Source organism: Aegilops tauschii, chromosome 2, assembly GCF_002575655.3.
Source record: "Aegilops tauschii subsp. strangulata cultivar AL8/78 chromosome 2, Aet v6.0, whole genome shotgun sequence".
In the NCBI taxonomy this organism is placed as follows: domain Eukaryota; kingdom Viridiplantae; phylum Streptophyta; class Magnoliopsida; order Poales; family Poaceae; genus Aegilops; species Aegilops tauschii.
The window spans coordinates 122,709,720-122,852,338 of record NC_053036.3 but is presented as its reverse complement, the minus strand read 5'-3'; the positions used below and the strand labels follow the sequence as shown (position 1 = coordinate 122,852,338).

Genomic DNA, 142,619 nt, shown 5'->3' with positions numbered 1-142,619 from the left:
CGCCCTCACACAATGCGAGATGTTGTGATTCCACTATTGGTGCTCTTGGAGGCGGCGACCGGACCTTTACAAACAAGGTTGGGGCTCTCTCCACAACCGAATTGGAGGCTCCTAACTGTAAGGGCATTTGTTTCCCTTAGATGTTTTGGTGATTGCTGACGATGCTTTTGCAGACTAATCGTGTGCATTGAGTGTTTTTCAGAGATTCATCCTTTTGGCACGAGACGATTCCCTCCCCTCGGAGCTTGAAGCGAAGACGGTGTAGTCCTTTCGAATTAGTTTGGCGGACTTGTTTCATAGGGATCACTTTACTATCAAGAGGGGGTCCGCTTTGGAAAGGCTAGGGCGGAATCATCACGTACACTTCCTTTGCCCCTCCCTCCGAGCCTTTCCGTATCAATGATGGGCTCGTTCCCCTTCTTAGTGTGCTCTCTCTGGTCCTAGCGGTAGTACCGCGGGCTAGAGTGGTAGTACCGCTTGGGTGCTACAAGCGGTAGTACCGCTCTGGAGCGGTAGTACCGCTCCAGAGCAGTAGTACCGCTGGTAGCCCCCAGCAGTGTGCTCTCTCTGGTCCCAGCGGTAGTACCGCGGGCCGGAGCGGTAGTACCGCTTGGGTGCTACAAGCGGTAGTACCGCTCTGGAGCGGTGGTACCGCTCTGGAGCGGTAGTACCGCTCCAGAGCAGTAGTACGGCTGGTAGCCCCCAGCCGTAGTACCGCTGTGGTCTCGTGCTTGTACCGCCTCCATTCGAGGGGTCTTTTTTCGTGTCGGGTTTTACGGTACTAGCCGCGGCAGTGGGGGCCGTAGTACCGCTCGTATGCGGTAGTACCGCCCTGCCACCGCGGTAGTACCGCTCTGGGCCCAGCGGCAGTACCGCGAGGGGGAGCGGTAGTACCGCTTATAGGGGCAAGCGGTAGTACCGCTCTCTGCGGGGCTGAAGTGGGGGTAACGGTTGGATTGTTCCCCCCACTATATAAGGGGGTCTTCTTCCCCAAAGTTGACTTACCTCTTCCCCCAAAAGCTCCATTGTTGCTCCAAGCTCCATTTTCGCCCGATCTCTCTCCCTAGCCAATCAAACTTGTTGATTTTCTCGGGATTGGTTGAGAAGGCCACGATCTACACTTCCACCAACAGAAATTTGATTCCCCCCACTAATCCCTAGTGGATCTTGTTACTCTTGGGTGTTTGAGCACCCTAGACGGTTGAGGTCACCGCGGAGCCATAGTCCATTGTGGTGAAGCTTCGTGGTGTCGTTGGGAGCCTCCAATTAAGTTGTGGAGATTGCCCCAACCTTGTTCGTAAAGGTTCGGTCGCCGCCTTCAAGGGCACCAATAGTGGAATCATGGCATCTCGCGTTGTGTGAGGGCGTGAGGAGAATACGGTGGCCCTAGTGGCTTCTTGGGGAGCATTGTGCCTCCACACCGCTCCAACGGAGACGTACTTCCCCTCAAAAGGAAGGAACTTCGGTAACACATCCTCGTCTTCACCGGCTCCACTCTTGGTTATCTCGTCCCTTTACTTTCGCAAGTTTACTCGTGTTATATCTCTTATTTGCTTGCGTGCTTGTTGTCATTGCATCATATAGGTTGCTCACTTAGTTGCATATCTAGACAACCTATTTTGATGCAAACTTTAATTTGGTAAAGAAAAGCTAAAAATTGTTAGTTGCCTATTCACCCCCCCCCCCTCTAGTCAACTATATCGATCCTTTCAATTGGTATCAGAGCCTCGTCTCTTTATTAAGGACTTTACCGTCCTAGGAGTATGGTTGACGTCGTAGACGGTGTGGAGGAGCACTCCGGTGTGAATCCGGTCTCGTCTACGGGAGATGGGGGAACCGCGGTCTCTCGTGAGGAATTAAATGTGGCGTTGGACACATTGAAAACCTCCATGACTACCGAGGTCGAAAACATGTTTAATAAATACTTAGAAGGGCTTAAGCTTTCCACCGCACCGTTGAAAGTGGGTGATCCCGCCAACAAGGTGACGGATGCTTCCTCCGACAAAGGGGAAGCTACTAGCGAGAAAGCTCCTTCTTCTAGTGGTAAAATGGGCACCGGCATCTTTGCCCATGTGGAACCTCCACCTGTCTATGGTGAACCGCTCCCTTCCACTCATTTAAATCATGCCGGCCCGGCTCCTAAGATTGAGAAGAATGTAGATTTTGATTCTTGGGTCTATCGTTTTAAGCGTCATTTAAATCATGTGAACACTAACCTTTGGAGAATCATTGAAGAAGGTTTTTATCCGCATGACCGAAGTAACTTCACTCCTAGAGAAGTTGTGGATCATAAATTCAATGAGAATGCTCTCTTCATCATCCAAGAAGCAATCCCACCCGAAGATCTTCCTCATCTCCGGCCTTACACCGTGGCCAAAGATGCTTGGCTCCAAGTTGTTTCCCTCTATCGGGGAAGCGCAAGCATTCAACGCTCCAACTATGAAGTGGTGCAAGATGAAGCCGACGAGTTTGCAATGAAAGAAGATGAAGAAACTCGTGAGCTCTTTCGGAGAGTAACCAAACTCACGGTCTCTCTCCGAGATCATGGAAGTAAGGACACGGATGACAATTGGATCAAGCGCAAATTCCTCAAGGCAATGATGCCCTACCACAAAGCCATGTCCTCCGTAATTCGTCAAAGGCCGGACTTCCACACCTTGTCATCAAGTGAAGTGTTGGATGAGTTTGTTGCTATGAGCATCTTGGACAAGACCGCCGACAATGCGGTTCTTCGCTCTCAAAGAGTAAAGAAGCCCAACCTTGCTCTAAAGGCCAAGGTTAGTATGGAGGAAGAGGATGAAGAGGAAGAAGAGGAGGGCAACCTTGAAGATACGAAGTATGCCTATCATGAACACATGGCTCTTGCTTCGAGGCAATTTTGGGGCAAGAAGAACACAAGGCCAAACTTCAACAAGAGCAATTCAAGTGGCGCAAAGGGCAAGCAACGAGTGAGAACTTGCTTCAATTGTGGCAATGTGAGCCACTTTGTTGCGGAGTGCCCTTACGAGAAGAGGGAAGACAATGGTGGCAAGCTCATTAGAAAGGACAAGGCCAAGTCGTTCCCCAACAAGAGCAACTTCACCAAGAAGACTCCTCCCAAGGCATTAGTGGTACAAGAAGAGTACAACGAGGATGATGACGATGATGAAGATGATGAGTCGGTTGCCATGGCCTCCGTTGCCATTGCGAAGACTCCACGGATGTCTCTCTTTGACTCACCCAATGAGAACATCACCGCCAAGTGCCTCATGGCTAAAGCCACCAATAAGGTAACCTCCAACATCAAAACTACCATCATTAATCATCCTTCTTCGATGGATAGCATTGATGAACATGAGGGGACAAATGTGGAGGAAAATGAGTTTGAGACCTTTATGGGTAAACTCAAGGGTAAATCCAAGAAGCACTTCGTTGCTCTCTTGGAACAACTTGGTGAAGCCAATGACATGATCGAGGCTCATGAAGATACCATCTCTAAGATGGAGGGGCATAGTCGTGACTATGCCGATGAGATTTCGGATCTTTCCAATGCTCTTGACGAAGAGCGTGGTCTTTGTTTGGCTCTTGAGGAGTCATACAACGATGATCATGCTAAGTTAAAGAAAGATCTTGATCATGCTCTTGTTGCGTCTCGTGTGCTAAACTCCGAGAAGGCAAAACTTGGGGTTGATCTTGCTAGACTTAAAGAGGAGTTTGACATTCTCGACAAGGCTCACAAAGTCTTGAAGGGCGTTCATGCTAGCCTCAAGGAGTCTCATGATCAACTCCAAGTAATGCTAACTAAGGATAAAGCCACCTTTCCTCATATGGTGTTAATTGATAATGCAAATGTTACTAACCCTTGTTGTGAGCATGTGCATCTTGTTGAGGAGAATGCTAAGTTGAAGGAGCAACTTGAGAAAGGCCATGTGTCATGCATACAAGGTGAGAAGAACCTCAACGACCTTTTGAGAAACCAAAAGGAAGTTGTGGCCAAGGAGGGGATTGGGTTCGCACCCAAGCCCAAGAACAAGAAGAAGAATGACAGGACCAAATGACCTCCCCCTCTCAAGCAAACTTTTGTGAAGGAGGGAGAGGGTACTTCCAAGGAGAAGAAGAACAATGCGAAGGGTGACGGTGTCAAGAAGGGCAATACCACCCCATCCAACAAAGCCGGCGACTTTAATCCTTCTTATGTGTTATGTCGTGCAAGTGATGGGCATGTTTATGCCAAATTTGTTGGTTCTCCTCATGAGTATATTGAATGGTCCATTTGGGTTCCTAAGACCCTTGTTACTAACATCAAAGGACCCATTACAAAATGGGTACCTAAAACCAAGCATTGATCTCTTGTAGGTGTTTGTTTCTGGTGGGGGATCATGGTTGCTCGATAGTGGAGCTACAAATCATATGACCGGAAGCAAGGACTTGGTGGTGGACGTGCACAAGATTCCATCTATGCCCACCAATGTCGAGTGGGGTGATGCCTCATCTTCTAAGGTATTGGGACTCGGCAAAGTTGTCATTTCTCATGATCTCACGATCGAGAAGGTCATGCTAGTTGAGTCCCTTGCATACAATTTACTTTCCGTTCGTCAACTTGCTACCATGGGCTTTGCCACTTTCTTTGATATTGATACCGTGGCCCTCTTGTGGAGCAAGACTCTTAAAGTAGCCTGTAACATCCCAAATTTCCAATTTGGTATGTTATACATAGATCATCATTGCATATCATGTTTTATTGCATTTTGACAAATCCTCGATAAATCCTAAGCAACTCAAGGACCCTCGGAGAGAGTTGGGGATTTTCTCGAATTTTCATATTCGATTTTTCAAACGAGGATTGGGATTTTAATTATTTTTCTCTCCGGAAAACTATTTCATTCTTAAAATAAACAAGAGGAGAAAGTATGACTTCTCCAAAACAATTGAAATACTGGAGGAAAAATGTTAAGATCATTATTTGAAATTTATTTGGATTTTATTTGTAATTTTTATTGCATTTAAAAATATGCATGCTTTCAAAATATTTATTTTTGATTTTAAAAATGTTCACCCTATTTTAGATTTTCTAACTAGACGGGGAAAATTTATTTCATATTTTTCTGATTTTTATTTATTTTTCTACGCATTTTTCTTCGCGGGACTTATTTAAAAAAAACCTAGATCGGTTTTTTTTCGGTTTTCTTATTTTACGAGCGTTCACCGAACCGTTCGTTTCAACGAACGCGTTCGCCGGTTTTTCTCTGTTAACGAACGTCCGTTCTTTAACCGTTCGTCCATTTTTCTTTTTCGGCGGATTTTTCTCGTTATTTTCTCAGATTCGATTTCTGATCGAGTCTTCGTTTCTGTTTAACTTCTCGCTCGTTTATCGGAATCAGGTGATACAAGCGCCTAGAGTTTCGTCTCGAAATTCTCTTTCCGTTTAACCTACTCAAACAAGTTTTTGCTACAGTAAAATTTTACCTAGATCCAGATTAGCAAACGAAGTTTCTTTCTTCCGCCGTTTGACTTTCGTTGCTTCTTTCGAGTTGATTCTTTTTGCAAACCGGAGTTCTTAAGTTGAACTTTCTGGTTGGATCTTTCATTCGAGTTTTACCTGTGCATTAGTTGAGTACTGATTGTATGCTTGTTTGTTTGCGATAGAGTACCCGGAGTGTGCCGCTTGTTACTTCGAATCGCTAGGTTTTGCGGATCATCAGCAAGGCAAGTAACACTTTGATCATACCCGTTCATACCCAGTTTTATTGCATTAGAAATATTCCTTCAAACACATTGCATGATTAGGATCTAATAAACTGTGGGTATTGGGAAGTAGTTGAGGTAGTACCTATTACCTGTTTTTCTATCAAACCCTTGGGAGTTACTTCTACGTTGCTTTTATTATTGCCATGCTATGCTCGTAGACGTGGATTGGGTTTGAGTGAAATTCATGACAGATGTGAGATTGTTAATTAATGGTTTACTTAAGGTGGCAACTTAAACTCACATCTGGGTGGATTGAGGTACCTGGGTATTCCAGGATTGCCTGTTTTTCTTCTGGACCGCCACCCAGGTTCAAAGGGATCATGAGATTTTTTCATGCTAGAAACTTCCGTGTGCAGCCGCAAGCTATTATGGGCTCTAGCATAGTTGATTAAGTTGTGTGAACTCTTACAGTGGTAGACTAGCAGATGTAGGGGAAAGTAGGTGTAACGGTCTACCCATACGTAAGGTGCAAACACTTCTGAAAGACTGTGTCTTGGTCATCCGTTACTCAAACACCATGTAGTGCGAGTAATCCAACGGAGGAGATCAAGTCTTGTGGGAAAAGTGCACAAACCTCTGCAGAGTGTACAAACTGATCATGATTAGCCGTGTCCCCGGTTATGGACAACTTGAGTATCTAGTACTTGGATTATCATGTGAATCTCAACACTATGTTACTTCTAATTAATTTTGTTGGGTTATTGATGACTTTTTAATTGGGATTGAGATGCTGTCAACCATCTCAATGTTTCACAACCACCATGATAGTTAAATAAAATTTATTCCTTTGAAGTAGGATAAAATTTGCTTTTCGCAAAAATGTAACCATAGAGCTTTCCACCAGCCACATATGCATGTAGTATAGCATTATTATTGTTCATTGCTCTCTATGTGCTACATTGCCAGCATATTCTATGTGCTGACCCGTTTTCGGGCTGCAACGTTTCATGTTGTAGACTTTTCAGACGACGAGTAAGGTGCCTTAGGTCGTGGTCTTATACTCAGTGATGCCGCTGGAGTTGATGGACTCACCTATCTTCCAAGTCTTCCGCTGTTATCGTTATTAGATGGCCTTAAGCCATGTTTATTATACTTAGTCTCTATGGAGATATCCGATGTAATAAGTGTGTGATTGCTACTCTGTTATAAATCCTCCATTTGTACTATGCGTGTCAGCATTACTGATCCAGGGATGACACTGGTGCACAGCAGCACAGGCCATTTGAGGTCTGGTCGCTACAAAGTTGGTATCAGAGCACACGCTGACTATAGGACACGACCACTAAACTTAAGCCCTAGAAAGCTTCTCTCTTCTCATTTCTGACTCCTCTCCACTTTCTACTCTTTTAGGAATGGCGAATGCAAGGAGCAAGTTCATGCAACCAGATGAAGACACGTCGTTTGGACGACATTTGAAGGAAGTCACCAAGTACTTGAATATAGGAATACCAAGCGTCACCGGAACCTACAACGCCACATTACCTAAAGAGGAGAGCTGGAAGATTCAAGTTATCATTCCAGGAAGGACGTTCGCACCAATTACGGAACCCATGAGATTGGTTTTCGAAGCACCAACTTGGAGTTTAGGGAAGAGCATGGCCGCACACATCGCCATGGGACGCATTGGAGAAGTCTACCACCAGGAGCTTAAGGATACGATTTATCAAATTTGTGGACGTCGAGACGCGCAATGGGAGATGATCAAGACCAAGAAGGATGGATCAATTGCAGCTTTCATCCAGGAACAGAACCAACATATTCGTCGCCAGGAGAACCAGATGTGCACGGACAAGGAAGAACTAAAGAAGGCATTTACGAAGATCAAGGAACTCCAAGAAGAACTCAAGACTACACGCGAAGATTATTTGGAGGAAATCAACGCACTTGTCGGGAAGATTGACGATCTGGAGAAGAAGATTGGAGCATCCGTGGGAAATACAGTACCAGAAGCAGAAGTCGACGAATGCACTTGTCCGGATAACTACATCATCATCGACGACACCGACTCGGAACCAAGTGAAGACGAATGGATTGATGAAGCTGGAGCAGACATCCTGGAGTCTTCAACGGATCAGAATTTTTTAGTAGACCACCATACCAGTAGTAGTTTTACCTCCATTCAGTACTATAGTTCAAGCACTTTGTAACGCTAGTTAGATCGATTGTTTTGTCTTGTTTGGATTGATTGAGTGATATTGATTGAATTTGTCTCATGAGCATATGGGTAGTGTTTTCTCTCTAGACCTCATTCTATTCTTAATTCTCATCTTTTCTAAACCCATCAGATGCCTCCGAGACGCGACACCGGATTTGTTTTCCCGCCAGAGATCACCCAGTTGATTCAGCAACAGAATGCCCTGATGCAAGTGTTAGTTCAGAACCAAGGCAACAACAACAACAACAACCCACCGCCACCACCACCTGTTGATCACTTAGCCCGTTTCCTAAGGTTAAATCCGCCGGTGTTTTCCAGTAGCACCGAGCCGATTGTTGCAGATGTTTGGCTCCGCAAAGTTGGAAGGGAGTTGACCACTGTAGGTTGCACAGATGCGGAAAGAGTGCGTTTCGCCACACATCAGCTTGATGGACCCGCAGCATCATGGTGGGAGAATTACACGGCCACGCACCCTATTGACACTGTCACATGGGACCAGTTTCAGCAAGCTTTCCGTACAGCTCATGTTTCAGCAGGAGCTATGGCTATGAAGAAGCGTGAGTTTCGTAACCTACGCCAAGGAGAAGATGAGCAAAGGAAAAGCCAAGGGATTTCGTGAGGATGAGCACGATACTTTATGGTTTGAGGACCGCGTATATGTGCCAAATGATCCGGAGATCAGAAAGTTGATTTTGCAAGAAGCCCATGATTCACCGTACTCGATTCACCCAGGGAATACCAAGATGTATTTGGATTTGAAGAATACTTTCTGGTGGACCGGAATGAAGAAGGATATTGCGGAGTATGTAGCAGTTTGTGATGTATGTCAGAGAGTGAAGGCAGAGCATCAGAAGCCAGCAGGATTGCTACAACCATTGCCGATACCCGAATGGAAGTGGGATAAAATAGGCATGGATTTTATCACAGGATTACCCAGGACTCGTTCAGGTTATGACTCAATATGGGTTGTAGTTGATCGATTGACGAAAGTAGCTCATTTTATTCCAGTGAAGACCACCTACACCAGTGCTAAGTTGGCAAAGATATACATGACCAGGATAGTATGTTTGCATGGAGTTCCGAGGACTATTGTATTAGACAGAGGAACCCAATTTAGCTCGAAGTTTTGGAAGCTGCTACATGAAACATTGGGAACCAGGTTGGAATTTAGTACGGCATTTCACCCACAGACAGATGGACAGACCGAGAGAGTCAACCAGATTTTGGAGGACATGTTGAGAGCATGTGCACTAGATTATGGATCTAGTTGGGACGACAATTTGCCATATGCGGAGTTTTCATATAACAACAGTTATCAAACCAGTTTGAAGATGGCCCCTTTCGAAGCTTTGTACGGAAGGAGGTGTAGAACACCGTTGCTATGGGACGAAGTTGGAGACCGTCAGTTGTTTGGACCAGATTTGATTAAGGAGTCTGAACAGAAAGTAAGGTTGATTCGCGATAGGCTCAAGGTAGCCCAGTCCAGGCAGAAGAGTTATGCTGATTCTAAACGAAAAGAGACAGTTCACGAAGTCGGAGACCGAGTGTATCTTCGAGTATCACCCCTTCGAGGAGTGAAGCGCTTTGGAGTTAAGGGAAAGTTAGCGCCCCGTTTTATCAGACCATACAGAGTGTTGGAACGTATGGGAGAAGTTGCTTACAAGCTGGAATTGCCCGAAGGATTGTCTGAAGTACATGATGTATTTCATGTTTCGCAGTTGAAGAAGTGCCACGCAGAGATGGCTGAGATACCACTGAGAGATACTGTGCCACTGGAAGCAATTCAGTTGGAAAGTGATTTGACTTATGAGGAGAAACTAGTTAAGATTCTCGAGTATGCCAGCCGAGTTACCCGCAGCAAGGTTATCAAGTTTTGCAAAGTTCAGTGGAGTCACCACACGGAAGATGAGGCCACCTGGGAGCGAGAGGAAGATCTACGGAAAAACCACTCCCACCTGTTTTCTAGCCAACCCGAATCTCGAGGGCGAGATTCATCTTAAGGGGGGTAGGTTTGTAACATCCCAAATTTCCAATTTGGTATGTTATACATAGATCATCATTGCATATCATGTTTTATTGCATTTTGACAAATCCTCGATAAATCCTAAGCAACTCAAGGACCCTCGGAGAGAGTTGGGGATTTTCTCGAATTTTCATATTTGATTTTTCAAACGAGGATTGGGATTTTAATTATTTTTCTCTCCGGAAAACTATTTCATTCTTAAAATAAACGAGAGGAGAAAATATGACTTCTCCAAAACAATTGAAATACTGGAGGAAAAATGTTAAGATCATTATTTGAAATTTATTTGGATTTTATTTGTAATTTTTATTGCATTTAAAAATATGCATGCTTTCAAAATATTTATTTTTGATTTAAAAATGTTCACCCTATTCTAGATTTTCTAACTAGACGGGAAAAATTTATTTCATATTTTTCTGATTTTTATTTATTTTTCTACGCATTTTTCTTCGCGGGACTTATTTAAAAAAAAAAAAAGAACGCCCGCGCGCCGACTCGGCCAAAGGCCCAGCCGACGGCCCAACCCCGCCGCCCGTCGTCTCCGTCCCGGAGACGGGATCGCCGCCGGTGTCCGCCCCGGCTACGCCGCCGCCCGGCTTGGCCCCTCCTCCAAGCACCCCCCCTCATATATACCCCCCCTCGCCTCCTCTCTCTCACCCGCCACCGCCCGCCCCGCACCCGCCGCCGCCGCTGCCGCGCGCGCCGCCCCGCCGTGCCGCCTCGCGCCGCCGCCGCTCGCTGAGCCCCGCGCCGCCGCCGCCCTGCGCCGCCGCCGCCCCCGAGCCCGAGCCCCGCCGCCCTCACCGCCCCTCGCCGGAGCCCCGCCGGAGCTCTACCCCGACGAGGTAGACCTCGCCCCGTTGACCGGTTTTTTTTTTAAAAAAACCTTTGTTTTAAAAAAAAACCCTAGATCGGTTTTTTTTCGGTTTTCTTATTTTACGAGCGTTCACCGAACCGTTCGTTTCAACGAACGCGTTCGTCGGTTTTCCTCTGTTAACGAACGTCCGTTCTTTAACCGTTCGTCCGTTTTTCTTTTTCGGCGGATTTTTCTCGTTATTTTCTCAGATTCGATTTCTGATCGAATCTTCGTTTCTGTTTAACTTCTCGCTCGTTTATCGGAATCAGGTGATTCAAGCGCCTAGAGTTTCGTCTCGAAATTCTCTTTCCGTTTAATCTACTCAAACAAGTTTTTGCTACAGTAAAATTTTACCTAGATCCAGATTAGCAAACGAAGTTTCTTTCTTCCGCCGTTTGACTTTCGTTGCTTCTTTCGAGTTGATTCTTTTTGCAAACCGGAGTTCTTAAGTTGAACTTTCTGGTTGGATCTTTCATTCGAGTTTTACCTGTGCATTAGTTGAGTACTGATTGTATGCTTGTTTGTTTGCGATAGAGTACCCGGAGTGTGCCGCTTGTTACTTCGAATCGCTAGGTTTTGCGGATCATCAGCAAGGCAAGTAACACTTTGATCATACCCGTTCATACCCAGTTTTATTGCATGAGATCTATTCCTTCAAACACATTGCATGATTAGGATCTAATAAACTGTGGGTATTGGGAAGTAGTTGAGGTAGTACCTATTACCTGTTTTTCTATCAAACCCTTGGGAGTTACTTCTACGTTGCTTTTATTATTGCCATGCTATGCTCGTAGACGTGGATTGGGTTTGAGTGAAATTCATGACAGATGTGAGATTGTTAATTAATGGTTTACTTAAGGTGGCAACTTAAACTCACATCTGGGTGGATTGAGGTACCTGGGTATTCCAGGATTGCCTGTTTTTCTTCTGGACCGCCACCCAGGTTCAAAGGGATCATGAGATTTTTTTCATGCTAGAAACTTCCGTGTGCAGCCGCAAGCTATTATGGGCTCTAGCATAGTTGATTAAGTTGTGTGAACTCTTACAGTGGTAGACTAGCAGATGTAGGGGAAAGTAGGTGTAACGGTCTACCCATACGTAAGGTGCAAACACTTCTGAAAGACTGTGTCTTGGTCATCCGTTACTCAAACACCATGTAGTGCGAGTAATCCAACGGAGGAGATCAAGTCTTGTGGGAAAAGTGCACAAACCTCTGCAGAGTGTACAAACTGATCATGATTAGCCGTGTCCCCGGTTATGGACAACTTGAGTATCTAGTACTTGGATTATCATGTGAATCTCAACACTATGTTACTTCTAATTAATTTTGTTGGGTTATTGATGACTTTTTAATTGGGATTGAGATGCTGTCAACCATCTCAATGTTTCACAACCACCATGATAGTTAAATAAAATTTATTCCTTTGAAGTAGGATAAAATTTGCTTTTCGCAAAAATGTAACCATAGAGCTTTCCACCAGCCACATATGCATGTAATATAGCATTATTATTGTTCATTGCTCTCTATGTGCTACATTGCCAGCATATTCTATGTGCTGACCCGTTTTCGGGCTGCAACGTTTCATGTTGCAGACTTTTCAGACGACGAGTAAGGTGCCTTAGGTCGTGGTCTTATACTCAGTGATGCCGCTGGAGTTGATGGACTCACCTATCTTCCAAGTCTTCCGCTGTTATCGTTATTAGATGGCCTTAAGCCATGTTTATTATACTTAGTCTCTATGGAGATATCCGATGTAATAAGTGTGTGATTGCTACTCTGTTATAAATCCTCCATTTGTACTGTGCGTGTCAGCATTACTGATCCAGGGATGACACTGGTGCACAGCAGCACAGGCCATTTGAGGTCTGGTCGCTACATAGCCTTTGTTGGGCATGTCGAGAATGGTCTCTATGTGATTAACTTTTCGGAGCGACCCACTAAGACCGCGACATGCCTAATGGCTAAAGTTGACGTGGGATGGCTTTGGCATCGCCGTTTAGCCCATGTCAATATGAGATCTTTGCAAAGTCTTCTCAAGGGGGACCATGTCCGTGGACTAATGAACGTTAGTTTTGCTAAAGATCGTGCTTGCAGTGCTTGTATCAAAGGAAAGCTTCATGAGAAGGCTCACCCTCCCACGACTCTCATTTACTCGAAGAGGCCTTTGGAGCTCCTTCATTTGGATCTCTTTGGGCCTCCATCCTTTGATAGTCTTGGGGGTAGAAAGTATTGCTTGGTAATTGTGGATGACTATTCTAGATACACTTGGGTGTATTTCTTCAAGAGGAAGAGTGAGACCCAACAAACAGTCATTGACTTTGCAAATGAAGCCCAACGTCAACACAATGCAAAGATCTTGACAATAAGAAGTGACAACGGCACCGAGTTCAAGAACTACACCTTGGATGAGTTTCTTAGTGATGAGGGGATCAATCATCAATATTCCGCACCTTACACCCCTCAACAAAATGGTGTTGCGGAGAGGAAGAACCGGACGTTGATGGATGCGGCAAGGACCATGATGGCGGAGTTCAAGTCTTTATACAACTTTTGGGCCAAAGCCATCAACACCGCGTGTCATGCTTCAAATCGGCTCTATCTCCGCAAAGGCTTGAACAAGACTCCATATGAGATACTCACCGGTAACAAGCTCAACCTCAAGTACTTTCGGGTGTTCGGGTGTAAGTGTTTCATTCTCAAGAAAGGTGTTCGTTTGTCTAAATTTGAGACTAGAGCTCATGAGGGCATATTTTTTGGTTATGCTACAAACTCCCATGCTTACCGTGTTCTCAATAAGTCCACGGGACTTATTGAGGAGACATGTAACGTGGAGTTTGATGAGAATAACGGCTCCCAAGTGGAGCAAAGTGGTACTTGTGATGTAGGTGATGAAATTCCTCCCCAAGCCATAAGAAGAATGGGTGTTGGATATATCCTACCCATTGAGGAACCCCTTGTGGCCGAAGGAGAAGGACAATGCTCCACTCAAGTGGAGCCATCACCAACCCAAGACCCACACACTTCCGAAGAACAAAGTGAAGGCCCTCAACCTCATGAACAAGATCAAGGGCAAGATCAACCTCAAGATGGTGGTGATCCACCAAATGATGCCCAAGGTCAAGTTCTCCCCCTCGAGCAAGTTCAAGATCAAGAACAAGCTCAAGACGACGCTCAAGGTGATCAAGTAACCCCTCCTCATTTCACTTCCGAGGAGGAATTGGAGCGTCGTGCCGCTAAGATCGCTTCCAAGCTCACCACCAAAGGTCATCTCATGGAGAATGTGGTTGGAAGCCTAAGAAAGGGGGTAAGCACTTGTAGACAATTAGCAAACTATTGTGAACATCATGCGTTTGTTTCTTGTGTCGAACCCCAAAAGGTTTATGCAGCACTCGAGGACCCGGATTGGCTCAATGCCATGCATGAAGAACTCAACAACTTCGAACATAACCAAGTGTGGAAATTAGTGCCAAGGCCAACCGGGAACCATAATGTCATTGGAACCAAGTGGATATTCAAGAACAAGCAAGATGCTCATGGGATCATTGTTCGCAACAAGGCTCGTTTGGTGGCACAAGGCTACTCCCAAGTAGAGGGTATCGACTACGGTGAAACCTTTGCCCCCGTCGCTTGCCTTGAATCTATTCGTTTGTTGATTGCTTATGCTTCTCATCATAATTTCACGTTGCAACAAATGGATGTGAAGAGTGCTTTTCTTAATGGTCCCATAAATGAGTTGGTCTATGTCAAACAACCCCCCGGGTTCGAAGATCCCTATTTCCCCGATCATGTGTATCAACTCCACAAGGCGCTCTATGGCCTTAAACAAGCCCCACGTGCGTGGTATGAGCATCTTACAGAGTTGTTACAAGATCATGGATTCGAAATCGGGAAAATCGACCCCACTCTTTTTACTAAGAAGATCAAAGGGGAGTTGTTTGTGTGCCAACTATATGTTGATGATATTATTTTTGGTTCCCCTAACAAAGCCTTCAATGAAGAATTTGCCGCTCTCATGACCTCAAAGTTCAAGATGTCTATGATGGGAGAGTTGAAGTTCTTTCTCGGATTCGAAATCAAACAAAGAAGAGAAGGAACCTTCATCAACCAAGCCAAATACACTCAAGACATGCTAAAGAGATTCAAGCTAAGTGATGTCAAGCCGGCTTCCACTCCAATGCCCACCAAGTGCCAACTTGACATTGATCCCAATGGTAAAGCGGTGGATCAAAAGGTATATCGCTCCATGATTGGATCCTTGCTTTACCTTTGCGCATCTAGACCGGATATCATGTTGAGTGTGGGAATATGTGCACGGTTTCAAGCCGCACCTAAGGAAAGCCACTTTGTGGCGGTCAAGCGAATCTTTCGATATTTGGCTCATACCCCAAACTTTGGCTTATGGTACCCAAGAGGAGCAAACTTCAAGCTTGTAGGTTATTCGGACTCCGATTGGGCGGGAGACAAAGTGGATAGGAAGTCCACTTCCGGAGGGTGCCAATTTCTTGGTTGCTCTTTGGTAAGTTGGTCTTCTAAAAAGCAAAGTTGTGTGTCTCTCTCGTCCACCGAAGCGGAGTATGTGGCGGCCAGGAGTTGTTGTGCACAACTCTTATGGATGAGGCAAACTTTAAAGGATTACGGTGTCATTTGTGACAAAGTGCCTCTTTGGTGTGACAATGAAAGTGCTATCAAGATTTCTCTCAACCCGGTGCAACACTTCAAGACAAAGCATATTGAGATTCGATATCACTTCATCTGGGATCATATTAGGCGAGGGGAGATCGAGCTCAACTATGTCAACACTCATGATAACCTTGCAGATATTTTCACGAAGCCATTGGATGAAGCAAGATTTCGCGAGTTAAGGCATGAGCTAAATATCATTGATTCGAGCAATGTGGTTTGAACCTTTGCACATCCCTCACATTCATCATGCATTCTTGTCTAGGTGTAGGCATGGACTTAGGGGGAGTGTTGTTCTCTCAATGAACTCTTCCTCCCCCCATAATGCATAAACTAATCTCACTCTTTCACATTAGCCATTTTTGATGGTACTTGTGCTTCGAAGACGAGCTTTGGTCATGGGCCCAAGCATAATTCTTCGCGGTGCCATACCAATTGACTCAAACATAGGTGGCCTCGGCCACCGCCCTCTCGTATAGAGGCGTGTGGTTCTTGTTCTCTTGCTGGTGCTCTTGTTGGTCTTCTTGCCGTCGTTTCCCGTCTTTCGTTTTGTGCCATAGGTGTTGAGTCTTGTTTTGAGTTGCGCTGGGCGGTACTACCGTTGTGAAGGCGCGGTACTACCGCTGGAGCGGTACTGCCGCTCTACGGAGCGGTACTACCGCTTATGTGGCTAAGCGGTACTAACGCCCATCACCACGGTACTACCGCTGAGGGGCAGGGCCAAGGGGTTAAGTCGTGGGCAGGGGTGGTTTCCTCCCCCCATACCCATTTGCTTCGTCCCCTGGTTCCTCTTCCTCTCTCTCCAGCGCCATCTCGCCGCGGGAGGGCTCCGGCGGCCCTCCGTCTCCGGACCGTTCCTTTCCATTTCCTTCGGTGGAGTCGATCCCCACCTCGTCCTCTTGCCATGGATGCCGGTATTGCCCCCGTTCATCTTCTCTTCTTGTCTAGTTTTCAGATCTCGCGTTTTAGGGGCAATAGTAGTTGCATCTCTAGATTTTTGGCCAAATCTAGGCTTGAGTAGGTTGGAGAAGGCAACTAGACTCTTTGGATTGATGTTTGGTAGGTTTATTTTTGAATTTGGCATCCCCGGTAGTGCCGGATCTGACCACGGCAGTAGGGATCCTCCGTGCCCCGTCTCGGGCGGTACTACCGCCCATCTGGCGCGGTACTACCGCTGGAGCGGTACTACCGCTGGGGGGCACGGTACTACCGCTGGTGCGGTACTGCCGCTGTGCAGGCACGGTACTACCGCTCGATGCCCAGTTCCATCGTTTCCTACCACATGTTGTGTAACGCCCCGAGACCGACGCTCCGATTGCCTTCCTTGTTTTGCGAGTTAGCTGTGTTTTATTTGTGTGTTGCATTCATCATCGCATCATTTGCATTGCATCGGTACTTCGTTGCCGTCATGTTCTAAAATTTGCATTCGTTCGTAGTTGCCGCGTTCCCCCCTTGTCTTCGTTCACCGTTCCGAGACCAACCGTGTTTTCGGTTCCCTCTTGTCAAACCAACTAACCTCTCTCGTCAGCCCGCGATCCCCTCCCGCGCGTCCGAAAGTTGTCCCGTACCCGACCCGGTTTGTTGTTACCGTTGGGTCCAGATCATCCCCAAACATCTAAAAAACATCTCCGTTTTCTTAATTGGGCTCCCTAACCTAATTTTCTCGGACCGTCCGATGATGAACCGAGGGGCCGGATACCCCTAAGCTATCCCCTACCTATATAAATAGTGGGCAACCCTAGAAACTAGGGATCTTGTCCCATCCTTCCATTTCGTGCCCGCCGCCGCCACTCTATCCAATCTTCCTCCTCGGGATCCCTCCTGATCCTCTCTCCTAACCAACTGGCACCCGAGGCCTCCCCTCGATCCACCCGGCCAACCAGAGGAGCTCCTCCTCGTCCCGCTCCTCCCGCAGCCAGCTCCTGTCCCGAGCGCCTCCTCCTCACCTCGTCTCACCCGTCGCCGGCCGACCTCCGGAGCTCCCTCCGCGAAGAGTACCACCACCAGCTAAGCTACGTCGCCCTCCTTCCCTTCTTGCCGCACCTCCGCTCTCTCTCCCCCTCCTGACCTCGTTTTCCCTCTCATGGTCCAACAGTAGCAGGAGTCCTGCCATGGCCGTCCGAACCCCGCTACTGCATCGCGCTAGCGTCGGGGCCTCATCTCCACCACCAGACCCGGCCGACCTTCGTCGCCCTTGGCCGTTCCCGGCCGGATCCCACCGGCAGGGCCCTGTCCCCGCTGCCGGAGGCCGCGTACAGCTTGTCCCGGACCTCCCCTGCTTTGCCAAGGTGTCGTCCTCGGCCGAATCCACTTCCTCGCGTCGGATCTCGTCTCCCGCGCCTGTCCTAGATAGAATCCGCGTCGCCGGATCTCGCATGCGCCCGCCGCCGCGTTCGTCTTTGTTCGGGAGCTCGAGTTCGAGCGCTCTACCCCGTCACTGCTGCCCCATGCGCCTCCTCTGCCTGCGCGTTGACCACGTCGCCAGCCACATCGGCCACGCGAAGTCTCCTCTGCCTCCCCTGCGTCGCCGAGCACCATCGCCCGCTGCAGCCATCGTCTTGATCCAGGCGGGATCGAGCCCGATGACGACGACCAGTGCCTCGTCCCGCTCCTTGTGTTGCCCCGCGCGCCGCCAAGCTCCACGCCACCGGAGACCTCCAGCGCGCCCTCTGCCTCGCGCGTCCGCGCGCCTGGGACGCCACCCCTTTGCCCGTTGACCGAGAGCACGGTCATCTCGAGCCGATCCCCTGCCGCTCGTCTTCGTTGACCGTTCCACCCCAGCGCCTGGGCCAGCGGCCACCGGCTCCAGCCAGCCTCTCCATCGATTGGGCCTTGGCCCATGGTGAGGCCCCCCAGTGCCCCTTTGATTATTCTTCTGTTGGGCCTGCTCCGGTTTTAGATTCGGCCCAGTGTATTTTTTCCCATGTCTGCGATTTATCTAATTTCCAGAGAAACTGCATGTTTACAGAAAAACCCTTGCACTTCATGCATTTAATAACTTCACAACTGTGCATCGGTTTAAAATAATTTATATATGTAAAATACTTAGAATTTTGTGTAGATTAATAATTTGCCACTTTCATCCCATGTTAAAATGTTTAAAATGTTGTTTATTTAATTTTGCATAAATGCCATGTTAAAATGATTTATTTCATAACTAAATAACTGTAGCTCGGATTTTAATAAACTTTATATGCAAATGGGGTAGAAAAATGCCTAGTTTAGCTTGGTGCACTTTATTTTGCTGTTTAACAACATTAAAATGGTGTTTATGGCAGAACAGTACCAATCTAAAATATGCATAGGAGGATTTTCCGGAATTGTTATTTGTTGTTCCGGCCTCATTTAAACTTGCCTAGCTAGGTAGTCTTCATATGCTTCACCTCTTGCCATGTTAATCAACATTTAATATTGTTGGGTTCATAACCGAGAGAGAACTAAATAATCGTATGTGGTGTTTCGTCAATATGCAACTCGTTGCATATTGAGCTCCACTTAATTTGTAGTATTGTTTGTTGCGCTTTGCCATGCCATGCATATTTAAACCGGACATGCATCATACTTGATTGTGCATCATGCCATGTTTATGATTGTCTGTTTACCGTGTTGTTTGCTTCTTTCCGGGTTGCTTCTCTCGTTAGCTTCGGTTTCATTCCGGAGTTGTGAGGATTCGTTCGACTCCGTGTGCTTGTCTTCTTCACGGACTCGTTCTTCTTCCTTGCGGGATTTCAGGCAAGATGACCATACCCTCGAAATCACTTCTATCTTTGCTCGCTAGTTGTTCGCTCTATTGCTATGCTGCGCTACCTACCACTTGCTATATCATGCCTCCCAAATTGCCATGAACCTCTAACCTTTGTCACCCTTCCTAGCAAACCGTTGTTTGGCTATGTTACCGCTTTGCTCAGCCCCTTCTTATAGCGTTGCTAGTTGCAGGTGAAGATGAAGATTGCTCCATGTTGGCTTATGTTTATGTTGGGATATCACAATATTTTCTTATATTATTAATGCATCTATATACTTGATAAAGGGTGGAAGGCTCGGCCTTATGCCTGGTGTTTTGTTCCACTCTTGCCGCCCTAGTTTCCGTCATACCGGTGTTATGTTCCTTGATTTTGCGTTCCTTACGCGGTTGGGTGATTTATGGGACCCCCTTGATAGTTCGCTTTGAATAAAACTCCTCCAGCAAGGCCCAACCTTGGTTTTACCATTTGCTACCACCTATCCCCTTTTCCCTTGGGTTCTGCAGACTCAAGGGTCATCTTATTTTAACCCCCCGGGCCAGTGCTCCTTCGAGTGTTGGTCCGACTGAGTAGACTGCGGGGCCCCCTCGTGGAAACTCGAGGTCTGGTTTTACTCGTAGGATGTCTCATCCGGTGTTGCCCTGAGAACGAGATATGTGCAGCTCCTATCGGGATTTGTTGGCACATCGGGCGGCTTTGCTGGTCTTGTTTTACCATTGTCGAAATGTCTTGTAAACCGGGATTCCGAGACTGATCGGGTCTTCCCGGGAGAAGGAATATCCTTCGTTGACCGTGAGAGCTTATAATGGGCTAAGTTGGGACACCCCTACAGGGTATTATCTTTCGGAAGTCGTGCCCGCGGTTATGTGGCAGATGGGAATTTGTTAATATCCGGTTGTAGAGAACTTGACACTCGACCTTAATTAAAATACATCAACCGCGTGTGTAGCCGTGATGGTCTCTTCTCGGCCGAGTCCAGGAAGTGAACACGGTTTCCGAGTTATGTTTGACGTAAGTAGGAGTTCAGGATCACTTCTTGATCATTGCTAGTTCACGACCGTTCCGTTGCTGCTCTTCTCGCTCTCATTTGCGTATGTTAGCCACCATATATGCTAGTGCTTGCTGCAGCTCCACCTCATTACCCCATCTTTTCCTTTAAGCTTAAATAGTCTTGATCTCGCGGGTGTGAGATTGCTGAGTCCTCGTGACTCACAGATACTTCCAAAACAGTTGCAGGTGTCGATGATACCAGTGCAGGTGACGCAACCGAGCTCAAGTGGGAGCTCGATGAAGATCTTGTCCGTTGTGTTGTTTCTTTTCTTGTTGATCAGTAGTGGAGCCCAGTTGGGACGATCGGGGATCTAGCAGTTGGGTTGTCTTCTTTTCTTTTGGTTCCGTAGTCGGACCCATGTGTGTATCTTGAATGATGTATGATTTTATTATGTATTGTGTGAAGTGGCGATTGTAAGCCAACTCTTTATCCCATTCTTGTTCATTACATGGGATTGTGTGAAGATGACCCTTCTTGCGACAAAACCACAATGCGGTTATGCCTCTAAGTCGTGCCTCGACACGTGGGAGATATAGCCGCATCGTGGGCGTTACAAGTTGGTAATCAGAGCCATCCCCGACTTAGGAGCCCCCCTGCTTGATCGAATCGCTGGCGTTGTTGAGTCTAGAACAAAAATGTTTTGAATCTTAGGATTATATATATCGGAGAGTAGGTTCTTTTACTCTTCAGTCCCTTCGTCGCTCTGGTGAGGTCTCCTGACGTAGAAGCTTTGACTCTTCTCTCCTCAAATTTCACTAATTTTTTTTTTAGGATCACGCGGGTATCTTGGAATCGTTCCGATGGTTTTGTGACGAGAACATTGTTCTTGGTGCCTCCTGACATTTAGGGGTTGTGGCAGTGTCCCGGGGAGTTGAGCTCTGAGGTGTTGTCGTCACAATTTTATCGTTGCAGTTATGGAATACCTGAGTTTCGCCGACATCGAAATCTCTTTTATGCAGTTGTTGGTGAGATCACCTCGACGCCACCCAGTACTGGGGCGGGAGTTCGGGAGTATTGCCATAACTAGTATAACGGATGCTTTTCAACGGTTGAGGTAAATGATTTCCGGAGTTTTCTTGGTTATGTGTTGACGGATGGATACAGCTGGATCTAGGTATTGTTAGTTTGGGTGATATATTTTGTGTCCCCTGTATCCCCAACACCAGATTGCATAACCAGAAAGTTTCAGGAGTTTATAAGTGGGAATTCAAGTAGCTCTTAGGATATCTTTCCGACAGACGCATGATATGAGATTGGGGTTCGACGTCTAGTGGTCCGCCTGTACACGGTTGGTTTTACAGTGGTCTCGTAGTGTCTTAAAGAGTCCTTGGCTATGCCGACTCGGGGACGCTTCGTATGTCATGTGCACAGCCTTGTACATGATGGTGCTGTACGATCGAGCCCGTGTGGGCCCCACCACGAAAACTTTGGACGAAATCTCTATCATATGTTTGTTCCGGCTTATTTTGCAAGCCAATCCTTTGTTTTGTTTTGTTTTGTGGTATTCGGGTTGCTTCGAAGTCAAGTGTTGATTCCATACCTTCCTAAGCGGTGTTCTCTTACTTCTATGTGGATACTAATCATTCTTGATCATCGAGGTTGTCATGTTAATTTCTTTTCCAACCGGCGTGCTTCTCTTTAAGTGGATCCGATCTTTTCAACATCCGCAAGATCAACTCTAAGTTTTCTCAACGGTGTTTATTCCATCTGCCACAAGTTGCCTTTGTTTTTCCCGCCCTCCCACCCTTCTTCCTTCAAGGAATCAGATTTCTTAATCAAGTATCCATTTTATTCATGTGAAGTCCCTTTACTCTTTTCAATCAATGTTCTTACCCGGTGGTTCTCATGAAGATGTTCTTCAAGTTTATTATTCTTCGTTCTTTTTCTTCTCCGGTGGATTCAAATTCTAGCTTTCTCGATCATATCTTTTCCTCGTTTCAAATGCTTTCTCATGCTGGTGTACCTTTTAATCATCCACTTCTCGCCATTCATTTGTTCTAGAGTGCCGAAGATATCTCAGAAGATTCACATTTCCATTCCTAATCCGTTCAAGCTATTTCGAGGTTGTTATCTCATTCAACTCATTTAATTCAACTAGCGCAATCTCTCTTTTAAATCATTTCAATGGTGTTTCTTTTGAGTGGGCCCTAACCCACAGGTTTTTTTCCAGGATCTTACCTGACTCTTCTAATTCTTTCTGGAGTTATTCTCAAATTCATTGCAAAGTTTGACGTAAGAATGAATTATCATCAGTCATATGTCTTTCTCCAAGATCTTTCAAATTCTTTTCATTGTTGATTCAACCTTTCTATTCTTCATGGTTCCGGAGTGCCTCATAAATTCATGGTGGTGTTTCTCATCATCATTCTCAACATTTGAAGACCGAAGAAGAGTTTTTCCTCCAAATCTTATCCGTTCTCTTGAAGATTCATAGTTCTAGCTTATGCCATCCTCTCATAGTTGTTTTCGATTGTGAGAATTCTTTTCATACCCATCCGGAGCATTTCATGAGTCTTTTCAGTTTGATTCTCCGAAGGCCATCATTCCAGAAGATTTATTCGTTTTCAACATTCAGCTCTTGTTCTCCAAATCTTACCGGTGCATCATTCAAGTATCATCTAATCAGCTCCTAATCTCTTCGTTCTCGTGTATCAAATTCCCTTGAGTATTTTCGCGCGCTCTTTAATTCTTATGGTGATTCGTTCTTTTTTCTTCATTCATTTTAAATTCTTACAGTGGTTCATTCAAGATTCCTTTTCCTATGTCCACATATTAATTTATTCGTTGTTTCAATCCTACCGGTGGTTCGATGAAGACCTTCCCAAGTTTGCGGAATATCTATCTTAATCCTTTCTACGACAATAAGTAGTATGCAAAAATCCATTGCTTTTCATCAATCTAAATTGGTGAAGGCTAAGCATAATGTAATTCTTATTCTTGTTTCCTCCAAGTGATTAATTCCTTCTTCCGAAGTTCGTTCATGATATCAAATTCTTGATTTCAATTGTTCATCTTTCTTTCCGGAACTCCAGGTTATTTCAATTATATCATTTCAAAGCTCCATCTAAATCATTGCAAGGCTTCTCCCGGAGTTCTTTTCAACTTTCCATTTCATTTGATCATTCTTTTATTACCGGAGTTCTTCATGGAGGCTCTACATGGTGGTTCGTCAAGGATTCCATTCATTTTTCAATTGCTCTTCAAGATTTCTCTTGAAGTTATGATCCGTCAAGCTATACTCTAAAATAAACATGGTGCTCAACACATGTTTGTTTTGAGAAGTTCAAGCATTCTTCATCTTGCATTCCGAAGTGCAATTCTTTCTCTTATCTTTTGAGGTGGTGTTATGTCATTCTTGACAATTTGAGTTCGCGTTTCATGATTCACATGTTGTCAAGAATGAGATATTTTAAATCCACCAATCTCTTCGTTGGATCTATCTTGTGTCATGTTTCACCTAAAGCCTTCCCTAAGAAATGTTGCTATTATGGTGCTTATCAATGATCAAGTTTTTCTCCTATCCTCTCGGTGATAGAAGATTTCATCTCTTCGTTGATCTCTAGCAAGCAATTGTTTTCGTTAGTGGCAAAATTGCACCTCATAATTTTGAGAAGTTTTCCATAAGCCCACTACAAGCTTATTCTTTTCGTTGTTGGTTTTCCAACAACTCCGTTCTAACCTTCTTGGAAGGATGCTTCCCAAATTCAATTGTGGTGGAAGTTATCATTTCCTTCTCCGTTCTTTTATTCCGACGATCCATTTCCTATTCGTTCGTCCCGGAAGCATTGTGATGTTGCTCTCTTCGACCAATTATCTTGTTTTGTCAAGATCATGTAATTTTTCCTTTCTTATCCATTTAGCCGGAGTGTCGTGTTTTCATTCGAGTTCTCTCATTTTTATCAAGTTTTGTCTCCTTCCTCAACCGGAGTGCTGTCTGAAATCTTTCTTACCCCTTGTGCCATTCTTTCATTAGTACCGGAGGCAATGTGTTGTTAATTTCATCGAGTATCCTCTCATCTTGTCAAGATCATGTTCAATTCCTTCCATTTACAGTTGGAGTGCTGCCCAAATTATATCATTCTCATTCCTTCTTTATCTTGTTTTAACCGGAGTGTTGGTGTCTATCATTCCTCTTCTAACCGGAGTCTCATCCAAGTGCTTTCATTTTGCCAAGTCCATATTGTACCCCTTCCATTTTCCAACCGGAGCGTCATCGTAATTGATCATTATCGTTCCTTGTACATCTCGTTTCAACCGGAGTGCTTGCATGTATTTCTCGTCCATTGTTCTCGTCATTCATAGCTTTGCAAACTCCAAAGTTCACATGGTGTTCCTTGTTTTCCGTTTACTACGGAGTGCTCTCAATTCGCTTATCTCCGTTGTGTCATTTCTTTCGATTTGTTCAACCCCGTAAGGTTCTTTGGTTTCACTCGTTGGTCAAGAAGCAATTTGTTTTACCTTTTCACCTTCCGTTTCTCTCCGGTGCCATCCTAGATCTCGGGACGAGATCCTCTTGTAGTGGTGGAGTGTTGTAACGCCCCGAGACCGATGCTCCGATTGCCTTCCTTGTTTTGCGAGTCAGCTGTGTTTTATTTGTGTGTTGCATTCATCATCGCATCATTTGCATTGCATCGGTACTTCGTTGCCGTCATGTTCTAAAATTTGCATTCGTTCGTAGTTGCCGCGTTCCCCCCCTTGTCTTCGTTCACCGTTCCGAGACCAACCGTGTTTTCGGTTCCCTCTTGTCAAACCAACTAACCTCTCTCGTCAGCCCGCGATCCCCTCCCGCGCGTCCGAAAGTTGTCCCGTACCCGACCCGGTTTGTTGTTACCGTTGGGTCCAGATCATCCCCAAACATCTACAAAACATCTCCGTTTTCTTAATTGGGCTCCCTAACCTAATTTTCCCGGACCGTCCGATGATGAACGGAGGGACCGGATACCCCTAAGCTATCCCCTACCTATATAAATAGTGGGCAACCCTAGAAACTAGGGATCCTGTCCCATTCTTCCATTTCGTGCCCGCCGCCGCCACTCTGTCCAATCTTCCTCCTCGGGATCCCTCCTGATCTTCTCTCCTAACCAACTGGCACCCGAGGCCTCCCCTCGATCCACCCGGCCAACCAGAGGAGCTCCTCCTCGTCCCGCTCCTCCCGCAGCCAGCTCCTGTCCCGAGCGCCTCCTCCTCACCTCGTCTCACCCGTCGTCGGCCGACCTCCGGAGCTCCCTCCGCCGAAGAGTACCACCACCAGCTAAGCTACGTCGCCCTCCTTCCCTTCTTGCCGCACCTCCGCTCTCTCCCCCTCCTGACCTCGTTTTCCCTCTCATGGTCCAACAGCAGCAAGAGTCCTGCCATGGCCGTCCGAACCCCGCTACTGCATCGCGCTAGCGTCGGGGCCTCATCTCCACCACCAGACCCGGCCGACCTTCGTCGCCCTTGGCCGTTCCCGGCCGGATCCCACCGGCAGGGCCCTGTCCCCGCTGCCGGAGGCCGCGTACAGCTTGTCCCGGACCTCCCCTGCTTCGCCAAGGTGTCGTCCCTGGCCGAATCCACTTCCTCGCGTCGGATCTCGTCTCCCGCGCCTGTCCTGGACAGAATCCGCGTCGCCGGATCTCGCATGCGCCCGCCGCCGCGTTCGTCTTCGTTTGGGAGCTCGAGTTCGAGCGCTCTACCCCGTCGCTGCTGCCCCATGCGCCTCCTCTGCCTGCGCGTTGACCACGTCGCCAGCCACGTCGGCCACGCGAAGTCTCCTCTGCCTCCCCTGCATCGCCGAGCGCCATCGCCCGCTGCAGCCATCATCTTGATCCAGGCGGGATCGAGCCCGATGACGACGACCAGTGCCTCGTCCCGCTCCTTGTGTTGCCCCGCGCGCCGCCAAGCTCCACGCCATCGGAGACCTCCAGCGCGCCCTCTGCCTCGCGCGTCCGCGCGCCTGGGACGCCACCCCTTTGCCCGTTGACCGAGAGCACGGTCATCTCGAGCCGATCCCCTGCCGATCGTCTTCGTTGACCGTTCCACCCCAGCGCCTCGGCCAGCGGCCACCGGCTCCAGCCAGCCTCTCCATCGACTGGGCCTTGGCCCATGGTGAGGCCCCCCAGTGCCCCTTTGATTATTCTTCTGTTGGGCCTGCTCCGGTTTTAGATTCGGCCCAGTGTATTTTTTCCCATGTCTGCGATTTATCTAATTTCCAGAGAAACTGCATGTTTACAGAAAAACCCTTGCACTTCATGCATTTAATAACTTCACAACTGTGCATCGGTTTAAAATAATTTATATATGTAAAATGCTTAGAATTTTGTGTAGATTAATAATTTGCCACTTTCATCCCATGTTAAAATGTTTAAAATGCTATTTACTTAATTTTGCATAAATGCCATGTTAAAATGATTTATTTCATAACTAAATAATCGTAGCTCGGATTTTAATAAACTTTATATGCAAATGGGGTAGAAAAATGCCTAGTTTAGCTTGGTGCACTTTATATTGCTGTTTAACAACATTAAAATGGTGTTTATGGCAGAACAGTACCAATCTAAAATATGCATATGAGGATTTTCCGGAATTGTTATTTGTTGTTCCGGCCTCATTTAAACTTACCTAGCTAGGTAGTCTTCATATGCTTCACCTCTTGCCATGTTAATCAACATTTAATATTGTTGGGTTCATAACCGAGAGAGAACTAAATAATCATATGTGGTGTTTCGTCAATATGCAACTCGTTGCATATTGAGCTCCACTTAATTTGTAGTATTGTTTGTTGCACTTTGCCATGCCATGCATATTTAAACCGGACATGCATCATACTTGATTGTGCATCATGCCATGTTTATGATTGTCTGTTTACCGTGTTGTTTGCTTCTTTCCGGGTTGCTTCTCTCGTTAGCTTCGGTTTCATTCCAGAGTTGTGAGGATTCGTTCGACTCCGTCCGCTTGTCTTCTTCACGGACTCGTTCTTCTTCCTTGCGGGATTTCAGGCAAGATGACCATACCCTCGAAATCACTTCTATCTTTGATCGCTAGTTGTTCGCTCTATTGCTATGCTGCGCTACCTACCAGTTGCTATATCATGCCTCCCAAATTGCCATGAACCCCTAACCTTTGTCACCCTTCCTAGCAAACCATTGTTTGGCTATGTTACCGCTTTGCTCAGCCCCTTCTTATAGCGTTGCTAGTTGCAGGTGAAGATGAAGATTGCTCCATGTTGGATTATGTTTATGTTGGGATATCACAATATTTTCTTATATTATTAATGCATCTATATACTTGGTAAAGGGTGGAAGGCTCGGCCTTATGCCTGGTGTTTTGTTCCACTCTTGCCGCCCTAGTTTCCGTCATACTGGTGTTATGTTCCTTGATTTTGCGTTCCTTACGCGGTTGGGTGATTTATGGGACCCCCTTGACAGTTCGCTTTGAATAAAACTCCTCCAGCAAGGCCCAACCTTGGTTTTACCATTTGCTACCACCTATCCCCTTTTCCCTTGGGTTCTGCAGACTCAAGGGTCATCTTATTTTAACCCCCCGGGCCAGTGCTCCTTCGAGTGTTGGTCCGAACTGAGTAGACTGCAGGGCCCCCTCGTGGAAACTCGAGGTCTGGTTTTACTCGTAGGATGTCTCATCCGGTGTTGCCCTGAGAACGAGATATGTGCAGCTCCTATCGGGATTTGTCGGCACATCGGGCGGCTTTGCTGGTCTTGTTTTACCATTGTCAAAATGTCTTGTAAACCGGGATTCCGAGACTGATCGGGTCTTCCCGGGAGAAGGAATATCCTTCGTTGACCGTGAGAGCTTATAATGGGCTAAGTTGGGACACCCCTGCAGGGTATTATCTTTCGGAAGCCGTGCCCGCGGTTATGTGGCAGATGGGAATTTGTTAATATCCGGTTGTAGAGAACTTGACACTCGACCTTAATTAAAATACATCAACCGCGTGTGTAGCCGTGATGGTCTCTTCTCGGCGGAGTCCGGGAAGTGAACACGGTTTCCGGGTTATGTTTGACGTAAGTAGGAGTTCAGGATCACTTCTTGATCATTGCTAGTTCACGACCATTCCGTTGCTGCTCTTCTCGCTCTCATTTGTGTATGTTAGCCACCATATATGCTAGTGCTTGCTGCAGCTCCACCTCATTACCCCATCTTTTCCTTTAAGCTTAAATAGTCTTGATCTCGCGGGTGTGAGATTGCTGAGTCCTCGTGACTCACAGATACTTCCAAAACAGTTGCAGGTGCCGATGATACCAGTGCAGGTGACGCAACCAAGCTCAAGTGGGAGCTCGATGAAGATCTTGTCCGTTGTGTTGTTTCTTTTCTTGTTGATCAGTAGTGGAGCCCAGTTGGGACGATCGGGGATCTAGCAGTTGGGTTGTCTTCTTTTCTTTTGGTTCCGTAGTCGGACCCATGTGTGTATCTTGAATGATGTATGATTTTATTATGTATTGTGTGAAGTGGCGATTGTAAGCCAACTCTTTATCCCATTCTTGTTCATTACATGGGATTGTGTGAAGATGACCCTTCTTGCGACAAAACCACAATGCGGTTATGCCTCTAAGTCGTGCCTCGACGCGTGGGAGATATAGCCGCATCGTGGGCGTTACATGTTGATCCATATTTGTTGTGTTTATTTGGTTTTGATCGCTCCTTCTGGTTGTTTCTTGTGTCCGTGTGTTTGGTTCCAGGTGATGAACATCCTGAGCAGCAAGTCCGCCATGTCAACCCCGGGCGTTCAACGTCAAAGCGGTACCGCTCATCTGAGACTGCAGGTGGTTCTTCCAGTGCTCCACCGCCGCCAGTGGGTGCTTCCTCAAGTGCTAATCCTCCTCTCAAGAAGAAGACTGCCAACCGACCGAAGCCAAGTGGCAAGAAGGTGACTGAGATGTCTAGCAAGGAATTCTGGGACAGGCGTCGCCGCAACCCATATGAGGAAGACCAAGAACCCAACCTTGTCAATCGCCCGTTCTGGAACCGGTTTCAGTATGCCACCTACTTTGATGTGATCAAGGCTAAGAAGAACCTCTTTGTCAATGTTCATTCCATCAACACGGATGCTATGGAGAAGGACCCTGAGTACTTTGGTGATGCCCTTCAGATGTGCTCTCAGTTGAACATTCTCAGGATCATGCAGTTCAACAAGGACTTTGATGCATATTTGCTGGCACAGTTCTTTGCCACTGTCCACCTAGGAACTGATGCAGACAGGACTCTGACTTGGATGACTAATGGGAAGTTGCTAGCTGTCAAGTGGCAGGCCTTCATGGGGCTGCTTGAGGTGGAAGATCAAGGGCTCGAGACTCCAATCGGTTTTCGTCCTCACCAAAATGTTACCTCCACTCACAAGCAAGCCCTCTGGCCCTACTGTACTCGGAAGGTCAACCCTGAGACCAGGAAGGAAACCTATGAGTTGTCTGCCTATCTGGACATCCTTCACCGTATCTTCCGTGAGACTCTCTTCCCTCGTATCGGGAATCTGGACATGGTACACTCTTATCTCGTGGACATGCTTCTCTTCTGCCAGCGTGAGAAGGAAGCAAACACTGGCGAGTCCCTGGACATCTCTCATGTCATGTGGTCTGAACTTCTTGCTGCTGTTTCTGAGTGCAAGTGCCCAATTTATGGTCCGTTCATTATGTTGCTTATTGAGAAGGCCTGGAGACGTACCTATCCTGAGGAGCAGCTGGAAATTGGAGAGTTGGTTTCTAATTAGATCAAGCGTCTGAGGAAGAAGGATAATTGGGGCATTCCTAGATCTGGAGTTCCATCTTCTGCTGCTGCCATGGAGACCGAGGGCGAGGCTGATGCCGATGATGACGATGAGGAGTATGTGCCTTCTGGGACAGAGCCTTCTGCGGCAGAGCCCTCTTGGGCAAAGAAGCTCAAACACAAGATGAAGAAGTTGTTCTGCATGGAGTCTCACAGTCAATACATGACTCATGTGGCTGAGCAGAAGGCAAGGGGACGTCACAAGGAGCTTATGCGTCAGTTGGGTGCGACAGTCACCAGCGGCTCTGAGGGTCAGATCACTGAGGAGGAGGAGTGGATCCAGCAGCACTGTCCGTGGACTGATTCAGATGCCGAGCAGTTTCCGGGCGAGGACGGCGGTGCAGATGATCACGCAGAGTCCTGATGTTCGAGATCCTCAGCATGCTCTCACCTGGAGCCGTAGGTTAGCTCTTTGCCCCTTTTGGTGTCTCGATGCCAAAGGGGGAGAGAGTTTAGGGATTTGCGTCGTTGTGTTGCGAGTGTGTCTTTGTCTTTGTGCTTTCGTTGTGTTTGCTACCTTGTGCTTTGTTTGGTTCTGTGTTCAGTGAGACCTTAGTTCAAGTCATATGGTGTGAGACATATGCTACCTTATCCTTATCATATCTTTATCTATGTCTCTAGTCATTTGGTATCTCTGAGTTGCATGCTTATTATGTTATATATCCTGCTCTCTTGTATCTCGCTTAGGTTGTTGGTCTCTAAAATACAGGGGGAGTGTTGATCCTAGTATGTGTGTCGTGCAGTCCAAAGCACTTATCTTGATGGCACACATATAGGGGGAGCCCGTCTATATTTTAGAGATTTGGGGTTTGCTTATGTCCTTTGTCTTTTTCCCTTTGTGCAAATCCCGTATTGTCATCAATCCACCAAAAAGGGGGAGATTGTAAGGGCATTTGTTTCCCTTAGATGTTTTGGTGATTGATGACAATGCTTTTGCGGACTAATCGTGTGCATTGAGTGTTTTTCAGAGATTCATCCTTTTGGCACGAGACGATTCCCTCCCCTCGGAGCTTGAAGCGAAGACGGTGTAGTCCTTTCGAATTAGTTTGGTGGACTAGTTTCATAGGGATCACCGTACTATCAAGAGGGGGTCCGCTTTGGAAAGGCTAGGGCGGAATCATCACGTACACTTCCTTTGCCCCTCCCTCCGAGCCTTTCCGTTTCAATGATGGGCTCGTTCCCCTTCTCAGTGTGCTCTCTCTGGTCCCAGCGGTAGTACCGCGGGCCGGAGCAGTAGTACCGCTTGGGTGCTACAAGCGGTAGTACCGCTCTGGAGTGGTAGTACCGCTCCAGAGCAGCAGTACCGCTGGTAGCCCCCAGCAGTGTGCTCTCTCTGGTCCCAGCGGTAGTACCGCGGGCCGGAGCGGTAGTACCGCTTGGGTGCTACAAGCGATAGTACCGCTCTGGAGCGGTAGTACCGCTCCAGAGCAGTAGTACGGCTGGTAGCCCCCAGCCGTAGTACCGTTGTGGTCTCGTGCTTGTACCGCCTCGATTCGAGGGGTCTTTTTTCGTGTCGGGTTTTACGGTACTAGCCGCGGCAGTGGGGGCCGTAGTACCGCTCGTATGCGGTAGTACCGCCCTGCCACCGCGGTAGTACCGCTCTGGGCCTAGCGGCAATACCGCGAGGGGGAGCGGTAGTACCGCTTATAGGGGCAAGCGGTAGTACCGCTCTCTGCGGGGCTGAAGTGGGGGTAACGGTTGGATTGTTCCCCCCACTATATAAGGGGGTCTTCTTCCCCAAAGTTGACTTACCTCTTCCCCCAAAAGCTCCATTGTTGCTCCAAGCTCCATTTTCGCCCGATCTCTCTCCCTAGCCAATCAAACTTGTTGATTTGCTCGGGATTGGTTGAGAAGGCCACGATCTACACTTCCACCAAGAGAAATTTGATTCCCCCACTAATCCCTAGCGGATCTTGTTACTCTTGGGTGTTTGAGCACCCTAGACGGTTGAGGTCACCGCGGAGCCATAGTCCATTGTGGTGAAGCTTCGTGGTGTCGTTGGGAGCCTCCAATTAAGTTGTGGAGATTGCCCCAACCTTGTTCGTAAAGGTTCGGTCGCCGCCTTCAAGGGCACCAGTAGTGGAATCACGGCATCTCGCGTTGTGTGAGGGCGTGAGGAGAATACGGTGGCCCTAGTGGCTTCTTGGGGAGCATTGTGCCTCCACACCGCTCCAACGGAGACGTACTTCCCCTCAAAAGGAAGGAACTTCGGTAACACATCCTCGTCTTCACCGGCTCCACTCTTGGTTATCTCGTCCCTTTACTTTCGCAAGTTTACTCGTGTTATATCTCTTATTTGCTTGCGTGCTTGTTGTCATTGCATCATATAGGTTGCTCACTTAGTTGCATATCTAGACAACCTATTTTGATGCAAACTTTAATTTGGTAAAGAAAAGCTAAAAATTGTTAGTTGCCTATTCACCCCCCCCCCTCTAGTCAACTATATCGATCCTTTCACTAACGAAACCACGGAGCTTCACCACAATGGAATATGGCTCCGAGGTGACCTCAACCGTCTAGGGTGCTCAAACACCCAAGAGTAACAAGATCCGCAAGGGATTAGTGGGGGAAAACAAATTTCTCTTGGTGGAAGTGTAGATCTCGACCTTCTCAACCAATCCCCAAAGAATCAACAAGTTTGATTGGCTAGGGAGAGAGATCGGGCGAAAATGAGCTTTGGAGCAACAATGGAGCTTGGAGGAAAAGAGGCGAGTCAACTTGGAGAAGAAGACCTCCTTTAATAAGGGGGGAGACAATCCAACCGTTACCCCCACTCAGCCCTGCACAGAGCGGTACTACCGCTGGGAACAATGGTACTACCGATGTGGCCAGCGGTACTGCCGCGCAGACAGAAGAAAGCAAGAGGCGGAGCAGGACCTGGACCCAGGGCGGTACTAGCAGTGGAGGTAAGGGTGGTACTACCGCCTCTACTACCGCTGCCAGTGCCGCAAAACCCAACACGAGAGGCGACACCCTCGAGTCGAGGCGGTAGGAGCGCGGAGCCGCAGCGGTACTACGGCTGAGAGCTCCGGGAGGTACTACTGCTGTGGAGCGGTACTGCCGCCTGTAGCTCTCGAGCGGTACTACCGTTGTGGTCTGCGGTACTACCGTTGGGACCAGATCTCACAGAGAAGGCAACAAAGGAACCTCCATCGAAGCGGGAAGGCTCAGAGGGTGCAAAGGGGATGTGTACGTGTTGATTCCACCCTAGCCTAACCAATGCGGACCCCCTCTTGATAGTATGGTGACTCCTACGACACAAGTCCACCAAAACAGAATCGAAGAGCTACACCGTCTTCACTTCAAACTCTGAGGGGAGGGAATCGTCTCGTGCCAAAGGATGAATCTCTGAAATACTCAACGCACAAGATTAGTCCGCAAAGACGTTGTCATCAATCACCAAAACTACTTAGAGAGAGACATGCCTTAACACATAAGTTATCGGGGGTATATTTTTCAACAGTTTTTTCCTTTGCTCAAAGTTACCGCGGTGTTTGTATGTAAGTTATTGGATATGTGATTTGTATATTACCGTGTTATTTTCACATGAGTTACCAGGTGGGTTTTTCAACTACTTTTCTTCCTTTGTCAAAGTTATCATGATGTTTATACGTAAGTTATCAGGTAGTTTTGATGAACCACGTCTTACGCTCATGTCTGTATTGCCATCCTAGCTCTAAACTAATCTTCAGGCCACATAGCATCTGAATCAAGGTAAAAGTGCAGAAGACACGGCTCTCGGTTTATATGCTCTAGATACTGAACTTTGCACCGCCCAACACACAAAGTTGCTTCCTTTTCTAAACAAAAAGAGCACAAAGTTCTTCCAATCCCAAATGCCATGGCACCATCCAACAATTCTTGCAACAAACAACAATCTCGTGTTGTACTACTATCACAGCAGAGCAAACAACAAACTCGAAAAAGAGGGCTGGAATCACATGATTATCAAAAAAAAGTGGCAACAAATCTACGGAGACTAGCACAGCAAGGTTGCCATCAGTAATAAAGAACATCGAAGTTGTACAACTACCCTGCAATTTATTTAGACAACCAGTAAGAGACACTGTCAGGCTCATGCACATCTGCTCGTAGGAGGCACAACAAGCTCCGGCCATGGAAGGGAATGGAGCCGAAGATGGGGATGTTACCTCGTCCGATCTGGCAACCATCAACGTAGGTGGAGAAGATGTAGACGGGGGGGGGGGGGGGGGGGATGGAGCTCCTCTGCTGAGTGGCCGGAAGTGTGGCTCACGCGTGGTGGCATCGTCTGCCACGACATCTTTGCGGTGGAGGACCGGTGAGGAACAGCAGCCGGATCCATCTACGACGAGAAGCAGGGCCGGGGCCATCCACAACAAGAAGCGGGGGTAGCGGATCTTGGCTCCCTTCTCCTTTTGACCGGGAAGCGAGGCAACGACTGACAGCTTTAGGTGGCTGTGGATCTCGCCGGTATCCGGAACCCGGAGGCCCTTGCGGCTGGGAAAGGAGGTGGAGGTGCCAGGGGCTAGCCGGCTAGGTGAGGAGGGAAGGCGTGCTACGCCGGAGCCAGGGGTGTGAGGCGAGCGGCAGGGAGGCACGTGTGCCACTAGGGAAGAAGGTGGGGAAGCGAACGCCTCGTTGGATTTGGATCGAACACCTCTCGATGCGTGTGGCAGTTTTACAAAAACGATTCCGGTTACCACATACAGATTTCGATATAGATTTAGTACTTTCAGGGGTGTGAGGCGAGCGGCAGGGAGGCACGTGTGCCACTAGGGAAGAAGGTGGGGAAGCGAACGCCTCGTTGGATTTGGATCGAACACTTCTCGATGCGTGTGGCAGTTTTACAAAAACGATTCCGGTTACCACATACAGATTTCGATATAGATTTAGTACTTTCAAGCATATTTTCGAGCAAAGCTACAATGACTTTATTTTTTACTCTTGTAGCGAGAGTCACCTCAACATGGGTTTTTTAACAGGTTTTTTTTTCGTGGCTGACGAAATACATGTTGTAAGAAAAACCGTAAAGAACAAAAGAAATTGACCGGAGTGGGATTTGAACCCACGCCCTTTCGGACCAGAGCCTTAATCTGGCGCCTTAGACCAACTCGGCCATCCGATCAGCTGTGCTTCGATTCCATTTCTACATTATATATCCGCATTCACCTCCTCTTTAAAAGAAACACTGCGCGGCAGAGACACATACGACTTCTGGTGGATTGTTGCACCAGCGTCTTTGGGAGAGAGAGGGAGATCACCGGTGTATGTGCACTCTGTTTTTACGGGAATGTTTGGGCACTCTTGAATCAACATGATCCGTCGTCTCTGAAAAAGGGCGTGCGATTTGGTACGCAGTCGCCGGGCCTTCTTCGCCCGTCAGGTCCTTGACCCTGGAGTTGGCTAACCGAATTAACTGCTCTTGCCCACCTCTGTTTCTGCCTGGGTACGGTCCTAGAGAGAGAGAGAGAGAGATAGAGATTGGCATGAAGCAGACTGCTTTCGCTTTCCTTCACTGTTCCTGGCGTCAGTGGTTCTTGGTTGGTTGGTGGTCTAACTTGGTCATTGTTCTTCCCCGTCATCTGCCACAACCAACAAACTTCTCCGATAACTCTGTCCACAAGCCTAACCTTAGCTAGGTTTTGATGCCCAGGCCAGGGTGGTTAGGATCATGCACAAGTCATCCAGGATCACAGTCCGGAGGTACACCAAACAATCCGAGTTGAGTTGGGCGGCCCCTGTTAATTTTCCTTTGCTAGCTTCAGCGCTGCAGTTCGTTGGCCTGCCAGAACAATTAACAGGTGCAACCAAATCGTGCAGGCGACGTCAACGGCCGATTCCCCGACCATTCGGTTAAGCAACCAACCTGAGCTTGCTGACGAAGCGGAGAGGACTAAACAATCATCGCCAGGAGCGAAATGAAATCGTATAGCACCGCCTCTTCTTTTTCTCGGCAGACGTAGCCATTCAGAATTCTGAGCTTGCCTTCAGTCCGATTATCCGCATGACGTAAAAAATACGTCCACGTTGCTGCCAAATTATACTCCACGTATGTCGGCCAGCAGAGTCGACAGTTACACGTTTGTTTAGTGCTACGTAATGTAACGACATGTCGCCCTCAGTGCGAGGCAACGGCGTCGGCGTGGCGATCGCGTTGGCACGATCGTCTGTCTGATCGTCGAGGACCATTGTTCAGCTACGCACGGACGACGAGGGCAACTGATGGATGCGACGAGAAGCCGTCCGTCTCAAGTCGAAAACAGCTCGCGAAAACGACGAGGTTATGGGCGCAGCGTACTAATGTTTTGTGACATGCTAATTGGACGGGTTTGGCCACCTGTTACGACGCCCGATGTCACGGAGACGCTGCGGTCAGCATGCCAATTATTCGCCTAACCGGATAGCACTAGACGCTACACACTTGGGCAGAAAAGGAGAATATATATCATGTAAAAGAAAGGCGAGGATAAAAAAATGTTGAAAAGGAAGAAAAGCGATGTTCAAGAAGGATGCTGCTTAATCATGCTCCATCATCATGGCATGGTGCAATCACGCTGAGAACAACATGCGCCTACTTTTAAGGAAAAGTCAGAGCAAACAGAGGTTCCATTCCATCCCCTGCAAAAGAAAAGAAAATGAATGAATTATTTAATTTCATGTGAAGTTTCCGCGTTATAAATAACTCGATAAACTTACTGCATCAAAATTAGTGCCTGTTCCTGAAGCATCTTTGGATCCCTTTGGCCCTCTTTCCAAGGAGAACGACAGGGAATTGGCTGTGGCCATGCTGGAACTGGTCAAAAAATGAAGGAGTGCTCAAGACTGAAGAGCGTACACACCGCGCACGCATGCGCGCGAGCGCCGGCAGTATCAGTAGGAGTATAATTGATTGCCAATCAGCAAAAGCGACCGCACGGACGGCAACGTTCCCGGCCGCATGGCATGGGAGCCACGACGCACAACACCACAAAAGAAGTGACCGCAACATCTTCCACTCACCTCTTCAACGTGTCATTGCGCATACATACACTTTCTCCCGCAAGGACACGCAAGAATATAAAACTTCTGAATCACACTCACTTTGCCCCCGATCTTTTTGTGGCATTGGTGCACTTTTGGTATGCGAATACAATGACTCACTCTTGTTTTCACTATTTCAACTTACCCAAAATTTTATATGTACGCAATAGATTTCATTTCGTTGGAAAGGCTAGAGCTCTCTATATCAATGAAAGATATATAAGCTTTGTGTATTCTTTTTATCTTTTGTGCAGAATCTTTGCCTATTCTCAAAAGGAAAAGAAGGCCAAAGCTATAGAAAGACACATCAAACATCTTCTTATTTCTTTTTTGATAAATGATATTTTCATCTAATCATTATATCAAACTAATACAACCGCTTGAACAATTTTCTTGGTTTCCTACAGGAGGCGATTAGAAGGCGGTGGTAATTCCCCTCCTTCAACCTCCGGCGCCACCATGGGTTCCCCTAGCCACCGTCGGCGATGTGACCACGGGAGGACGGGGGAACTCTGGATCTAAGTGTTCAGGCCTATGATGGAGGCAGGAATAGTTGTAGTTTTTTTTTCTCTAATTGGCGGCGGCCAGACGACGGCGACGTCGACGGCTTGGAATAAATTCTCCCAACTCACTCCTCGTTCTGGTGGTGCTTTGTATTGTTGGGAGGCGTAAGTGATCCTTGTGGAGGCGACGCTCGACGGATGGCGGCGCTTCATCGTCGAGTAGGTCTTCCAGGCTCCGATCAACCTCGAATTCGTCCGGCGGAACGGAATCGACGGAGCTTTGGCGTAGATTTTTGCCGTCTCCTTGGAACGACGAGGTTAGGGCTTCTCGCGGAATTCTGGTGTCAAGTGCTTCGGATCGATTCAAAGGTTCACCGACGATAACTGCGGCTCCGGGATGCTGGTCTCTCAAGGCACATGCATGACGACTTCTCGACTGTCATCGACAAGGCCAGTCAGGTTTCGATAGGGGAGCGACGACGATGGTGCGGCATCGGCTCGTCCCGCTATAGTAGTGGTCGTCTCGTGGTCTAGGGATCTTAATGTAGTTTTTATTATATTTAGGATGCTTTGTACTTTTTGTAAACCTTTATAATCGATTCAAGTCATTTTCGCAAAAAGAAAATGGACACAACGGGCCTGTGCAGAAATCTTGCCTCAGTCCCAGAACGACGCTGCAAAAAGTGACACTGCTCGTGAAGGGATAATTAGTTTTTGCCTTTTCCGAGGGGTTTCTGAGCGTGCGAAGTGCACTTCTTAAAGCCCCTTCCCCTCCTCCCTGATTCTAGCTTGCTGACAAATACACAATCCACTGGGGAAAAGAAGGACATGTCAGCACTGAGAAAAAAGAAAAGGTGATGATATACCTTTTCCGGAGCATAAGTTATTGGGCGTTGCAGCGGTGCTGCTGTGTTCCCAGAGCCTCTGCCTGCCTGCAGACGGGTGCTGCAGTGACCAACGCAGCAGCCACGACCACGGCCACGACCAAGATGAGGGGGAGGAGAGGAGGAGCTGCGGCCATTGGAGCGGCGCTGCTGTTCTTGGCCGCCGCCTCACTGGGAGCTCATGCCAACACCGACTCAAACGATGGTAAGCGAGTCGTATTATTACTTCTGGTAGCCATTTCTCTGTTCTTTTGGTTTGATTTTACTTCGGAAAACCAAGAAACAATGCATTTCTTAGCTTGACTGAGTAGCAACGGATGGGGAAAATCTGTGTTCTTGGTTCCTCCTTCCCCCCTTGCTTTGGTCGGTTCACTTCAGTGCAGATAGGCTGCTTTTGGTACCCATTTCCTGGATTCCTGAAATTTTAGGTTTAGATGAGAGCAGGAAACCATTATGCCGAGAGGCTGCGTTTGGGCTCAGGAGGGAAAGCTGGAGATTCATGGACCCAACGGTCTCATTCGACCCTTCCTTGCTTTATTCTTTTGGTCAATTTGGAGCTCTGCTTTGTTCATTGGCATCCCATAAACATTTCCCTTCGTTGGTGTGTCAGTTAACCAACCCAGGAAAAGATGTTTGTTTAGCTCTTCGTTTCTTCCTGCTGCTGCTCTTTGGTCCTTTCTTGGTGGAAATTTTAGGGCCCTTGCAGTTTGGGATGAACAAATAGCAGAGTTTTCATCCGCAAAAATAAGAAAGAAAGAAGAAGCAGAGTTTTCAGAAGTTATATCCTAAATTATAATATTTTCCTAGTGGTGATGCTAAATTTGTGGCAAGTTCTCGATTTCTTGGTTTTATCCACCTAGATGTCTGACTTCAACAGAGAGTTTCTGAAAACTTCAGTTCATTTGTTCTTTTATGCCTGGTTTTGTGCGAGGTTGCAGACAGCTGCTCGTCCAAAAATTAAATTAAATTTGTTTGTGTGATTGCCAACAAACCCAGCTCTTGGTCCTATTAATATTTCATTTGGTTCCAGAATCAAACTAGTTTTGATGGACATTTGGTTACAGAATAATGGGGATACCTTGTTAGACATGACTACTTATTTGCAAAGTCAACTTCGAAATCGTTGATGGTACAGACAAGTTAAGTACAGTATTATTTTCCAATTTGGAAGTAAGACAAGTTAAGTATGATTCTGAAACGTCCTATATAAAACTATCAATGTTTACAAAATCTTTAATGACCAATTCCAGCATGCAGGAATGAACAAAATCATGCATAATATCACTATCCTTCACACTATTACGACATTAGCAAGACAAGTTTGGTATTATTTGGAAACCGTACTATATATAAAATTAATAATTGTTTACAAAATCTTTAGCGGCCAATTCCAACACTCAGGAATGAACTGAATCATACATAACATCACTATCCTTCACACTATTACAACATTAGCGATGGAATGAGTAACCACATTTCCAATCCCATTAGACGAGTTAAGTATTGGTTCTCTGTGCAGAAGGAAATGTTGCTACATTTGAACTAAACAATAATTTCCTTTTGCTTTTTTTTGTGTGTTGAAAAATACTTTCCTCGCGAAGACAAAAGTAAGAACAAAACATCGTTAGTCATTTACCTGAAATATCGATCCATTAGCATTACTGATTCTCCCAAAATTTGCATTTGCCTATGCAGTGACAGCCCTCAATGTCTTCTATACAACAATGAACCACCCACCCCAGCTGAAAAACTGGGTGTCACAAAATGGAGATCCCTGCGGGCAGTCATGGCAGGGGATCACTTGCTCGGGTTCCAGAGTGACAGCAATGTGAGCTGAGCTTCAGATGTGGTGTTTTTGCAAGTCACAACTACTTATCCTTCTTATCTGATATTTATTTATCCTAATACCTGACAGAAACTTACCAGGCATGAGTCTTAACGGGACTTTGGGCTACAATATGAACCTACTGACTGCACTAGTTCAGCTGTTAGTGAGATCTCTCTCGTCCCAAACATCAAATCTCTCTCATCCCAAACAGGTTTTGATCTAGTTCAGTTCTGTGCAGTGATATGAGCAATAATAATCTTGGAGGCAGTGACATTCCCTATAATCTTCCTCCAAATCTTGAGAAATTGTTAGTACTTCTATGCGTAACTCAAGCTTCTCTTATCTATATGCGGAACAATCTTTTAGTTCTTACAGAGAACTTGATCTGCAGAAATCTTGCTGGAAATCACTTCACTGGAACCACACCATACTCTATTTCCCAAATGGTCGCACTTAAGGATTTGTAAGTTACTTATCTCCTATAAGTCGATGTATCGGCTGACTTTCTTTATCATTTTTTTTTCTGGTATGATCTGACCAAATTATTTTGATGTCGTCGTTGCAGAAATCTTGCTCACAATCAGCTCTCAACCATTAGTGACATGTTTAACCAGCTCACCAACCTAACAACAATGTGAGTGATTTTCTGTTTGAGCAGTAAGCTCTCAAGCTAGTGGAAAAACTGAACCATTAATTCATTTCACTCAGGGATATCTCATTCAACACATTTTCTGGTAATATTCCACAAAGCTTCAACTCTATAACAAGTTTGAAAACACTGTGAGTACATTGTTTTTGTATGTTTCTGCATCAATTTGTTTCACCAACAAGAATAAAGTCCATATATTGATTACAAATGTAATATCTCCTCTTGCCAGTTATCTGCAGAACAACCAATTCAGTGGTACGATAGATGTCCTTGCCAATCTTCCTCTCACTGACCTGTGAGTTGATATACCCACAACCTTCTCTAATTCACGGTTGAATCGTCTTATAAATGCAACATTTGATCATTCTTGCAGAAATGTCGCGAACAACCAATTCACCGGCTGGGTCCCTGATAAGCTAAAGAAAATAAGCAGTCTACAGTAAGCATTTTTACTACAACTGTCATTGTTTGGCTGATATAAGCATGTAGAATGGAATCACAGTTAGTCCTCCACTCCTTTCGTAGGACAACTGGAAACTCATTTAGCAATGGTCCTGCACCACCACCCCCACCAGCTACAAATCCAACGCCAACGCCAACGCCAATGCCTCAACGTCCTGCTCTTCCAAGTAGTAATGACAACAATGGCCCATCCGGCAGTGGCAGCAAACACTCCAAACTACAAGGTGGTGCAATAGCAGGAATTGTTATATGTTTGCTGGTTCTTGGTGCAATGTTTGCATTCTTTGTGATCAAGAGGAAATCTTGGAAGTTGTCACGAGGACGAGATCCCGAACAGAAGGAACCTCTCAGTCCCCTTGCATCAGGATTTAAACGTAAGCATCATTGCCTCTGAGTGGTACATGTTCATCTTACTACAGTTCTTCTGCCCAGGAATAAATTTATTCGGCATCCTTTTCCAATGAACTGTGTATTTCCTTACTTATTTAGACATAATTTCCATTTTGTAAATATGAGTAAATTGTACATGCTGCTCTTCTGTCTTGAAGTAAAATAAAAATACTTTTCAGAGATGAAGTCCATCAAGATCATCTCAACTACTGGCAAGGATCAATTTCAGAAGACTGTTTCAATGAGCTTAAAACCTCCAACAAAAATTGACTTGCACAAGTCCTTCGATGAAAATGATCTCACAACCAAGTCTGTTACAAGGAAGATAAGTTTGTCTTCCATCAAAATACCTGCATACACAGTTGCAGACCTGCAGATAGCAACAGGAAGCTTCAGTGCTGACCATTTCATCAGTGAGGGATCATTTGGACGTGTTTTCAGAGCACAATTCAACGATCAGAAGGTGCTTCCCCAATTACTTGATATGCATTATTTCCCGGATTAAACATATCATTCATACCATCATACATATCATTCATATCTTTTCCTACTATAAACATCTACAGCACAGGGATTTTATCCGCCATAAACTTTTTTCATCAAATTATACCTGCTTCAAAATGTGTCCATGTATGGGAATTCAAAATGTGTTCATCAAATTAAACGAAAGTTTGTTGTATGCATGGGAGTACCTAATCTATGCTTGTATCATTGCAAAATGCTGTTGTCTGATTTTATGGTGCTAATTGGGTTCAGCAATCTCATTTCATTAACCATGACTTGATGTTGAATAAAGTCCCCTTGCTACTATTGCATTCTCATCATCTTCCGGTATTTTCAGGTCCTGGCTGTAAAGAAAATCAACTTTTCTGCATTCCCAGGCTATCCTTCTGATTTGTTCATTGAGTTGGTTGCAAATATTTCAAGGCTAAATCATCCAAACCTTGCTGAGCTAGTTGGCTACTGTGCAGAGCATGGGCAGTGCTTGTTGGTATATGAATTCTATCAAAATGGTTCTTTGTGTGACTTGCTTAACCTAGTGGATGATCAAAGCAAACCGCTGTCCTGGAGTAGCCGTGTAAAGATTGCTCTTGGATCTGCAAGGGCATTAGAGTAAGTGAAACAGGCCTGTTAACCCTTCGTGTTAATCTAGAAATAAAATTCATGTCAGTGACAATCGTGGGAATTCTGCAGATACCTACATGAAACATGTTCGCCATCTGTGATCCACAAGAATTTCAAGTCATCAAACATTTTACTGGATAATGAGCTGAACCCCCACCTTTCGGATTCTGGTTATGGAGATCTTATTCCTAACCAGGAATTCCAGGTAATGTCGTGCACTATATCCTCAGACTTCCTGACAACCTATCAAGAATATCACACAATTTAATGTTAATCATCAAAGAAAATGCTAGGATTATTTGCCATTTTGCAGCTGAAATGCTGCATATTATCATTTTGTTTATGTCATTATCCATAATTAAGTACTCCCTCTGTAAGGAAATATAAGAGCGTTTAGATCACTACTTTAGTGATCTAAATGCTCTTATATTTCTTTACGGAGGGAGTATTTGACATAGCATGATGCTAATTTAATATGGATACTAGTGGAGCAAACATGAGTTGCTGTTCAACTATTACCTGTTAGTTGGATGCAAGGCTAGATAGTATCTGATCGAACAAGTGAGATGATACTGAGTTTGGTGTTCTGCATATTTCGCAATGCAAATGCTAATGATCATAATTTAGGGACAAACATTTCTGCCAATGATTACTTACATGGCATCAATTCCAGGAATCCGAAGAAAACTCAGGATATAGGGCACCTGAGGTAGCCATGTCTGGCCAATACTCACTGAAGAGCGATGTATATAGCTTCGGAGTAGTCATGTTAGAGCTCCTCACTGGCCGCAAACCTTTTGACAGGTACGCACCACAATCAAATACTACTGCAGTATCCATCACCTTTTCCTGAAATTGTTTCTGAACTCCCCAAGAAATATTCAGGCAACTCCCTGTGAGCTGTAATAAGAACATGTATTCCTGTGAAGTCTACTGAACCTCCACTTGCTGTCTGAAATGAATCACTGCAGGTCCCGGCCACGGTCCGAGCAGTCGCTGGTCCGATGGGCCGCCCCGCAGCTGCACGACATCGACGCGCTGGACCAGATGGTCGATCCGGCGCTCCAGGGGCTGTACCATTCCAAGTCCCTGTCCCGCTTCGCCGACGCGATAGCCCTTTGTGTGCAGGTGCATTCCATAACGCCTCCTCTTGCAGTTCTGCTGCGTTTTTTAATTTTTTGTCACGCTGCTGACGCTTGTCCTGAAACCTGAGCAGGCCGAGCCAGAGTTCCGGCCACCGATGTCCGAGGTCGTCCAGTCATTGGTCCGTCTCGTGCAGCGGGCGAACATGACAAGGATGTCCAGCAGCGAGAGCTACACCCGGCGCGACCGCGAATCCGGTGACTGCGCGGTATAAGCGTCACACTGTTGTACATAGGCCTGAAAGTATCCAGAGCAGAGAACTTTTGGTGGGTAGTAACAGTTGTACAAATTTACAGTTTTGTTGCGGAGTCTTAGGGTTTATTCTTGTTCATCCATCCCAGCAGCACCGAGTAGATGCTGTCCGCCGTAGCTGTGTAGTACTAGTAATCCAGTGACAGTTTTCTGCCGCGTTATGGTTCTTCTTTGAAAGAAAAATTCCTTGTGCAATTGGGATGGTGAGAGTAAAAATCCCCCCCCCCCCCCCCCCCTTATTTTGTTACGAATGTGTCTTTGTATCATTCTGACGGCCACAATATCAGCTTGTAACACCTCGATCCGTAGACGCAAGGGCGCGATCAGAATTCAGAAACCAGGAGCGATAATGTGATCGAACAGCGAAATGAAACCGCTAGTCTCCTCATAAAAAATAAATAAAAAAAATGAACCTCTAGCGAAATCAACCAGCATCATCCGCTTGATGCAAAGGACGCCTGAGAAACTGGGGAGAAGAACATATCTGCATACCATGATTGGTTACTGACAACCACCGGCCACCGCGGCTAAGCCGCGACGAAGTGGCGGGCGCCATGCGCACACGCCGCCGGCCGAGGGAAGGAGAGAGCTCGCGTTTCGTTCGCCACGATCTGTTCTGTTGGCGCACGCTCCTCGGAGAAGAGAGACGCCGATCATGTGTGCGTGTGTGTGGGCTCAGCGGTCGCCCAGCTCGTCTGTGCCCTTGGTATGGGCTATTGGGCTGTCGCTTGCACTGTACGTAACAAGCCCAGCAGCGCTCCCGGTAGGTAGGTTAGTGTAGGGTAGCCGATGATGACGCCCATAGGCATGGAGTAAACAATCCGAACCCAGCAAAGCAGCATCCCCCCGCCGCCGAAGGCGCGGCGCAGCATCCTCTCTCCCCCCGCCGAGCGACCGACGGTACCACCAACCTCCGCCGTCAGCCTAGGCTCGAAGAACCAGCGCGGCGGTGCGTCCCTCGCCTGCATCCCCAGGTACGCTTGTGCGTGTCTCTCTCTCTCTCCGACTTCCGCTACGCCGCAGATTTAGTTTAGCTCCAAAGTATAGCAGATTTCGCTGCAACTGACGCCGCCGAGCAGATTCACTCCGCAGGGCATCGACCACGGGGATCCCCCCGCACGGCAGGGAAGAAGTTGATGTGAAAGAGAATCTAATCAGCAGGGCTAGTCCTGGCTCGCATGCTCCAACATGCTCCATGCTAAGGAGACACTGAGGAAGATGTACTCAGTCGCCAAGGGCTACTACTGCGGGGGGCTAGCCGCTCCCAATCCTTTTCCAGGTAGCGTTCCTTCCAAGCTAGAATCTGTTCCCCAGCCCCTCTGCATTCCAAATTCAAAGGCAGTTCTAACTCGTTTGGTCTTATCTTAATATAACAGCAGCATGGGATCTTAGGCATTCTCTCAACCCCTCAAGGAAAGCGCCGGGTTTTGTTAACCCATGCAGGGCCCGTTCATATGCGCACATCGCGGAAAGCTCTGCCGGCCAAGAGATTGTGATTGCTCTTGGAAGCAATGTGGGGGACAGGATCAGTTCGTTTGACAGGGCGCTGCGGCTGATGAAAGACTCGGGCATAAAGATCACCAGGCACGCCTGTCTGTACGAGACCGCCCCCGAGTATGTGACCGACCAGCCGCGGTTCCTCAACTCCGCTGTTCGGGGCACGACCAAGCTGGGGCCTCATGATTTGCTCAAGAAGCTGAAGGAGATCGAGAGGGATATAGGCCGGACCGCGGGGATAAGGTACGGCCCAAGGCCGATCGATCTCGATATTCTCCTGTATGGCGACTCCCAGATCAGTACCGAGACCCTGACTGTGCCACATGAGCGCATCCATGAGAGACAATTCGTTTTAGCGCCTCTTGTTGACCTTCTGGGGTCCTCGGCTGACGATCATATGGAGAAAAGCTGGCACTCCCTCTCGAAGTGCAGCGGTGGGTTCTTTGATGTGTGGAACGAGCTTGGTAGTGAATCTTTAATTGGGACACAAGGTATCAAGAGGGTTATGGCTGTTGGAAATCGTCTGTTGGATTGGAGTGAGAGGACCCTTATCATGGGGGTGCTTAACTTGACGCCGGACAGCTTTAGTGACGGAGGTAAGTTCCAAGAAGTGGAGGCTGCCATTGCTCAGGCCAAGTTGTTGATATCAGAAGGCGCAGACATAATTGATATTGGTGCTCAATCCACCAGGCCCTCTGCAACAAGACTATCTGCAAATGAAGAACTTGAGAGGCTGGTCCCTGTTCTGGATGCAATCGTCAAAATCCCTGAGATGGAAGGGAAGCTGATCTCAGTAGACACATTCTACGGACAAGTCGCTGCTGAAGCTGTAAAGAGAGGAGCCACCATGATCAATGATGTATCTGGTGGACAGCTTGACCCAAGTATTCTTGAAGTTGTAGCTGAACTTGGAGTTCCATATGTTACCATGCACATGAGAGGTGATCCATCAACTATGCAGAGTGAACAGAATTTACAGTATGATGATGTCTGCAAAGAAGTTGCTTCCGAGTTATACACACGGTTAAGAGAAGCTGAGCTGTCTGGAATTCCTTTGTGGAGGATAGTTCTTGATCCCGGCATTGGGTTTTCCAAGAAATCCAGACATAATCTTGAAATAATCAACGGCTTGAGATCCATTAGAGAAGAGATGGGTAAAGTGAGTTTAGGTGCTTCACATGTGCCAGTATTACTTGGACTCTCAAGGAAAAGATTCTTAGGTGAAATATGCAACCGTGCCGATCCAGTTGAGAGAGATGCCGCTACTGTTGCTGCTAATGCAGCTGGGATTATGAATGGTGCTAATATATTAAGGGTCCATAATGTTCGTTGTGGCGTGGATACTGCAAAGGTCTCTGATGCATTGCGCATGGTCAAATGAAAAAGTGCACCGCCAGAAAAGAATTGAGACCAGTCTCCAGTTTTGTACAAGAGAATGGTGATGTAGATTTGTAGAGTAGTTACTGTCACATCATTGGCTTCTCAGTTCATACCTCATACCATATCGGGTGTATGATCACTTAATAAAGCAATGAAAGCTTGTGTATAACTTTTGCCATAGACCAAAGATGTACATTTTCTTGCGCCGGCTCCTTCCTAAAATCTTCAAGGAAGCAAAGGTAAACTCTCAACTCAGATCATCCAGAGAGTAACCAAGAAAAAAATGTTTTAAAGGCTGCTACTAAGTTTTCTGCATAATTTCTTATGCAACACTATCAACAACAACAACAAAGCCTGTAGTCTGAAACAAGTTGGGTAGGCTTAGAAGTGAAACCCATAAGATCTCGCGACCAACTCATGGCCTGTCCATGGCTAGTTCTTTGGTGATACTCCAGTCCTTCAGTTCTCTCTTTACGGACTCCTCCCATGTCAAGTTCGGTCTACGCCGACCTCTCTTGACATTATCAGCACGCTTTAGCCGTCCGCTATGCACTGGAGCTTCTGGAGGCCTGCGCTGAATATGCCCAAACCATCTCAGACGATGTTGGACAAGCTTGTCTTCAATCGGTGCTACCCCAACTCTTATCTCGTATATCATCATTTCAGACTCGGTCCTTCCTTGTGTGGCCACACATCCATCTCAACATGCGCACCTCCGCCACACCTAACCATTGAACATGTTGCCTTTTAGTCGGCCAACACTCAGCGCCATACAACACTGCGGGTTGAATCGCCGTCCTATAGAACTTGCCTTTTAGCTTTTGCGGCACTCTCTTGTCACAGAGAATGCCAGTAGCTTGGCACCACTTCATCCATCCGGCTTTGATTCTATGGTTCACATCTTCATCAATATTCCCATCCTTCTGCAGCATTGACCCCAAAGGTGTCCTTTGCAGGCACCACCTGCCCATCAAGGCTAACCTCCTCCTTCTTATGCAACACTATCATATAATTTATTTTAATTCAACAAATCCCAATGGATTTTGTCATTTTTGGAATTTCAAGTTGTTTCAGTTCCTTTTTTTGCACCTTTAGACTGTTATTAGTTCACATGTTATGCAAATTTTATTCCAGCTTGCTTTTCCGTGACACTTCTCTTTGTGACTCCTTATTTTTGTTTTGATCTTGTTGTACCAGATGAGGAAACTCATGCATTACAAGTGCCGTATGATATTACGGGGCTTGAAGGGCTGGTCTGTGATCTATTTTTTCCGAGGGTTTAATATTGAGACCTTCTGTGATATACTTTGCCTGAAATTGTCTACTCGAGGGCATCATTTGTTGCTACAGAGTTGATTTCCATCTTTCATGCATTTTTCTGGGTTTTATCAAACTTTTTGTGACTCCTTATATGTGTTTTGATCTTGTTGTACCCGATGAAGAAACGTATGCATTGCAAGTGCCGTATGACATTACTAGGCCCCAAAGCTTGGTCTATGATCTAACCAGTTTTCTGAGGGTTTTATTATAGATGTGAGGCCTCTATAATGCACTTTGTTTGGAATTCTCCAGTTGAGAGCATATTGTTGCTACAGAGTACGTTGGCATCTCTAGCTTTTGGAGGTTTTTGATGAACTTCTCGTTGTGACTCATTATTTGTGTTTTGATCTTGTTGTACCCAATGATGAAACTCATGCATTGCAAGTGCCGTATGACATTACTAGGCTTCAAGGCTTGGTCTATGATCTAATCAGTTTTCTGAGGGTTTATTGTGTGTTTGTGAGACATTTGTAATGTACTCTGCTTGGAATTGTCTACTTGAGAAAATCATTTGCTGTTACAGAGTTGATTTCCATTTCTAATGCAGATTTGGATTTTAAATCCCAACCAATTCCTAGCATGTTTTTGAAAGAATATAGCGGAGGCTTCTAAAAATAGTTCTGGTTGGTTTATGCTCCAATGAGGAAACTTATGCATTGCAAGTGCCATATGACATTACTAGACCTCAAGGCTTGGTCTATGATCTATCCAGCTTTCTGAGGGTTTTATTTTCTAGATGCAAGACCTCTTTACTGCTTTTCGCATGGAATTTTCTACTTGAAAGCATCATCTGTTTCTACACAATTGTTTTCCACCTTGACATTTTTAGTTTTAAATCTTAACTGCTTCCTAATAATTAAAAAGTTTACCTGTGATTCGCTTCTTGTGCATTTTTGTTCCTCCTGTGTCCACTGATGAAACCTTAAGAACTGCGTGCTGGATCATTATACCGCCATAGAACATGGCTTGTCCATGATATCACTGCAGGTTTGGCAAGGGCTTGCCCCTTTTATACTACTGGGCACTTGTTAGCATATTTTGTACAGATTTGTTGTGTAAATTGAAGCTATTCCAGCTTGCCGTCAATCCTGTTCTACTCAATGAGGAAATTCATGCATCGCAAGTGCCGTATGACATACCCTCAAGGCTTGGTCTTTGTTTTAATATTGTTTAAATGCATGACCTTTTTTATGTTTTTTTTGTTGGAAATGTCTACTTGGGATCGTCATTTGTTCCTACAGAATTGACTTCCACCTTTCGTACAGATTTCGCTTTTGAATATCCATAGGTGGCTTCTTGTGCATTTCTGTTCCTGCCATGCTCACCGATGAAACCTTATGAACTGCCAGTGCCTGATGGTTACAGTCATGTCAATTGTATTGATGCAGGATTTTAAAACCGACCAGTTTTCTACCGGCTTTTAAGGATCTCCATGTGTGGCTCCTGTGCCATTTTTATCCCTGGCCACTGCTGAAATCGCAAGTAACTGCAAGTGTGGGATGATCATTGATAAAGGAAGCCCAATCAGTGATTCAAGTCGAGTTTTCGAGGAATTGTCTTCTCTAGATGTTCCCTGTCAAATATATATATATATATATATATATATATATATATATATATATATATATATATATGCCACAAGGACTCTTATTCTTGACACCCTGTTCTGTGCCATGTGTATTTTTCCCTGGAGTTGTTCATAAGGTGCAATGACACAATGTGCTTGATTTGCTAACAAGCTTTGTTTTCCTTCCATCATCTAAATAGTTGAATGTGGAAAAGTCAGAAGGAAATTTGAAAATCGTCAACCAAAGTTCTCATGATTCCTACTGTATTTTTTTCGACTTTGGAAGCTGCTAATAATCCCTGACTCCTGAAGCTCTCACACAACAGTTCGACTGATTGGTTTGTTCCTAAATAAAGAAGCTGCTGGAATTCGAGAAAGCTTCTAAGCAAAAATGACAGTCTTGATATCTTCTGCCGTTGACAACTGGCCTTGTAAAAACACTATCTGTACAAGAACTTAAAAATCATGTGGAATGTTGTCAAATGTTAAATATCAGTTCATGTTCTGAAATTATGTGCTTTATCGTCGGTTGACTAATGACTTGTTGCTCTGGAGCAACTCGGAGCAAGAGTCAGAGGAGAACACGAGAGGCGGGATCTTGACCGTACATAGACCATCGATCGACGGCCCAAAACCGCCCAGCACTCCGTTCCCCCTTTCGTTCTCGCATCTGGGATCGAGTAGACAATAATCGTCTCGCCGTCGTCGACTCCCAAATTACCACCTCGCCCCAAATCGTCTTCGGTTCAGATCGGCGTCCCAGATCGTCGGAGCATCAGGTTCGCGGCGAGCCGACGGCGGCGAAGATTATGGAGACGCCGCCGCCGTTCCAGGAGTCGGCCCACTGCGACGTCTGCCGATGCACCTTCTCCACTTTCCGCCGCCGCGTACGCATCCTCTCGGCCTCTCCCTCCCCCTTCCCGTCCTTGTAGAGATTCTTTTAGTTTTGGCTGATCTCTGACTGATTTGACGCTCTCGCAGCACCACTGCCGCAGCTGCGGGAGGACGCTCTGCCACGAGCACTCTTCGTACCACATGGTAGGGAACCTCAAAACTGAGCAAGTTCGTGAGTGTAGGGAGTCAAGGGTTCCCAAGCTTGCTTGATTAAACTCTTTGCTCTAATTGGTTCCAGGCCCTGCCGCAGTACGGGATATACACGGACGCCAGGGTCTGCTATGAGTGCTTCAACAAATCATCATCCAGGTAGCTTAGCTCACTCGGTTGCTAGAATCTGATGAATCTGATTGTGCAAACACTGATTATATTTGGTCTGGACATAAACTGAATTTTTGGCTATCTTCATGTGCGATGTTGCAGACGCGGGGGTGTTGATAATGCGAGTTCTGCCGGGAGCGTTTCGGGTGCTGCGGACTCCTTTTCAGGGCTAAATTTGGATAAAGATGATGATTCCTTACCCACGAAAAGTTCGGCAGTTCAGAGTCCAGCTGCCGTTATCGAGTGCAAATGCGGGATGCCTTTGTGCATATGCGAGGCACCAAAACCAGAACCTGCGCCTGTAAAGGTTGACGGTGATCCGATCCATTTAATTGATTGTTGTAGGTATATATTAACATAATTATTCTTATGTAGCAGACTATCAGTGCCGCTTCGTCAGCTGCGCAATCAAACCCAAAGCCTAAAAAACCTTCTAGCAGCCAGCAGTCATCTGAATCAAGCTCGAAGAAGGCTTCGGCTACTTCCAGCAGCAACTCAAGGTTCGGCAGACTTGTCATGTTCTGGCATTGTTAAGAGGAATTCTAACTTATTGTTATATATGTCTCTCGTAATCTTCGTAGTATGCTTTTGCACTATGTGATCGACTTTGTTTGGCAAGATCTATTGCATATTTTGGTCATTATCTTAATGCCAGGACCTATACATTCTTTGTAATAGGAAGATTACATATGTGCATTAGGCATAAACATTTGGCCTGTAGCTTACCTTCTCATCTCTGTGTCCTGATTGTTATTCCAGCTCATTCTTAAATCTTGGCCTGATGAGCAACGATAGCAATGATAAGACTCCGTCTGACTATGAAGTTACTGGAGAGGTAAGCTTAGAGACAGCTCAATAGTGTTTCTTTTCTATTTCTCCATTCAACCCATCAGGTACATGCGATATCCTGGGAATCTAGGAGTTTTCTGTTAAAAATCCAGTCTTCATTCCTTTTTAGGGACTGAGAGAAGCGATTAAGGGTGGGGATATTAAAGCTGTGAAGAAACTTCTTAGCCAGGTACTGTTTCTATCTTTTCTCTCGTTTTATTTTTATCTACTCGACTTGATTTTTACAATTACATTACATTGTGCAGGGAGTAGATTCTAACTACTGCGACAAGCAAGGATTTACTTTGCTACATTTGGTATGTGGTTTTTTACGAATTCCCTCGTGGTCAACTTATATTTGCACATCATTGTACCATTTTGTGTACACATTTGCTTATAAATGTTTGGTCCTACAAGGGCAACAACATTTGTGATGTAAAGTACACAGCACACCCATGCATCTGAATGATATAAAACACGTGTGCACTAATACTGAAATGATATGCATCTGCTGATAAATTAAATATCCAAAGATACACTTGACCAGATTACTTTGTCTTCTCTGAAACTGTTGCTTCTGTATGTGCGAAATGCAGATGATGATATATTTTTTCCTACAATTAAGAACCACTTTGCACGCAAACATGATTACTTTTCCTGTTCATTTTTTAAATAACTTAGTGGTGCACATGCTTTATTGTGCTACAGAAGATTGTTGTGTTTGCACATACATATAGAAATGAGCAAATCACCATCTACTGAACATCTATCTGCCTATGGAAAATTGCAGGCTGCGCTATTTAACCAGACTGAGATTGCTCTTATTCTCATGGATAGCGGAGCAAATATTCAACGCAAAAATGGGCAAGGTTGGTTGTTTTTACTATCTTAAGACAGTTTTATCATTGAATGGATGGCATATATTGCTCAAATACTTTACATCATTGAGTTCCTGAAGTTGATTTATAATCTTCTTAAGCACAAAAGTTTCTTTCATCAACATGTTCCTATCCGATCTACCAATCCACTCAGTTAATGTTGATACTGTCGAATTTTCTTTGCACACATATTCGTGCAGTTCAAACCAAAATACGAGCTACCATGGACAAAAGGAAAAGGTTAATTGGATTGCAAGGCTCCTTGGTGACTTTGATGTTGTTTTTTATGCTTTTGTATTCTCTCAACTAGTACTATATAAGTTGTGACAGAATAAAAGCCTATCTCTACTGGCTTTTCCAGACAGCCTTGCAAAGTTAGCTGGAAAGAACCTAGCTAACAGCATATATGCAACGTTTTAGCTTTTAGCTTGTAGATAGAAGCAGATAAGCTAAAATACTATATACATCCACACTTGATATACAATACTGTAGAATGATTGCTCTAGATTACTTCGTTCTGAATGCTACTTTTAATCATCAATAGTGCTGTGCTAAAAAAAGTGATGGGATTGATAAACCTTGATGAACTTTTTGAGCAGGGGAAACTCCTTTGGATTGTGCCCCACCCATGCTGCAGTACAAAATGCGGCAGAGGGTGGAAGAGCTTGCTGCGTCACAGAGACCTGTATGAGGGAGATGGTCTCTGTCTGGGCCTTTCTGCTGGCTCCCCCTATTTAGACGTGCCGAAGACGGTTATCCGCTCCTGAGTGATTGCAAATAAACCGCTTGAGGGGGTTCGGTGATTCATTTCGGTATCACAACATCATCATGTATTCCCCGCAAAAAAAAATAAAAAATCATGTATTAATGCTGGAATCTCACAGGGGGTGGTCTTTTGGTCCTGAATAAGTTATTCTGCCCAATCTTGACAATTTCTTCTTGTATTTATGTTTCGACGTCATGACTTCTTCCCCAGATCCATTGTATACTACTAATACTACTCCCTAGTGCCCATGTTGAAAAGTAAATGACGTTTCTGGCATTATTGATATGTTGCCAAACACAAAGTTTTAGCCAATATTTCCTTTTGCGAGATGGTACTTTGCTTGTGAACGCGAGGAAGCGTATAATATTACGGGGGAATTTGTATTGCTATATGAAAAGCTGGTGATATTTTGGTAGTAGTACATTGTTTCACATGTGTGATTGAAATGGTTTTTGCTTAGAGGTGGCTGAGTCGTATTTGTTTTGCATTATACTACTACTAGCTGCATGGATTAGAAGGGTGTATTATTCTTTCACGCGCTGTCCATGTCACCTCGCACCCCCTGGTCGAGCCACCCACGAGGCCACCACGCGGGATGAAGTCAGAGCTCGTCACAGCCTCGTCAGCGCCGCCGCGGCGACCCAAGATCTTTTCAGCGCGCCGGCGAAAATATCTCGGGTCCGTAGTCTTATCCATCTTCCTCGCCGATCTTGTCTCTGACCGGACGCAGCTCCGCTCCGCTCTGTTGAGGATAGCGACCACCGAACTCATCGGCGAGCGCGACAGCCGAAACCCATGATGAACCATGGATAGAACTGGATAGCAGTCGATCTTCCAGTCTAGTAAAAATAGTCACCGAAACAAAACCAGAGCAGGCGATCGCAGGCACACAAAAGCGTTGCTTTCCAAAATGCACCAGCGTACTTAAACATCTGGTGTCCCCCTGGAGCTAAAGTCGAGGTCGTGGCAAAACAAAACCTAATTAGTATAGCTGAGAAAGGATCAAAAAGATGGCATAGAATACATACACAGCACAAGTTGCTGCCGGGAGGGACAAAGGTGCGACGTCACGGCAGCCACCAGCCCATCCCAAACCCAAACCTCATTACCATCGACCAGAAAATATCATCCTTTGCTTGTTTGTGCTGGGAAAAATATCCAAAGTCTTTCTTCTTTGTACCAGACGCGAGATGGTGGTGTCTGAAAATATCTCGGCCGCAGTACCATGGAACCATCCGGATCGGAATAAACAAGGCACGAGGTAGGCGGTGCAGCGCGGCGAGACTCTTCCACCTGCCCACGCGCTCGCGCGTGACACTGTGGCGGATATTTACCGCCCCCGAATGCCACGTGGAAAAGCGGCGCCACGAAGGAAATAAAAGAGAAGCAGCGGTCGATCGGCCGGCCGGAACAGCACGGAAGCAGGCAGGCGAGAGCCATTCGAGATATTTTCTCATCTCTCTCTCTCTCTCTCTCTCTCTCTCTCTCTCTCTCTGGTTGGTAGTACACGGTGCTGGGAAGGAGACGACGATGGAGGAGGAGGAGGGGCGGGCCGGCCTGCGGGAGCTCGCGCGTTTCCCGGTAAGCGTTCTCTTCTTCATCGTCTTGCCCGTCTGGTTGCCTGCGGATTTGTTCGGTTGTTGTGAGGCTCTGAATCATGAGATTCATGGAGTTTTTTCTTTGCTATGGCAGGACGTGATGGTGGTGTGCTCTTCGGCCGGATGGACGGACCAGAAGCACATGCTCTACCTAGGCTTGCTGCAGGAGTCGTTCGTGAACCGGTTACACGACGGTGAAATCAGCTTCAGGGGGCTCTTCGATCTCTCCCCAGGAGCAGGAGCTTCTGGGCCCAAGCAACCGTCCAAGGTTGACAGAGCAAAGGTTGAGCGGACCGGACCACCTTGCTGTGGAAATCAGGGAGATGGAGAAGTCCATTCTATGGATGATGATGATGATGATGATGCATCGTCCACTGAGACCGTGCAAGAGTCCAGCTCCCAAGCAAGTGCGACGAGCTCTGGGCGATCTTCCCCATGCCATTCTGCCAAGCGCGGACGTTCCCCTTCTAGCACTGCAGGTACGATGTTCCTCAAAGATGCCCCCTCCGTTTTTAAATATAAGACCTTTTAGATATTTATAAATACGGACTACATATAGATTTATATAGACGTATTTTAGAGTGTACATTCACTCTTTTTGCTCCGTATACAGTCTGTATTGAAAATCTCTAAAAAAGCTTATGTTTAGGAACACTTATGTTTTACGGTGCTAGTTCAACTTATGTTTGTCTTGAATACATAGAATTCGTAGCACCGACTAGTTTACTCAGCTATGTGTTTTACCAAGAATAATTAATGACCAACAGTTCAAAGAAAAAAGAATAAATCACCCTGCCAGTCCTTGTATGTAGCAGGCATTCGGGGATGACACCACTAGTCCTCATTGATGTACATTTTGTACAAGATTATGAATAGAGATCCTCAAATTAGTCTGTTTTCATAGAGTTGGGTGACACGGCAAGATTCTTACAAGGGAACTATTTGTGCATTTCTTCAGAGGGGTCGGATCAGAACTTCATTGACGAGGATATATACAGTTACAAGAGAAACTGGAGAATCAAGAGAAGGACGACGGCGCAGCATCAAGCGACTCAAAGTCTGCTGACATGATCAAGTAAATGAGATATCTGTCTTCACCTTTTAATCGTGTTATTATATTGAATGTTCGATGAATCAATGTTCAGGTTTTTACGAGTTCGTTCTAACGTCTGCACGTCCCATGGTTTTGCAGGCAGTTCATCATCCATGAATGCACAAGAGAAGAAGGGCACCGAGGATGGTGATGGCTACCTCACTGGAGGTGGGTTTTGGATTGCTTGATGTAATGTGAACCTGGTCATCTTTGTGCAAGGAGCAAAAGGAACATTCACGCACCGTTTAGGTTGTTCTTTGGGCCCGACTGATGTTGCCTACTCACCCGGTGAAATCGCCTAGAGAGTTCTAGAATAGAGATCAAGTCTCGAGTAACACCTATGATGGAGTCCAAGCTTGTAACTTGAGTAGATTTGTACAGGGCAAGTTTGAACACGGATAGTTTTGCAGACAGTAGCTTTTGGACTCTGGATTCTGAATTTTGTTGAGACTGTGTTAGAACACATGCGAAAGGTAGACAGAAATAGACACGGAGGTGTGACTATTTTCTATATTTTCAGATCTTTGGAGAATACTCCCTCCGCTCCGAAATACTTCTGGAGTACGTACATGCTTACAATTGTAAACCCAATCCTTGAATATATATACTCCTGGCTTCCCGGCTGGTAGCTCGTGTTAACTGCTGAAATCACTGCACTTTGTAACATCATCATTCGTACATTCAAAGGAGCTGCAGAGGAACAGATGTGAAGCAGCGCAGAATAAATCCTGAAGAAGATGCAAGTTACATATGGTCCAAGAGTAAAACGGTATGTGCTCCTACTCAAAAGAATGTTCTTCAAAATCGATGCAGAGGACACAACACCAATGCACGTATATATTATCTCTATTTTCTTCCTATAAAAATGCCAGTTGATGATGGTAGTGCGTCTGTCTTCATGTCATTTGCACCGTCCAATCTGAAATCTAAGGCTGAGAATGAGACCAGGTGTCCCGAGCCACTGAACTTGCACCTGTTGCGAAAACACCCTGCGCATCGGACAGAATTTTGGAGAAGGCATCTGAAACACAAACCAATACTCTGGAGGTTTCTCCTTCTCTCCCGAAACAAACAAATCTTTGAGAACCCCTCCTAGATTCCTCGCCACCGACCCTCCACTCTCTTCCATGGTGACCGCCGGAGTTTAGTTGGGTGAGCGCCCCACCTCTTGTACAATCGTTGTTGTAGTTAGGCCAACTCCAACGCACGACCGCATTTGATCTGTCTTTATCCATTTGGGTCAGAACGGACTACAAAAACGCGGCCTAATGCACCGACGCAAACGGATGGGCGTCCATTTTCTGTCCTTCCGAGATCCATTTTCAGCCCAAAATTGGACCGTGATTGCGTTGAAACGGACAGGGCGTGGACGCGCGCGACACCCGCCCTTGTCCTCCCCTAGCCCGCCCATCGGGTCACAACGTCCCCATTTCCCCTTTCTCTTCCCAAAACCCTCATGCCCTCCGGCTCCCACCATGTCCACCACACCAAAGCAAGCCGCCGCCGCCATCCCGTCCGCCCCTTGACCCTGAAGAAGAAGAAGCCCAAGAAGGTGCACACGCCGAAGCAGCTCACCCGAGAAATGACGAAGAGGGCTGGCCGTAGGACCAATGCTGCGGAGAGGAAAGTCGCTGCCCAGGCCGTCGTCGACGACGTCGGGCAACAACGGGCCGCCGGTGAGGATAACGAGACCCTGGTCACCAAGGCCACGTAGGCGACGATGCAGCACGCCCTCCTCATGCTAGTGTTTAGCCGACCCATACCAACCATTATTACCGCCACCGCCATGGCCTTCAAGGCCCAACAAGGGAACAAGCCATTCACCCTCATCCATTGTTGGACGCTCATCAAAGATTTCCTAAAGAGCAATATGCCGCCCTAAAGAAGAATGGTGGGGTAGCGGCCGTCGTTGAGCATGGAGAAGGAGAGAAGCGGCCGCGTGGCAAAACCAACTCCAAGGTGAAGGAGAAGCGTGATGCGGCATCGTTCACCTTGCAAAAAAGTTTGCAAGGCATGATGACCCAGAAGGAAGCAAAGGCCGCGAGGAAGCGCCAAGAAAAGAGGAGCAAATGAAGGCCTACATCGAGCTCCAAACGAAGAAGCTCGAGATGGAGGATGCCATCAAAAAGCGGAAACTCAAGATTAAGGAGGCCGTCCAAATGAAGAAGCTCGAGATTGAGGCGACTGATGCGAACACCAAAGCAAAAGAGGTGGCGCTAGCTTTCATTGCAAAGGAGGTGTAGATCATGACGGTGAACTTGAGCAAGATGTCCCCGAAAAGAAGAAGTTAGTTCGAGAACAAGCAAAAGGCGATGATGCTCGAGCTAGATGATTGAATTACGACCAAGTGCGACATCATTTTGCATGCCGGCATGAACTAGGGCCCGCAAGGCATGAACTATGGTTGTTTTTGTGTGCTGGCAAGTGTGTCGGCCGCTGGCTAGTGTGCCGGCGTGAACTGTGAAGTGACCATTTTGTAGACTGGCATGTGTGCCGGCAGCTGACGCTCTGACCGGCATGAACTATGGTCGTTGGCATGGCTTTGGCTATGGGCTATTTTAGTTTTTTTTTCTTGCAAGCCTAGACGAAATGCGTTCATCGGTTGGGCGCAACGGTCAGATTTGCTCCGCCGTGGACGGACAATAGTCCTATGCCCAATTCAAACGCACAAAATCCAGACACATCGATATCTCCTTCCAAATCTTGTTGTGCAGGCCGTTCGAGAGGGAGAGATGGCGGATCCCAATGGGAAAGATGGTCGTGTCGTCCAAGCCTGCGCTGCTGCGGGTGCTTCAGGGCGCTCTCCGCTGGCGCGGCATGCCCAATGCCGGAGATGATGTGTACGCTAGCATCCACCTTCCGTCGGCCGCGCCCCATGCATGCTCACAGACTGCAGGGACGTCCGATGCGGACGATGCCTGACTATCTGCAAGCTGAGAATTATTGTACTCCCTCCGTTTCATATTACTTGTCGCTGATTTAATACAACTTTGTACTAAATCAGGGATAAGTAATATAAAACGGAGGAAGTACATGTTAGAGCATCTTTAGCCGCGCCTCCCTCCTCCCTTCAGACGATTTTTTAGCGTCAGTAGGCGAAAATCGGTCCAATCGCATCCCCAGAATCTCATTTAGCGCCGGTTTGGCCCGAAATAACAGCAGGCGCTCCTGAGCCGAACCCAAGCGCCCGAGGGTCACCTGAGGCGCCGGCAGAAGCGAAAGGGGGTATGGGGCCGCTCTGTCGGCGAGAGGAGGCCTTTTTTCCGCCGTTTCCTCCCGCTTTCCCCCCGGCTTCCCTCTCATTCTTCACTCCTCCCGCCAATCTCCTCCTCCCCCCCTCCTAGTCAGCCGTCATGCCGCCGAAGAAGTACGTCGTCCCCCGCGCCGCGACGGATGCCACCGCCACCGCCGCCCAGCCGAAGCAGAGGAAGCAGAGGGCGCCGCCGTCCAAGCCCCTGGGCATGTCTAACGCCGACTGGAGGGCGGAAGTTCAGCGCCGGGAGGCTGTCACCACCGACCGGCGGAACAGGGCGAACGCCAAGAAGGCCCGGGACAGGGCGGCGCTCGCGGCTGCGGCGGTGGCGGAGCAGGCGGAGTGCTCGGCCGAACAGGCCGAGGCGGCTCGCGCGGGGATGATGAATCCACCCGGCGGCAACGGCTCGTACTCGTCCTGGAGCCAGCAAAGCGTCGGGTCTCCGGGCGGCTTCTCGTGGTCGCCACAACCCTGGGGGTGCACGCCGTCGTCGGGCTACGCCAACGGCGACGCGCATGGCGGGTTCAACCCCAACATCACCTTCCCCATGGTCACACGGCCCAGCACACGCCCTCGCCCGCCTTTGCCGGCGTGCAGTACCCTCCCTACACGTACTCACCGTCGGCCTACACAGCCTCCCCGACGCCACCTCTCCGCCGTGGCGCGCTGCTCTTCTCACAAGCCTCCTCGTCGCATCTCGACGACACCGACGCGACGGAGGCCGACATGGACGACATCATCACGACCGGCTCGGTCGCCGCCACCACCTCCCCCGGGTTCACTGCCCAAGAGGACACAATGGACCTCAACGGCGACATGAACGGCGAGGAGGAGCCAGAGGAGGAGGAGGAGGAGGACGAGGAGGAGCCGGCGCCTGCTCCGGCGAGAAAAGGGAAGAAGAAGAAGAAGCGGGCGGCCAGGACCGGCGAGCCGCGCATCAAGTGGGCATCCAAAAAGGACGAGTGCCTCGCCGAAGCGTGGAAAGTCGTTTGCCTCGACCCGATCACCGGCACGAACCAGAGCATCGACACGTATTGGGAGCGCATCAAGGCCGAGTTCGACGAGCGCAAACTCGTCGACCCCTACTTCAAAGGCGTCTACATGCAGCGCGGGTCGAAGGCAATGGCGAACCATTGAGGGCTCATCCAAATGGCGTGCAACAAATGGCATGGGCTCGTTGAGGAGATCGCGGCTTGCCCGGAGAGATGCGCCAGCATCGAGGATCAGGTACGGCACGCTTGATGGGCGGCACGAACATGTCGGCGATGGACGAGCAGGTCAAGGCGTAGTACCTGGCGGAGCGTGGCCTCATCCTGAACCAGATGCCGTCGACCACGGCGTAAACTCCCACGCCGACGCCTACACCGCCGCCAAGCCCGAGCGATGATGTCTCGACGACGCCCAGCACAGAAGCCGCGCCGACGCCGACTCCACCGACGCCGGAGGCCGACACCGCCGTTTGAGCTCGATGCAACGCGTCCGTCCTTTCTTTTGCACGCCAAACTTGTAATTTGATCGCCGAATTGTGGCGCTGATCGCCGGACTAGTGGCTTTTTTGGAGCGGGAAACCGACCAACTTTGAATATGTGACACCTTGGGGCGGCATCTGGGGGTGTGGCTGGGAAGTAGATCGCCCCCAAGGCCTAAAAATTGTTGAGTGAGCGCCAGAAAGAGTTCTTGGCTTCCAGGAAAACACGATGTCGGTGGCAGCGCAATTACACTGACACATCATCCTGTGGTGCAGCCTCGTATGTAGTAGTGATTGCCGATGTCCTTTTAGGTGACTAGATAGATGAAGCGAAAATCCCGAAGCTAATATTCCTGGCACATATGTTTTGAGCAAATTTATTTTTCTTGTGTACTTTTAACAAAACATTTAGTTAAACACTTCTACTTCATTCTTGTTTGCCCTGGATCATTTCTAAGTGTGAGCTCAAGCTATAGTATATACGTTATTTGGATATTTTAATTGCTTCCATTTATTCACATTCAAGTATGGCGTGCCTAATATACTGGCACGAAATGAGGAATGTTGACTTGGAGGATGAACGGTGGCCGAACAACTTGTTTACTTTCTACAATCTTTCCAAGGTAAGAAGAAGTTCGGTTACAGTAGTTCTAAGGCTGGACTGATAATATGTACTATTTGAGACCGCTGGTTGTGCTAGTGATTTGGGAGATCTGGTGTGAGCGTAATCGTTGCATCCTTCACAATTAAGAAAAAGGCTTTCGCCCCGCTATATAGATATAGAAACCGCCCGATACAATAAAGAGTCTAATGCTGGGGCAAACAGCACAAGCATGCCTAAAAGAAACAAAAGATAAAGAAGAGAGAAAATAATGTTAACAGCGTCGGATCGACGAAAACGATGATAACCCAAACCGTTGCGCCCACCGGATATGTATCACCTCGCTCCAGCCACATACGAAGCAGCACCTTCAGGAAGGAACACGATGACGACGACGCTGCTGCCCGGACAAGTCCTAGGGTTTCCCCCGGTACGCGGAGGGGCGTGGGGAAGGGGAAGGCCCGACGCCCTTCAGGAAGGAACGACGGCGCCCACGGGCGTCACCGCGTCGGTGCCGGCAAGCCGGCACAGATTTCTCCCATCCGCCAAACACCCACAACCCCGAACGGTCCGACGCGCTCCACCAGACAAGCCACCCACGAACGTGCGCCACCACGGTCTTGCCATCATCACCGCCGCCTCACCATGGTCATCGAGGCGAGACCAACGAGGACGAGAGGGAGCATCCTTCACAATTCGGAGTTACCAGTCGTGACGCTCGCTTGCACACCTGAGCATTGCAATAAACGAAGCCAATGTTGGAATAATACTGACATATGGCACACCATTTTGCATAATAGTCTAGCTTAGCGAGCCCTGATCATTTTGTTTGTATTTGTGTATACTCTCTTATGCATGCAAGTTCTGTATCAAGTGTTTTTATTTTGTGTTTTCTTTTTTCATGCGAGTTATGGCAGTTGCTGATTGTGATGTGTTGGTGTGACTATAATACACTTAGCAAACTATTAAAGTAATATTTAGTTATGGTTGATCACGCTTGCAGTATGATTCTATTTTGGTAACCTTTAAGATATTATTATGTGATATGTGACGTGATTCTTTTTTCTTTAAATCTTGCAAAGTGGTTTGGAATGTTACAACAACAATTCGCTTTTCCCGTGGGCATGTTGCCTCATATAATGCTCAAATACATGGAGAGATGACATATGCTTGTCATGGGGTGGCGGCCGATCAGAATATGTACCAACAGGTTGAGCCCATTGGCTAGGGCTGAAGGATGAAGTCGGTTGTGGACGAATTTTCTATTTGCCGCATGCTCCCTGCCCCCTTGATATAGGATAGAGCGAGCAATGAGAAAGGTGAGCAGGGAGCACAAGGAGTACTCATCTGCGAGGCGAAGATGGAGAAGAAAATGTTTGGCTTCGATGACGGGGTTTATTGATTGAAAATCATATGTTTGATTGTGCTTGATTTGTACCTATAAAAATATATCATTCTTCAATCAATGTCTCTATACATATTTCATTGTCCGTAGCAAATATTTTCCGTAGCAACACATGGGTTTCTAACTATAACTCAAATCCATCTAATCTTGTATGAACACGCGTAGACGGGCACAGGGCCGACCCTGGGGGGGGGGGGGGGGGGGGGGGGGGCAGAGGGGGCGGCCGCCCCGGGCCCCCGAGGACGAAGGGGCCCCCTGATGGCATGGTTCGAGTGCGTACGTGATGTTCAGCCATGTAACAGATTCCCCTAAAAAAGCCACTTAACAGATCGATCTGCCCTAAAAAAGTGCAATAGATCAATCTCACCGAAGGGAAAAAAGGATACAGATTGTTGGACACGTCTAGGTAGCGCCTGGGAAGGTTACCAAGCGGCTGACCAAAAAGGTAACACTTGGTCCCCTCCACTGACAAAAAAGGAAGGTCAGCAATTCCCCTCCCCCGCGCAAAAAAGGAGCTACCAACCGCCGCCCCCGCGCGCGACAGCTGGCCCTGGGGATCACGTGCACCCGTCCTTCCGTCCCTCCCCACCCCACACCATCTGCTTCTCCCCCACGAAAGGAGAAGAAATCCCCAAGGGGAAAAGCTCCATCGGCAGAAAAAGCCACGGCGGCTCCAAAAAATTAAGAAGAGAGGGAGAGAGGGGAGAACAAAGGAACCATCAAAAGTTGTAAGAAAAGGAGGAGACAAAGATTGAAGAACTTACCAGGAGGATAGAAAAACCAGGTGAGACATCTGCCTCCTTCTGATTTGCTTCTTCTTCCAATTCCTCTTCACATGAACTGGCTAATTGCCCCTTTTAGCTGGTTACCTTGAATGAGCAATTCATGGAGAGAGTTGGGGAAGACTGAACAACACAAGGATTGCGTGGGGGGTGTTTGCAGAGAATATGTGCAAATCAGTATGCTAGTTGGTGCAACTAAACAAGTTACAGAAGCCAACTGTATCCACACTCTGTGCATTAAAAACTGGACTAAAAAACAAGAAAATTTGGTTGGGGGGGGGAGTTGCAGCAGATTAGGTGCAGCTTTATGTTGCTTTCGTGCAACTATATCAATTGCAGCACCAGCACCTGTAGCCATAAAACATGTGCAAAAAAGTGTGCACACAAACATTTACTAATACATATCCATACCTAAAAAGTTCTTGAAAAGCAAATAGTTCTGAGTTCAAACACTCCAATAAGAAAAACACAAATGAGGAAAACAAAAACTGTTCTGGTCAATAGCTATACAAATATCCTTCAAATATAATTGCCAAACAATTGTTGTAGTCATCATCTTTTGAAGTACGTTTCGAAGTATCAGCAGACCTGGCCTATTATGTTCAATTTGCAGTGATCTGCCATGTCATTTCCCCTCCTATGAGACCTGCACAATGTACATGGAAAAAAAATCCTGAGAAAATCAAAATTGTGCAAGTTTTATGGTACTTTGTGCAACCTGAGTGCATCCTGTATGCAACTAGCATCCCTACTCTATGCAAAAACTGGTGAGTTGGGTGTTGGAAGTAAGGTTTCCCTGCCAAATATGACTATAGACACCTGATACCTGACTGCCTGCCACATAGGGGGTATCTGCAAAAAGCTCCAAAAAAAGTTATTGTGACCAACCTAAAGTGACCAAGTGTGCAACTATGATGTGACTATATGCAACTATCATGCAGCTATCTGCAAATACCATACCCCTGTGCTTAGTGTGCAACTACCATATATCTCTGGTGACAACCTAAGCATAGCAATTGTGCAACTACCATATGTCTCCGTGCAACTATCAAATGTCTACACACCATTTCATAAATCATTTGTCGGCAAACCTAGGAAAAAGCATGTGTGCAAACAAATATAAAACATTTGATTAGAATGACAACTCACTTGGAGCTTGCCAAACACACTGGGAGATATCATGTCTTTCTTTATAATCTTCCTGATAAGATTCTTATCGAAAGCATTAGCTTGGACATCACATACACTTACTCTCACATCAACATCGAGCGCATCGAGATAAAGGATCTGTCACACAAGGATCACCAAAAAAGAAAAAAGAAAAAGAACATGTTAGCAAACATGCAAGAAATGGGAAAATAAAAAAAACCAACAGCAAGGTGGTTTTTGTGCAACTGGATAAGTAATGGGTGCCAACTCAAATACAACATGAGCCATCTGACAACAAAAACTTGGTAGTTCTCTAAATAAACTGCACCAATACAACAAGAAAGCAACATAAAAAGTATGGACTCCATAAAAACTATGGACATCTGAACAATGTACACAAGAGGGAACATAAGAAAAATAGAATAGGATTTACATGATGGACACGATTCAGGTAAATATATAACTTCAAATAAAGAAACTGCCAGCATCAAAAGAATACGGTGCCACCTAATACAAACATTTTCATCTGCCAGGAAAAAGCAAAAAAAAGTAAAGAGCTGCCTGTTGGAAATATGCCCTAGAGGCAATAATAAATGGTTATTATTATTATTATATTTCTTTGTTCATGGTAATTGTCTATTGTTCATGCTATAATTGTATTGTCCGGAAATCGTAATACATGTGTGAATACATAGACCACAACGTGTCCCTAGTAAGCCTCTAGTTGACTAGCTCGTTGATCAACAGATAGTCATGGTTTCCTGACTATGGACATTGGATGTCATTGATAACGGGATCACATCATTAGGAGAATGATGTGATGGACAAGACCCAATCCTAAGCATAGCATAAAAGATCGTGTAGTTTCGTTTGCTAGAGCTTTTCCAATGTCAAGTATCTTTTCCTTAGACCATGAGATCGTGCAACTCCCGGATACCGTAGGAGTGCTTTGGGTGTGCCAAACGTCACAACGTAACTGGGTGACTATAAAGGTGCACTACGGGTATCTCCGAAAGTGTCTGTTGGGTTGGCACGGATCGAGACTGGGATTTGTCACTCCGTGTGACGGAGAGGTATCTCTGGGCCCACTCGGTAATGCATCATAATGAGCTCAATGTGACTAAGGCGTTAGTCACGGGATCATGCATTGCGGTACGAGTAAAGAGACTTGCCGGTAACGAGATTGAACAAGGTATTGGGATACCGACGATCGAATCTCGGGCAAGTAACATACCGATTGACAAAGGGAATTGCATACGGGATTGATTGAATCCTCGACATCGTGGTTCATCCGATGAGATTGTCGTGGAACATGTGGGAGCCAACATGGGTATCCAGATCCCGCTGTTGGTTATTGACCGGAGAGGCATCTCGGTCATGTCTGCATGTCTCCCGAACCCGTAGGGTCTACACACTTAAGGTTCGGTGACGCTAGGGTTGTAGAGATATGTGTATGCGGAAACCCGAAAGTTGTTCGGAGTCCCGGATGAGATCCCGGACGTCACGAGGAGTTCCGGAATGGTCCGGAGGTAAAGAATTATATATAGGAAGTCAAGTTTCGGCCACCGGGAAAGTTTCGGGGGTTACCGGTATTGTACCGGGACCACCGGAAGGGTCTCGGGGGTCCACCGGGTGGGGCCACCTATCCCGGAGGGCCCCGTGGGCTGAAGTGGGAAGGGAACCAGCCCCTAGTGGGCTGGGCGCCCCCCCATGGGCCTTCCCCCTGCGCCTAGGGTTGGAAACCCTAGGGTGGGGGGGCGCCCCACTTGCCTTGGGGGGCAAGGCACCCCCCTGGCCGCCGCCCCCCCATCCAGATGGGATCCCTGGCCGGCGCCCCCCTCCCTCCCAGGGGGCCTATATAAAGGGGGGGAGGGAGGGCAGCAAAGACACAGCCTTGGGCGCCTCCCTCCTCCCCTGCAACACCTCTCCCTCTCGCAGAAGCTCGGCGAAGCCCTGCCGAGACCCGCTACATCCACCACCACGCCGTCGTGCTGCTGGATCTCCATCAACCTCTCCTTCCCCCTTGCTGGATCAAGAAGGAGGAGACGTCGCTGCACCGTACGTGTGTTGAACGCGGAGGTGCCGTCCGTTCGGCACTCGGTCATCGGTGATTTGGATCACGGCGAGTACGACTCCGTCATCCACGTTCATTGGAACGCTTCCGCTCGCGATCTACAAGGGTATGTAGATGCACTCATTTCCCCTCGTTGCTAGTATACTCCATAGATGCATCTTGGTGAGCGTAGGAAAATTTTAAAATTATGCTACGATTCCCAACACTGCCAACTACTACCAATTAAATGTGCAAAAGCAAGGCTAGAAGTTGCCAACTACTATTCATTACATATGCAACTGTTATTATTTTCATGGAAAAAGAAGATGACCCGGCATAAATGATGCCAACTACATTCATTTTCAGATAAATAAACTTTCATAAAAATTACTGCCAACAACATAAATGATGCCAGCTACATTCATTTTTCATGTGCATCAACAAAAAGGGGTGAGAACTGCCATCTACTACCAATTTAATGTTCTATTGGGAACATTTACAAAATAAAAAAAATGTATATGAATTATACCTCAGCAGCTGCTGTGGAGGATGAACCACCTACATCAGTTGTTGCGCCTTTCGCTTTGCATCTTTGACGTTTTACAATTCGGTACTAGTCACCACCCTCTGCCTACAAGCATGACACACAGGAAAAAAAACAGGACAACAAAAATTAGTGAGAAAATGAATAAACATCATTACAAATGTTAGTGCCTAGTTCTCATACTGAGGGAAAACACCTGTGTAGGCTAACCTAGATTCTTACCTCAGCTTCATCAACCTCATCCCCACCACCGGAACTGCGAGAGATCCGCTGCGCAGCCCTTTTTCGTTTCCGCCGATTAGGTTGCATGACATTCCCCTCCATGTGACAAAAAACAATAGAACCAATTACTAAAAAAATGAACACAGGTGCATAACACAAAACATGCTTCCTCAAAAAAGTCTTCCTAAAAACAATAACATCACCAATTACCCCTCCTTTGCTTCTACCGGTTTCTCCTTCTGCATCCATTTTCACTGCAAAAACAGGTTATGCACAAAGAGCCAAAACATTCTGGTTGCACATATCATTTCTTTCAGTTGCACACTAAAGAGCATGTAGTTGCACACACTCACAAAGGCCAAAAAAGACAAAAAAGCAAAATGAGCCAACTGCATATTGTTTTGGTGCAACTCACACATATACACATGCCAACTGAATACAACTCAAATCGCGATTAAAGCAGAAAAAGGACAAAAACACCAGAATCAACAAAGTGGATAAAAACCGCATCTAAAAGTGGATCAACCATTGTCGCAAAAAATGTGCGTATATAAAAAATGTGCGTACATAGTCAAACAACTAGTTGCACATATCAGTCCTTTTAATTGGCAAAACTGAAATAAGCCTATAGTTGCACATACTCACAAGGACAAAAGGGAGAAAAAGAGGTGCGCCAACTACATATTATTTTCGTGCAACTCATAGAACTACAGATGCCAACTGAAAAAAACATATAAGTTGCACATACTCACAGGGACAGAAGTGGGAAAAAGAGGTGCGCCAACTACATATTATTTTTGTGCAACTCATAGAACTACACATGCCAACTGAAAAGACCCTATAAGTTGCACATACTCACAGGGACAAAAGGGGGAAAAAGAGGTGCGCCAACTACATATTATTTTTGTGCAACTCATAGAACTACACATGCCAACTGAAAAAAAAAACTATAAGTTGCACATACTCACAGGGACAAAAGGGGGAAAAAGAGGTGCGCCAACTACATATTATTTTCGTGCAACTCATAGAACAACACATGCCAACTGAAAAAAACATATAAGTTGCACATACTCACAGGGACAAACGGGTACGCCAACTGCATCTTATTTTGGTGCAACTCATTCATATAGCATGCCAACTGGATGCGCCTCGATGGCAATTATGCAGAAAAAATGCCAATGACCCCGAAATCGACAATGTGGATATACCGCATCTACCAATTTATCGAACAAATCAAAGTGGGATCGAAACATGCACATATAGGGTTTGGGGTGAAAACGTCAAATCAACCTGTTTCGCCGAATCAAACTGACCAAAAACAGCACTGGATCCTCCCCTGTACCTACGTGATGAAGATGCGCCTGTCTGAGACGAGATCTAAGCTACAAACAACCGGAGGAAAAATCACCGAGACAAAACTATACACAAAAATCATGGCAACCTACTCGGAACTACTAGTCACCGCGCTGTAGACGCTACCTCCCCGCCGACAAGCATCAACAACCCCCGAGCATCCCCTACGACGGAAAACGACAAGGGGGAGAGATTGACGGAGGGCGAAGACCGTACCTGCCGGTGACGAGCAGCGGATGCAGCACGCCCCCTACACGGCCGAAATCCTCTGGGTCGAGGGGAGCGGCGCTCGACGGCGGAGAGGCGTCTGGCCATGGCAGAAAATGAGCCGCGACGGCATCGGAGGTTGGAGACTGCTTCCTGTGGCGGCTCATGGTGGCGGGAAATACACGATGCCTGCTGGGGTGGCGGTGGGCAGCCGCGACGGGAGCTCAGCGACGGCGAGTTGGAGTCGTCGAGGGGCGGCGCGAGGGAGGACGCGGGGTGCGCTGCGGCGGTGGTTAGTGGAGGAGAATGGTCGTGGGGCTCGGGACTGGATCAGATTTGTTTTTCCTTTTTTTTTCTCCAGCGGAGAGATGGACCGAGCGTCGAGGTTGAAGTGGGCTGTTGCGTAGCACGGCCGCTCGATCTCGCCAAATAGTGCGCGTGCACTATTAAGATTTCAGGCAGATTGTTTTACTTCTCGGCTCGCACGTGCAATCTTCTCTGCTTTATTCCATCTCTTCCCCCAATTGGCAACAAATCAGCCTGAGACTCAGCCTTGCCAAGGTCGACAACGCCCCACAGATATGTATGAGGACGTCTAATTGAGATTTCCGGCTGCAGGGCGCAATTAGTGGAAGAAGGCATTGCGATTTTCCGGATTGTGATCAACCTCTTCTTCAACGCAAATCCCCTCTTTTTTATTCTTGTGAGCACGTTCATTCATTCATGAAGATCATCCTCATATATCTCTTCCTCACTCTGATTTCATGTTTTGATTGGGATTCGGAAAGAGGAACTCGGATGTATGTTCGTGACTGGTAAGCAGCAACAAAAATTTGCAATTTCTAATTTTCTAGCCATCCAGGTATCTTGTTCCATACCTCTCTTAGCATTTTTTATTTGATTAGCAGTGTTCTTAATTTCTTGTATTATATGTTTGTGTGCTAATTAGCAAGATTGCTAGTATCGATCTGGTAATGAGAATGAAAACTGGTATATGACTTGACTGAGTCCTTGAAAGGAGCATAGACATTTTGTTAGAATACACACAAGTACTTCTACTGCTAGGAATTCAGAAGAACAAGCTTTAGTTACTGCTGAGGAGCAACATAACGAAAAATTATAGGATGATAATATATTGAGTTAGCACAAAACTGTTACGTATTCACCTAATAAAAAAACATGCCGATTGACGACAACTTTTACTGTGAATGTTTATGAACCGACTTTTCTGAATAACTTAGATGATAACGCAACAAAACTAGTGTATCAAGTATTTACTTGCAACTGAAATAGAAAAAAAATCATATGTTTATGTGGCTTTAGATGTTAGGGCCCTCTTTTATTGTCTTGCCCCGGGCCCCTGAAATCTCAGGACCGGCCCTGTACGGGCATCTTACTAGTCATCGTGCTAAACCACTGTGATCAACTCAACATATTGGAGAAATATCTTGCCACAACAATTTCCATAGACCCTTCTTTCACTATAATTCTATTTATGAGAATACTTGAACTAAGGAGAATGTGCTAGAGTTTAATTACAAATAAACACATGTTGAGAAGAAAAAGGATGAAAATTGAATACTACTTTCATTTCGCTCTTGTTATTGCGTGTCATTGCGTCATTGATTGGCTAACACAACACAACGCCAATTATATATTTACCTTAGAGAATGATACTAGATAGCACCATCTGAAGGATGAGCCAGGGTTTAGGCCAACAACAAGATTTTGAAAACCACTCCCCTTGAGTGAAACATTTTGATCTATAAGGCTATACAAGAAACTCATGTATCGACAAAAGCTTTGCGGCACAACACAAGCACTGTCTCATACAAACTTTTGTTGACTAAATCCAAATGGACGACATGGCTAGTAGAGAAGATCAGCAAGCTCGAAGAATATGCATTTAATGAGTTTAGTAAGTTATAGAATGTGCATTTTGTAGAGAATATTTTGAAAACAAAAATATGCTCAGTTTACCGCAGAGGCAACATTTTTGTTTTGCACAGTCAACATGACAACATCGAGAAAGCCTTTGCAGCTTCAGCCTCAGCTTCTGCAGCCCTTGCTGCTTCTTCAGCCTTTGCAGCTTCAGCCTCAGCTTCTGCAGCCCTTGCTGCTTCTTCAGCCTCCGCATTGGCAACTTCTGCCTCAGCAACTACCTTGGCAACAAATGTTGTTGCGTCTTCCTTATTCATGCGTGTCATCATATCCTGTTCAACATCCACTTGAGTCTTAGTTATGTTGAGTATATTAGCAATTTTTTGATTAATTTAATCCAGAAACATGGCATGAGCAGTATTAATCACATTTTGATTTCTAACCAGAAGAGCACGTACTACGCATATAGCAGAAACATCTACACATATAGCTAGTACTGCTAACACTAAATAAACAAGAGCGTGGTAAAAGTGTTATACCCTCCAGTAGGCTAGGCCGAAGCCGCAGTAGCGGTGTTGGTGTTGGCGGCGTCCTCAACGGCCTTCTTCCCAACAGTGAGATTCTGGGCAGCGAGTCTCTCAGCATCTGTGGAGATGGTGATGACAAAGGCGATGCAAACATAGACGAAGTAGATGAACGGTGGCGAGTAGTCGCGTAGGAGATGCTTCCCAAAAACCTAATCGCCCTCCCCCGTACAGGATCTCAAGAGGCGGGGTTTAGGAGGCCTGCTCTCTCGTACAACCACGCACACAGTGGACGAGATGGGATCCCCGGCGACAGCAACAGGAAGTTGAACGATGGTGGGTAGTGCGTGTGGAGGCAGAGGATATGTCATCTGTTCTTCATGGGGGCTAGGGTTGGTCGACGAAGCAAATATATAGGCGCGGTTGGGTGGAAAGACGTGGGATGGACCCACGACCGAGTTGGCAACAACCCACAATCAAACGACTCGAGATCGTGGCTCGTATGTTAAAGACTCTCTGTTCCTTACTAGCAAAAATTAAGCGCAAGCGCACAAGTGACATAGGTTTGAGCTTGATTTGGCTCATTCACGAACATGACGCACGCGCACGAGGCATGGCGAGGCGGGAGGACGATGAGGAGCACGTGGGAACTACTTCTCTCCTCAAGCTTCAGCAGCATGTGGAAGAGAAACCCTTATAAAAAGGTCCAACTCTTCCTCTAAATCCGGGTGATACTAAACTTCTCACCACCTAGTCATATAACCCACATGGCCCCTTAGAGATCTTCAAAAATTGTTATATGGGCCCAAGGTCCACCTTATATTTCAACAACCTCCACCAGATCTCGAGGGCCCATGTGTTGTCCTCTGTTCCAAACACTGTTCTGATAACACCACTATTTTCAGTGGAGACATGTTAAAGTTAAACACGCACCTAGAGCAAGTAGCTACACTCCATCACAACTGAACAATGGACTATGCCTTGAATTGTCAGTTTGATGTAAAGAAGTTTCACCAAATGTCCTACTGGTACTAGGCTGCCGAAGGCTGACCTCTCGGGTGGAGCATATTAGTCACACTCCTGGCCTATTCATGAACTTACTAGAGATCACCCAATCTCATAGACCGTGACCAGTAGTCGGGCTCATATATGTGTGTTGTTGGGGAACGTAGTAATTTCAAAAAAATTCCTACGCATACGCAAGATCATGGTGATGCATAGCAACGAGAGGGGAGAGTGTTGTCCACGTACCCTCGTAGACCGACAGTGGAAGCGTTATCACAACGCGGTTGATGTAGTCGTACGTCTTCACGATCCGATCGATCAAGTACCGAACGCACGGCACCTCCGAGTTCTACACACGTTCAGCTCGATGACGTCCCTCGAACTCCGATCCAGCCGAGTGTTGAGGGAGAGTTTCGTCAGCACGACGGCGTGATGACGATGATGATGTTCTACCGACGCAGGGCTTCGCCTAAGCTCTGCTACGATATTATCGAGGTGTAATATGGTGGAGGGGGGCACCGCACACGGCTAAAAGATCAATAGATCAATTGTTGTGTCTCTGGGGTGCCCCCTTGTCCCCGTATATAAAGGAGCAAGGGAGGAGGAGGCCGTCCCTAGGAGGGGGCGCACCAAGTGTGGAGTCCTACTAGGACTCCCTAGTCCTAGTAGGATTCCACCTCCCATATGGAATAGGAAAAGAGGAAGGGAAAAAGAGAAGGAAGGAAGGGGGCGCCCCCCCTCCCTAGTCCAATTCGGACCAGACCAAGGGGAGGGGTGCGGCCACCCTTGAGGCCCTTTTTCTTCTTTCCCGTATGGCCCAATAAGGCCCAATACGTATTCCCGTAACTCTCCGGTACTCCGAAAAATACCCGAATCACTCGGAACCTTTCCGAAGTCCGAATATAGTCATCCAATATATCGATCTTTACGTCTCGACCATTTCGAGACTCTTCGCCATGTCCCCGATCTCATCCGGGACTCCGAACTCCTTCGGTACATCAAAACTCAATAAAACTGTCATCGTAACGTTAAGCGTGCGGACCCTACGGGTTCGAGAACTATGTAGACATGACCGAGACACCTCTCCGGTCAATAACCAATAGCGGGACCTGGATGCCCATATTGGCTCCCACATATTCTACGAAGATCTTTATCGGTCAGACCGCATAACAACATACGTTGTTCCCTTTGTCATCGGTATGTTACTTGCCCGAGATTCGATCGTCGGTATCTCGATACCTAGTTCAATCTCGTTATTGGCAAGTCTCTTTACTCGTTCCGTAATACATCATCCCGCAACTAACTCATTAGTCACAATGCTTGCAAGGCTTATAGTGATGTGCATTACCGAGTGGGCCCAGAGATACCTCTTCGACAATCGGAGTGACAAATTCTAATCTCGAAATACGCCAACCCAACAAGTACCTTTGGAGACACCTGTAGAGCACCTTTATAATCACCCATTTACGTTGTGACGTTTGGTAGCACACAAAGTGTTCCTCCGGTAAACGGGAGTTGCATAATCTCATAGTCATAGGAACATGTATAAGTCATGAAGAAAGCAATAGCAACATACTAAACGATCGGGTGCTAAGCTAACGGAATGGGTCAAGTCAATCACGTCATTCTCCTAATGAGGTGATCTCGTTAATCAAATGACAACTCATGTCTATGGCTAGAAAACATAACCATCTTTGATTAACGAGCTAGTCAAGTAGAGGCATACTAGTGACACTCTGTTTGTCTATGTATTCACACATGTATTATGTTTCCGGTTAATACAATTCTAGCATGAATAATAAACATTTATCATGATATAAGGAAATATATAATACTTTATTATTGCCTCTAGGGCATATTTCCTTCATGTGTTCCTCCGAAGATCGCTGTGTAGGATAGCATCTTGCTTATAAAAACTTTGGAACATATTAAGAGAAAAGTCAACCTGCCATATAGTTTTCGAGAGTATTGCATCTCCAACGGAGTGGGTTAGTAAATTCACTCTCCTCAGTTAACCACTAGCTTGTTTTCCCAGATCCTACTTTATAGGATCTTCGATCACATAGGTTGGATTAGCGCCATGTCAACTAATATGGGTCTCATACCCATCTCCCTTGATGAAGTGTCTATCACAACACGTGATAGCCCTTTGGTAAAGGGATCTGCCAGATTCTTAGCCATTGGATATAATCCAATGTTATCACTCCGGAATTTCTTAAACGTTCGAGAACTTTTAATCCCATTCCTATATGCTTTGTGGACTGGAAGTTGTCCTTTGAACTCTTTGCCTTGACCATGCTTTGTGGATCACCACCTATCAACTATATATGAGGCGGCTGGATTTCCCGTACAAGAAAAGAAAATGACTCAAATCCCATCCAAAATGTCAAAATCTAACCTAACTCAGACATGCACCAGGGCTGGAACTTCCGGTCTAGCCCGGAACTATCAGGCTCGGTTTGTATAAAATAGCCCTCTTGCGAAAATCATGGAGGCCACATATGATCTTGGATTGCGATGATCCCAAAAGAAACCTTGTTCTTCTCATCGAGGTGAATAATTTCCCCTGTTGAGCAATTTTCTAGCCGAGCTTGTTTTGAGGGTGTATTTGGTCCCACAATTCTGTAAAAAATATTGAAAACCTGCATCCTGCACGCACCGGGTACAATACATATATTTCTTATGTAGGTCGTCCCAATTACGTTTTCTGCCACGTTAAAAAACTGGTGTCAACACGTGGCTCCCCTGTTTTTCGGCAAAGGCTGCGTGCCGAAAAATAACTTGATGAGAGATTGTTCTAAGGATGATGGCAAGACTCCATCGACCACTTTATATGTGCTTCGGGCGGTAAGTTTATATCGACCATTGCTTGTTTGAATCTCTTGATGCAAACTTGGGTGGAACCTTCTCAATTTCATTAACAATCCGATGATAAAGTTCGATAGATATGCACCTCAAATCCATGCGCCGAACCATCTTGTCTACCCTTCCACTTGGATCTTGTAGATAATCAATAATGAATTCCCTCCAAGCATTGCTTTCATCTGCATAAAAATTTCGTTAGTGGCCGAAGCGATGGGCTCCAGTTCGGCAAACATGGTGTTGGTCACCCATCCTTTTTCCGGCATGACCCCCTTGCCAGATGGGCCTCAAGGGTGGCGGACGCAACCCGGCAAAGGTGGCGGACGTCACTGATAGACGGCCCCGGCCTCCCCGTCGCGCGCGGGGCCGTGCGTAGGATCTCGCACGCGGGCCCGGCCGAAACCACCGCATGACCGTGGCCCCAGCCATGCCCGCGATCCATCCGTCATGAACCCCAAGGCAATCCGCCCTTGGGTGCGCCGTTCGGACAAATCAGGCGACGCAGACAACCCAAAGAGTCACCCATGGCACGCCAACGCGCAACGAACGACGCGGAGGCCCTCCTCGCCCGCGAAGGCTCCTAGAGGGCGGGTACTCAACATCGTTGAGTGGATTGTATGTAATTATGTTACTATGGAATAAAAGTCCTGTTTACCCCGAAAAAGAAGTACATTGTGAAATTTGTTTTGCAAAACAAATATACACAAGAGTTTGTGCAACAATATTTTTAAAGTTGAACAGACGATTTATAAATCATCATTTCTCTTTTAGTATAAAAAAATGCAGTCGACATTGCGGAGGCTTCTCCCGCGTGTCGACGGTGCTGATGCCCTAGTCCCGGCTCTAATTCTTCGCTGCGCTGTCCACACTTCGCGGCCGTGGTGAGACGGTGTGGGGGCCTCATGTCCGCGTTGGCGCAGGGTAGTGGTTGGTCTGGTGGCTGGATCCTGAGCTCCCGAGGTGCGGGTTGGGGTCGGGGGAAACCCCTGTCGGCGTGTCCGACACCGGCGCGGGGACGCCTGTGGGCGCCACCTGACCTTCCGGGAGGGCGTCGGGGGCTACCCTTCCTCTCGCCTCGTCGTGTACCGGGGGAAACCCTTGGCAGCAGCATCGTCATCGTCGCGATCCTTCTTGAAGGTGTTGAGCTCCGAAGTTTTGAAGCCTAGTGGAAGATCCTGATGGGCGCAGTGGTCGCGAGGCTTCTTCATTTTTGTTGATCCGTCGTTGTCGGCATTTGTTATCCTATATGGTTCGGTTGGTCGGGGGGAAAGGCATTGCGGAGGCTTCGCTGCGATTTGTGGCATCTGTCCTCCGACTCAACGTTCGGTACTCGGCACCGTTTTCCTTCTCCTTTTCCCTCCTCTTGTGCTGCCAAAACCTCCCAAATCGCGCTCCTCACCCCCAATCGAAACCCAACCAACGCACCGCCTTTGGCCCCAAATCCGACGCCGCCGCCTCGCGCCCCACCGAACCTCCTTAGCGCCACCGCCAATCACCCTCTCCGGCTCCACAATGGAGGACGGCGACATCACGGCCAGGGCCAAGCGCATCGTCGAGCTCAAGAGAGATGGGCACATCGCGGCGTCGCTGGAGAAGGCCGAAGCCCTCGCCGCGGAGCACCCTAGGTCCCTCACCGCCGTCTGCCTCCAGGGGGACCTCCACTATTCCGCCGCCATCGGCGCCCGCGCCGCTACCGCGGGCTCGGAGGAGGAGCCGGCCGACGCGGAGTCGCACCTCCGTCGAGGTCGCGACGCGCTCTTGATGGCGAAGTCGCTCGCCCCCGACAACGCCGACATCGCAGTCGCGTTAGCTGACCTCCTCGCCGAGTCGTCGATGTACCTCGAGGCAGAGGCGGAGCTGCGTCGCGCTATGGACATGGACGCCGCAGCAGCGCCCAAGTCCTCCCAGAGCCCAGTCTCCTCCACTCCGCGCGAGAGGAGGCAGTCCTATGAAAGGGTGATCAATCGTCTAGTTGCGCATGAGGCAGGGAGGCTCATGGACGTCGCCAAGAGCGACGACGTTGCTGCAAAGCGCAAGCTGCAGGCGCTGCAGGCGCTGAAGGAAGCAAGGGATCTCGCCAAGCGCTTCCCGGGCTCGGCGCGTGCACGGTTATTGGGCCCCTTCCTAGAGCTCGAGTATATGCTTGCCGCTTCCCGGGAGCATAAGGATCCTGCCTGGAGCAAAGGCTTGGAACGCCTTGTCTGCGATGCAGTAGGAGCAGCCAAGGAATTCCCCAATTCTACCGCTGCTGCTTTGTTTCAGGCGCGACTTCTGTTCGTTTGTGGCAATCACATTGATGCAGAGGGCGAGTGCCACCGAGCCCTTGCACTGAAGCACCCTACAGACCCGGTGGAAGATTGCATTCCGACTGGGTCCATCAGAGGACAGGATTCTCAAAGCAGGTTGAGTTCGGTCACCGGGCTGTTCCATGATTTACTTGACAAGATCCTGCAGTTTGCTGAATCATTCTGGGAAAACTGTTTGACATCTGAGAAGAGGCAGAGTTTCTTGTCCGTGAGAATTGATGCGCTAGAGAACGAATGCAGGATGGTTGAACACTCGTATGATTTCAGTGTATCAAGCGCTTGTAGCTTCTTCAAGGAGCATAAGTCTTGGAGGTCCTGGGTGTGTCTCCTGTGCAGTGCAAAGCATACAAGCACTAGATCGCTCCTGAAGCACATGGTGAAGAAACATTCACGGTCAGTATTGCGGAGGCTACTGGACATTGTAGATCCGACAGTTGAGCCAGAGAGCGATTGTCTCCTGGAAGGCTTGTTGTTGTGCAAGGACTCGGAGAATCATGATACCATCTGCTTCAAAGAAAGGGATGAGATGTTCAGATTACTTTTCTTGGAACCGAACCGTGGAGAAGTAGCAAAGCCAGTGGACAAATTTCATCAAGACCAGCAGAGCCAAGGAACTCTACTCCTGGAGAACATCAAGAAGAACATGGCGAATTTGCCTACGCATAAATCCACAACATATGAGGTTATGCGATGCTGCTAATTTCTGTTTTGTATTTATAAACACTAGATGTCTCGTTGCGCCAATGGCGCAAAGGCCGAGAGGGAGCCAAGTATTGTGAGAATATTCAGACACCCAAGTCGAAAACCAAATGTGGCCAACACTCCCACATCCTCTGCTTGAAAGCCGCCTTTTCTCACCAAATCAAACATAGATACATGATTCTTCAAGAGCAAATTTCAAAGAAAATATAAAGCATGGAAGGCTTTAAATTGTACTACTGAGACCATACCACCATATCTTCATTTAGATTCTTTGAAAATCTAAAGGTCTAAGAGGATGGTACATGTGAGAAGCTGTGAATCCACAACAAAAAACTAAACTAACTTCCAAACAAACATTTCAAGTTTGGAAGCCACAAAGAAGCAGCCCAGATCTCTCGTTGTAGTGCAGGTACATGTCCTTAATCCTGCATCCACAGCCCATAATTTTTCAACACCTAAATCCACGAAATCCAACCGAAGGAAATCAATCATGGCAGAAACATGCGCCGTGACTTACGTCTCCGAGAAGGACTTCTTGGCATTCTTGTGCAGGTTGGACACAGCAATCCTCGCTGCGAACTGCAGAAGAACCACACAGGCACCTTCCTTCACCTTGCCCTTGGGGAGGAGGGGGGCAACACTTGCAGCGCCGCGACAAATATATCTTTTCTGTCCCTCTATCCCTGCTACTTGAAAACAAGGATCTCCACTGATAGAAAGATGCCAAGGATAACCAGAATAAGGACAATAACCAAAGTGTAGCCGGCAGTTCAGGCTTTACCCCAACAAGAACAGACCATGGTCAATTCACACAAGCATAAAAAAGCAGGCAAAGCACACCATGATACACGGCTAACAATTGAAATAAGCGCGCAAATCATGTCCACACGCAACCACAAAATATGAATGGCATGAGGCAAAAGAAAACACAATGTCGGGCCAAACCTAGAATATCAACACGACCAATGAAGCAAGAATAATGAAAGTACATAGGTCACACAATAAATGCAATTTCCAGAAAAAAGGAAAGGAAGAAACCCTGATAAGCAGAAGAAAGAAGAAGAAAACTTGATCAACAGAAGAAAGAAAAGGCGACCTCCAAGAACGTACAACATAAAAAAAGGAAAGAGAAGAAGTAATCAGGCCACATGCATTGCACTAAACAGCTCATTATTATTAGGACCTGTGTGCATACCCAAACTTCTTAAGATTCTGTGTAGAGCAGAAATTTTGAAACGACCCAGAAATAAAATACAGGATTATGTGGTCGGCTTTTTGTTGATGACCAGCAACTACGTCAAACTGGGATTAGTCCACCAAAATTAAAGCTTGTTCAGAACAAGGGGTAGCATCTGTAGCTAACAAGATCAACCATCAATGAGTTATCTAAGTAAATGCGGCCAATAATCAAGCAAATAAACTGTAATCCCATCTCAGCTAGCAATATAAACAAACAAGGGGTAGCATATGTACTTAACCAGATCAACCATCAATGGATTATCTAAGTAAACATGACCAATAATCAAGCAAATAAACTGTAATCCCATCTCAGTTAGGAATATAAACAATTACACAACAATCCAGAATCACCTGATTCTTCCTCGGCTGAACTCTACCGTGTAGTTCATCATGCGTTGCAAGATGGAGAACACAACGCAGAGGCCAGCGGCTCCATGAGGACGATGTCGGCGCGGACCTGGCGGCGTGCATCACGTCTGAGGATGGTACACGTGAGAAGATGTGGATCCAACACAAAGAACTAAATTAACTATCCAAACAAACTTTTCAATTGTGGGCTTGCATAGGAAATAATGGTCATAATGGTGCCAATGGCAAGAAATTGCCTGTGGAACTGAACAGTGCAGACCAAGGCATACATTTCAGTCACTTTGAACATAGATGAGTAACGAAATAAAAAAAACCAGAGAGCTATGGAAGCACTGACCTCGGGCGGTGCCGCCCTTGTGCTCCTGGCTCCGGTACTGCACGGCCATGTATGGGTCTATCTTCCCTGCAAGTACAGGTTAATCAGATTAATGTCCATCAGCAGAACAACCCAAGGCAAGCCAAGAACATGTGTGGTGGTCGTGATAAATGTTCTCTCTGGATTTGACGGAAGGTGTGCAGTGGAATATTCACCAAGGAAATCGCTGCCGGAGTACACAGTGAATATTCAAGTAGCAAGGTATTCATGAATACACAGTGAATACATGAAAAAAAAACCTTGCATCCATCATGCACCGTGAATTCTGAAAGTAGGTGTGATGCTAACCAAGATATCTAAGAATAAAGCAATCATAGTTTTACCGAGAGGAGAGAATTTAGCATGGGCAAGCATGAGCGCATATAACACACAGCTTCACCTAGAAGAACTTTATTATCTACAAAGAAAGTATTAATCTGATGCACTACTAAATCAGGAACAAGAACATGATAAACCATTGCTTTTGGTCTGAAACGACTAATGAAACTGGAGATTGTAAATATACCAAGATTGGATAAAAGTCCGAAGGTAAGATATAAGTAGTCATTCGATTACATCATGTGAAGACCATTTGGAGATTATAGGTCATGAAATTCATCTTGTTATGACTTATGATTGACTGGAACTACAGCGAGCAAATATACAGCAAAGTTCACTTCTGAATTTGGGCAAACAACATGAAGAAATCATATTATTACCTAACAAATACACATGCACACGTACACCTAGAAAGCGTAGAGTTTACAAGACACACTGCAAGCAATTATACAGCAAAAGTTCACTTCTGAATCTTGGCAAACAACATAAAGAAGTCATATTAGTACCTAACAAATACACATGTACATGTACGCCTAGAAAGCTTAGAATTTACAGGACACACAGCAGGCAAATATACAACAAAAGTTCACTTCTGAACTTGGGAAGTTCACTTCTGAACTTGGGCAAACAACACAAAGAAATCATATTATTACCTTTAGGATTAGGGAAGCCGAGAGAAACTGGAAACAACATGTATATCTAGAAAACTTCGAGTTTACAGGAACTTGATAAAGCACTTCTGAACAAGGCTGCTTACTTGCATTTCTGGCACATTCCACGTAGCGATAGAACTACGACATGCGGCATCACGCAGTGATCTACTGATCACGAAGATACACTTCATCTTCTGTTGCAATGACAGCTTGAAGGAAATGACACATAAAAGCGCAGTCTTATGCATAGAATAACCTGACAGAAAACAGAGACAAATGCAGGTATGGTTATCTATTATGCCGCTGATAAAAAGTAATTAAAACGCCAATAGAAGAATAGTGCCTTACGTTACCTACAAATGCTTCTTCAGTAGAGAGCGGAGCAGCAGCTACTTGGCTTTGTTTGTGATCGCAGTGGTCCTAACACCAGCATTGGCCCTGAGTTTCAGAAATTAGTACTGAATAAGCATTTTGTTGTGCATGTTAGAAATTTCAAATAGAACAATCAACCAACCATTGGATTTGAATGGCTGTCCATTGCGTCAGTAAGGAAACAATGCGTTGCTAAGGAAAGGAAAAACACAAACCTTGACGTGCCAAAGCAGCATATGATCAACAAGAAGCACGTCACAAACAGTAGAACCTGCAAAGTAAAATAAAATGATAGAAGAACATGGAGTTAGCTAGTATACATTTCATCAAATAGAAAATATGCAGGGCAAGCAGGTGGGGAATCACAAGACAGTCGATACAGCGAGCAACCCAAAGGCAACAACAACCCGATAAATGGTCATTGCTATGTTGTCTGCACGGTCGGGCAACAAATCGGCATGAGGGAGAGGATGACGCGGGGGTGGTGGGATGAAAGATACATATGATGGATAATTTATTGGTCAATATTTGTAGGTTGTCCTGCAATTGTAAAAAATACTCCCCTTGGTTATTAGTTTCCAACTAAATGGAAGATACGTGACACAAATAGGAAATGTTGGTCATCCTGTATGCCTAAATGGAAGATACATGGCAAAAAAAATTGAATAGAAACATCAAGCCATTCATATCCATTAGAGATCGAAATATATCATGCACGAAAAAATGTAATTAGCTGCGCTATCGTCACTCTATTTTGTTTGCAGAGATCATGCCAAATATAAAGATTTTAACCAAGAAAATTTCATAATTCAGATCATCAAAAACCTCAAAAAAATACATGCAAACAAACTGCAGATATGAAACCACATGTAAGTACTGAATCTTTTAGAGCCTAGTTTTCTGCAAAAAAAACAGCTATCCTCTCTGCCAAGCTTAGCAAATCTCGGTTCAACAACAAAAACGCAGTCTTAGTGGAGAAGGGGTTCAAAGTCAACTTGTGTTTTATGTCAAAAGTAAGACTGAATAAATTATTGGGGATATGAAGAACATAAATAGCATAGGAAAAGATAATAATGGTAGGCGTACAACCCTTTGGTTCAGGTAGGAATATTTCGATCTTAGGTTGTGTATCTTCTGAATTTGATTTCAAACGGCTGCCCCCATTCAAATCCAACCATGGCATGAATGATCCGTCGATCCCAAGTGTGTCAAAGAACCTGAACACGCACGCTGAATGTACCAAGTTGACTGTACGTCACCAACTGCTCATTCAATAGGTAAAAATCAAATTAGGTGAACGCCCACACTTATCTTACTACTTTGTATTTCATCCTATCAATTAATTAATAAAATTAAGCATCGTCACTTTTATTGCCTCTTGCAGCAGGTTCATTCCATCAAAATGTTAGACACTGTATTTGTGTCTTATTTACTTATTAAGAAACTGTTCTCTTATCAAATTTTATTATTCTTTTGGCGATGTGAATTTTCAGGCCCAATAGGAATAGCCACAGCCTGGTTGAGCAAGCTGTTAATGGTGATAAATGATAATTTCTGTCCAGAAGAGGCAAATTTTAGCAAAGAATACATAGAAGAAGTGGTGTAGGTAAAGAGCTAGAGCCATGTTCTAACGAAACAAAAATGAGATGGTTATCCTCATCTTCTACAATATAATAAATAATATTTTTCCATCAGAAACAAAGTTAAATAAAAAGCATAATATGCAAGGACGTCTTCAAAGAACAACTGAAATGAGAGAGGTGTAAATTTCTAGGATACTTTTTTAGGTTTGATTGCTTCCTAAATACCCTCATGTATGCCCTCCTCATCTCAGAGCAACAACCACTGTTAAAAACACCGAGGAGAGGGAATGGTGTGCTAAGAACTTAAAGTACGAATAACTTAAGGCTAGAATGCTAGCAATCAACATATTCCAAGCACCAAGTACTGAAGTACCAGAAAGAGCAATAATTTGGTTAGATAAGAGAAGAACTGACCTCCCTTTGCAAATATCTCACAACAACATCACCTTGGTCCTCTTAGATATCCATTCAACTGAACATGTGTGATTCAAACCTGAAAAAAAGGCAAGTCAACCATTATTCATAGACCTACGCACTGAAGCATGTGTATAAGGAGGTAAGCGGTAGGAGGAGAATTACCATGGCAACAAGCTGTTGATGCCTGAGCAAGGGTGTGGTGGAGAAGAAGTGGCGTGAAATCGAGAAACAATCAGCACCTATGGACACACATCAATAACAATGCAAAATAAAGACATAAGCCAACCAAACACTCAGCAACCTACCGAACGTTAGGATTAAGACATCCAAATGCTCCATAGTTTTTTCTTCTGGTGGAGAACAATACTTACTCGAGATCAGATTCTACCCCGAATGAGTGTGTGCATCGACAGTAGTAAATTTCTCTCCAAGACTGTTGAAAAGAGCGAAAGGCATGAAGACGGTTACCAAGCCAAGCAAACAGTAGCAGGCACACAGAATAGCTGATGTACAGAATTACCTGTCACTAAACGAATTTATGTCAGGGATATCCTCATTGATATACCAAAAGCAGGCCAAGCGACCAATGAGCCCCTTGTACCTGTCGGAAAGAAACAACAAGGAACAAAAATATCAACCACACTGAACATAAAGAATATGTGACTGAGGTTAATACGCAGCAAATTACTGAAGCTGATATGCACATAGCTATATTAATTCCTATAGGTATTTCTTGGTACAGAGCAGACCTACGAAATCTATTATAAAGCATGATGCAATCTATTTCTGCACATGGAAATGAACACCATAATGAGAAGATCAAATATATAAGAATTCATTGGTTGACAAATTATATCGCAACCTCTCGATCAGGCGGACACCATGCAAATGCACAACAACCAATCGCTGAATCTAAGCTTGTAGAAACAGTCATACATGGAGATCGCCATTTGTTTTTCCTCCTCCAACACCATTTGTTTTTGCTCCTCCCCGTGCTTCCTCCATCAACCACATACTACAAAAGTACCATACATATAAGCTGAGAACATGAATCGACCGTACCATGTCAAATTATGAATTAGCGTGGCTGTAACACTTCAACTACACAACCCAGTTAGAGCTTGAGAATATATAAGTACCAGCAGCATCAATCTAACTGTGAAGCAGCCATGCCACGAAGAAGAGAGTTGTTAATTGCCAACCTTGTCATTGTGCGGCCGTCGTTACCAAGCTCTAACACGAGATAGAAGGAGCCCGGCTTGGTAAGGCCAATTGGTAGAGACAACAACTGCAAATATTGTAGAGAAAAGTGAGAAAAGTGAATTATCAATGGGTTCCCACAATGAATTGGCCGAACTCCACACAAGTGGAGCAGGGGCCATAGAAAATCTATTGATTAAGTATACCAAGAAGAACAACCTCTGTCCAACGTCATCGCTGGATTTGGCATTTTATCAAACAGACAACACACAACGACGATAAAGTGACAAACGCACAAGCCGAGAGAGAGGACCGGAAAGAGCTCACCTTGCAGTTTCAGCCAGCGGTTCCCAAGCTGCGCATGTTGTCTTGAACGCCACTCTTGTCCGTAGGCTGCTCCGGCGCTCATTGCAAGACAGGCAGCGGCGCGGGTGGCGAAGCCGGCGAGTAGCTGGAGGCGGCGGGCGAGATGTGCGGGCATGCGTCGTCGGGGAAGAAGAGGTACCGCACAGGAGGCCATCGGCGAGGTCAGCGCTGCCAGGGCCGGGCGCCGCGCACGGGAGGCCAGCGGCGAGGTTCCTGCAACGAACGCCCCCATGGCTCGAGGCCCTGCGTCAGGAGCGGAGGAGGCGGCGGGGATATTCCTCCCCAGACGCCCCCACACTCTCCTCCTCCTCCTCCCCCGTCTCATCCACCCCTCCTCGTCCCGAATCCCGCCGGATCCGAGGCTTGTGGGCGCGGAGGCGAGCTTCTCCGGCGGCGGCGACGGCAGGAGAGGAGGCGGGGGTCGCGGGGGAGACGCGCGGGCTAGGTCACGGGCATCGGCGGCGAGCTTCTCCGGCGGCGGCGGCGGCAGGAGAGGAGGCGGGGGTCGCGGGGGAGACGCGCGGGCCGGAGCTGGCCGGAACCGGCCGGCGCGATGGGGAGAGAGAGAGAGAGAGAGAGAGAGAGAGAGAGAGAGAGAGAGAGGAGGGCGACGAGGAGGGGGAGGCGAGTGGGACGGGAGGCGGCGGCTAGGACTTCTCCCCAGGAGTGGCTTTGTTTTATACTCCGGTGCATGAAATGACGAAAATGCCCCCCGGCGGGGCACCAAATTAACAGGCGATGGCATAGCGATTTAAAGGAGACGTGGATGCAACGGTTGTGACTGCGAGTTTTTTAGGGTTTATATGTTCAATTATATGCGTCGTACTTACTTTGTGCAGTGCATATTACATGCTTGCTGGCTGCTGCATAGGAAGTTGATAGCTAATGATTTGCAGCCGTTTTTTCTAATAAAATTTTGCTTTGCATTGCAGTCAAGTAACCTGCAAGAAATCAGAGAGTTCTGGCTTCAGTTCCTCAAATGTGCTGTTCTGGACTATGGAAAATCCATCGTGACACTGGCGCACTCATATCTTTGGGTTTGTTCTGCATAACGTCTATTCCTTTTGCATCTCACTTGGTTATTGGTTCAAGACTTGGATTCACTTATTTCTATTTCTCCAGGATGAATTTAGAAAATGTATGGCTGGAGATGGAGAAGCCCTACGTCAAAAGATGTCTGCGGATGATATTGAGACCACCTTTTCCACTCACAGTGTTGTTGATAAAGAGACAATGAAAGAGGAAGTGCTCTATCAAACAGGTACTTTCTCTGTGCCAATATTTATTAAGAAACTCCAATTTCTTGCTGACATGGCACTACCAAGGGAAAAAAGGAGGTTCCATAATTGCAATACTTCAAGTGATCACAACCAGAAAATAAACTTGACAGATGTCAGGAATACATAATTTAGTCTGGATACTTGCCAAGCCGTCATGCATATTTTCAGCCTTCAACGAGGGTGAATCTTATTTCCTTTGACGTTTGTACTCTAGGGATTTTGGAGCTGCAAGCAGATGTGCGTATTGCAGTTCAATAATCTTATAGTTTAACAAAACTCAATGCTCAGGATCAGTAATAGGATACAATATTCAGAGTCAGTAGTTGATGAACAAAGCAAATCTAACTTAAACTTTCAGGTGCAGGTTCTGTTGGTTTCCTCCGGTTACCGAAATATCATAATACTGGCGAAAGGTTTATGCTCACTTATGTCTGAGAAGAGAAATGATTTCTGCATAAAAGCATTATACAACATATAATTTGGTAGTGAACAGGATTTCAGAAGCACTTGTTCCAACCATATTTGAGTATCTTTTTCTTATATATTATTATTCTCTGTATTCAATTATGTTCATACAAAGTCAAAGGTTAATTATGATCTCAAAGCAGGAGACACACCAACTCTTACTGCTGACTAAGATACTCGCGACTCCCCAAGTTCAAACTCTCATGACATCAATTTGGTGGATATTATCCTCAGGGTAGGCAACTTATGATTTTGAAAAATGGATTTAATCATTCTGCCGCGGAACTTTTCTGAACTTCTCCAAATGCAGACATTATGGTGCATGGAGCCTCTCATTGATGAAGTTATGAAGACAGAGCCTATCTGCTCCAAGCATGGCCACGGTGAACCATGTGTCGGTGTCATCGTTGACAAGATCTTACAATTATGGGACAAGGCAGAAGATCACCAGCAACAACTGCTATCTCTAGCCAACGCAGTGTGCAGAACCTTGGAGGATGACAATTGCTTTGACGAGGTACACATATTTAATATCCATGCTTATCATTTCTCTGCTTATCATTCTCACTTCTGTGCGAAATATGATCATCCAGCATAGCATATTTGCATTGGAAGTACTGACCCATTGGTATACAATCATGACTAATTAAGAGACGCATTCTGCAGCGGCAGGACAAAAGCAAGCATGTATCTGATATTACAGTAGCCATTCTTAATGGACTACACTTGCCAGATGTTTGTTTACATCTTGGAATCGTGTCTGATACCATGAGGCCAGAAACGAAAGCTTTTGTTTGCAAGTATCATGACCCTCTTGATCTGAAGCCCATGAGGCCAATGGGCTGTGGTTGCAAAACATGTTCACCTGGAGAACTTTGTGCAGATCCAAGCAAGGTTTGTTAAATTCTACAAATGTACTTATGGTTGCATACTTGCATTTGTATGTAATGATCAATTTCCAGCAGCAGCGCATGTTGAGGGTAATTTTATCTTTTTATGCAGCTCGAGCACATATGCAAACAGTGCAGTTCTGCTGCTCTGAAGGACCCATACTCAGCTGTTGGTAATATTTATCTGTAGGACTTATTACTCATAAGAAAATAAAGTTACCTTGTTGAGTCTTACTGATTTGATTTTGCCATGTCAGTCATACATTGGCCAATGAAGATGGAAGTTCAGCAATCACTGGCGGAAATATGGGATGATACTCTTCAACCTCTAATGACATTTCAATACAACCATGGCACAATATTTTACGGCTTAGCCGCAATGGTATGTTCATAATAATATCTATAAAAATCAATTTGATTATGGCCCTGAACCGTTAATGATTATGTTTTGATCTTGACATTAATGTATTACGAGGAAGGGGAAATATTGTTTGATATGAATAGCCATGAAAAACTATGCATGGTTTGTTTTGAGATGCACACACAGTATCTTAAAACCCAACTTGGATGCACCGGTATTTTGAAAAGGCCGTAGAGATGTGCTATGTTTTTCCGTGGAATGTTGGAATCGCCATGAAGTCTGAATTGAGGATATTATTCCGAAGTCACATGAGAATATATTTTAAGGCCAAGGTTAAAGGAGAAGGACAAACTTGCAGATATCTTCCCATCTTATATGCACATATGCTAATATATTCCTGCACATATCCAAGTATAAGCCATCGGATATTATTTCTTTACAGATATGCTATGTGGACAATGAGCCCATTGGCATGCTCGATGTGAAAGTGGATGGGTCATGTTTGATGCATGCAGAGAAATCAACAGGGTAGGTGTAACATGTAACCTCTTATTGTATGCTCTAACATTTTTGCATGCTGAATCTTAATTTTTGGCAACTTCCATGTAGTGTGAAGGGCCCTGGGAGGATTTGCTTGCTATGTGCAGGGACGGCACTCCGGCAATTCTATTTTACAAGGTCATCAAATAGATTGACTGAGGTATGTTTGCATTAACACTAGTGAACCGTGTGCTACATAATGTACTACTTCCTCTGTCCGGAATTACTTGTCACCCAAACGGATGTATCTAGAGATAGCACATGTTCCTTCAATTCAATGTGGTTTTGTGAAGTAGTGTAAGATTTGATATATCACATCTTCTCCTTTTCTAATTTGGCGACGGCATTCAAGTTTTGATCTGTAACATCATCTTTGCAGGTAGTCCAGGTTGCCCTAGACCTGTTCCTAGCTCGTGCGCTCTGTATTCGCATCCCATGTCCTTCACCTGAAGATTGAGATTTGTTGATTATAATGATTTCTGAGAATGCCCCTCTGCTCGTCCGATGCGTGACAAGGAGCTTAATATGATAAGCTGAGATGGAGTAAACCGTTACGCGGCCTGCGTGCTTTTTTTTGCGAGTGAAAATAGGCGGCCTGCGTGCTGATTGGTGGAAAACCCTCCGGGGCCACTTGTAATGTGTGAGCAAGAGACCGAGTCGAAGCCTCCTTAGTACTACAGTATTAAGATGGGTTCTCTATCCTGTAGCGTTCAGGTTGCCCAAACATATAATGTACTATGTCTCTCCATCTCCCAATCTTTGTTTCTCCCCTTTGCTCTTGGTAAACGACCAGAACTGGCAGACCAATTGCCCACTCGGTCGGTTAATCGTGATGCGCCACACGTTGACGCGGGTCCCACTAACCGCTCGTCGGCCACTCATTTCCCCACAGGCATACTTCCTTCCATAAGGCCAACTCTAACTCGTGCGTTCTGTCTGGATTGGCCCGCGGACACCAAAGTCCTGTCTCGTCCGCCCAACATGGACGGACCCCATTTCACATTTGCGCCGGATTTTAGATTAAAAAAAACTTAGCAGAAGTCTAGTCTTACACTAATTAAAATCCACGGAACACCTGCTCGATGGCCTTCCTTGAGGGCCGCAGTGTCGGCCTCCTCAGCCTCCTGATCCTCCTTCACCACTGATGGTGGTGGTGGAGCGGTGAGTGCGCACGGGGCGCACCCTCGAAGAAGACGGTCGGAAGTGGACTGGACGGCCCCCCCTTCATCGCATGTGTGGGAGGAGGTTGGGTGGCTCACGGGCCCCCCTACGCGTGGACTTAAATACGACAGATGCGTGATGGTTGGGTGGCTGATGTGCGGGTCCGAGGCGAACACCGAGCAGACGCGTGTCGCGTCCGTCTCGTGTCTATGTGTAGCAAATCAGATGCAAATTTGGTCCGAATTTGCATCCACATGGACACGAGGCGTGTAGAATATGCGTATGTGTCCGCGTGTTGGGCCGTGGCTTTTGCCCTCGCGGATCCAAACAGACACAGCTGGACGAAATTGGCCGGCTAGTTGAAGTTGCCCTAATCGTCTTTCTCCGCCCCTCCTTTTGCCATGGACGTGATGTAGGGTAGAGACCCTAGGTTACCCAATCTTTCACACTTGGAGGGGTTCAAGAGGAACATGGAAGAACAAAGGAATAACTCAAGACAAGATCCAAATCACACATCCACTAAGTTGGCAAACATATGAGATCCACAAGATTACAGGGTCATCAAGAGGAAAAGAATAGCAATGGTAGTTACTCCCAAATCCTATGGAGATGGGGTCTTGGTGATCTCAAGAGAACCTTCTCCCTTCGGAGGCCTTGGTGACCCTATGATGGGGATCCTTCTCCCTTAGGAGGGCTTGATAATCTTGAGAGATTCTTCTCCCTTTGGAGGGCTTGATCCTCTAGGAGGTAACTGGAGCAAAGCTCTCTCAATTTAGTTCAATATACTTTGCAAACCCTAGAAATGAGGTAGGGGATGACTATTTATAGTCTAGGACGAGATAGGGGGCGAGTGAGGGGATACATGGCCACTTGGCCGAAATGCACGCAAGCATGGCCTTATGATCCAGGTAGCTACCCAGACTGTCCGTGCAATGGCTGGATGATCCGGGTAGTTACCAATATGATTCGGCTGGGTCGCAGCGACTGGTGATGGCTGGACATCCGGGGTGGTGGCCTGATGTCTAAGTGATGGACGGATGATCTAGACTATAGTCTGGATTGTCCAGCTCCACGGTTGGGATTTTGTACACATAGCCGGACGTCCGGGCTAGCGGCTGGATGATCTGGGCATTGGCTGGATTATCCGGGCTGGTAGCTGGATGATCCGGGTACCCGCATACTTGCTCATCTTCTTATCATTCTCCTCGTTTTGCTCCCGTCCTTGCTTGGTCTATTTTTGTTGCTTCCTTATGATCCTCTCTGTGGCACCCCGGCTCAGAAGAACCGGAACACCCCGTATTCCAGCCCAGAGATCAAGTCTTATGGAATACGACACTGCTTGGCATAGAACAAATCAGCTCTTATTACAAATATTTTGGGTACAAGGGTTCAGATATACAAAGGATTACATTGGCGCGGTGAGGCCACGCCTGCTAAGGTAGCTCTATATATACTAGCAGTGGAACGACTCGCAGGAGCGGAATAACTTCTAGCAGCGGAACAACGACGACGGTGATGAGCTCCACTCCACAAGGGCTCTGGCTGGGACACGACCTAGATCGCAAAATCAGGATCCTCGACAAGCAATCAATCACGATGTCAACTGCAATCTAGCATGACATGCCAGGTGAGTACTTTGAATGTACTCGCATGCTCATAACAACCAAAGCAATCAAGACAAACAACAACATGGCATTTACAGGTTAATTAATGATGAGCATGATACAACTAGAAAAATACGAGATGAGCATGGCATGTTGGAAATATGCCCTAGAGGCAATAATAAAATGGTTATTATTATATTTCCTTGTTCATGATAATTGTCTATTGTTCATGCTATAATTGTATTAACCGGAAACCGTAATACGTGTGTGAATACATATACCACAATATGTCCCTAGTGAGCCTCTAGTTAACTAGCTTGTTGATCAATAGATGGTTGTGGTTTCCTGACCATGGACATTAGATGTCGTTGATAATGAGATCACATCATTAGGAGAATGATGTGATGGACAAGACCCAATCCTAAGCATAGCACAAGATCGTGCAGTTCGTTCGCTAGAGCTTTTCTGATGTCAAGTATCATTTCCTTATACCATGAGATTGTGCAACTCCCGGATACCGTAGGAATGCTTTGGGTGTATCAAACATCACAACGTAACTGGGTGACTATAGAGGTGCACTACAGGTATGTCCGAAAGTGTCTGTTGGGTTGGCACGAATCGAGACTGGGATTTGTCACTCCGTATGACGGAGAGGTATCTCTGGGCCCACTCGGTAATGCATCATCATAATGAACTCAATGTGACTAAGGAGTTAGCCACGGGATCATGTGTTACGGAACGAGTAAAGAGACTTGCCAGTAACGAGATTGAACAAGGTATAGGGATACCGACGATCGAATCTCGGGCAAGTAACATACTGATGGACAAACGGTATTGTATACGGGATTGATTGAATCCCCGACATCGTGGTTCATCCGATGAGATCATCGTGGAACATGTGGGAACCAATATGGGTATCCAGATCCCGCTATTGGTTATTGGCCGGAGAGGTGTCTCGGTCATGTCTGCATGGTTCCCGAACCCGCAGGGTCTACACACTTAAGGTTCGGTGACGCTAGAGTTGTTATGGGAAATTGTATGTGGTTACCAAAAGTTGTTCAGAGTCCCGGATGAGATCCTGGACGTCGCGAGGAGTTCCGGAATAGTCCGTAGGTGAAGATTTATATATAGGAAGTCCAGTTTCAGTCGCCGGAATTGTTTCGGGGGTTATCGGTATTGTACCGGGACCACCGAAAGATGTCCGGGGGTCCACCGGGTGGGGCCACCCTCTCTGGAGGAATTAGTGGGCTGAATATGGGTGGGGACCAACCTCTTAGTGGGCTAGTGCGCCCCCTAAGGGCCCAAGGCGCCTAGGGTTGGAATCCCTAGGGGGAGGGGGCGCCTCCCACCTGCTTGGGGGGCAAAGTCCCCCCTCCTGGCCGCCGCCCCCCTCTAGATGCATCCAGTGTTGGGGAACGTAGTAATTCAAAAAATTTCCTACGATCACGCAAGATCTATCTAGGAGAAGCATAGAAATGAGGGGGGAGAGTCTGTCCACGTACCCTCGTAGACCGAAAGCGGAAGCGTTTAGTAACGCGGTTGATGTAGTCGAACGTCTTCACGATCCAACCGATCCAAGTATCGAACGTACGGCACCTCCGTGTTCAGCACACGTTCAGCGCGATGACGTCCCTCGATCTCTTGATCCAGTTGAGGGCAAGGGAGAGTTTTGTCAGCACGACGGCGTGGTGACGGTGATGATGAAGTTACCGGCGCAGGGCTTCGCCTAAGCACTACGACGATATGCCCGAGGTGTGTAACTATGGAGGGGGGCACCGCACACGGCTAAGAGATTGTCTGTTGTATATTCTAGGGTGCCCCTGCCTCCGTATATAAAGGAGGAGACGGAGAGGCCGGCCGACCCCTGTAGGGCGCGCCAGAGAGAGGAGTCCTACTAGGACTCCAAGTCCCTAGTAGGATTCCACTTGTTGGAAGGGGGTAAGAAGGAAGGAGAGGGAGAGGAAGAGGGAAAGGGGGGCCGCGCCCCTCCCCTAGTCCTATTCGGACTCCCCTAGGGGGGGGCACCTCCTGGTGGCTTGCCCTCTCTCTCCCCTAAGGCCCATGTTGGCCCATTACTTCCCCGGGGGGTTCTGGTAACCCCTCCGGCACTCCGTTTTTACCCGGTACCTCTCGGAACTCTTCCGGTGTCCGAATAACATCGTCCAATATATCATTCTTTATGTCTCGACCATTTCGAGACTCCTCGTCATGTCTGTGACCTCATCCGGGACTCCGAACAAACTTTTGTCATCAAATCACATAACTCATAATACAAATCGTCATCGAACGTTAAGCGTGCGGACACTACGGGTTCGAGAACTACGTAGACATGACTGAGAAAATCTCCGGTCAATAACCAATAGCAGAACCTGGATTCTCATATTGGCTCCTACATATTCTACGAAGATCTTTATCGGTCAAACCGCATAACAACATACGTTGTTCCCTTTGTCATCGGTATGTTACTTGCCCGAGATTCGATCGTGGGTATCATCATACCTAGTTCAATCTCGTTACAGGCAAGTCTCTTTACCTGTTCCATAGTGCATCATCCCATAACTAACTCATTAGTCACATTGCTTGCAAGGCTTATAGTGATGTGCATTACCGAGAGGGCGCAGAGATACCTCTCCGATACACGGAGTGACAAATCCTAATCTTGATCTATGCCAACTCAACAAACACCTTTGGAGAAACCTGTAGAGCATCTTTATAATCACCCAGTTACGTTGTGACGTTTGATAGCACAGAAGGTGTTCCTCCGGTATTCGGGAGTTGCATAATCTCATAGTCAGAGGAACATGTATAAGTCATGAAGAAAGCAATAGCAATAAAACTAAACGATCATTATGCTAAGCTAACGGATGGGTCTTGTCCATCACATCATTCTCTAATGATGTGATCCCCTTCATCAAATGACAACACATGTCTATGGCTAGGAAACTTAACCATCTTTGATTAACGAGCTAGTCAAGTAGAGGCATACTAGGGACACTTTGTTTGTCTATGTATTCACACATGTACTAAGTTTCCGGTTAATACAATTCTAGCATGAATAATAAACATTTATCATGATATAAGGAAATATAAATAACAACTTTATTATTGCCTCTAGGGCATATTTCCTTCATCTAGGGGGGCGGCCCCTGAAGGAAATATGCCCTAGAGGCAATAATAAAGTTATTATTTATTTCCTCATATCATGATAAATGTTTATTATTCATGCTAGAATTGTATTAACCGGAAAAATAATACATGTGTGAATACATAGACAAACATAGTGTCACTAGTATGCCTCTACTTGACTAGCTCGTTGATCAAAGATGGTTGAGTTTCCTAGCCATAGACATGAGTTGTTATTTGATTAACGGGATCACATCATTAGGAGAATGATGTGATTGACTTGACCCATTCCGTTAGCTTAGCACTTGATCGTTTAGTATTCTGCTACTGCTTTCTTCATGACTTATACATGTTCCTATGAATATGAGATTATGCAACTCCCGTTTACCGGAGGAACACTTTGTGTGCTACCAAACGTCACAACGTAACTGGGTGATTATAAAGGAGCTCTACAGGTGTCTCCGAAGGTACTTGTTGGGTTGGCGTATTTCGAGATTAGGAATTGTCACTCCGATTGTCGGAGAGGTATCTCTGGGCCCACTCAGTAATGCACATCACTATAAGCCTTGCAAGCATTGTAACTAATAAGTTAGTTGTAGGATGATGTATTACGGAACGAGTAAAGAGACTTGCCGGTAACGAGATTGAACTAGGTATTGAGATACCGACGATCGAATCTCGGGCAAGTAACATACCGATGACAAAGGGAACAACGTATGTTGTTATGCGGTTTGACCGATAAAGATCTTCGTAGAATATGTAGGAGCCAATATGAGCATCCAGGTTCCGCTATTGGTTATTGACCGGAGACGTGTCTCGGTCATGTCTACATGGTTCTCGAACCCGTAGGGTCCACACGCTTAAAGTTAGATGACGATCAGTATTATGAGTTTTGTGTTTTGATGTACCGAAGGTAGTTCGGAGTCCCGGATATGATCACAGACATGACGAGGAGTCTCGAAATGGTCGAGACATAAAGATCGATATATTGGACGACTATGTTCGGACACCGGAATGGTTTCAGTGAGTTTCAGACACATACCGGAGTACCGGGGGGTTACCGGAACCCCCGCGGAGACTAATGGGCCTATTGGGCCCTAGTGGAGAAGAGGAGGGGCGGCCAAGGGCAGCCGCACGCCCCCTTCCCCACCAGTCTGAATTGGACAAGGAGGGGGGGGGGCGGCGCCCCCCTTTCCTTCCCCCCTCTATCTCGTTCCCTCTCCTCTCCTACTCCCACTTGGAAGGGGGGAGTTGATACATCTCCGTCGTATCTACTATTCCAAACACTTTTGCTCTTGTTTTGGACTCTAACTTGCATGATTTGAATGGAACTAACCCGGACTGACGCTGTTTTCAGTAGACTTTCCATGGTGTTATTTATGTGCAGAAACAAAAGTTCTCGGAATGACCTGAAACTCCACGGAACATCTATTTGGAAAATAAGAAAAATACCGGAAGAAAAATCCACGTCAGGGGGCCCACACCCTGTCCACGAGGGTGGAGGGCGCGCCTCCCCCTAGGGCGCGCCCCCTACCTCGTGGGCCCCCTGACGCTCCACCGACCTCAACTCCAACTCCATATATTCACTTTCGGGGAGAAAAAAACAGAGAGAAGGATTCATCGAGTTTTACGATACGGAGCCGCCGCCAAGCCCTAAAACCTCTCGGGAGGGCTGATCTGGAGTCCGTTCGGGGCTCCGGAGAGGGGGATTCGTCGCCTTCGTCATCATCAACCATCCTCCATCACCAATTTCATGATGCTTACCACCGTGCGTGAGTAATTCCATCATAGGCTTGCTGGACGGTGATGGGTTGGATGAGATCTATCATGTAATCGAGTTAGTTTTGTTAGGTTTTGATCCCTAGTATCCACTATGTTCTGAGATTGATGTTGCTATGACTTTGCTATGCTTAATGCTTGTCACTAGGGCCCGAGTGCCATGATTTCAGATCTGAACCTATTATGTTTTCATGAATATATGTGAGTTCTTGATCCTATCTTGCAAGTCTATAGTCACCTACTATGTGTTATGATCCGGCAACCCCGAAGTGAGAATAATCGGGACCACTCCCGGTGATGACCGTAGTTTGAGGAGTTCATGTATTCACTATGTGCTAATGCTTTGTTCCGGTACTCTATTAAAAGGAGGCCTTAATATCCCTTAGTTTCCATTAGGACCCCGCTGCCACGGGAGGGTAGGACAAAAGATGTCATGCAACTTCTTTTCCATAAGCACGTATGACTATATTCGGAATACATGCCTACATTACATTGATGAATTGGAGCTAGTTCTGTGTCACCCTATGTTACGACTGTTACATGATGAACTGCATCCGGCATAATTCTCCGTCACTGATCCAATGCCTACGAGCTTTTCACATATTGTTTTCCGCTTATTTACTTTTCCATTGCTACTGTTACAATCACTACAAAACACCAAAAATGTTACTTTTGCTACGATTACTTTTGTTACTGTTACTTCCATATTACCTTGCTACTAAATACCTTGCTGCAGATACTAAGTTATCCAGGTGTGGTTGAATTGACAACTCAACTGCTAATACTTGAGAATATTCTTTGGCTCCCCTTGTGTCGAATCAATAAATTTGGGTTGAATACTCTACCCTTGTCGTGGTTTTGTCATGACAGATGTCCTAGAGAAAGGACTTAGTCGTGGAGCCATCGCTACGGGTTAACTTAAAGGGGTTAAAGCGGACAAGGGAAGAGAATTTATACTAGTTCGGCCCCTTACGATGAAGGTAAAAGCCTACGTCTAGTTGTGATGGAATTGCTGGGGTTTCGATGACCAGGGAGCGAATACGCTTTGCCTGAGTCTCGAGTTGTTGTCTGTTCTCCCTGAACCACCGCCGGGTCGTCCCCTTATATACATGGGTTGACGCCCGTCGGTTTACAGAATCCCGAGGCCGGCTCATAATCGTGTCCGGCTCGGTCTCTGCTACTTCTATCTTACAACACAAGTTTACATATCAATGCCGATTTACGTCTACAGGCCTTAAACCGGCTTTGGGCCCTGGGCCTCCATAAAGCGTCACCGTCTGTCTTCATGGACTTCAGATACAGCTGAACTACTTATGGGGTTAACCCGGCCTCTCCTGGCCGGTTTACGCCCAGTGGTAATACCCCCAACATTAGGCCCAAGATTGATTTGAACTGGTTCATGTCAATCCTCAATAAAAAAAATTCTTCTTCAACATCTTCACATAATCTTGTAAACCGCCGTGACATCATCTTCTAGGACCATGGTAAACCGCCGTGACGTCACCTGTTATTTAAAACTGTGTATAATCCACCATCATTAATGAACCTTCCGACAATCGAGGCGACAGCTCCGCCTCATATCCAAAATTTAGGCTCCTCGATTTTCGTGCCTGACGCTTATCTTTCTGCCCTTATAAATAGGGCCAGGGGTCTTTCCATTTTCCCCCTCATGCCTCTTCGCGTCATCGTCTTCCTCGCGCCGACCGACTCTCAAGCTCTACCGCCGCCGTCATCCTTCGCCTCTACTTCGTCAAAGGCCGCTGCATCAACCTGATCGGATCAGAGAAAAACGGTGATCCTCCGCTGCTTCCTCCTGCACCAGTAAGTCCCTCTTCTTCTCGCCCTAGATCCGCCATTAGGGTTCGGTGTTCTTCATAGCTTGAAGCTGTGCTTCCTTCGGTAGCACCAATGGCCGGTTAGATCTGACTATTTTCAGCGCCTTTTGTAGTTTAGACTCCTTTCTTCCTTGTTAGAACATCTGCCTTGTATAAAACTCATCTCAACTTGGTGAACCTTTAACATGCTGGAAATTAGGTCAGAATATATTTTGTTTTTCCAATGCGCGGTAGATCTGAAATTACCATGGCAAGATGTGAAACTTGTTTCTTCCTTCACTTATACACTTTTAATACTAGATTGGGCGGTTTAACTTCATATACAAAATGATGATCCAGTAGATACCATTAGTCCCCTGTTGAACCGCCAATGCATTCATCATTGTACTGCTTCCATTGTCAGACTCCGGTTTACGAATAACCAATTCTGGTTTAACAATATGCTTACATCCTTATACCGTTGTAGAGTTGTCCATTGTAAATCTTAAACCAGCAATAATCATGTTTCAGATCTTTCATTGCCATGGCCAAGCAAGTCTATGAATGCAACTGGGCTCCTTCTCGAGTAACCCAAGAACAGTTAAACAATCTTGTTAAAACGGGCGCTTTAGCCAAGAAAGATGTCATCCACTGGAGGGTCCCTGGCCCGGAAAATCCTCCTACACCGAAGGACGGAGAGGTAGTCGTGTTTGCTGACCATCTGAGTTGAGGTTTTAGCCCTCCCGGTTCGAAAATTTTCCGAGATGCACTAGCCAATTTTCAGCTGCGCCCTCAAGATATCGGTCCCAATTCTGTGACCAACATCTGCCACTTCCAAGTCTTCTGTGAGGTTTACCTGCAAGAGGAAACTACAGTCGAACTGTTTAGGGATTTCTTTCACTTAAACCATTGCACAGAGTTCTCGGATGGACCCAATACGGAACTGGGCGGAATGGCAGTTCAGAAAAGGAAAGAAGTCACCTTCCCTCATCCCAAACTCCACAGTCACCCCAAAGAGTGGAACCAGACTTGGTTTTATTGCATGGATACATCTCCATCTGATGAAAACCCCCTGCCGGGTTACCGCCCTGAACTCCTGAGCAACACACATCCTTTTCCTCAGAGGTTGACTGCAAGAGAAAGGGCCAACTATGCTCCTCAATTATCAAAGCTCAGAGCCTTCATGGCAAACGGTTTGACAGGAGTTGATCTTGCTCGTTGTTGGATAAGCTGGAGTATTCTACCCTTAAGCCGGCGCTCCGGTTTGATGTGTGAGTATACGGGGAGTTTGAAGGATGCTCAGCGGCACATTGACATTCAGCTTACAGATGCAGAAGTCACTGAGGCTGTAAAAAAGATACTGAATGAACCGGAGGCTGTCTGTGCCCAAACCGGACTACTCCCTTTCTGCACTTTCAACAAACCACCAACTGTAAGAATCATATAATCTTTTTATCTGAAGTTGCTTCTGTCCAAATATTCTCTGAAAGTGTGATTATTTTCTGACAGGGTGATGATCCCTTCTGGAACAAGAAACCATCACATGACAAACCGGCGAAGCCGCAAGACAAACCGGTCAAGCCAGTTCGTCCAAAGATCAAGGTTGTTAAAAAACCTGCCAAGAAAAGGACCACTACATCCTCCGATCTACCAGCTGATGTCGATGTGGGTAATCCAGAACAAGAGGTAGAACTTGACTCTCTTGGTTCATTTTTCGTACACCTCATTGACAATGATTATTATCAGGACGATGCTGAAGGCAGTCATGCTGATGATGTAGAGGTAATCATTCTTTCCTCCGATTCAGATCCTCTGCCGACATCAAAAATCCGTCGAGCAAACCGGAAAGTAAAATTTTCTCACCCCCTTGCTTACTTGGACCAAAACTTTCTTTTGAAGACACAGCAGCACGAGGCTCGCCGCACAACCCGGCACAGCGGCTAGGTAGTTACCTTCGCCGGTTTACCGAACAGCCCGGTTCGGAAACGCCGATCAGAGGTCTCTTATCCCATTGATACTTCATGCCCCAAAGCAGGTTGTTTCCGCCAGCCTCTTAACCGTCTGATTCAAATTATCAGGGTACTTCTCCCTCATCTTCTGGCGAGTCGTCGGCCACAAAACTTCCACCCCTCAAAATGGTTCTTGGGTGAGCTATACACTTGTTGTTATCCTTGATGTTGCTATTTTGATATACTGTACTGATCCTCATGTTTATTTTTCTCAGCGCCAAGCCCAGACCCGGTAAGAAAGCTCGGTTGAATAAACCGACTGATGAAGACGTGGCTGTTGAACCGGAGAAAACTCCAGATCCTGAAGAGACCAACATTGATGCCATACTGAATGACCCACCGCCTCAAGATCATGACTTCGTTGCTGAGCAGGCAGAAGTTGACACCACAAGCCATGCTGACCAGCCAACCAGCCCTGTCCGAACTGACAAATAAACCGGCAAGTCCAGTTAAAAATACTGATAAACCGCCAACCCCAGTAACGGTTGCTGATGACAAAGATGATGACATTATGATTACTGGCACTGGCCATACCGCTCCGGGGAATCCTGTCACTTTGTCAAAGCATACTGCCAAAGATGAGCTCTCTGCAATTGGCAAAGGCAAATGGAATGCCGATTTGTCAAATTATGCCCATCTGAATGTTCAAGACCTTCACTCTGGCTTCCTGAACCGTCTGTACACCAGCCGTGACTATGAAGCCGGTTTGGTAAATATGATGAAGGAGCGATATGAGGTAACTTCATAAGTGTTTCTCTCTTATATTTAATTGCAGCTTATCAACTCCAGTAGCCTCCAAGTGACGGTTTAAGATACCAATTTAAACCGGGACTTAGTAACAATTTCATGTTTGCAACAATGCATCTTAACTTCACTGATGTAGCCCCCAAGGGCCGGTTTAACTTCATAAAGATGAACCGGGACTTTGTAGATGAATTCCCATATCAGGATTTTATGAGCAAATACACATTAGCCCCCAAGTGCCAAGCTTAATACTTGTATTGTGCTTGGGACTTGTAAAAATTTCTAAGAAAGAGCAAATATGCATTAGCCCCCAAGTACTGAGGGCATAACTTGTTATGTGCTTGGTACTTCAAATATGTACTGTCAACTCATTATATATCTGTCTCTTTATAGGCTGAACTAAGCAAGAAGGAAAGCCAAACCGCTGATCTGCAAGAAAATATCAAGTCCCAACAGGCCGAAACTTCCAAGGCAAAAGATGAGCTGACGAGCGCCTTAGCCGCTATGGAAAAGCTAAAGGAGAACTTCAACAAGGAGCGGGCGGATTGGAAGACAGAGAAATCCACTTTGCAGAAAAGAGCTGAAGACGCAGAAGCAGCTCTCAAACCGATGGTAGATGAGCTGACTGGTGTAAAGCGGCAAGTACATGCTATGACCGCTGCTGTATTTGGTAAGAATCCTTGCTTTATAATGTCAACATATCTTCCATGTGTTACTGGTTTACTGACATTTATAATGATGCAGGAACTCGTATTAGCCATCTGGGCTCTGACGTACCGAAGAAATTGAAAGCGGCCTATACTCCGATAGAGCAGCTGTATACCAGTGCGCAGCGGATCATCTGCACCGCTTCACACAATAAACCTCTTCCAACATTGATCAAGGACACCTTAGAAAGGCTATCCATGCTGCCTGCCCGGGTTGAAGAACTAAAGAAAGCTGCGGCAAGGGCCGGAGCTCTGACCGCTCTAACCCGGGCAAAGGCGTGGGTGCCTGATCTTGATCCGGTGGACGTGGCTAAAGGCTTCCCAAGCTTAAAAGAAGATGGATCGGAATTTGGACAGGAGGATCTCCGCGCCATAAACCGGGAAGTACGTCCACTGGCTTGTCAATTGGCTGAAGAAGCTGATCTCTCATACTATCAGGCAAGTTATGATGACAAGAACAGACGGATTGCTGCACCAATTCCGGAAGCGCAAAATCTGATCCCTCCAATCCGTAAGCACACTTATGCCCCTGATATTGAACCATCAACCCTTATAAGCGACGAAGCTGTGTTCCAAGCTTTAACTGGGATCAACTGGACAACTGTTGACTTCCAGCCGCTGGGTAGAGACGAAGAAGATGAACCGGTGCAAGATGATCCGCAGCCGTCAGGTCAAGCTGATAAGCAATCATAATCCGGGGCCCGGTTTAGTCTTCCACGCTGCAATGCTTATGGAGAAACAATTATCCCTTTGGGCACTGAAACGCCTTGTAATAGGCTAGTTAAAACACTTGGTCTGTTATGCCTTCGTGCATATTTATCTGCAACTAATGCGTGTTAATCCGCCATGCTTAAGATATGATGTTCATAATCCATAGCTATTTATTCAAGTTGTTCCTGCAGATAAGAAGCTTAAAGCACCCTGGCAGTTTACCACCGGGCGGGTCATGATACCCATATATATATGACCAAGGTTTATAACCAAGGTTGTAAAATATAACCAAATATGGAAATATACGATACCTGTGACCGTTAGGCATAGTGTTGGCTGACCAACTTTGTAATGAGGGTAATAACCCTAGCCCGGAGTAGAAGTAACTCCTATTATATGATTCCGGTTTACAATAAAACCGTTCCGGGTTGTGATAAACACCGGTTTATTCCATACTGGTGACTTTGAGTCAAAACCAGACCGGGCTGATAGTCTCCGGATTATAACTTGATCATGTAGTAACAACTTGTAGTTGACAGCCTAACCGGGTTGATAAACACCGGTTTGAAAACATCACAAATCTTATCAAAAGAAAGAGAAACTTAGCAAAAGGCAAATAAAACCGTTGTAGTCGAGGCTTTTCATGGGCTGCCAGGCCCTAAATACGACAGCAAAGAATCCCCAAGCAACATTGTGAGCTGTGTTCAGTGGGTGCCTATGTTTGAGCTGTTGTTTTACAACACTCTCTTTGGCCCCGGATTGATGTGGCTTTGAGCCGATCAAGAGGTGTGACTGTGGTTCGGATACGACCAAGCCCCCAAGTGATGTTGTGGCATTGCGCCGATCAAGAGGTGTAGCTATGGTTCGGGTACGACCAAGCCCCCAAGTGATGTTGTGGCATTGCGCCAATCAAGAGGTGTAGCTATGGTTCGGATACGACCAAGCCCCCAAGTGATGCTGTGGCATTGCGCCGATCAAGAGGTGTAGCTATGGTTCGGATACGACCAAGCCCCCAAGTGATGTTGTGGCATTGTGCCGATCAAGAGGTGTAGATATGGTTCAGATACGACCAAGCCCCCAAGTGATGCAATATAAATCTTATAGAAGCTAAATCAAGGGGTAAACCGGACGCCGCTTTGTAAGCTCCATGTAACCACACATGATGTAAGAAAAACAACAGATACCCCGCTTTAGCCGAGGTTCTGGTTTATTACATTGATCATAATATATACATCGTCATAATATGTACATAAGCAGAGCCTATAGCTCAAGTATAGTAAGGCCGAAGATGAGCAATATTCCATGGCCGGTTGGTCTCCTCCTCTGATTTACGTGAGTCTTTGCGCTCTCGAACATCGATTAGGTAGTACGACCCGTTGTGTAGATTCTTGCTGACCACAAAGGGTCCTTCCCAAGGGGGGGATAGCTTGTGCATATCCGTCTGATCCTGGATGAGCCGAAGCACCAAATCACCTTCTTGAAAGGTTCTGGTTCTAACCCGGTGGCTATGATAACGACGCAGATCTTGCTGATAAATTGTCGAACAGGCTGCCGCCATGTCACGTTCCTCATCTAACAGGTCAAGAGCTTCCTGCCGTGCCTTCTCGTTGTCAGCTTCAACATATGCCGCTACACGAGGCGAGTCATGACGGATGTCACTAGGAAGAACTGCTTCCGCTCCATAAACCATGAAGAATGGTGTGTATCCTGTCGATCTGTTGGGTGTGGTATTGATGCTCCACAACACAAAAGGTAACTCCTCAACCCAACAACCCGGCGTCCGTTGCAAAGGAACCATAAGCCGGGGTTTGATGCCTCTCAAGATCTCTTGATTGGCCCTCTCCGCTTGTCCATTAGACTGTGGGTGAGCCACTGATGACACGTCCAGCCGGATGTGCTCAGGTTGACAGAACTCCTTCATGGCACCTTTTGACAGATTGGTACCATTGTCTGTTATAATGCTGTGTGGAAAGCCGAACCGGAAGATCACCTTTTTGATGAATTGAACCACTGTGGCTGCGTCACACTTACTAACTGGCTCTGTCTCCACCCACTTCGTGAACTTATCAACCGCCACCAAAAGGTGGGTCTTCTTGTCCTTGGACCTCTTGAAAGGCCCAACCATATCCAGCCCCCAAGTTGCAAACGGCTAGGTGATTGGAATCATCCTCAATTCTTGGGCCGGTACATGAGCGCGCCTTGAGAATTTCTGACAGCCATCACATCTTTTGACCAAGTCCTCGGCATCAGCATGAGCTGTCAACCAATAGAAACCGTGACGAAATGCCTTGGCCACCAAAGATTTTGAACCGGCGTGGTGACCACAATCTCCTTCGTGGATCTCACGCAAAATTTCACGGCCTTCCTCAGGAGACACACAGCGTTGAAACGCCCCTGTCACACTGCAATGATGTAACTCTCCATTGATAATAGTCATGGACTTGGACCGCCGGATTATCTGCCTGGCCAAAGTTTCATCCTCTGGTAACTCGCCCCGATTCATATACGCCAGATATGGAACCGTCCAATCCGGGATAACATGAAGAGCTGCTACCAACTGAGCTTCCGGATCAGGAACGGCCAAATCCTCTTCACCAGGGAGCTTGACGGACGGATTATGCAGAACATCCAGGAAGACATTAGGTGGAACCGGTTTACGTTGGGAACCCAGGCGGCTTAAAGCGTCCGCCGCTTCATTCTTCCGCCGGTCCACATGATCCACCTGATAACCTTTAAAGTGACCTGCAACAATATCCACCTCACGACGATATGCTGCCATGAGTGGGTCCTTGGAATCCCAAGTGCCGGACACTTGTTGAGCCACCAGATCTGAGTCACCGAAGCACTTAACTCGGCTTAGGTTCATCTCCTTAGCCATCCGAAGACCATGGAGTAAAACCTCATATTCAGCTGCATTGTTAGTGCAAGGGAACATTAAACGGAGAACATAACAAAACTTATCACCTCGTGGGGAAGTTAATACGACTCCAGCCCCCGAGCCCTCCAATTGCCTGGACCCATCAAAATGAATAGTCCAATAAGTATGATCCGGCTTCTCTTCTTCTGGCGCTTGTAGTTCTGTCCAATCATTGATGAAATCCACAAGTGCCTGAGATTTGATCGCCGTTCGGGGTATGTATTTCAACCCGTGAGGCCCGAGCTCTATAGCCCACTTAGCAATCCGGTCAGTTGCTTCCCTATTCTAGATTATATCTCCCAACGGAGCAGAGCTGACCACCGTGATGGGATGACCTTGGAAATATTGCTTAAGCTTCCGGCTTGCCATAAAAACCCCATACACCAATTTTTGCCAATGCGGGTACCTCTGCTTGGACTCAATAAGTACCTCACTGATATAGTAGACTGGTCGTTGAACCGGATATTCCTTTCCAGCCTCCTTGCGCTCCACCACAATAGCCACACTAACAGCCCGGGCGTTAGCTGCCACATATAGCAACAATGGCTCTTTGTCAACCGGAGCAGCGAGAACCGGTGGATTAGCCAGCTGCCGCTTTAAGTCCTCAAATGCTTCATTAGCGGCGTCACTCCAGACGAAGTTATCCGTTTTCTTCAGCATCTGATACAAAGGGATGGCCTTCTCGCCAAGGCGATTGACAAACCGGCTCAACGCGGCAATCCGGCCTGCCAGGCGTTGAACATGATTGATACACTTCGGTTTAGCCAAGGAGGTGATGGCTTTGATCTTTTCCGGATTAGCTTCAATGCCCCCGTTAGACACCAAAAAGCCCAAGAGCTTGCCTGCAGGTACACCAAAGACACACTTGGCCGGATTAAGCATCATTTTATAAACCCGCAGGTTATCAAAGGTTTCCTTCAAGTCATCAATCAATGTCTCCTTCTTCCTTGATTTTACCACAATATCATCCACATAGGCGTGAACATTGCGGCCGGTCTGTTTATGAAGACAATTCTGCACACACCGTTGATAAGTCGCCTGGGCACTCTTGAGCCCAAAGGGCATGGACACATAGCAGAAGGCTCCAAAGGTAGTTATGAAGGCTGTCTTCTCCTGGTCCTTAACTGCCGTTTTGATCTGATGATAACCAGAATATGCATCCAAAAAACTTAAACGCTCACAACCCTCCATAGCATCAATAATTTGATCAATACTGGGGAGGGCAAAAGGATCTGCTGGACAAGCTTTGTTGAGATCTGTGTAGTCCACACACATACGCCAAGTGTCGTTCTTTTTAAGGACCAGCACCGGATTAGCCAACCACTCAGGATGGAATACTTCAACGATAAATCCAGCCGCCAAGAGCCTGGCTACTTCTTCTCCAATAGCTTTGCGTCTTTCTTCATTGAACCGGCGGAGAAACTGCTTGACCGGTTTATACTTGGGATCAACATTGAGAGTGTGCTCAGCGAGTTCTCTCGGTACACCTGGCATGTCAGAAGGCTTCCATGCAAAGATGTCCCGATTCTCACGGATGAACTCGACAAGCGCGCTTTCCTATTTCGGATCCAAGTTAGTGCTAATGCTAAACTGCTTGGACGAATCGCCAGGCACGAAGTCAACAAGCTTAGTCTCATCAGCCGATTTAAACTTCAGGGCCGTATCATGCTCTGTAGTTGGTTTCTTCAACGAAGTCATATCTGCCGGATCAACATTGTCCTTGTAAAACTTCAACTCTTCTGTTGCACAAACCGACTCAGCATAAGCCGCATCACCTTCTTCACACTCCAGAGCAATCTTGCGGCTCCCATGCACGGTTATAGTTCCCTTGTGACCCGGCATCTTGAGCTGCAGATAGACATAACAAGGCCGTGCCATAAACTTAGCATAAGCTGGCCGTCCAAATAGGGCATGATACGGGCTTTTGATTTTCACCACTTCAAAGGTCAAAGTTTCTGATCTTGAGTCATGCTCATCTCCAAAAGCCACCTCCAGAGCTATCTTACCAATAGGATACGCCAATTTACCAGGCACCACACCATGGAACACCGTGTTGGACGGTTTAAGATTTTTATCTGTTAACCCCATGCAACGGAAAGTTTCATGATAAAGGATATTGATACTACTCCCTCCATCCATGAGTACCTTAGTGAACTTATAACCTCCCACCTGAGGTGCCACCACCAGAGCCAGATGACCCGGATTGTCAACCCGGGGTGGATGATCTTCTCTACTCCATACAATCGGCTGCTCGGACCAGCGCAAGTAACGGGGCACCGCCGGTTCGACGGCATTCACCGCCCTTTTATGAAGCTTCTGATCGCGCTTGTCCAAGCTAGTGGTGAAGACATGATACTGTCCGCTATTCAATTGCTTCGGGTTGCTCTGGTAACCTGACCGCTGCTGCTGCTGCGGATTGCCCTGATGATTATAGCCACCTTGGTTACCCTGATTACTTTGATTGTTATGTCCACCCTGATTACCGTGGAAACCTGAACCGGAATTTCCTCCACCATAACCCGACCCATGAGACCCGGGGCCCGAACCGCCTCCTGGTCCATGATCATACCGGAAAGAATCAGAATTTTTGAATTCTTGCATGATGTAACAATCTTTCCAGAGGTGCATGGACGGGTCCTCCTTCGTCCCATGCTTTGGACAGGGCTGGTTCAACAGATAAGACAAACGGTCCGGATTAGGACTTGGCCTTCCACCGCGCTGGGGCGGTTTACCCTTACGCCGCTGGCCCTTGTCATGTGTATTAGTAGTAGCCACAAAGTCTAAACCGTGGTCCGCCTTGCGCTTGCCGCCGTTTCCATGACCCGCCGGGTTGTGGTGCTGCCCCTTGGCGTTGCCGCTCTTTTTTCCCTTCCCTGTCTTATCATCGTCAGACTCGGGATCCTTGGTACTATCAGAGTCGGCATACTTCACCAGTGCATCCATGAGGGTTCCCATGTCATTACAATGACGTTTGAGCCGTCCCAACTTCAACTTCAGGGGTTCAAACCGGCAATTGCCTTCCAATGTTAAAACTGCGGTATCAGCATTGATGCTGTCCGATGAATGCAAAATCTCCGAAACCCGGCGCACCCAATGGGTTGTTGACTCTCCTTCCTCCTGGACACAGGCAGCTAAGTCCACAATTGACATGGGATGCTTGCATGTATCCTTGAAATTCTGAATAAACTGGGCTCTCAACTCGGCCCATGACCTGATAGAATTAGCCGGTAAGCTCTGTAACCAAGTGCGGGCTGTCCCTTCTAGCATCATGGTGAAGTATTTCGCACATGTCGCATCATCCACATCCAGCATCACCATGGCCATCTCATAGCTTTCGACCCATGTTTCAGGGGATAAATCGGCGGTGTAATTCGGCACCTTGCGCGGGCCCTTGAAATCCTTGGGCAGGCGCACATTACGCAACGCCGGGACGAGACAGGGCACTCCCAAAGAACTAGAGGTAACTCCTAGTTCCACCGATGTGGTTGGACGAACCGGAGTAAGCTGACAGGCTTTATGATGCGCCGCTAACTCAGCCTCTCTGCGTGCCCGAGCCCGGTCCACCACCTCCTGAGCATCACCAACACCACCAGCCGGGTTATTGCCACGGGGCGGATCACGGTTCCGCGCATTGCTTGACACTGCCGGTTCATCCATACGCCTGCTGTAACTCCGGCTTGGACGGGGAGTGGAATGAATCCGATCGCGACTATATGAAGAAGCCTCCTGTTGAACCAAGGTTGTCTGAAGAAGCTCCTTAACCCGACGCGTCTCGACCACCGCCGGAGAATCGCCTTCGATCGGGATGGCCGCCAGCCGTGAAGCGGCAGCGACAATGTTGTCCATCGGGTTAGAGTAATGACCCGGTGGCGTGGGGACATGCGGTGTTACAATGTTGTTCTGACGAGGCGGATCCACCAAACGTGGCTGAACCGGCACCCCTGCTCCAGGTGCCTCCGCCCGGTTTACCCCCGGCGGATTACTGGTCCCTGCTCCTGGGGTGTTGAAGAGATTTCTGGCGTCATAAACCGGCGGCAGGCGAGATCGGTGCCTCCTCTTCAGGACTTCGTTCGACGCACTCTGATCCAGCATAATCCGGTAAGCTTGTGCATCCAAAGCGGCCCGCTCCGCGGCTATCCTGGTATCCTCAGCTGCTAAGTCGGCTTTGGCCTGGGTGATCTGATCTTTCACTTTCGCGATTTCTGCATTGTGTGCATCCTGATCCACCGGGTTAACCTCTGCCATTAGCATTGCCAACGCGTCAAACAAATGAGATAGAACCTGAGCTGGCGGTCGCACAGGGCCTCCTGCCCCGGCCGCTGTTGCCGCTGCCGATCCGGAAATCATCGCCGCTGCGGTCGAAGAGTGGAGCGCCGGTTGCGTGCCGGCCATGAAAATCACAACTCGGTTTGGCAGATCAAAGGGGTCCGGAATACTGTCGCCATCGGAACAGCCCCCAATCCGGCCATCTTGTAACTGATATAACGACTCGGTCTCTCCGGTCGATGACTCGTCGCCGGAATAAACGACGGTCTCACCACCTGATTCCGATCTATCCTCAGATTCCCCTCCATGGATAACTCCCACGAAGGCACGCTTCATGACAGGCTTGACCCGGGCAGATCTCGCACGCTGAGCTGTTTCGACGAGGTTAGTGCAGATGTCCGGCTCAGGGCCCGGTTCGTCGATCTTGCCAATGAAAACGTGTATGCCACCAAAGGGGACCCGGTACCCGTACTCGATTGAGCCGGCCTCGGGGCCCCAGCCTGCATCGTCGATGTAGAGCTTGCCGCGACGACTCTTGGTCATCCGGCCCACAGCGTAACCCTTGAGTCCTTCGAAGTTGCCCTCCAAGAACTTGAAACCATCGTGCGATAGCCCCACGGTGGGCACCAACTGTCGTAGTTTTGTCACGACAGATGTCCTAGAGAAAGGACTTAGTCGTGGAGCCATCGCTATGGGTTAACTTAAAGGGGTTAAAGCGGACAAGGGACGCAAGAGAATTTATACTAGTTCGGCCCCTTACGATGAAGGTAAAAGCCTACGTCTAGTTGTGATGGAATTGCTGGGGTTTTGATGACCAGGGAGCGAATACGCTTTGCCTGAGTCTCGAGTTGTTGTCTGTTCTCCCTGAACCGCCGCCGGGTCGTCCCCTTATATACATGGGTTGACACCCGTCGGTTTACAGAATCCCGAGGCCGGCTCATAATCGTGTCCGGCTCGGTCTCTGCTACTTCTATCTTACAACACAAGTTTACATATCAATGCCGGTTTACGTCTACAGGCCTTAAACCGGCTTTGGGCCCTGGGCCTCCATAAAGCGTCACCGTCTGTCTTCATGGACTTCAGATATAGCTGAACTACTTATGGGGTTAACCCGGCCTCTCCTGGCCGGTTTACGCCCAGTGGTAATATCCCCGACAACCCTCGAAAACTGTTGCGATCCCCTATACTTGTGGGTTATCAGGAGTCCTACTCCCGGTGGGAGTAGGACTCCTCATGGGGGGCGCCTAGGGTGGCCGGCCCCCTCCCCCTCCTCTACTCCTTTATATACGGGGAGGGGGGCACCCCTTGGAGACACAACAATTGATCATTGATCTTTTAGCCGTGTGCGGTGCCCCCCTCCACCATATTCCACCTCGATAATATCATAGTGGTGCTTAGGCGAAGCCCTGCGTCGGTAGCATCATCATCACCGTCACCACGCAGTCGTGCTGACGGAACTCTCCCTCAAAGCTCGGCTGATCTGAGTTCGAGGGACGTCATCGAGCTGAACGTGTGCTGAACTCGGAGGTGCCGTACGTTCAGTACTTGGATCGATCGGATCGTGAAGACGTACGACTACATCAACCGCGTTGTGCTAACGCTTCCGCTTTCGGTCTACGAGGGTACGTAGACAACACTCTCCCCTCTCGTTGCTATGCATCACCATGATGCTGTGTGCGCGTAAGAAAATTTTGAAATTACTACGTTCCCCAACAGTGGTATCAGAGCCAGGTTTATGCGTAGATGTTATATGCACGAGTAGAACACAAGTGAGTTGTGGGTGATACAATTCATACTGCTTACCAACATGTCATACTTTGGTTTGGCGGTATTGTTGGATGAAGCGGCCCGGACCGACATTACGTGTACGCTTACGCGATACTGGTTCTACCGACATGCTTTGCACAGAGGTGGCTGGCGGGTGTCGGTTTCTCCAACTTTAGTTGAACCGAGTGTGACTACGCTTGGTCCTTGAGAAGGTTAAAACAGCACTAACTTGATGAACTATCGTTGTGGTTTTGATGCATAGGTAAGAACGGTTCTTGCTCAGCCCGTAGCAGCCACGTAAAACTTGCAACAACAAAGTAGAGGACGTCTAACTTGTTTTTGCAGGGCATGTTGTGATATGATATGGTCAAGACATGATGCTATATTTTATTGTATGAGATGATCATGTTTTGTAACAGAGTTATCGGCAACTGGCAGGAGCCATATGGTTGTCGCTTTATTGTATGCAATGCAATCGCCATGTAATTGCTTTACTTTATCACTAAGCGGTAGCGATAGTCATAGAAGCAATAGTTGGCGAGACGACAACGATGCTACGATGGAGATCAAGGTGTCGCGCCGGTGACGATGGTGATCATGACGGTGCTTTGGAGATGGAGATCAAAGGCACAAGATGATGATGGCCATATCATATCACTTATATTGATTGCATGTGATGTTTATCCTTTATGCATCTTATTTTGCTTTGATTGACGGTAGCATTATAAGATGATCTCTCACTAAATTTCAAGATAAAAGTGTTTTCCCTGAGTATGCACTGTTGCCAAAGTTCGTCGTGCCGAGACACCACGTGATGATCGGGTGTGATAAGCTCTACGTTCATCTACAACGGGTGCAAGCCAGTTGTGCACACGCAGAATACTCGGGTTAAACTTGACGAGCCTAGCATATGCAGATATGGCCTCGGAACACTGGAGACCGAAAGGTCGAGCGTGAATCATATAGTAGATGTGATCAACATAGTGATGTTCACCATTGAAAACTACTCCATCTCACGTGATGATCGGACATGGTTTAGTTGATTTGGATCACGTGATCATTTAGATGACTAGAGGGATGTCTATCTAAGTGGGAGTTCTTAAGTAATATGATTAATTGAACTTTAATTTATCATAAACTTAGTCCTGGTAGTATTTGCATATCTATGTTGTAGATCAATAGCTTGCAATGTTGTTCCACGTTTATTTTTGATATGTTCCTAGAGAAAACTAAGTTGAAAGATGTTAGTAGCAATGATGCGGATTGGATCCGTGATATGAGGATTATCCTCATTGCTGCACAGAAGAATTGTGTTCTTGATGCACCGCTAGGTGACAGACCTATTGCAGGAGCAGATGCAGACGTTATGAACGTTTTGACAAAAGCTCGGTATGATGACTACTTGATAGTTTAGTGCACCATGCTTTACGGCTTAGAACCGGGACTTCAAAAATGTTTTGAACGCCACGGAGCATATAAGATGTTCCAAGAGTTGAAATTGGTATTTCATACTCATGCCCGTGTCGAGAGGTATGAGACCTCTGACAGTACTTTGCCTACAAGATGGAGGAGAATAGCTCAACCAGTGAGCATTTGCTCAGATTGTCTGGGTACTACAATTGCTTGAATCAAGTCGGAGTTAATCTTCCAGATAAGATAGTAATTGACAAAGTTCTCTAGTCACTATCACCAAATTACTAGAACTTCGTGATGAACTGTAAATATGCAAGGGATGACGAAAACGATTCCCAAGCTCTTCGCGATGCTAATCGGCGAAGGTAGAAATCAAGAAAAACATCAAGTGTTGATGGTTGACAAGACCACTAGTTTCAAGAAAAAGGGCAAAGGGAAGAAGGGGAACTTCAAGAAGAACGGCAAGCAAGTTGCTTCTCAAGTGAAGAAGCCCAAGTCTGGACCTAAGCCTGAGACTAAGTGCTTCTACTGCAAAGGGACTGGCCACTGGAAGCGGAACTACCCCAAGTATTTGGCAGATAAGAAGGATGGCAAAGTGAACAAAGGTATATTTGATATACATGTTATTGATGTGTACTTTACTAGTGTTTATAGCAACCCCTCGGTATTTGATACTGGTTTAGTTGCTAAGAGTAGTAACTCGAAACGGGAGTTGCAGAATGAACAGAAACTAGTTAAGGGTGAAGTGACGATGTGTGTTGGAAGTAGTTTCAAGATTGATATGATCATCATCGCACACTCCCTATACTTTCTGGATTAGTGTTGAACCTAAATAAATGTTATTTGGTGTTTGCGTTGAGCATGAATATGATTTGATCATGTTTATTGCAATACGGTTATTCATTTAAATTAGAGAATAATTGTTGTTCTGTTTACATGAATAAAACCTTCTATGGTAATACACCCAATGAAAATGGTTTGTTGGATCTCGATCATAGTGATACACATATTCATAATATTGAAGCCAAAAGATGAAAAGTTAATAATGATAGTGCAACTTATTTGTGGCACTGCCGTTTAGGTCATATTGGTGTAAAGCGCATGAAGAAACTCCATGCTGATGGGTTTTTGGAATCACGTGATTATGAATCACTTGATGCTTGCGAACCATGCCTCATGGGCAAGATGACTAAGACTCCGTTCTCTGGAACAATGGAGCGAGCAACTGACTTATTGGAAATAAATACATACTGATGTATTCGATCCGATGAGTGTTGACGCTCGCGGCGGGTATCGTTATTTTCTGACCTTCACAGATGATTTGAGTAGATATGGGTATATCTACTTGATGAAACATAAGTCTGAAACATTTGAAAAGTTCATATAATTTCAGAGTGAAGTGGAAAATCATCGTAACAAGAAAATAAAAGTTTCTACGATCTGATCGTGGAGGAGAATATTTGAGTTACGAGTTTGGTCTTCATTTGAAACAATGCGGAATAGTTTCGCAACTCACGCCACCTGGAACACCACGGCGTAATGGTGTGTCCGAACATCATAACCGTACTTTATTAGATATGGTGCAATCTATGATGTCTCTTACCGATTTACCACTATCGTTTTGGGGTTATGCATTAGAGACAGCTGCATTCACGTTAAATAGGGCACCATCTAAATCCGTTGAGACGACACCATATGAACTGTGGTTTGGCAAGAAACCAAAGTTGTCGTTTCTTAAAGTTTGGGGCTGCGATGCTGATGTGAGCTTCAACATGATAAGCTCGAACCCAAATCGGAGAAATGTGTCTTCATAGGATACCCAAAGGAGACAGTTGGCTACACCTTCTATCACAGATCCGAAGGCAAGACATTCGTTGCTAAGAATGGATCCTTTCTAGAGAAGGAGTTTTTCTCGAAAGAACTGAGTGGGAGGAAAGTATAACTTGATGAGGTAACTGTACCTTCTCCCTTATTGGAAAGTAGTTCATCACAGAAATCTGTTCCTGTGACTCCTATACCAATTAGTGAGGAAGCTAATGATGATGATCATGTAACTTCAGATCAAGTTACTACCGAACCTCGTAGGTCAACCAGAGTAAGATCCGCACCAGAGTGGTACAGTAATCCTGTTCTGGAAGTCATGTTACTAGACCATGACAAACCTGCGAACTATGAGGAAGCGATGATGAGCCCAGATTCCGCAAAATGGCTTGAGGCCATGAAATCTGATGGAATTGCCCGATGATCGGCAAGCCATTGAGAATAAATGGATCTTCAAGAGGAAGAGAGACGCTGATAGTAGTGTTACTATCTACAAAGCTCGAATTGTCGGAAAAATGTTTTCGGCAAGTTCAAGATGTTGAATACAATGAGATTTTCTCACTTGTATTGATGCTTAAAAGTCTGTCCGAATCATGTTAGAAATTGCGACATTTTATGAAATTTGGCAAATATATGTCAAACCTGCATTCCTTAATGGATTTTTAAAAGAAGAGTTGTATATGATGCAACTAGAAGGTTTTTTCAATCCTAAAGGTGCTAACAAAATGTGCAAGCTCCAGCGATCCATCTATGGACTGGTGCAAGCATCTCGGAGTTGGAATATACGCTTTGATAAGTTGATCAAAGCATATAGTTTTATACATACTTGCGGTGAAGCCTGTATTTACAAGAAAGTGAGTGGGAGCACTACAGCCTTTCTGATAAGTATATGTAAGTGACATATTGTTGATCGGAAATGATGTAGAATTTTCTGGAAAGCATAAAGGAGTGTTTGAAAGGAGTTTTTCAAAGAAAGACCTCGGTGAAGCTGCTTACATATTGAGCATCAAGATCTATAGAGATAGATCAAGACGCTTGATAAGTTTTTTCAATGAGTACATACCTTGACAAGATTTTGAAGTAGTTCAAAATGGAACAGTCAAAGAAAGAGTTCTTGCCTGTGTTACAAGGTGTGAAATTGAGTAAGACTCAAAACCCGACCACGGCAGAAGATAGAAAGAGAATGAAAGTCATTCCCTATGCCTCAGCCATAGGTTCTATAAAGTATGCCATGCTGTGTACCAGATCTATTGTATACCATACACTGAGTTAAGCAAGGGAGTACAATAGTGATCTAGGAGTAGATCACTAGACAACGGTCAAAACTATCCTTAGTGGAATAAGGATATGTTTCTCGATTATGGAGGTTACAAAAGGTTCATCGTAAAGGGTTACGTCAATGCATGTTTTGACACTGATCCAGATGACTCTAAGTCTCAATCTGTATACATATTGAAAGTGGGAGCAATTAGCTAGAGTAGCTCTGTGCAGAGCATTGTTGACATAGAAATTTGCAAAATACATATGGATCTGAATGTGGCAGACCTGTTGACTAAACTTCTCTCACAACCAAAACATGATCACACCTTAGTACTCTTTGGGTGTTAATCACATAGAGATGTGAACTAGATTATTGACTCTAGTAAACCCTTTGGGTGTTGGTCACATGACGATGTGAACTATGGGTGTTAATCACATGGTGATATGAACTATTGGTGTTAAATCACATGGCGATGTGAACTAGATTATTGACTCTAGTGCAAGTGGGAGACTGAAGGAAATATGCCCTATAGGCAATAATAAAGTTATTATTTATTTCCTCATATCATGATAAATGTTTATTATTCATGCTAGAGTTGTATTAACCGGAAACGTAATACATGTATGAATACATAGACAAACACAGTGTCACTAGTATGCCTCTACTTGACTAGCTCGTTGATCAAAGATGGTTGAGTTTCCTAGCCATAGACATGAGTTGTCATTTGATTAATGGGATCGCATCATTAGGAGAATGATGTGATTGACTTGACCCATTCCGTTAGCTTAGCACTTGATCGTTTAGTATTCTGCTATTGCTTTCTTCATGACTTATACATGTTCCTATGACTATGAGATTATGCAACTCCCGTTTACCAGAGGAACACTTTGTGTGCTACCAAACGTCACAACGTAACTGGGTGATTATAAAGGAGCTCTAAAGGTGTCTCCGAAGGTACTTGTTGGGTTGGCGTATTTCGAGATTAGGATTTGTCACTCCGATTGTCGGGGAGGTATCTCTGGGCCCACTCAGTAATGCACATCACTATAAGCCTTACAAGCATTGTAACTAATACGTTAGTTGCGGGGTGATGTATTATGGAACGAGTAAAGAGACTTGCGGGTAACGATATTGAACTAGGTATTGAGATACCGACGATCGAATCTCGGGCAAGTAACATACCGATGACAAAGGGAACAACGTATGTTGTTATGCAGGTTGACCGATAAAGATCTTCGTAGAATATGTAGGAGCCAATATGAGCATCCAGGTTCTACTATTGGTTATTGACCGGAGACGTGTCTCGGTCATGTATACATAGTTCTCGAACCCGTAGGGTCCACACGCTTAAAGTTAGATGACGATCGGTATTATGAGTTTTGTGTTTTGATGTACCGAAGGTAGTTCGGAGTCCCGGATATGACCACGGACATGACGAGGAGTCTCGAAATGGTCGAGACATAAAGATAGATATATTGGACAAGTATATTCGGACACCGGAATGGTTTCGGGGAGTTTCGGACACATACCGGAGTACCGGGGGGGGGGGGGGGTTACCAGAACCCCCCGGGGAGACTAATGGGCCTATTGGGCCCTAGTGGAGAAGAGGAGGGGCGGCCAAGGGCAGCCGCGCGCCCCCTTCCCCCCAGTCCGAATTGGACAAGGAGGGGGGGGTGGCGCCCCCTTTCCTTTCCCCCTCTCTCTCCTTCCCTCTCCTCTCCTACTCCCACTTGGAAGGGGGGGGGTAGGACTCGTCATGGGGCGCGCCTAGGGTGGCCGCCCCCTCCCTCTCCTCCACTCCTTTATATACGGGGAGGGGGGCACCCCTTGGAGACACAACAATTGATCATTGATCTTTTAGCCGTGTGCGGTGCCCCCCTCCACCATATTCCACCTCGATAATCACCGTCACCACGCTGTCGTGCCGACGAAACTCTCCCTCAAAGCTCGGCTGGATCGGAGTTCGAGGGACGTCATCGAGTTGAACGTGTGCTGAACTCGGAGGTGTCGTACGTTCGGTACTTGGATCGGTCGGATCATGAAGACGTACGACTACATCAACCGCGTTGTGCTAACGCTTCCACTTTCGGTCTACGAGGGTACGTAGACAACACTCTCCCCTCTCATTGCTATGCATCACCATGATCCTGTGTGTGCGTAGGAAATTTTTGAAATTACTACGTTCCCTGACAACCCCCTCTCCCCTTCACCCTATAAATAGATGGGGTGGGTGGGAGGGCAGCCGCAGCCTTCCCCTGGCGCAACCCTCCCTTTCTCCAACACCTCCTCCTCCTCCTCCGTAGAGCTTGGTGAAGGCCTGCCGGAGAACCACAAGCTCCACCACCACACCGTCGTGCTGCCGGAGCTCTCCCTCAACTTCTCCTCCCCCCTTGCTGGATCAAGAAGGAGGAGAGGTCCCCGGGATGTAAGTGTGTTGAACGCGGACGCGCTGTCCGTTCGGCGCTTGGATCGGATCTTCCGCGATTTGAATCGCTGCGAGTACGACTCCATCAACCGTGTTCTTGTAACGCTTCCGCTTAGCGATCTTCAAGGGTACGAAGATGCACTCCCTCTCTCTCGTTGCTAGCATATCCTAGATTGATCTTGGTGACACATAGGAATTTTTTTGAATTATTACTACGTTCCCCAACAGTGGCATCATGAGCTAGGTCTATGCGTAGATTCTATGCACGAGTAGAACACAAGTATTTGTGGATGATGATTTGTTCAATTTTCTTACCGTTACTAGTCCTATCTTGATTCGGCGACATTGTGGGATGAAGCGGCCCGGACCGACCTTACACGTACGCTTACGTGAGACAGGTTCCACTGACTGACATGCACTTGTTGCATAAGGTGGCTAGTGGGTGTCTGTCTCTCCCACTTTAGTCGGATCGGATTCGATGAAGAGGGTCCTTATGAAGGGTAAATAGCAATTGGCATATCACCGTTGTGGCTTTTGCGTAGGTAAGAAACGTTCTTACTAGAAACCCATAGCAGCCACGTAAAACATGCAACAACAATTAGAGGACGTCTAACTTGTTTTTGCAGGGTATGCTATGTGATGTGATATGGCCAAAAGGATGTGATGAATTATATATGTGATGTATGAGATTGATCATGTTCTTGTAATAGGAGTCACGACTTATATGTCGATGAATATGACAACCGGAAGGAGCCATAGGAGTTGTCTTAATTTATTGTATGACCTGCGTGTCAATGAAAACACCATGTAATTACTTTACTTTATTGCTAACCCTTAGCCATGGTAGTAGAAGTAATAGTTGGCGAGACAACTTCATGAAGACACGATGATGGAGATCATGATGATGGAGATCATGTTGTCATGCCGGTGACGATGGTGATCATGCCGCGCCTCGAAGATGGAGATCAAAGATGCAAGATGGTGTTGGCCATATCATGTCACCTTATGATTTGCATGTGATGTTTGTCATGTTTACATCTTATTTGCTTAGAACGAGGTAGCATAAATAAGATGATCCCTCACTAAACTTTCAAGAAATGTGTTCCCCCTAAGTGTGCACCATTGTGAAGGTTTGTTGTTTTGAAGCACCACGTGATGATCGGGTGTGATAGATTCTAACGTTCACATACAACGGGTTTAAGACGGATTTACACATGCGAAACACTTAGGTTGACTTGACGAGCCTGGCATGTACAGACATGGCCTCGGAACACGAGAGACCGAAAGGTCGAAGATGAGTCATATAGTAGATGCGATCAACATGGAGATGTTCACCGTTGATGACTAGTCTGTCTCACATGATGATCGGACACGGCCTAGTAGATTCGGATCATGTATCACTTAGATGACTAGAGGGATGTCTATCTGAGTGGGAGTTCTTAGGTAATATGATTAATTGAACTCATTATCATGAACATAGTCTAAATTGTCTTTGCAATTTATGTTGTAGATTAATAACTCACGCTTTAGCTCCCTGTTTTAATACATTCCTAGAGAAAGACTAAGTTGAAAGATATTGTAAGCAATTGTGCGGACTAGGGCCGTAGTCTGAGGATTGTCCTCACTGCTACACAGAAGGCTTCTGTCCTCGATGCACCACTTGGTGTGCCAACCCCTCTAGCGTCGTCTGTGGACGTTGTGAACATCTAGTAGACACGTTCTGATGACTACTTGATAGTTTAGTGTGCCATGCTTTACGGCTTAGAATCGGGGCTCCAAAGGCGTTTTGAACGCCATGGAACATATGAGATGTTCCAAGAGCTGGAATTGATATTTCAGGCTCATGCCCGTGCTGAGAGGTTGAGACCTCTGACAAGACCTTTGCCTACAAGATGGAGGAGAATAGCTCAGCCAGTGAGCATGTGCTCAGAATGTCTGGGTGCTTCAATCGCTTGAATCAAATGGGAGTTAATCTTCCAGATAAGGGAGTGATTGACAGAGTTCTCCAATCACTATCACCAAGCTACTAGAGCTTCGTGATGAACTATAACATGCAAGGGAAGATGATCCCAGAGCTGTTCATCGAGCTTAAGACCGTGAAGGTAGAAATCAAGAAGGAGCATCAAGTGTTGATGGTTGACAAGACCACTGGTTTCAAGAAGGGCAAGGGCAAGAAGGGAAACTTCATAAATGGCAAGCCAGTTACCGCTCCAGTGAAGAAACCCAAGAACCCAAAACCGAGACGAAGTGCTTCTATTAGGGGAACGATCACTGGTAGCGGAGCTGCCTCGAATACTTGGTAGATAAGAAGGCTGGCAACTTCAACAAAAGTATATTTGATATATGTGTTATTGATGTGTACCTTACTAGTACTCCTAGTAACACCTGAGTATTAGATACCGGTTCAGTTGCTAAGATTGGTAACTCGAAACAAAAGCTACGGAAGAAACGGAGACTAGTTAAGGGCTAGGTGATGATGTGTGTTGGAAGTGTTTCCAAGGTTGATGTGATCACCATCGCACGCTCCCTCTACCTTCGGGATTAGTGTTGAACCTAGATAAATGTTGTTTGCATTGGTGTCTGCGTTGAGCATGAACATGATTGGATCATGTTTATTGCAATACGGTTATTCATTTAAGTCTGAGAATAATGGTTATTCTGTTTACATGAATAATACCGTTTGTGGTCATGCACCCAATGTGAATGGTTTATTGAATCTCGGTCGTAGTGATACACATGTTCATAACATTGATACCAAAAGATGTAGAGTTGATAATGATAGTACCACTTTCATGTGGCACTGCCTCTTAGGTCATATTGGTGTAAAGCGCATGAAGAACCTCCATGCCGATGGACTTTTGGAGTCACTTGATTTTGAATCACTTGACACATGTGAACAATGCCTCATTGGTAAGATGAATAAAACCCCGTTTTCTGGAACAATGGAATGGGCAAGTGACTTGTTGGAAATCATACATGCTGATCTGTGCGGTCCAATGAGTGTTGACGTGTGCGGTGGATATCGTTATTTTCTCACCTTCACCGATGAATTGAGTAGATATGGGCATATTTACTTAATGAAGCATAAGTCTGAAACGTTTGAAAAGTTCAAGCAATTTTGGAGTGAAGTTGAGAATCATCGTAACAAGAAGATCAAGTTCCTATGATCTGATCAAGGGGAGAGTATCTGAGTTATGAGTTTGGCAATCACTTAAGACAAGGTGGAATAGTTTCACAGTTGACGCCACCTGGAACGCCATAGCGTAATGATGTGTCCGAACGCCGTAATCGAACCTTATTGGATATGGTGCGTTCTATGACGGCTCTTTTTTTGACCAGAAATAGTAGGAGTACCCCCTACTGTGTATATATATTAAGTTAAGTTAGTAGCACTGTACATGGTAGTTACAATCCATCCCCCTTTGGGGGAGCCATGAAAAGGTTGAATTATAAGGAGGCTAGGATGAGTGGAATGTACTGTTTTTGTTCTTCCCTAACCCTATGAGTGAGCAGGGAAAAATCAGCCTTAAGTCTATCCAACCAAGAGGTTTTCGAGGGTGTGATCCCTCTGAAGTGTTTGTTATTGCGCTCCTTCCAGATGCTCGAGGCGGCCAGTAAGAATAACTCCATAAAAAGTGGCGGATTCCAGTCTTCCTTTGCTTTGGAAACATTTTGTAGCCTTGAGCTACCAGGAGGCCAAGAGAGGCCAAGGTGGGACTAGCAGTCAGAGCTGAAATGGCACTCGAAGAAGAGGTGTTCCAACGTCTCTTCAATTTGTAGGCCACAGAGAATGCAATCATGAACCTCTCCAATATTGTAGTGTCGTCGCTTAAGCATATTCCTAGTGTTGAGGCGGTCTGAGAGAAGCAACCACCCGAAGACTTTAATTTTCATGGTGGACTTTGAATTCCATATCCATCCGAAGGCTTGGTGTGCTTGAATTTCTCTGAAGCAGAACGTATAATATTTCTTTGCGGTGAAGATGCTGGCACCCCAAGTGTATGTCCACTGATCAAGCTCATTGGAAAGATGAACATCCATAACTTCAAGTTGTAACTGCCTGAGTTCTGCATGTGCTTGTGGGGAAAGTGGCAGATGAAACGCCTCACGTAATGACGCGATGCCCAAGAAATCTTTCACGGAAAGATCTTCATTTATTACGTAGGAGAAGGCGCGAGGGTATGACTCAGCCATGATCTCGTCTCTCCACATGTCTTTCCAGAAGAGGACATTGTGCCCGTTTCCCACATTTGCCATCAAAATACCTCTGTATGTGGGTATTAACTTGGCTACATATCTCCACCAGAATGATCCGCATGGGTCGGAAGCATGTGGGATTTGGTCCGTGTAATATGTCTCCCAAATTAGTTGCACCCATGGTGTGTCCCAGCCATTGTAGAATTTGTGTAGATATTTTAGCAACAGGGCATCGCCTTGAATGCGAAGATTGATCACGCCCAGACCACCACTAGCCTTGGGGCGACACACCATGTCCCAAGAGGCTAAGGAGTTGATTTTGCCGCCTTGGTCAGTTTTCTTGAGCCATAAGCATTTCCTTCTTATTTTGTCCAGTAGTTCGATGATTTTTGTCGGCAACCTCAAAGTGCAAAATGGCAAAGATAATGAGCGAGGTAATCACAGAATTGAGAAGAGAGTTTACCGCCATAGGAGATCATGTTCAGGGTGGCAGATAAACGTCTCTTGACTGAGCAGACTAGAGGCATGAGCTCTTGGATAGTAGGCCTAGTAGTGCCAAGTGGTAACCCAAGGTCAGTGAATGGCATTTTTCCCACAACACAACCAAAAATGTTTGCAAGCTCATCACTTTTTTCTGGACCACAATTGATGGGTATAAGAGTGGATTTGTGAAAGTTTATTTTTAACCCAATTGAGGAGGCATAATTAGTGAGAATATTCTTGATGACCTGAGCTTGTTGCGTGCATGCTGGTAGGATCAAAATAGTGTCATCGGCGTATTGGATCACCGAGTAGTCCTTTTGGTTTGGTGAATGAAAAGGCAAACGTATAAGATCCTACTGAAAAGCATTATTGATGGCTGCTTGAAGGAGATCGGCCGCAAGCACGAAAATGAGAGGGGAGAGGGGGTCGCCCTGTCATACTCTGCATTTGCAAAGGAATTGTCGGCCAGGTGTTCCATTAAGTAGCACCGATGATTTGCCCGAGGAGAAGATGCAACGAATCCATCTGATCCATTTATCATTAAACCCCATGTTTTTCATAATGTCAATCATGGCCTCGATTGTGTCAAATGCTTTGGCAAAGTCTAGTTTAAGGAGCATAATTTCCTTTTTGGAGTGTTGACATTGATAGATGTACTCGTACGCCCAAGCAAGACAATCTTGAATAGTTCTCCCCTTTAAAAAACCATATTGGTTGCGATGAACAATCTTTTTCTATGATTTTTTTGCAAACGGTTGGCCAGGATTTTAGTGATGATCTTAAGGCAGCAGTTTAAGAGCGTGATTGGTCTATAGTCATTGATCGTCTTGGGGGAACTGATTTTTGGGATCAGGGTGATGAAACCATCATTTATACTTTCAAGTGAGAGATTGCCCGTGTGAAATTGATGGGATAGCTTGTAGAAATCCACTTTGATTATTTGCCAACATCTCTTCAGAAATACCCCTGTGAAACCATCTGGGCCAGGTGCCCTATCCGCAGGCATCTCTCTAATTACATTCTCAATCTCCTCGTTTGAAAAGGGAACAGTGAGAGCATCAAGACCATCACATTTCTTAATGATTCTGTGCAGGTCAAACTTCATATTATATCCAGATGATGAACCCATCCGTTCTTTGAAAGTTTGGAAGATGATTGATTCTTTCCCTGTATGATCTTCAACAATGGTCCCATCAGTAGTGGCTAGAGATGCAATATTGTTCTTTATGTATCTTTCCAAGGCCATAGCTTGAAAGAACTTAGATGGTTCATCGCCAAATTTAACCCATCTAATGGTGCACCTCTTTTTCCAATAAAGTTGTTGATATCTGAGGAGTTGGATAATATGTTTCTTAAGTATTTTTCTGAAGTTGTTCTCCGGTATAGTGAGAGTACGTTTATTTTCCAGTTCATCGATCTCGCAAAGAGCTTTATTTGAGTTCTCTATTGCCACAGAAAGTTTAGAAATTCCCTTGCTCCATTGTTTAAGATCTCTGTGTAGGTTTTTGAGTTTACGGCAAAGAGTTGTGGCAGGATTTGTGGAGGTGACATTTTTACCCCAAGAAGTTGCAACCACATCCATAAAACCAGGGTGTTGAACCCAATGCATTTCAAAATGAAAGAGTTTGGATCTTGGGATGGCAGTTTCAATGTTAACCACACAAGGTATATGATCAGGGACAGGTTTACCTACTGGTTTTACCATGGTTTTAGGGTATGAAGTAGTCCAGTTTGTGCTTGTGAAGAACCAATCGAACTATTCAAGAAGTGGGTCTTGTTGCATGTTACTCCATGTAAACGTGCGTCCTTTTATGGGTAACTCAATTAGACATTGTGAGCGGATGAATTCGTTGAAGGTATTCATATCAGTCATGCAACCACCCGGCTTGTTACGATTGTCAGGGGCACGAATGAAATTGAAATCGCCCACAAATAACCAATCTTCATCAGATGGAATATCCAGAGCACATAACTAGGTAATAAAGTTAGTCCTCTGTTCACCTTGACAAGGCCCATATACATTAACAAGAGTCCAGCACTGCGTTGATTGCGTGGAGCGAAAGCGTGTCACAAGAGCAAAATCTTCAGAGAAAAGAACATCTGCAGTGAAAATGGAACTGTTCCAAATGGTGGCAATACCACCCGAGGCGCCTCGAGAAGGCACAAATGCAAATTGGTCGAGTCTACAAGGGCAACAGGACTTAACAAATGGCAGATCAAAAGATAACTTTTTTGTTTCCTGCAAACAGACAACAGCACACCCACTAGAAATGATAGCGTTCGATAAGGCCAGCTGTTTGTCATCTGAATTTAAGCCACGGACGTTCCAACAAAGGACATTCCAGGATACCAAAACAGGAATAACAATGAAGTAAAAGAAGATATATTAAGTGGAGGAGGCAGGTTCCTCCTCCTGGGCCGCCATGAGAGCTTCTTCAGTCAGGTCCTCTGCAGGAATGGCGCATAGGTTAGTGCCAATCTGTTGAATTACCTGGAGGGATGTCGGTGGAGGAATCTGCTCATTCGGAGTGTCCCTGATGGTGAGAGCGGATGACACATGTCGAGGCTTAACCTTAGATGACTTGATCTTGCAATCAGAGAGTGGAGGCACCTTGAAGCCATCATATTTGTTGGAATGTGTGCTCCTACGAAGAAAAGCATATCACTCCGGCACCACAGATTTGCCCTTCCGAGAAGAGTTACAGACTGAAGAAACAATTGTAGGAGCCGGCATCTCTGCATCATTTGCACTGTGGGTGTTCTGAGCCAGATCAACAATCATGTCAGTCAGGGAGGGTGCAGGCAGAACAGCAGCAGACATGGTAGTTGCAGACATAGCACATTCAGGTGCAGAGTTTGCAGAAATAACATCCTCGAGCTCAACAACTTCAGATAATGCTGGTGCAATTATAACAGAACTCTGGTCAGCATTGCTAGCACTGGTGTCCATTGCAGCAGACGGATTGAGCTCCCAATGAGAGGCCTCAGAGATGTCCTCAATATGAACAGAAGAGGTCCCATACTGAGTGATGGCTTTGGAGGCAGAAATAACATTCAGAGTGCCTACATTTTCAGATACAATGATGTTGAAAGTCACAGAATTCTGCCTGAAGCCATAATGACCATTATAAGGGCCAAAAGAAGCAATAATAGGCTTGATTGCTGCAGTGAGATAGGTGTTAAGCCTGAACATTGGGATGCAGTCCCTTAACAGCATAGCAGGAGTGAAGTTACCATGGGAGGCCATGTCCACATGCAAACCATCAGCAGAGATAGTAAGTGATATTTCAAGCCTATTATGGGGCAAGATGTTGTGAGCTAGGACCAATTCCTGTGGAGCAGAGCTAGAAGCTTCATGTGGCCAGGATTGATTCATAAGAGTTAAAGGAAGCAGGACATAAGAATCTGAAATGGTGGCACTAGAATCAGTACTGTTACTCATTGAGATGGAGTCATTCCAAGCAGCTGCGGGGTTGTCATGGGTGTTATTTGGAGGCACTATGCCATGACCCACCTGCAGACCTTCACCAGCAAGCCACTCCTGAAAATTGTAGAACATTGGTGGCTCCTGTGGTGGAGGGGGAGGCCAGACGCCCCATTCTGGATGAATATCAATGTCATTGTCCTGATCCACAACAACATTGCCATCTGCCATATGAGGATTCTCATTAGGAACAACATTTTGAGCCAGCCAATTGTGCAGTTGCTGTTGGTACATCTGCTCAGCGTTGAGGCCATCACCATGCAAAGGATGAGGAATGCCATTCTCAGGAGGGGGATCTTCCCCGGCCGGCGGCACCTCCGGCTAGTGAGCATTCCAATCACTACTGCGGAGCATCGTGACAGCGACTGTCCAACTCTGACGGGCTCCACCTAACTGACGAATAATAAGAGTTTTGGGAACCAGACGCAGATGTATGACTCTAGCCTTAATAAGCACAAATCTTCTATCCCCCCTAGGGTTATTCCAATCTACCAAAGCACCAAACTTATCAACTGACTTGCGCATATAGTGCTGGGTCTGATAATCATACGGAAAACCCACGTAAAGGAGCCAAACTTCTGGGCCAAAGGTAGTGAGGCGCATATTCAGGGCAGCATCATGCGGGACAAAAGAAATCACAGTGTGTTCCTCTACTTCATTTTCATCAAGCTCAAAAGTGGTGCCAACAACCGTGTCCCTGACTACAGAGTTCACAAAACCAAAGATACCAACTCCAAGGGGATGATCTGAGATTTCTGCTGGGAAGTAGTGAGACTCATGTAGCAAACCTTCAATTATGTTGCGGATGTCGGCCTTCTGATGGTGCGGGATGAAGCGATTGGCCTCCGCAATGGCCAAGAAGTCATGCCGCAGGGGAGGGATGGCGCTAACCACCATATCATCCCTAACCTTCTGATCTGCAGGGCCAAGCTCGATCGTCATCCCCGACGGGAGGTACGGAACGACATTGAGAGGATAGTTGGCCATTGCTGCGGTGGGTGGAGCAGGAGCAGAGGAGGGCACAGACAGCGAGAGAGCAGAGGAATGCGTATCGCCAGGCTTGGGTCGATACTTTGGCCTCCAGACTCCTCGATTACGGTGCCCCAACCTGATGCAAGATGCCTTCTCGTGGCCCTGCAGGCCGCATGATTTGCATCGAACGGTTCTTCTTCGTCTAGCTGCCAGACCCTTATTACGGGCAGTATCATTTAATTCGTGCATTTGTATCCCTGAAAATACTGGTTCCTTATCCTTTGAAATCATATTTCCTTGTGTTGACCGAACAGGATTGGTAAAGATAGGGAGCGAATCAGTAGCTGAGACGGAAACCGAGCCAATACGATCTTTTTGATTCCATTTCATACGAGCTACCCCGACGAATTTACAGGAATGTTTTAGGTGCCCCAGAAGACCACAAAAATCACAAAGATATTTAGCCGGACATTCAAAGAACTGATGGGCCCTGGAACTGCAAACATAGCAGGCTGCAACCTCTGAAAGTTGGGTGCATGCATGGCCTGATGGTGTGCACGTACATGGCCTTTTGGAACAAAGTTGGCAATAAGGCCCTGGGCAATTAATGGCCAAATGATCAGTATCATTGCACTTATGGCAGATTGTCAATTTGTTATGTATGTAATCCATGGGTGGAGCAGAAGGGATTTTCCATAATGATGCAATATAATCCTCCAATATACCCGCTTGGTGGTGATCCAGAATGTGACGTAACATAAATCGCGGGATCTGATTCCAGGCATCATGTTTGAATTGAACCCCCACAAAACGCCGAGCAGTGACCGAGTCCACACCAGATGGCCGCTCATTAATATTAATTTGAATTGCTCCGCAGACCAGGGAATTTTGCAATAAATGCTCATTATATGTCGGTAAATGTCCCAAATCAGAAGGATCATGTTGGCTCGCCGGCGGTTGCTGGCTGGCCGTCACCATCGTAGCACATGTCCGATCGGCGGACGGAGAAAAACCCACTTTTGAAAGAGTCTCCTGGCCGTCACCATCGTAGCACATGTCCGATCGGCGGACGGAGAAAAACCCACTTTTGAAAGAGTCTCCAAGAATGCTGCATCAACACCTCCAACCTCATGAGCAGAGAGATAACGCGATTTGACTGCCATAGGAGATCTAACCATGACTTCATGGTTGGTTTGATCTAGGTGCCAAGTCAATGGGTTTTCCATGGGTACATGAATGGCTGGTCGGAAGAGACTGAAATGACATATAAAATCCGACCAAACTCTATCCTTAAGCCCATAGATGAAATGACCAACACGATTAGAAGCAACTGAGAACCGAAACTTTCTGCCCTCCAAATGATGAACATGTAGTCCCGAGGGCAAACCACCAATGCAACATTGTAATGCAATGGCCACCGATTCTTCATTGAGAGGGAAGGGGGCCGAGGAGAAGCTAACAACCAATAAGAATTCCTTGGTCGTACCAGAGTTGGAGAAGTGAACAATAGATCCAAAATGACGACGCACCTGAGCCGCGACCGCAAGGCCGGGGGAGAAGTCCCAATGGAGAAGCCCATCCATGGAGGCTTAGATCATTGAACGCCATGGTAGATTGGTTGGGTTTGGTGGGTGGTGAGGGAGGAGGGAGAGGAGAGACGCCATCCTCGACAGATCTATGACGGCTCTTGCCGATCTACCACTATCGTTTTGGGGTTATGCATTAGAGACAACTACATTCACTTTAAATAGGGCACCATCTAAGTCCTTGGAGACGACACCGTATGAACTATGGTTTGACAAGAAACCTAAGTTGTCATTTCTTAAGGTTTGGGGCTGCAATGCTTATGTCGAAAGGCTTTAGCCAAAAAAGCTCGAACTCAAAGCGGACAATTGTGTCTTCATAGAATACCCAAAGAAGACGATTGGGTATACCTTCCATCTCAGATCTGAGGGCAAAGTGTTTGTCGCTATGAACATGTCCTTTCTCGAGAAAGAGTTTCTTTCGAAAGAATTGAGTGGGAGGAAGATAGAACTTGGTGAGGTTGTTGAATCTTTACTTCAACCAGAGAGTAGCGCAGTGATAACCCACAAGTATAGGGGATCGCAGCAGTTTTCGAGGGTAGAGTATTCAACCCAAATTTATTGATTCGACACAAGGGGAGCCAAAGAATATTCTCAAGTATTAGCAGTTGAGTTGTCAATTCAACCACACCTGAAAGACTTAATATCTGCAGCAAAGTATTTAGTAGCAAAGTATTATGGAAGTAACGGTAACTGTGGAAAAAGTAACATTAGCAATTTTTGTAGTAATAGTAACAGTGGCAACGGAAAAGTAACTAAGCAAAGATCAATATGTGAAAAGCTCGTAGGCAATGGATCAATGATGGATAATTATGTCGGATGCGATTCTTCATGTAACAGTTATAACATAGGGTGACACAGAACTAGCTCCAGTTCATCAATGTAATGTAGGCATGTATTCCGAATATAGTCATACGTGCTTATGGAAAAGAACTTGCATGGCATCTTTTGTCCTACCCTCCCGTGGCAGCGGGGTCCTATTGGAAACTACGGGATATTAAGGCCTCCTTTTAATAGAGTACTGGACCAAAGCATTAACACTTCGTGAATACATGAACTCCTCAAACTACGGTCATCACCGGGAGTGGTCCCGATTATTGTCACTTCAGGGATGCCGGATCATAACACATAGTAGGTGACTATTGACTTGCAAGATAGGATCGAGAACTCACATATATTCATGAAAACATAATAGGTTCAGATCTGAAATCATGGCACTCGGGCTCTAGTGACAAGCATTAAGCATGGCAAAGTCATAGCAACATCGATCTCAGAACATAATGGATACTAGGGATCAAACCCTAACAAAACTAACTCGATTAGATGGTAAATCTCATCCAACCCATCACCATCTAGCAAGCCTACGATGGGATTACTCACGCACGATGGTGAGCATCATGAAATTGGTGATGGAGGATGGTTGATGATGACGACGGCGACGGATTCCCCTCTCCGGAGCCTCGAACGGACTCCAGATCAGCCCTCTCGAGAGAGATTAGGGCTTGGCGGCGGCTCCGTATCGTAAAATGTGATGAATCCTTCTCTCTGAATTTTTTCTCCCCGAACATGAATATATGGAGTTGGAGTTGAGCTCGGTGGAGCTCTAGGGGGCCCGTGAGGCAGGGGGTGCGCCCAGGGGGGTAGAGCGCGCCCCCACCCTCGTGGACAGGGCGTGGGCCCCCTGGTGTTGATTCTTTCGCCAGTATTTTTTATATATTCCCAAAATATTCTCCGTGAAGTTTCAGGTCATTCCGAGAACTTTTATTTCTGCACAAAAATAACACCATGGCAATTCTGCTGAAAACAACGTCAGTCCGGGTTAGTTCCATTCAAATCATGCAAGTTAGAGTCCAAAACAAGGGCTGAAGTGTTTGGAAAAGTAGATACGATGGAGATGTATCAACTCCCCCAAGCTTAAACCTTTGCTTGTCCTCAAGCAATTCAGTTGACAAACTGAAAGTGATAAAAAAAACTTTTACAAACTCTATTTGCTCTTGTTGTTGTAAATATGTAAAGCCACCATTCAAGTTTTCAGCAAAGATTATGAACTAACCATATTCACAATAACATTTAGGTCTCATGTTTACTCATATCAATGGCATAATCAACTACCGAGCAATAATAATAAATCTCGGATGACAACACTTTCTCAAAACAATCATAATATGATATAACAAGATGGTATCTCGCTGGCCCTTTCTGAGACCGCAAAACATAAATGCAGAGCACCTCTGAAGATCAAGGACTGACTAGACATTGTAATTCATGGTAAAAGAGATCCAGTCATAGTCATACTCAATGTAAATTAATAGTAATGCATGCAAATGACAGCGGTGCTCTCCAACTGGTGCTTTTTAATAAGAAGATGATGAGTCAACATAAAAGTAAATAGATAGGCCCTTCGCAGAGGGAAGCAAGGATTTGCAGAGGTGCCAGAGCTTGAGTTTTGAAATAGAGATAAATAATACTTTGGGTGGCATACTTTCATTGTCAACATAACAACCAAGAGACCTCAATATCTTCTATGCTACACACATTATAGGCGGTTCCCAAACAGAATGGTAAAGTTTATACTTCCCCTCCACCAACAAACATCAATCCATGGCTTGTCCGAAACAACGGGTGCCTCCAACTAACAACAATCCTGGAGGAGTTTTGTTTGCAATTATTTTGATTTGAGCATGGGACTGGGCATCCCGGTTACCGGCCATTTTCTCGTGAATGATGAGCGGAGTCCACTCATCGTGAGAATAACCCACCTAGCATGGAAGATATAGACATCCCTAGTTGATACATGAGCTATTCGAGCATACAAAACAGAATTTCATTTGAAGGTTTAGAGTTTGGCACATACAAATTTACTTGGAACGGTAGGTAAATACCGCATATAGGAAGGTATGGTGGACTCATATGGAATAACTTTGGGGTTTTTATGGAAGTGGATGCACAAGCAGCATTCCCGTTTAGTACAAGTGAAGGCTAGAAAGAGACTGGGAAGCGACCAACTAGAGAGCGACAACAGTCATGAACATGCATTAAAATTAATCAACACTGAGTGCAAGCATGAGTAGGATATAATTCACCATGAACATAAATCATGGAGGCTATGTTGATTTTATTTCAACTACATGCGTGAGCATGTGCCAAGTCAAGCCACTCGAATCATTCAAAGGAGGATACCACCCTATCATACCACATCACAACCATTTTAATAGCATGTTGGCACGCAAGGTAAACCATTATAAACTCCTAGCTAATTAAGCATGGCATGAGAAACTATAATCTCTAATTGTCATTGCAAACATGTTTCATTCATAATAAGCTGAATCAGGAACGATGAGCTAATCATATTTACAAAAACAAGATAGGTCGAGTTCATACCAGCTTCTCTCATCTCAATCAGTCCATCATATATCGTCATTATTGCCTTTCACTCGCACGACCGAACGGTGTGGATAATAATAGTGCACGTGCATTGGACTAATTAAGCTGGAATCTGCAAGCATTTAATACAAGGGAGAAGAGAGAGTAATATCGGCTCTTGGTTAAATCAACAATAATGCATATGAGAGCCACTTCAACATTTTCATCATGGTCTTCTCCTCTCGACCCCAAAGAAAAGAAAAGAAATAAAACTATTTACACGGGAAAACTCCCAACAAGCAAAAGAAGAACGAGAAATCTTTTTGGGTTTTCTTTTAATTGCTACTACTATAATCATGGAAAGTAAACTAGCCAAAAGCTATAACTAATTTTTTTTGTTTTTCTTAAGGTTTTTCAAACACACAAGAAGAAGGCTAAGAAAAGAAAATAAACTAGCATGGATAGTACAATGAAAAAGTATGAGCACCGACAACTAGAATGAGTGTGTGAACATGAATGTAATGTCGGTGAGAAATACGCACTACCCCAAGCTTAGGCTTTTGGCCTAAGTTGGTCTACGGCCAACGCTGGCCTGCCGAATATCCAAAATTGTAGCTGGGGTCGTACTGACATGCAGCGGCTACTGCCTGACGGGCTACAGCTTGGAGGCGAGCTGCCTCCGTCCTCCTTTCATACTCGTTCGCCTCCTCCCTAGTTATAACATATCTCCTTTTTGCCTGAAAGTCAAAGAAAGTTGGAGCAGGGAGAGCAACATGGACAGTGCGACGTCTGTCAAAGATTAGTCGGTACTGGAGGAACTGTTCATTCCTCTCAACAAACTGATGACGAATCATAGCATTATAATCTAGATAAGCAGGAGGTAACTCCATATGATTTTCATGTATGGGTACATCAAGATAATTAGCTACACGAGTTGCATAAATTCCACCAAACAAATCACCACTTATACTGTTGTGATGCAACCTAAGTGCAACAATAGCCCCCAAGTTATATTGTTTATCACCTAATACTGCACTCTTGAGGACACTAAGATCTGGAACGCACATATGACAAGCCTCATCTTTACCGTTAATGCATCTACCTATAAAGAGAGCAAAGTAATGTATGGAAGGGAAATGAATGCTCCCTATGGTAGCTTGTGGGATTTCTCTGGATTCCCCCACAATGATACTAGCAAGAAAGTCTTTATATTCAGATTTGTGAGGTTCACTAACATTGCCCCACTGCGGGAGTTTACAAGCAGTATTAAAATCTTCTAGGTCCATGGTATATGATTTATCATAAAGATCAAATAAAACAGTGTGAGAGTTGCGCGAGGATGTAAATTTAAACCTTCTCACAAAGGAATCAGTTAGGTAGTAGTGTTGTGAACACTTATATGACACGAAGTCCTCAAGATCAGCATTATGCACATACGCGTCAAATTCATCCTTGATGCCTGCCTGGACCATAAACTCCTCTGACGGCCATTCACAAGGCCGCACTTGAGCTTCCCTCGGTGGTTCATCGTCCGGCTCACGTATCGCGAGCCTTGGTCCTTGCTTCCTTGAGGAACCACCTTGGTATATTTTCCTAAACATATTTCTTCCTCTGAAAAATTTCTGAAATTTTTAGTGACTCAAAATAAAAGTGAACCAAACTCAACAAAATTGATAGCAACTACTCCCACAAGTGCCTAGAGACTATATCATGCATTAGAACTACTGGGGACCATATAAATTTGACATGCAAGCTCAAGAACAGGGTCACCTTAGCAGCAAAAATTTGCAATAAATAAAGCACTAGAACGAAAACTAATTGGACCATTGGAGGAGTTACATACCGAAGAACAATCCCCCAAAACAGTTTTGTGAATGAAGCTTTGAGCTAGGAGATCGAAAATGGCAACAAAATGAGCTAGAACACGGGTTTGAGCTATGGGAGAATTTTTTCTGGAGGAAGACGAAGTGCGTGGGTGCTGGAGTAAGTGGAGGGGGGCCACGTGGGGCCCATGAGGCAGGGGGCGCGCCCAGGGGGTGGGCGCGCCTTGGACCCTCATGGCCAGGTGGTGTGGCCCCCTGATGTGTTCTCAGTGCTAATAATTCTTAAATATTCTAAAAAATCATATATCAATTTCAGGACATTTGGAGAACTTTTATTTTTGGGGTATTTTTATTGCAAGGATCATTCAGAAAGCATACAAAAATTACTAATTTTGCATAATTTAATCTAAATAACAGAAAGTAAAAGGAGGGTACAGAGAGTTGTGCTTTCTAACTTCATCCATCTCATGCTCATCAAATGGAATCCACTAACAAGGTTGATCAAGTCTTGTTAACAAACTCTTTCCGAATCGCATGAAACCGGAGAATTTTCGAATAACACTAGGTTACCTCAACGGGGATATGCATGTCCCCAACAATAAGAATATCATATTTCTTCTTGACAGTAGGAAGAGGAAATTCAAAACCTCCAATAGTAATCGTTGAAAATTTTCCAATAGAATTGATACTGTGGACTTGAGGTTTTTTCCTCAGAAAGTGTACCGTATGCTCATTACCATTAACGTGAGAAGTGACATTGCCTTTGTTGCAATCAATAACATCCCCTGCAGTATTCAAAAAGGGTCTACCAAGGATAATCGACATACTATCGTCCTCGGGAATATCCAGAATAACAAAGTCCGGTAAAATAGTAACGTTTGCAACCACAACAGGCACATCCTCACAAATACCGACAGGTATAGCAGTTGATTTATCGGCCATTTGCAAAGATATTTCAGTAGGTGTCAACTTATTAAAATCAAGTCTACGATATAAAGAGAGAGGCATAACACTAACACCGGCTCCAAGTATTGGGGAACGTAGTAATTTCAAAAAAAAATTCCTACGCACACGCAAGATCATGGTGATGCATAGCAACGAGAGGGGAGAGTGTTGTCCACGTACCCTCGTAGACCGAAAGCGGAAGCGTTAGCACAACGCGGTTGATGTAGTCGTACGTCTTCACGATCCGACCGATCAAGTACCGAACGCACGACACCTCCGAGTTCAGCACACGTTTAGCCCGATGACGTCCCTCGAACTCCAATCCAGCCGAGTGTTGAGGGAGAGTTTTGTCAGCACGACAGTGTGGTGACAATGATGATGTTCTACCGACGCAGGGCTTCGCCTAAGCACCGCTACAGTATTATCGAGGTGGACTATGGTGGAGGGGGGCACCGCACACGGCTAAAAGATCAAACGATCAATTGTTGTGTCTTTGGGGTGCCCCCTGCCCCCGTATATAAAGGAGCAAGGGGGGAGGTGCGGCCGGCCAGGGAGGAGGCGCGCCAGGAGGAGTCCTACTCCCACTGGGGTAGGACTCCCTCCCTTCCTTGTTGGAATAGGAGAAGGGGGAAAGAGGTGGACGAGAAGAAGGAAGGGGGGGGGGGGCGCCGCCCCCTCTCCTTGTCCTATTCGGACTAGGGGGAGGGGCGCGCGGCCCTTGCCCTGGCCGCCTCTCCTCTTCTCCACTAAGGCCCACTATGGCCCATTTACCCCCGGGGGGTTTCGGTAACCCCTCCGGTACTCCGGTAAAATCCCGATTTCACCTGGAACACTTCCGATATCCAAATATAGGCTTCCAATATATCAATCTTCATGTCTCGACCATTTCGAGACTCCTCGTCATGTCCATGATCACATCCGGGACTCCGAACAACCTTCGGTACATCAAAACATATAAACTCATAATATAATTGTCATCGAAACGTTAAGCGTGCGGACCCTACGGGTTCGAGAACTATGCAGACATGACCGAGACACGTCTTCGGTCAATAACCAATAGCGGAACCTGGATGCTCATATTGGCTCCCACATATTCTACGAAGATCTTTATCGGTCAGACCGCATAACAACATACGTTGTTCCATTTGTCATCGGTATGTTACTTGCCCGAGATTCGATCGTTGGTATCTCAATACCTAGTTCAATCTCGTTACCGGCAAGTCTCTTTACTCGTTTCGTAATACATCATCCCACAACTAACTCATTAGTTGCAATGCTTGTAAGGCTTAAGTGATGTGCATTACCGAGTGGGCCCAGAGATACCTCTCCGACAATCGGAGTGACAAATCCGAATCTCGAAATACGCCAACCCAACAAGTACCTTCGGAGACACCTGTAGAGCACCTTTATAATCACCCAGTTACGTTGTGACGTTTGGTAGCACACAAAGTGTTCCTCTGGTAAACGGGAGTTGCATAATCTCATAGTCATAGGAACATGTATAAGTCATGAAGAAAGCAATAGCAACATACTAAACGATCGAGTGCTAAGCTAACGGAATGGGTCAAGTCAATCACATCATTCTCCTAATGATGTGATCCTGTTAATCAAATGACAACCCATGTCAATGGCTAGGAAACATAACCATCTTTGATTAACGAGCTAGTCAAGTAGAGGCATACTAGTGACACTCTGTTTGTCTATGTATTCACACAAGTATTACGTTTCCGGTTAATACAATTCTAGCATGAATAATAAACATTTATCCTGATGTAAGGAAATAAATAATAACTTTATTATTGCCTCTAGGACATATTTCCTTCAGTCTCCCACTTGCACTAGAGTCAATAATCTGGATTACACAGTAATGATTCTAACACCCATGGAGCCTTGGTGCTGATCATGTTTTGCTCGTGGAAGAGGCTTAATCAACGGGTCTGCAACATTCAGATCCGTATGTATCTTGCAAATTTCTATGTCTCCCACCTGGACTAAATCCCGGATGGAATTGCAGCGTCTCTTGATGTGCTTGGTTCTCTTGTGAAATCTGGATTCCTTCGCCAAGGCAATCGCACCAGTATTGTCACAAAAGATTTTCATTGGACCCGATGCACTAGGTATGACACCTAGGTCGGATATGAACTCCTTCATCTAGACTCCTTCACACGTAGATCCCGCCATGATGCTTTGTTTAGAACTGCACCAACTGGCAGCTCCACCGTTTAATGTAAACACGTATCCGGTTTGCGATTTAGAATCGTCCGGATCAGTGTCAAAGCTTGCATCAACGTAACCATTTACGATGAGCTCTTTGTCACCTCCGTAAACGAGAAACATATCCTTAGTCCTTTTCAGGTATTTCAGGATGTTCTTGACCGCTGTCCAGTGATCCACTCTTGGATTACTTTGGTACCTCCCTACTAGACTTATAGCAAGGCACACATCAGGTCTGGTACACAGCATTGCATACATGATAGAGCCTATGGCTGAAGCATAGGGAACATCTTTCATTTTCTCTCTATCTTCTGCAGTGGTCGGGCATTGAGTCTTACTCAACTTCACACCTTGTAACACAGGCAAGAACCCTTTCTTTGCTTGATCCATTTTGAACTTTTTCAAAACTTTGTCAAGGTATGTGCTTTGTGAAAGTCCAATTAAGCGTCTTGATCTATCTCTATAGATCTTGATGCCCAATATATAAGCAGCTTCACCGAGGTCTTTCATCGAAAAACTCTTATTCAAGTATCCCTTTATGCTATCCAGAAATTCTATATCATTTCCAATCAGCAATATGTCATCCACATATAATATCAAAAATGCTACAGAGCTCCCACTCACTTTCTGGTAAATACAGGCTTCTCCAAAAGTTTGTACAAAACCAAATGCTTTGATCACACTATCGAAGCGTTTATTCCAACTCCGAGAGGCTTGCACCAGTCCATAAATGGATCGCTGGAGCTTGCATACTTTGTTAGCTCCCTTTGGATCGACAAAACCTTCCGGTTGCATCATATACAATTCTTCTTCCACAAATCCATTCAGGAATGCAGTTTTGACATCCATTTGCCAAATTTCATAATCATAAAATGCGGCAATTGCTAACATGATTCGGACAAACTTAAGCATCGCTATGGGTGAGAAGGTCTCATCGTAGTCAATCCCTTGAACTTGTCAAAAACCTTTCGCCACAAATCAAGCTTTATAGACAGTAACATTACCGTCAGCGTCAGTCTTCTTCTTGAAGATCCATTTATTTTCAATGGCTTGCCGATCACCGGGCAAGTAAACCAAAGTCTACACTTTGTTCTCATACATGGATCCCATCTCAGATTTCATGGCCTCAAGCCATTTTGCGGAATCTAGGCTCACCATCGCTTCTTCATAGTTCGTAGGTTCGTCATGGTCTAGTAACATAACCTCCAAAACAGGATTACCATACCACTCTAGTGCGGATCTTACTCTGGTTGACCTACGAGGTTCAGTAACAACTTGATCTGAAGTTCCCTTATCATCATCATTAACTTCCTCACTAATTGGTGTAGGCGTCACAGGAACCGGTTTCTGTGATGAACTACTTTCCAATAAGGGAGTAGGTACAGTTACCTCATCAAGTTCTACTTTCCTCCCACTCACTTCTTTCGAGAGAAACTCCTTCTCTAGAAAGGATCCATTCTTAGCAACGAATGTATTGCCTTCGGATATGTGATAGAAGGTGTACCCAACAGTCTCCTTTGGGTATCCTATGAAGACACATTTCTCAGATTTGGGTTCGAGCTTATCAGGTTGAAGTTTTTTCACATAAGCATCGCAGCCCCAAACTTTAAGAAACGACAACTTTGGTTTCTTGCCAAACCACAGTTCATAAGGAATGCAGCCGTCTCTAAAGCATAACCCCAAAATGATAGCGGTAAATCAGTAAGAGACATCATAGATCGCACCATATCTAGTAAAGTACGATTACGACGTTCGGACACACCATTACGCTGTGGTGTTCCGGGTGGCGTGAGTTGCGAAACTATTCCGCATTGTTTCAAATGTAGACCAAATTCGTAACTCAAATATTCTCCTCCACGATCAGATCGTAGAAACTTTATTTTCTTGTTACGATGATTTTCAACTTCACTCTGAAATTCTTTGAACTTTTCAAATGTTTCAGACTTATGTTTCATTAAGTAGATATACCCATATCTGCTCAAATCATCTGTGAAGGTGAGAAAATAATGATATCCGCCACGAGCCTCAACATTCATCGGACCACATACATCTGTATGTATGATTTCCAACAAATCTGTTGCTCTCTCCCTAGTACCGGAGAACGACGTTTTAGTCATCTTGCCCATGAGGCACGGTTCGCAAGTACCAAGTGATTCATAATCAAGTGGTTCCAAAAGTCCATCAGTATGGAGTTTCTTCATGCGCTTTATACCGATATGACCTAAACAGCAGTGCCACAAATAAGTTGCACTATCATTATCAACTCTGCATCTTTTGGCTTCAACATTATGAATATGTGTATCACTACTATCAAGATTCTTCAAAAATAGACCACTCTTTAAGGGTGCATGACCATAAAAGATATTACTCATATAAATAGAACAACCATTTTTCTCTGATTTAAATGAATAACCGTCTCGCATCAAACAAGATCCAGATATAATGTTCATGCTCAACGCTGGCACCAAATAACAATTATTTAGGCCTAATACTAATCCCGAAGGTAGATGTAGAGGTAGCGTGCCGACGGCGATCACATCGACTTTGGAACCGTTTCCCACGCGCATCGTCACCTCGTCCTTAGCTAGTGTTCGCTTAATCCATAGTCCCTATTTTGAGTTGCAAATATTAGCAACAGAACCAGTATCAAATACCCAGGTGCTACTGCAAGCTCTGGTAAGGTACACATCAATAACATGTATATCACATATACCTTTGTTTACCTTGCCATCCTTCTTGTCCGCCAAATACTTGGGGCAGTTCCGCTTCCAGTGACCAGTATGCTTGCAGTAGAAGCACTCAGTCTCAGGCTTAGGTCCAGACTTGGGTTTCTTCTCTTGAGCAGCAACTTATTTGCTGTTCTTCTTGAAGTTCCCCTTCTTCTTCCCTTTGCCCTTTTTCCTGAAACTGGTGGTCTTATTGACCATCAACACTTGATGCTCCTTCTTGATTTCTACCTCCGCAGCCTTTAGCATTGCGAAGAGCTCGGGAATCGTCTTATCCATCCCTTGCATGTTATAGTTCATCATGAAGCTCTTGTAGCTTGGTGGCAGTGATTGAAGAATTCTGTCAATGACGCTATCATCCGGAAGATTAACTCCCAGTTGAATCAAGTGATTGTTATACCCAGACATTCTGAGTATATGCTCACTGACAGAACTATTCTCCTCCATCTTGCAGCTGTAGAACTTATTGGAGACTTCATATCTCTCAATCTGGGCATTTGCTTGAAATATTAACTTCAACTCCTGAAACATCTCATATGCTCCATGACGTTCAAAACGTCTATGAAGTTCCACTTAGATAGACATCCCTCTAATCCTCTAAGTGATCACGTGATCCAAATCAACTAAACCATAATCGATCATCACGTGAAATGGAGTAGCTTTCAATGGTGAACATCACTATGTTGATCATATCTACTATATGATTCACGCTCGACCTTTCGGTCTTAGTGTTCCGAGGCCATATCTGCATATGCTAGGCTCGTCAAGTTTAACCTGAGTATTCCGCGTGGGCAAAACTGGCTTGCACCCGTTGTAGATGGACGTAGAGCTTATCACACCCGATCATCACGTGGTGTCTGGGCACGACGAACTTTGGCAACGGTGCATACTCAGGGAGAACACTTTTATCTTGAAATTTAGTGAGAGATCATCTTATAATGCTACCGTCAATCAAAGCAAGATAAGATGCATAAAAGATAAACATCACATGCAATCAATATAAGTGATATGATATGGCCATCATCATCTTGTGCTTGTGATGTCCATCTCCGAAGCACCGTCATGATCACCATTGTCACCGGCGCGACACCTTGATCTCCATCGTAGCATCGTTGTCGTCTTGCCAATCTTATGCTTCTACGACTATCGCTACCGCTTAGTGATAAAGTGAAGCATTACAGGGCGATTGCATTGCATACAATAAAGCGACAACCATATGGCTCCTGCCAGTTGCCGATAACTCGGTTACAAAACATGATCATCTCATACAATAAAATTTAGTATCATGTCTTGACCATATCACATCACAACATGCCCTGCAAAAACAAGTTAGACGTCGTCTACTTTGTTGTTGCAAATTTTACGTGGCTGCTATGGGCTTAGCAAGAACCGTTCTTACCTAAGCATCAAAACCACAATGATAGTTTGTCAAGTTGGTGCTGTTTTAACCTTCGCAAGGACCGGGCGTAGCCACACTCGGTTCAACTAAAGTTGGAGAAACTGACACCCGCCAGCCACCTGTGTGCAAAGCACGTAGGTAGAACCAGTCTCGCGTAAGCGTACGCGTAATGTCGGTCCGGGCCGCTTCATCCAACAATACCGCCGAACCAAAGTATGACATGCTGGTAAGCAGTATGACTTATATTGCCCACAACTCACTTGTGTTCTACTCGTGCATATGACATCTACGCATAAAACCAGGCTCGGATGCCACTATTGGGGAACGTAGTAATTTCAAAAAAATTCCTACGCACGCGCAAGATCATGGTGATGCATAGCAACGAGAGGGGAGAGTGTTGTCCACGTACCCTCGTAGACCGAAAGCGGAAGCGTTAGCACAACGCGGTTGATGTAGTCGTACGTCTTCATGATCCGACCGATCAAGTACCGAACGCACGACACCTCCGAGTTCAGCACACGTTCACCAAGATCACATAAAGCAGTTTTAACATAGTTTCTTTTAATGGAGCATGGTATAGTTGGTACTCCTGGATCTCCTAGTTTCTTTGGTATTCCACCTTTAAAAGTATAATTGGCAAGCATGGTGGAAATTTCAGCTTCCGGTATCTTTCTTTTGTTTGTAACAATACTTTCATGTACTTAGCATAAGGATTCATTTTAAGCATACCAGTCAAACGCATACGCAAAAAGATAGGTCTAATCATTTCAGCAAAGCGCTCAAAATCCTCATC

The 142,619-nt window shown here is 46.0% G+C and overlaps 6 protein-coding genes and 1 non-coding gene across 49 annotated transcripts; 5 read left to right on the top strand and 2 right to left on the bottom strand.

Annotated features, from left to right (window-relative positions):
• Positions 1-35,015: 35,015 nt before the first annotated feature.
• TRNAL-AAG (transfer RNA leucine (anticodon AAG)) lies at positions 35,016-35,096 on the bottom strand. The gene has a single exon. It is a non-coding gene; the product is annotated as a tRNA-Leu (tRNA).
• Positions 35,097-38,286: 3,190 nt separating this feature from the next.
• Positions 38,287-47,273, top strand: LOC109744621 (folate synthesis bifunctional protein, mitochondrial). 4 transcript variants are annotated; one of them, XM_020303773.4, is made up of 17 exons: positions 38,287-38,583; positions 40,074-40,206; positions 40,294-40,365; positions 40,445-40,513; positions 40,598-40,669; positions 40,772-40,840; positions 40,915-40,986; positions 41,085-41,150; positions 41,229-41,294; positions 41,381-41,691; positions 41,887-42,170; positions 42,549-42,820; positions 42,902-43,037; positions 43,506-43,636; positions 43,804-43,960; positions 44,049-44,172; positions 45,604-47,273. In XM_020303773.4, exons 1-17 carry the CDS (start codon positions 38,352-38,354, stop codon positions 47,103-47,105), a joined length of 3,768 nt encoding a protein of 1,255 aa, XP_020159362.2. In that variant the 5' UTR covers positions 38,287-38,351; the 3' UTR covers positions 47,106-47,273. The 4 variants fall into 4 exon arrangements, with proteins under 4 accessions (XP_020159362.2, XP_020159370.1, XP_020159366.1 ...); XM_020303781.4 differs by lacking the exons at positions 38,287-38,583; positions 40,074-40,206; positions 40,294-40,365; ... (11 more) ...; positions 43,804-43,960; positions 44,049-44,172 and adding exons at positions 45,029-45,201; positions 45,307-45,506 and having other exon boundaries at positions 45,607-47,273; XM_020303777.4 differs by lacking the exons at positions 38,287-38,583; positions 40,074-40,206; positions 40,294-40,365; ... (11 more) ...; positions 43,804-43,960; positions 44,049-44,172 and adding exons at positions 45,029-45,201; positions 45,307-45,506.
• Positions 47,274-50,621: 3,348 nt separating this feature from the next.
• Positions 50,622-53,957, top strand: LOC109744626 (uncharacterized). 2 transcript variants are annotated; one of them, XM_020303783.4, is made up of 10 exons: positions 50,622-50,878; positions 50,973-51,029; positions 51,124-51,194; positions 51,309-51,513; positions 51,585-51,706; positions 51,966-52,041; positions 52,165-52,224; positions 52,301-52,351; positions 52,825-52,903; positions 53,512-53,957. In XM_020303783.4, the coding sequence occupies exons 1-10, from the start codon at positions 50,801-50,803 to the stop codon at positions 53,601-53,603; spliced, it is 891 nt and encodes a 296-aa protein (XP_020159372.1). In that variant the 5' UTR covers positions 50,622-50,800; the 3' UTR covers positions 53,604-53,957. The 2 variants fall into 2 exon arrangements, with proteins under 2 accessions (XP_020159372.1, XP_020159371.1); XM_020303782.4 differs by having other exon boundaries at positions 51,582-51,706.
• A 976-nt stretch (positions 53,958-54,933) lies between these two features.
• LOC109744627 (uncharacterized) lies at positions 54,934-56,785 on the top strand. Its single transcript, XM_020303784.4, has 4 exons — positions 54,934-55,259; positions 55,371-55,755; positions 56,235-56,351; positions 56,469-56,785. The coding sequence occupies exons 1-3, from the start codon at positions 55,209-55,211 to the stop codon at positions 56,345-56,347; spliced, it is 549 nt and encodes a 182-aa protein (XP_020159373.1). The 5' UTR covers positions 54,934-55,208; the 3' UTR covers positions 56,348-56,351; positions 56,469-56,785.
• Positions 56,786-76,842: 20,057 nt separating this feature from the next.
• LOC141020486 (uncharacterized) lies at positions 76,843-87,559 on the top strand. 2 transcript variants are annotated; one of them, XM_073508171.1, is made up of 4 exons: positions 76,843-78,666; positions 86,512-86,616; positions 86,702-86,840; positions 87,224-87,323. In XM_073508171.1, exons 1-4 carry the CDS (start codon positions 77,191-77,193, stop codon positions 87,292-87,294), a joined length of 1,791 nt encoding a protein of 596 aa, XP_073364272.1. In that variant the 5' UTR covers positions 76,843-77,190; the 3' UTR covers positions 87,295-87,323. The 2 variants fall into 2 exon arrangements, 1 of the variants encoding a protein (XP_073364272.1); XR_012202045.1 differs by lacking the exon at positions 87,224-87,323 and adding an exon at positions 87,468-87,559 and having other exon boundaries at positions 76,844-78,666; positions 86,512-86,840.
• LOC109744629 (uncharacterized) lies at positions 78,819-86,235 on the bottom strand. 38 transcript variants are annotated; one of them, XR_012202049.1, is made up of 16 exons: positions 85,541-86,235; positions 85,216-85,301; positions 84,950-85,028; positions 84,534-84,614; positions 84,385-84,446; positions 84,176-84,252; positions 84,011-84,089; positions 83,103-83,275; positions 82,394-82,553; positions 82,229-82,284; positions 81,999-82,079; positions 81,746-81,897; positions 80,632-80,697; positions 80,277-80,401; positions 79,204-79,395; positions 78,819-79,111 (listed from the first exon to the last, which is right to left on the bottom strand). XR_012202049.1 is itself a non-coding variant. In XM_073508199.1 (16 exons), exons 14-16 carry the CDS (start codon positions 80,315-80,317, stop codon positions 79,045-79,047), a joined length of 300 nt encoding a protein of 99 aa, XP_073364300.1. In that variant the 5' UTR covers positions 80,318-80,401; positions 80,632-80,697; positions 81,746-81,897; positions 81,995-82,079; positions 82,229-82,284; positions 82,380-82,553; positions 83,103-83,275; positions 84,011-84,089; positions 84,176-84,252; positions 84,385-84,446; positions 84,534-84,614; positions 84,876-85,028; positions 85,153-85,301; positions 85,541-86,228; the 3' UTR covers positions 78,819-79,044. The 38 variants fall into 38 exon arrangements, 35 of the variants coding, with proteins under 35 accessions (XP_073364300.1, XP_073364303.1, XP_073364298.1 ...); XM_073508199.1 differs by having other exon boundaries at positions 81,995-82,079; positions 82,380-82,553; positions 84,876-85,028; positions 85,153-85,301; positions 85,541-86,228; XM_073508202.1 differs by having other exon boundaries at positions 81,995-82,079; positions 84,876-85,028; positions 85,153-85,301; positions 85,541-86,228.
• Positions 87,429-89,869, top strand: LOC109744640 (uncharacterized). Its single transcript, XM_073508172.1, has 8 exons — positions 87,429-87,559; positions 87,635-87,841; positions 87,991-88,218; positions 88,327-88,387; positions 88,472-88,596; positions 89,018-89,103; positions 89,185-89,275; positions 89,495-89,869. The coding sequence occupies exons 2-8, from the start codon at positions 87,647-87,649 to the stop codon at positions 89,570-89,572; spliced, it is 864 nt and encodes a 287-aa protein (XP_073364273.1). The 5' UTR covers positions 87,429-87,559; positions 87,635-87,646; the 3' UTR covers positions 89,573-89,869.
• Positions 89,870-142,619: the final 52,750 nt, after the last annotated feature.

What these genes read in the sequence shown, in the direction of transcription:
- LOC109744621 (XM_020303773.4), top strand. Translation starts at nt 38,352, where the DNA reads ATGATATACCTTTTCCGGAGCATAAGTTATTGGGCGTTGCAGCGGTGC. An exon ending in CAACACCGACTCAAACGATG is followed by an intron (nt 38,584 to 40,073) that starts GTAAGCGAGTCG and finishes TTGCCTATGCAG; the next exon opens with TGACAGCCCTCAATGTCTTC. An exon ending in ATAACAAGTTTGAAAACACT is followed by an intron (nt 40,987 to 41,084) that starts GTGAGTACATTG and finishes TCCTCTTGCCAG; the next exon opens with TTATCTGCAGAACAACCAAT.
- LOC109744626 (XM_020303782.4), top strand. Translation starts at nt 50,801, where the DNA reads ATGGAGACGCCGCCGCCGTTCCAGGAGTCGGCCCACTGCGACGTCTGC. An exon ending in TCTCCACTTTCCGCCGCCGC is followed by an intron (nt 50,879 to 50,972) that starts GTACGCATCCTC and finishes ACGCTCTCGCAG; the next exon opens with CACCACTGCCGCAGCTGCGG. An exon ending in ACTTCCAGCAGCAACTCAAG is followed by an intron (nt 51,707 to 51,965) that starts GTTCGGCAGACT and finishes TTGTTATTCCAG; the next exon opens with CTCATTCTTAAATCTTGGCC.
- LOC109744627 (XM_020303784.4), top strand. Translation starts at nt 55,209, where the DNA reads ATGGAGGAGGAGGAGGGGCGGGCCGGCCTGCGGGAGCTCGCGCGTTTC. An exon ending in GGGAGCTCGCGCGTTTCCCG is followed by an intron (nt 55,260 to 55,370) that starts GTAAGCGTTCTC and finishes TTGCTATGGCAG; the next exon opens with GACGTGATGGTGGTGTGCTC. An exon ending in TTCCCCTTCTAGCACTGCAG is followed by an intron (nt 55,756 to 56,234) that starts GTACGATGTTCC and finishes GCATTTCTTCAG; the next exon opens with AGGGGTCGGATCAGAACTTC.
- LOC141020486 (XM_073508171.1), top strand. Translation starts at nt 77,191, where the DNA reads ATGGAGGACGGCGACATCACGGCCAGGGCCAAGCGCATCGTCGAGCTC. An exon ending in TGGCGCACTCATATCTTTGG is followed by an intron (nt 86,617 to 86,701) that starts GTTTGTTCTGCA and finishes CTATTTCTCCAG; the next exon opens with GATGAATTTAGAAAATGTAT. An exon ending in GGAAGTGCTCTATCAAACAG is followed by an intron (nt 86,841 to 87,223) that starts GTACTTTCTCTG and finishes TTTCAGGTGCAG; the next exon opens with GTTCTGTTGGTTTCCTCCGG.
- LOC109744629 (XM_073508173.1), bottom strand. Translation starts at nt 80,680, where the DNA reads ATGGCCGTGCAGTACCGGAGCCAGGAGCACAAGGGCGGCACCGCCCGA. An exon ending in CAAGGGCGGCACCGCCCGAG is followed by an intron (nt 80,402 to 80,631) that starts GTCAGTGCTTCC and finishes TACCATCCTCAG; the next exon opens with ACGTGATGCACGCCGCCAGG. An exon ending in TTCAGCCGAGGAAGAATCAG is followed by an intron (nt 79,396 to 80,276) that starts GTGATTCTGGAT and finishes TCTTTCTATCAG; the next exon opens with TGGAGATCCTTGTTTTCAAG.
- LOC109744640 (XM_073508172.1), top strand. Translation starts at nt 87,647, where the DNA reads ATGGAGCCTCTCATTGATGAAGTTATGAAGACAGAGCCTATCTGCTCC. An exon ending in TTTACGGCTTAGCCGCAATG is followed by an intron (nt 88,597 to 89,017) that starts GTATGTTCATAA and finishes ATTTCTTTACAG; the next exon opens with ATATGCTATGTGGACAATGA. An exon ending in CATCAAATAGATTGACTGAG is followed by an intron (nt 89,276 to 89,494) that starts GTATGTTTGCAT and finishes TCATCTTTGCAG; the next exon opens with GTAGTCCAGGTTGCCCTAGA.